The sequence below is a fragment of the Motacilla alba genome, chromosome 6, assembly GCF_015832195.1.
Source record: "Motacilla alba alba isolate MOTALB_02 chromosome 6, Motacilla_alba_V1.0_pri, whole genome shotgun sequence".
Lineage (NCBI taxonomy): Eukaryota > Metazoa > Chordata > Aves > Passeriformes > Motacillidae > Motacilla > Motacilla alba.
The window spans coordinates 26,386,918-26,531,096 of NC_052021.1; the positions used below are offsets into that span (position 1 = coordinate 26,386,918).

The following is a 144,179-nucleotide window of genomic DNA, read 5'->3' on the forward strand; positions in this document are numbered from 1 at the left end:
AGTAATTTGTAGTTGTTTGTCATTTTGTTTGTAAGAACCGATCCAGCGTATTAGATATGGCTATGGCTAAAAATGAACATAAAAGATGCCCAGTTATGACTGAAAATTTTGCGCTGTGAAAGCAGGAGTTATTCCTGTGGTAACAAATATGGCCTGCAGAGCAACAGAAATGAGCTGGAAGCAAGATGCTGAAATCAAATTGCAGGCCAGGTTTTTCGCCAGCGTCCTTCACAGTGCCAATGGCCACCTGGAGTCCAGCATTATGTGAACACTTGCATTTGGAGCCCATCTCAGTTGTGCAGGGAATCACTTTCCAAAAGCAGTTTTCCTGCCAACAGGGTTTGTTTGCTTGGTGATAAGAAACAATGGTCAGCTCAGTTTGTTGCTTGAGCATTTTAGTGACTGAGAAGTCTGGCATCCTGTACTAGATCCATTTTCTTAGCTACTCAAATGCCAGCTTGGCAGCCTATCGAGGAAGCTGATAGCACCGGGACAGGCGTGATTGTGGAGGTTGTTTTCAACAGTTTCTAGTAAGTCTGTTTTTAAGACACCTCCTTCCTTTTTTTCCTTTCCTGGAGAAAAAAAAAATCATAGTTACTACCTTCATGACTGGGAAGTCTGGATGAGAGAGAGGAGGGAGACATGGGCATGCAGCTTAATATCCTACTTTTGAAAGCACCTTAAAAACAGGGCTGGATTTAGTTTTGAGTAAGGCTGGTATTTATTCATAGTTAGAGCCCATTTTTTGACCTTTTTGGCCTCTGGGGTTGACATGTGCTCAAGCACCCATTCATTTCTCTCACGGGCCTTTCCAGTTGCCAGGAATAGCTAGGAAGCTTTTGCCAAAACCCTTCCATCTGGGAAAAGCACCGTGCACTTGCAGTGGGACTGTGCTGAGTCAGTGCATTATCCTGGTGCCAATCCACAGGGCTGAAGAAGTCAGAACAAGACTGTCCTTGTGCCCAGGTCTCAAGTTGTGTCCCCATGGCATGAAGCTTCCCAGAGTCCTGAGACTCCACCTCGGGATGAAGCCCAGTGTTATTTGAGAAAGCCTAAGCATGGTATCCATGGAGAGGACAGCGTGCTCTAGGTTGCGCATCCTTATTTTACTGATGTCACAAACAAGTTATTCTTGTGCACTGCAGAGAGCCTCACAGCCACAAAACCAGCAATAATTTTATAAATGATAAGCTTGTTTTCCTCCTCCTGTTCCCAGATACTCTGAGTGCAGCAGACAGCAGAGATGTGCATTGCTGGAATCCAGAGGGTTTCGTAATTTGGCAGCCACTTGCTGAAAGCCCTGCAGATACAAAACAACACTTATTTCAAGTCTTGAGAAACATCTCCTACTAAGTAGAAGAAAAAAGCATTTAGGTGAAGCAATGTTGCCAGTCCCATTTGTTTATGAGGCTTGGGTTTTGTCTTTATACATTTTAAATGCTTTTTATTTTCCTTCTGCTTTTTAAGCCTTTCAAGTTCATGTTTTCCATATGACAAGAAAGTCTGGAATCAAGTCCTTACTTTTAAAAGCAAAAATTTGATTCAGAGTCCTGTATAATCATGCAGCTCCAGACATGGGGTGTTTAAAAATAAAGCCACTTTGATGAGAACTACCCATCTTGAAGGTGACTTTCTGCTCTTAGTTTAAGTAAATACTTTGTTGACAGTTTAAGAAGCTGTTAACAGCACCTGATCTGTGTTTGCTTTCCATTTGGATCTCTCTCTTTTTTTTTCTTTTCTAAAATTCTAGAGCTTGTTTCACCTCTCTGTGTGCTGATGAGATCAGAAAAGTAGTGTGGCAGCATTTGGTGAGCAGTGCATCCCAGTGCTTTCAGAAATACACCTGCAGATTTCATGCAGTTGTCCTTGAAGCTGCCGAGTGCTACCCTGGGACACAGAGCCCAGCTTCAGAGACAGGAGGAGGAGAAAGGTGGTTTGGGTTTACTGGGTGGGGTAAGGCAAGGAACAGAAAGCCTGGCGTGTCTCCCTGCGGGAACTCCAAATGCCTTCAGAGCCTGAAGCTTGATCGCTTGGTGTTTAACCCAGTCCTTGTTTTTGAAAGGAAGTTGACAGACAAATGATTTTTTTTTTTAGTGGAGCTTTCTGAATATTCTTGTTTTAAGTTTGTTGTTTGATGCAGATCCTCAAGCTGTATGCAAAAGGCAAGGAGAAGTGCCTGGAAATGCATTATCCAAGGGACACAGACACAGGTTTTTGACAGGCTGCTCTTGCTGCTAACACCTGGAAAATGCAGAGACCTGGCTCCATGTTAAGTCCCATTCTGGGCTCCTAAGCCAAATGCTCTACACTGGCATTTCTAGGAGGTTACTGCTCTACTTGTGTGGTTTGAATCGCTGAAGTCTTTGGCCCCGTGCCCTGGAGTGCCAGCAGAGGCTTGCTGTAATTGCCCGTAAGTGCACCGTCTGTCAGATTATTGTTTAATTATTCCAGCTTCTCACCGCCACACACTGCTCAGTGTCTCTCTTGCTATCTTTATTTAATTGAGTGGAAGAAATTAGAGACTTGTGCTTCTCTTACATCACTTTGTTTTTACCCATCCTCGCCGCATCCTACCGTGAAGTCCCACCTTTTGTTTGCAGAAGTCAGTCTTCTATAGAGAAAAAACCCATTGTCAGTATCTCAAGCATATGTTAGAAAGAGAATCAATATTTTAACACATGCTAAAGTCAAACCATAAATCTCTCAACACAGTGAAATGATTGTATTATTCTCCCTTGAAACACCGCTCCTTCCCCTGGGAAACAAGAGAGGGAAAGAAAACTCTTGGATAACCAAGCTCTTGTCCTCACAATGCAGGACTGTTCTCAACCCTTCTCTCTGTGTTGCTCCTTCCTCTTCCAAGATCCATCTTTCCCCAGCCCATCCCTGTTCATCTCTTCCAGAGTATTACTGGAATATCAGCTCTTTTGCTGAGATCAACTTGTGATGACCAGTTCCAGTGCCTACCTGCTGCCATTTCAAACATCTCTGTGCTTCCTCCCATCCTTGCTACCAGGCTTTTAATTATGTGTGTTGAAAAATAATCTTTCTGAGCTCTCTCTGACACTCTCCTTGTCTGTATGGCCTATTAAAAAACCTGGCAACACTCTGACTGCTTTTCTTCTCTCATGCTCCCTGTGCCTGTGACAAATATGTGTCATTTTTCTGGTCTTACACTTGGCTTTCAGCCTCTCAATCAGAACATTCTTCTTGTACAGCCCCCCCCCCCCCCCCCCCAAAGATCAAGGCTCTGGTGCACACCACAGTAATAGTAAATGTTAGGGTTGTTGGCACTCATTCTGCTCTAGTTTTCATGGCACTGGGCAGAAGGACTTTCACAATGTCCTTTTGGAAGATCTGTCTGTACCTGAATGATTTAGTTTTCAGGGTTTCATTTAGAAATCCTCGGCTGAAACATCCCTTTACAGGTGTGCTCCCTGGCTCCCTGACTGATTTTTGGGGTTCTTTTCACTTCCTGTAACTGAACTGTAGAATTTCAATCCCTGCTGGCACTCTGAAAAGGAAGAGAAAATAACAGAGCTGCAGCTATTAAGACCAACAGGCAAATGTTTTATTCAAACTCAACTTCTTCTTCCTGGGTCATTTTTCTGATTGTGAGGATGCAAACGAGGGTTGTGTGTGTTTGTTTGTTTGTCTTCCTGGAGACTCCCCTCTTCAGCTGGTCTTCATCTTCCACATTTCAGGTAGCAGAGCTTGCAGCAGTGACAAGCTGTAATCCCAAGGAAAACTGCTTGTGCCTGTGGCCTGGGTTAACCTGCTGGCAGTGATACGTGCCTGGGCAGGGGCAGCTGTTTCACACAGCTCAGCAGGGATGTGCTGCCACTCCCAGCCACTTTTAGGACACAGGTGAGGTGTTTACAGCAATCTCAAAAAAGCCTGTAATAAAGTTGTTCTGCCTTCCTGGAGCCACCACTGCCAGAGACCTTTCCCCTTTCTTGGCTACTGCGGGAGCCTCCTTCCTTCAGCCTCACACCTTTATCAGCTAAAATGACACAGCCAAGAACTGGCTGTGGTCAGGCTCTGTCTCAGAAGGAATGGCTGCGCTGCCACTCTGTTGTGGCTGCTGAGAGCAGGAAGATCAGAGAGGACAGCAGGGAGGTGGAAGTCTGCTCCCTCTTTTATGTGGAATGGAGTCAGGATATGCCCTTGTATGAAGTTCAGCAGAGAACAGCTCGGGCTGCCCTCGCATTCCTACGCACCGTGCCATTCCAGTCAGCCTGGTACTAATCTCCACGGATCTCTGAAGGCATGAGACAACATGCAGTGTAAATGAAATCTGAGCCACGCCACACCACAGTACTGGTGCCAGCCTCTTTCAGAAGACTGCCATGAGAGCCAAGGGAAACAGGTACAGTGGTAGAAGATGCCTTGTACCACCTGCAGGCACAGACCTACAGCACTCCAGTAGCTCGTGAGGCATGTGAAAAGCTGGTGAACCCAGGGCCACTTAGACTTGAATGCACTTTCCTGGGGAGGAAGTGGCTTTTCCCTTGGAAAGCTCAACTCCCCAGGGTCTGCATGAGGTCAATGGAAAAAGTGATTTTTTCAGAATGTGATTCAGAGTGCCTAAGCACTGGGCTTATCTTACTGACTACAGAGGAAGCTCAACTTCTGTAGGTTTAAACTCACTTTTGAGAATACTCATCCCCTCTTGCCCCTTAGTTGTGGGAGTATACTGGAGCTGGCTGTGGTTAGTCCTTGGAAGGCACACTACCTACTGAAATTCAGGTGCTGCAGACCAAAACTAAGAGAAGCTTGTCTACCAGAGCAGAGTGTCCTGTTGGATCCTGCTTTGTCCTTTTGAGTTACCCTGGGATGTCAGAAATGGATTTGCAAGTACCAGAAAGGAAAATTAAATCAAGAAAAGTTGATTTCTTCATGGTTGTCCTGACTGGAGCTGGAATAATCAGCATCTGTTTCAGTTTAACTGAGTTTTCATTCTGGCCTTTTTCCCCTTTCAAAGTACAGGCAACTGAAGCCTTTAATTTGCCCTGTCTTTCTTTCACTGCAGAGGAAAATAGGAGTTTCTAACAGCTGTTACTATCCTGTCTAGAATAGCTACACTAAAAAAATACAGTTTATTGTCTGTTGTGAATGAAAAAGCTCTTGCTTGTTTCTGTTGTTTGTCGTGTTGACTTTGAGAGATAAATTGTTTGAACTGGTTGACTCTCCGTTTGTACAATTGAAGATTAGCTTGCTTGATAGCCTGCTGGATTTGCAGCTTTCCCTTGCATTGAACAAACTGAAGAACTGCTGGCCTTGGGACAGTTAGGACACAGCACATACTGAAAAAAGTGTGTGTTCATACAGGTAAATAAGAAAATAACTTCATGCATGACATTCTGGACGTGCTGCTTCAGTGCTGATATGTCCTGTCTTTCCACCTGGAAGAGCTCTTGTAAGACCTAGGAAGCCTTTTTCAAAAGTTGCTAACAGACATGGATAAGTGGCTAATGAGTCAAAAGTAGAAGCTGGCAGGACCAGAATTAGTTTTTACATGGTAGTTCTAAAATCCTAAATCGTGCTGCTTGTTTTTGAGAACATAAGTACTCCGTCCTTTTATCATACATTTGCTTTGTAAAAACAATTGGAGAAAAAAAGCAAAAATAACTTCTTGTCACTCAAGTAAGCAGACCTGGCTCTGAATATATAAAAGGAAGTGACAGTAAAAATAGCAACATCTTACTGTGCTGTAGTCCTTCAACAGAGAACCACATTTTGAGGTTCCCCTTCTTTGCATCCTTCTTTGTATTGCAAAGGCATCTTGCACCAAGCAGAAGCTTTTGCTCTGGGGGATCAGAGTCTGATTTCAATGGGACAGAGCTTGGTGTCAGCCAGTGCACTGAGGATCAGCTTCTAGACACTGACAAGGGCTCTGACTCTCCATGGGCATCCTCCAGGTTTGGTTTCTGTGCCTCCCTCTCTCCCCTTCTGCCAAGTGGTCCAGCCTTCCCAGTTTTTGTCTACTCATAATAAAGGCAGTGGAGCCAAGGTGCCATTCGAGGGGAAGACAGAAAAGAATGACAAAGGCATGCACTATTTCCATGATGGGTATGGTGCTCACAAAATTAAGTGGGATTTGTTGTGCCATCAGCCTTCAAAACATGCTTCTATCCCCCAGAATAACTAAACCCCTTGCAACCCTTGGCCAAGAGACTGAAGCCAGATTTCTGGTAAACCGACAATTCAAGGGAAAGGAACAGGATGTGACAGGAAGGTCTAGATAGATTAGTGTGAAATTTTGAGATTTGAGACATGATAGGGGGAGATTGAGATGCAGACAGAAAGGAAGAACAACTGGGAATTACTGTTTTATGTTGAGACTGGTTGGCAAGGAACTGGCAGACAGAAGACACAGCAGAACTTCAGTATAAGGAAAGAAAAAGGAAGAGAGTGGAAGGTCAAGGGGATAGGCAGTGGCATGAAGAACCAGACAAGAGACTGGGCTAGGACCTGGCATGGGGAACCAAAGTTGGAGGCTCTGTTAGAGATTAAGAAAGGAGGGACAGCCTGGGGAAGAAACAGGTGATCCAAGTCTGAGAGTGGAGGTGAGGCACAGGCAGCAGGGAGGGAACGGAGTAGCAGGGGAGAGCAGGGGGGAAGCAGCCCTACACGGGGCAGAGCAGGGGGTGTGTGGGTGGAAAGGGGCACCACGGGCTCTGCTTGCTGGGACATCCTGACTTACAGAGCTGGAAGTGGAACAGAGTTTCCCTGAGGCTGGTCTTCATGTTAGCTCAACCAGTAAAGAATTTGCCTCTTGTGCTGTCTGCCCCAGCATCAGCACAGAAACCACTGGAGCTGAGTGTCCTTGGCTGAGGCAGCAGCAGCTGCCTGCCTGGGGGAGGAGAGCAGGCTTTCGGGTAGTTGGATGACAAAAATTTTACAGTTGGGAGGAGGTAGTGAAAAGGCCACATGACCAAGGGAGAAAGGGTCAATTCATTAGTCTGGCAGCCACTAAATTAAGAAAAGGCAAGTGGGACTATATATCAGAGGTATCTGAATTCGGTCAAAGATGATTCTGAAGTTGCTAGATTGATCTTGTGGTTGGCTTAAGCAAGCTTAACTAATTAATTGCTTTATTTTAGTTCATTGTGTAAGAGCTAGCTCCTAATAAATCACACTGTTTTGTAGAAACATGCTTGAAACAACTGTGTAAATACTAAATAGCCTTAGGAATGGTCTTATGAATCCACTGAATAATCCAAATTCCAACACTCATCCCCCTCTGCTGCTGGTCTGGATGGAGGATAACAGCCACTGCTGCTGTTTCTCTTTCAGTAAAAGAGTAGAAGTCTGTGCTGGACACACAAGGGGGGGGACTCACAGCTGATGGCCCATGGAGGTGCTGTGATGCTGCCTGATCCTGCACCAACAGCTGTCCTTTTCAGGAGCACAGGAAATGCTACAGGTGTTACAGGAACATTATGAATGTTGCAAAGCCAAGCCTTTAAAAGTTAGGCAATGTCCAAACGAAATTGCCAGTGAAACCTTAATTCAGAACCATGTAGGTTATGAAATGCTCTTTAATTATATTTCTCCTCCTGCTCGTTTCAGTGTGGATGGCAGTAGTTCAAGGCCCTTGTACAGTCCTGTGGGGTTTCTGGGGCAATAGTCTCCTGATCCTGAGAGACCCTTCACTAATACTTGCAAGGATTGTGAACTCTCATATTCACCCTCTGCTCTGGGACAGGTCTGTGCCAATGAGATCTGGGGACAAACATTGCTGGTGGAGACTGGGAGTAGGTTGGAGCTGAGCTTTCCAGCATCCAGTGGGAAGGTATAAAATTACCTACTCCATTTGGGCAGATTAAAACCAAATCTTTCATGCACGAATTCTGCCTTTGCAAAAATGTCTGTTTGTTCTGATTGTTGGCACAAGTATTGCCATAGTATCAGTCTAATCTCATAAGACACATTTAAGGATTTGCAGCAGAAGGGTGGAGTTAGCAGTGTAAATTTCTTGGCTGATTTATCTCTTGTGACAATTGTCCTGCTCTGCTTTATATCAGCTTTTCAGAACAAATCAGGGGTTTTGAGTATAAAGTAACATTTCTTTAGATTTCAAATAATATTTTTTTTAAAGGAAAGCTAGTGGAACCAGAAGTAGACTCTCTAACAGAACCAGACTACATGTAGCATGTATCCTTGGTAAATATTTCAATGCTAAGGCAACTGGGCAGTGACACTTGGCACACAAAGGGCCTGAGAAATGTAAAGGTACACAACAAAACATTCAGATCCTCCCTACAATACTACTGTCTTTTAATGCAAATGACTGTGTTCAGTGAAGTCACACAAGAAACACCTTTTTCAGACTCCAATCTCTCGAGGCAAAGTGTGTATTTCCATGTCTTGTAGAGGATCCTGCACAGTCCACAATGAAGTTTTACTGATTAATAACAGCAAATAAACATCCAGTTGTTGTAAGAAATATTGTCACTAGGAAATTTCAACTGGTTTCTGTCTTGTGACCCAATATGCTAAAAATCCAATTCTGCTTTTAATGCTGTCCAGCATTTATTAGTAAAAGCCCACATAACCACATTGAAGTGTCTGGTTTGCCAAAGACTCACAGAAAGGCAATTGGCAGAATTTTGGTATTTGATAATTGAATGTGAATAGCCTTGTTTCACGGAAACCAGCCCAGATGATTGCCAAAAGTTGTAAAAAATCTGATGGAAATAGCAGATACAAGATCTGACTATCTGATGTGGCTCCCAAATTTAGTCATGGTTTTGAGTCTGCTGAAGTAGCTGCTGAACGTGAGCCTGTGGGCCCAGTCCGGACTAGCAAGTACTGAGATCAATTAGTAGACTCCTATTAATTTGAATGTATTTTAGAAATTATAAAGTTGAGATGCTACTGCAGTGCAGAATCCATCTGGGCTTGAAAGGGGAACTGATTGCAACCACCTGAGAACTTAGCATTAAAAAGCTAAACCTTTCTCAGCAAAATACTGAAAGATCTGTTATAACAAGTCGTCAAAGAAATTGCTTTTAAAGCCCATCCTAAATGAAAGGGCGACTGATGGCAGGCGCTCTGTCACACGTGGGTATATTTGCCTACACAGAGGTGTGGTTGTCACCTTCTGGTATCCCTCGCGAAGGCAGCTTGGTTAGGCTTAGCCTGAGATGTCGGCTACAGGAAGAGTCTGCACATTGGTCCGAGTGGCTGCCAGCTGGGGAATGGTCCCGATTTTGTCGAAAAAGGAGACACGGGAATGTCGCGGTGCCCGTGTCCATTTCTTTGCGGTATCTCAGCAGCTACAGGCGCCTTGCAGCAAGCGCGGCTGGCTGTGCCCTGAGCGTCCAGCACTGAGGAGAGCAGCTCCACACCAGCCCATCCCTCCAGAATTCCCGATCCTGGCTGCGCTGGGGGCCAACTCGCCATTCAGCTGTTGGAACGGCAGGAAAACACCTCCCGTTTGCTGTAACGCTTTAATGAACTGCACTGGGTCACCGATCGAGTTACGGGCTGCCCTCCGCACCCGAGGACATCCCGGCAGCGCTGGCCCCTGGCAGCTTTCAGCGGGGTCTGCGGGGCCGGGCACCCACGCAGGGACCCGCCGTGGGACAGCGCAGGGGAGCCCGGCCCGAGCCCCGCGGGGAGCCGGCCCCGCACGGCCCCGCTCCCGCCGTCGCCACGGGCAACGCGGCGCTTCCGCCGTAACCTGGAAGCGCTCGGTGTCCGCGCTCGGCGGGCCCGCCCCGAGAGCCGCGGGAGGGCCGTGGGCGGGCGGTCCCGTGACGGCTCGGTGCGCACAGACGGTGGCCGGCAGGGCAGGGCCGGGCGCGGAGCGGTTGCCGAGCGCGCCGCGGGAGGATGGCGGAGCCGCACGGTACGGGGCGGGCGGGCCGGGGGGCTCGGCCGGGCGGCGGCTGACAGCGGCGGCGGCCGGGGGCGGCGGGAGGCCGCGGGCACAAAGGCGCGGAGGGCCGGGGCGCAGGTGGGGGCGGCGGGGCGGCCGGCGGGGAGCCCGTGCCCGCCCCGGCGGGGCTGCCCCGCCCGGTCCGCGGAGCCCGGCGCAGGTGGGGCGGGCCGGGCCGGGCCGGGCCGGGGGCGGCCATCGCCCCCGCGGGGCTCGGCCGAGGGGCTGCCGGGCGATGGCAGCGACCGCCGCAACAACAACAACAATAACAACAAAAAGAAAGGAGGAAGCTCCGTCTTACAGCCTCACCTCTCCTCCTCCCCGCCAGCTCTCGGTGCCGGGAGCTGGCACGGAGAAATTGAAGCGAACTGGCGTGTGTGTAGTGGCCGCGGCGCTCGGGGTAATGATTACCGGCGTGCGGGTAATGATTACCGCTGCCTCTGCCCGTGTCAGTGCGGTCCCCCACCCTCTCGCAGAGGCGTGAGGCTCTTTTCCTGTTTCACCCGGTGTATTTATTGTGGCAGTTCTGATGGAGCCACAGAGACAGAACCCCGTTTCAAAAGTCGTCGCCTTCCTGTCTAGCCAGGTGATTTTCCCGGTATTTAAAACAGAGAGGTGTGACGGAGAAAAGCGGTGTGACAGCTTCCCGCGTATATTTGTGGCTGTAGAAGGCGTCTTCACCGAGTTGTTCGTGTCTTTCCCTAGGAAATGCTTCAAAAGCTGTAGTAACCTTAGTAAGGTGAACGGCCGCCTTGACTAAAATTGCGACTGGGCGTGAGCTACACAGCAATTCAGCAGAACTGAAGTTTGGTGAAACTGTGTTGCTGCTTCACTTGTCCATCCTATTTAGGAGCAGGTATGGACATGGAATAAAATGTCACGGTGTGTGAGAAAACAACTGTGAAGTGCTGAAATAGTACTGGTAATCTTGAAGTTGTGTTTTTGAGGTGGGACTGTGGAAGCATTGCGTTCTGCACATGTGCAGACTTTTGAGGCAGAATATTAATGATCAAGGAGTTGTGTGTATTTTCATTGCTGCAGTACTTGGTGGGGATTTTTTTTTTGACTATCAGAATAGAAGTTAAGATGGTTTTGGTAATTACCTTTAGGGTCTTAATTTTCTACTGTTTCTTGTTTGCATGTTTGACTTTATATATTGTTCTTTTTACCTCCTAAACTGTGTATGTTGGTTTGTTTTTGGTTTTTTTTTTAAACACTAATCATTATGATATACTTCTGTTTATAAAATCAAGGGCTAAAAGGAGGTGGTGGTCAAATTAAATCACGCTTATTTACAGCCATATTTCAGGCATATGTTGTATGGTGATCTTGATATAAACCTAGTCTGGTTTTGGGAAAGATTTACAGTATCTTATGAATTTGTTATTACACTGCTGTGCATACATTTTAATTTTAATAACACCCTTATCATCTTAATTCCCCTTGAATGTTTTGGATTTCACTATTTTGTTTTCTGTGTAATTATTCTTTGCTCTGGGTGAGTAAAATGGGAGATAATTTTACTAATTTGAAGCCGTGTTCCTTTAATTTTAGGCTGTTTGTCGGCCATCAGCATTTCTGTACATGTGGCAAGGCGAAGCATGTATATTAGGCAAAACTAATTTTATATGTAACCTTGTAATACACAAAGATGATTCCAGACAAAGCTCTCCTTGTGTCCGCAGCTTTCCTTTGAGGAATACTGAGGGATCCTCAAAGAGGATGCTGTCTTCTTCCACGTCCCTCTGTGTGCTCTTTCTAGAAACAATCCCTAGTGTTTTTTGTTTGTGGCGATGGCGAGGGAGGGTCCATGAACAGTTCTGGTTGTGAGGAGCTGCTGTTCCCGGTGTAGTTTTTCCTTTCCAGCGTGGCATATCTGTGAGGCAGGAGGTGCTGGGAGGGGCGTTCCTTTGTTATGTTGACACTTTAATCGCACTGACGGGTGTATTCTCCTCCAGGAATTTTGTGTGATTGAAGGGATTCCTTCAGACGAGGAATATTTTCTCCAGCTGTCTCCCTGCGCCGTTAGCCTATGCGCAGAAATTAATTGCTCGGAAGATCACTGCTGTGCGTGTGCCTTTTAGGAAACCCTTGGATTGATTGTGACTTGGCTGTGGCTTTCTAGAAAAGCATGTTTCTGCTGGAGCAGCGTGTGTGTGGCACTCCTGGCTTGTCACCGTGAGCTGGCAGCTGTGTCCAGCACCCGTGAAATAGGTGGATGTAGATGCTTGCGTGTGGGCACGGTGCTCATGCATGGTAATTGAATTAGAGCTGTCAAAGCATCTTCTGCATGTTTGAAATAAGGATCACATTCTGTGATCCCTTCTTGACAAGGCTGAGGAAGGGCAGTAAATAACAAAGCTCTGTTTTGGGAAGGTTTACTATGGTAGCAAAGAAATAAAACTGCCTTAAGAGACCTCAGTGGTCCCTGTGGAGAATTTGGGTGGGTGCTAGGAAGGAGCCATGTCTCTCTAGGAGCAGGTTCTCCTTCGTGTCTGAGGAAAGATGAAGACTTGTGTGTGAGAGGGGAAGGCAGCGTTGTCCCTTCCTGTGTCCCACCACAGCCCCCGGGAAGGCTGTCCCTGGTGCCCGCCTTGCCCCTGTCCTCCCCAGCGCCTGGGTTTGGGGTATCTGTGTTGTTCCTGGGTGCAGGAAAAGCTGGTGGCATGTCCTCATGTCCGGCCCACCATGCCCTCCCGTTCAGCGTGGCCAGTGGCATTTCCCACCCAGAGCGCTTCGAGGCTCATTGCTTTTGATTTTATTTTTCAGTGGATGCTCTTTTAATTGAAGTGAGGTTTGCTTTTCGCTCTGTTGTCGTAATACCTTGTATTTATTTTTACTGCATGCAACTGCATCTCAGAGGAGATGTTTCTGCCTCTCGCTTTTTGGTGGGTTTGTGTGTGTGTGAGAGGGCTGGGGAGGATGCAGTAGCGAAGATTAAAATGCCAGTTACAACTGATGGTCCAGATAAAAAGAACTCTCGTTTTCGTGGAGACTGGCTGACTTAGTTCAGTCTGTTTGATACAGTGGTCTTGCTGTGTTACAAAATGGACCAGGATAAAATGTAACAGGTTGTTATAAAAAGCAAGGTAATGTTTGCTGTATTAGCCATTGACCTTAATTCGCTTGTTTTTTGCTGCATTGCTTTGCCTTGACTCTGTTGCGAAATACACATCACGTACTATTATAAATCTGGGAATTCTCCAACGTCAAATTTGGTTCAATAAAGGCATTTTCAAGATATCCAGGTCTCTGGATGAATAGGGAATTTTAATTACTAAGATTTTTTTTTCCAGCATTAACCTCCAGGTAATATATCTTTTGTATAGAAATTATGGGCAGTTTATAATTTCTTTTAAAAAAGTCAGTTTGTGCTGTGTGGTGATTTTAGACTGCTTTAAGATTTGTCGCAGTTTAAGAGGTACTTTATCTGTATTGCCCTACAAGAGAAATGAGAGAACAGAGCCCATCATATAATTGCAGACATGCTGACTACTGTGAGGATATATTAAGAGGCTGTGAATTGGTGTAGATAAATACTAGGATGCACGGTTAAATAACTTTTTTAAAACAATCTGGCTTGTCTGTATACTTCATTGTTTTAGTATTGTTTTGCCATTAAGGTGTACATGTTGGGGAAAAAAAAGGTAAATACTTGAGTCTATTAGTTTGCTTTTTGCTTTCTCTACAAAAGCGTAGTCAGTTCTCAGAGTGGATGTGCATTAGATCCTGGTTTGCTCGCCTGCCTCCCTGTCTGTCTCAACCAGTGCTGGAGAGCTTTTTTTTTTTTTTTTCTTTTGCCACAGGAAAGTACGTACCCGATTTTTATTTACTATTTTTGAGCCAAGTTGCAAGTTTGCTGCTGTGTGTTAGTGGTGGGGGATTTTGCCAGGAGGAGCAGCCCTGGGGACCGAGAGCTCGGTTGCTGTCCTGTGAGACATGGGGCTGGTGCTCGCATTAAGTTGGCTGTCGCTCGCTCTCACCTCTGCTTTGCTCATATCTGCGTGCTTTTGTGCCCAAGGACGCTTCATATTCCGAGTGTGAGCAAGAGGTGCGGTGCGATCCAGCAGGCAGTATTTCCATGGAGCCCTGTTGATCCTGTAGATATTGTATCCGGTTCAGTGGACCTGCCTACCCTGTGCTCGGAGGCTTTTTGTTATGCATGCATCCTAATTGTTCCTTCTGTCGGCATTGTGCGCTGACTGAAGGGGCTGTGCACCAATGCAAATGGCCTTTCTAATACCTTCCGCATTTGCATTATAATGGCTGCATAAATATTGCAGCACATCTCAATTCACTCACTGCTTTGACTGCTGGGCTTTAAAATAGGTTCTTTCTGTAGCACAGATCTTGTTCGTGGTTGGTATTGCTTTGGAGAGAGGTTCTGAAGTGCATCCCTGTTAAATAGTGAGGCTTGTTTGTGATGAGATGCAATTTTAACTTAGCTATGTTCTGGTCTCCCACTCCTTTCAGCCCACAGGTTGATACATGCACTTGGAGGCAAAAAAATTTCAAGCTTTAGCAGTTTTTCACCAACTATTTCTAAACTCACTATATTTGGGGTTGCAAAACATGTTTGCTTGAGGTTTTGTTTTGCATTAACTCCAGAAATCCTATGGAGGTCTGTGAGAATACTTTCTACATAAGCAATGTGAAACATTGTGCCACCGTTGTTTTGGTGCTGAAACATTTGTTGACTTATTGAAAGTGTCGATACAGGGATGTGACTGAAAGCAGACACTCTTTTTGGGAACTGGTGGCAGATTGCCATCACCTGTCTGTCAAAAGTTTGCTTTACAGAGTTGTTAAACAGAACAGTGATCAGTATCACGTACTTGACTCTTAGTGATTAATAGATGCATAGAGACTTTTTAATATCATCAGAGAACGCAGCTTTTCTTGTGGCTATCGACTTGTTATTAATGCAATGTGTCAAATTTTGGGAATGGTAGTACATGAAACTAGTATTTCTATTTTTTTGGCAAATCTGTTTTAATCCTAGGGCTCGCTCTATCTTATGTGTTTTGGTGTATGAAAACTGCAGCAAGAAAGGTATGTTTAAATTAAGTGTTAGGGTTTTTTTAATATAGCTGATGTTAGTAGCTTGTCACTCTTCCACTTGTTTGCACATATTAAAGCAGTATGAGTTATTCAGGTTAAGGATATGCAGAATGAGCTTGTTGTAAGAACTAAAATTACAGAAACTGTTTTCTGAAACAGTAAGTGATAGTATTGTAGGAATCCTAAATTTACTTAGGACTTCTATATGATGATGGGTGATTCACTTACATATGAAGTATTCTGTGTAAAGCTGCAAACAACATAAGTGTTAGTATAGTACAGTACTTTTAACAAAAATTGTCAAAAAATTGTGTCTATTAGAAGTTTAGAATAACTATAGTGATGGGCAAGAAAATGCAAGGTTAAATGATGTTATGTGAAAGCATAAAAATAATCTTGAAACCCCAATACCTGTGAACACTAAGCTGTGGTGTATCTATATGTCATGTACAGATATATATTGATTTTAATTATCTGTTAGATATTACAGATACTGTTGGTTTAGTACATCAAGAACTATGGCAAAACCACTTCAGGATTTGCAGTTGTATTTAGATCTGTGTTTTCAGTGTCTCCATCCTAATAGGAATTAGTAATCAATCAGAAATTGAAGAGTTGTTTCATGACAGTTTGAATGGTCAGAACAATCCATTGGTCTGGCATGTTGTCTTGACTGGGAAGAAAAGTAAGTATATTTATTACTATTATGAAGGAAATACCTGACTGGCAGCCAAAACAACCAGGGCCAGATATTTGTTTGTAGCTGAGGTGCAGCAATGATCGTGAGGAGTCAGATTTCTCTCTTTCCCTTTTCCTTTCTCTTGCCTGTGCCCCAGCCATTTAAATCTTGGCAAATAGGGGATTTTGCTTTCTCTTTGTTGTGAGGCTTCTGTCCTGTGACTGCCAGTAATGCTGGTCTGTGTAATTGTAGCATGTGAACTGTCCAATCTCCTGTATAGAAAGATTCCTGACTATTGTAAATTTTTTTGATGCTGAAAGTTATAATCTGTTTTGTAATACACAGCATTAATCGTGGTTATTGAGAATTGTCCTGGGAGGAAATACTCACGTTGTGTCAAAATGCTCAGAGCAAAAAAAAAAAAAAAAAGCTCTTTTTTTTACTATTTTTTACTATTTCTTAACTGTTGCATAGACTTTTCTTATATAAACAAAAGAAACCTATTCAGCGTGTCACAACTTAAAGCTTATATTGCACAGTAGTGAAGGTCGTAGTAAATTTATAGATAATTAGCTAAAGCTCTGTGTACAGTGCAACTGCAGGTGCTGAGGAAAGTGCTATGGAAAGGTTCAGACTCTTAGCTTCAGTCTTCTTTTTTTGTTTGTGTTAGACCTAATCTAGCATCATTCTATCCTCATTAGAAAAAAGAACACCTTGTAATTTCTCTCCAAGCTTCTCTCCCAACTCAACACCCCCCCAATCAACCTGCAGCTGTCCAAGGCAAAGGAAAAAATTGAGCAATCATTATTCTCTTCATTAGATGAGAAGTTGTGTTTCTGAAATTGTGGTGTTGGAGTTTTGTGCTTTGTTATATTCCCCTTCCCCCTCTGCTGCAGAAAAGCAGAACTGTGCATTTCTTTTAATTCCAAGGGATAACTGCACAGCCAGGAGTCTTTTGCAGATTGCTGCAAATACCAACTCCTGTTAAAAGGTGAGTAGTTACATGGAGTCACTGTGTGTAGCAGAGAGAAAATGACTTCACTAGCAAACTATATGTCTCCTGGAGGCATCAGGTGGCTTAATATGTAAACAAAAGTCCACTGCAGTCAAAAATAGATCTTTATAAAAAGAAATAGTGTGAAAAAGTGGCCTCCTAAACAAGGAAGTGGAGGGCTAACAGAGAATTCATCTGTGTAGTCCTGCAAAATGCTGATCATAGCAGAATATGAAGGATTTACCATGAAATCCCATTTTGCTGTTTCTTCTGATGTAGCACATAGAGTACATGACTTTTAAAAATGGTTCATGTAGAGAAATGACTGTACAATCAAAGGGTCTAAAGCCAAGAATATATAATATGCATAATTTGGAGTGATTTGCTCAAATTTCTTATTGAAGGGGTGTATGGGTAAAATGAAATCTCAGCTCAAATATTCTTGTTAATGTGTTAAATTGTGACAATTACTTTTCTAATAATTCTTCAAATCTGATGGCTATTGTTCAGTACTTACAAAACCAAAAATATTACTTATTGAAGAGAACTTTATAATACTGGCACTTGCATGAGCTTTATTGAATTTAAAAGTGTAGATTTCATGAAAAGGGAAATAAATTCGTATTAGTAAATAGCACTAATGAAAATACCTGGGAGCTAGTTTTAGTGCAGCAGATTTTGTTTTGGTAAGTCTGTTCATGTCTTTTGAACTCTCTGACAGTATGCAGATGATAATAGGTTTCAGGTATTTGTATTTGTTTTTCATGGTGGGCTACATACTTCCTTTTTGGAATACTCAAAAAATGGTTTGGCAGCTGTCTTTATAGCATATTGTGTGTGGCAGACCTAGCTGGGAGGGAACAAAAGTTTAAATATTATACCTATGATTTGAAATTCAGAATTCAAATACAACAAGATGGATTTTTTTTTCTCCCCGTGATTTCATCCATAAATTTATTTTCTGTGTTTCGGGTCATCATTAGGGACATTTTTACAGTAGTAAATTCTCTTTTCTCTTCCCCATAAGAAGTCTTCAGATAAATGTTTGTAGTTGTTTCTTGCATTTGGGCTGTATCCTGTCTTGTCTTTTAAAACTTATCTCTTTGCAGGGCAGCTCTTTGGAGAAGCCCTAAGTCATACCCAGCTATCGAGGTTTCGGTTACATGTTCTCACTGTAGTATCATGTTTTCTTCTTCTAAACCGAGATGCTGTTTATTGAACCAATTAGCTGCTGGGTGCATGCCAGAACTTTCTCCTGAAATCAGAATTAATGAATAAACAAATTCCACTGGAAGGATTCCTGTTCTCACCGGGCAGTGACAGTTAACGTGTGACAAGGACACGGTTCGTGTCCCGTCGCCTCAGTGCCCGTGTGTGTCTGGGTCTGTACTCGGCCCTGCCAAAATCCGTGGGGTAAACTTCTGAGTATAGATCACAACGTTCACATCACATATTTGATGATATGTCTGTCTTGGGCTGTTTTTGAAACCGTTCCAGCTCTTCTGTAGTCAGCAGATGGGATGCATACGCCTTCATTAGCAAGCAGTTAACTCCGCTGCTAGGGCTGAATTTTCATCACGCTCCGGGTCTCTGACTTGGCTCTTTCTGCATTCCAGCTCCCACTGTTTGTTCTGCTGTCTCTTAGAAGAAATCGACAGGAGTGTTACATGCTCCTGCCCTCCTGTGGTAACGAAAACCCAAATGTTTTCCTCAAAATCAGGTTGTGTAAAAATAAAAGAGAGAGAGAGGAGAACAAGGAACTAGTTTTTCTCTGCTGGAGCAGCTGCTCACATCTCAAGATGTGCATTTGCCTTTGGTGAGGTGTTCTGCTTCAGAAGCCCTGGAAGAATCATAGTTATTTCTGAATTTGCTGTTGCAGTATCAAAAAGACCTTGTAGGCTTTTATAGTCTTGAATAAATTTTCTTGCCTTTATATGTGATTTGTACTATCCCTTTTGCATTAGAGAAATTAAGGCACAGATTACAGGGGCGATTTTGGCCAGCAGCAATGGCAGTGGGATAGCTCTGCCTTCCCTCCCGTGAGCCAGTGGGAGCTGAAACTCAGTCCTAGGATGTGTCTTGAAGACACCAAGCTCACCATGGCTGAGGAACAGAGCTGGATCCAGCCCCAAACTCCTCACTCCTCCCAGCCAAGTGGAAGGTGGATAAAGGCAGATGGGCACAAACCCATGGCTGCAGTGAGGTCTTTGTTGTCTGGGGGAACCACGGAGGGTAGCGTGCTGCATCTTCGAATGTACAGTGTGGTAACAAGTAGTCATGTGGCCTGAAAGGATCCTGAAATGGTTGTAATCTGTATGTGACCTCTTATTTCTTAGTGAGCCTCTGTATTAAGAATACTAAAAGGTGCTCTCAGCTTCAAAGCTCGTGGTGTGTATAAACTATGGGCATACACCCTCAGTCTCTGTAGGCAAATCTTTGTGTTGTTCTCAACCTGTAAAGTCTTGGAATGAGAAATCTGTGTTTGTCACAGCTTTCAGTCCTGTGATTTTCAGTGTCTACTGAAACTGGTTTGTTTTGTTTTTTCCACTTAAACCTGCTTTATGTTAGCAGGGAGACTTTCACAGTTTGCATGCTGTTGGTTCTTTGGGCCAGCTTGCTGTCTGTCTTTCAGAAGTATTTAATATAAGCTGATCAGTTGTATACCATGGTAATCTAAAAGTATCCTTGAGAGCTGCTTCTACTGATTTTTGCATTGCTTTGTACTTTTACAATGTGATTTTTGCTCCCTCTTCATCTCTGATCTGCATAATTAATAGTTGAAATACCTTCTGACAAAAAGAAATGATCCAGAATGTATTTTTTTAATCTTGGCTGTAAATGTCTTATTTTGTGACGCAGAAACAAGTTAATGCAAGGCAAAAGGGTGTAGAGAGCATGAAAGCTACTCATTGCTACTGCTTGTCTGTATTCCCTTATCCTGAGGTAACGTGAGGTATCCTGCCTCCATTTATCTTAATGCACACATTCAGGTATGTGTGCATGCCTGAACTTTTTCCAGGTCACTGCTATGCTTCCATCATTGAACTACTCTGTTTGCAAGTCTAGAGGTGTAAAGTTTTCTAATATAAGTCAGGGGAGAGCATGGAGAGTTTGTATGTGAGTGCCACTTTCAAATTGCTGTTTCTAAATAGAAATTAATAATGATTTGAATTTTCTCATGCGCTTTTCCAGTGATAGAGCAGTGAGTTGTATGTCATGTGAGGAAAAAGTTCTGCTTGGGTTGTATGTGGCTGTAAAAGCTCCTGGACTGAATTTCTAGTTTTCTAGGTGCAGAGTGTAAAATTACTGCTGAGACTCCTTAAATCCCTTCCAAGACTAAGTTTTCTTTCCTGTGTAAGCAACTTTCTCCAGTAGTGGAGGGTGAGATCTGTAACAGCTCTGGATATATCTTAGTTATGATTTTTATGTAAATTCAGTGTTGTATAGCCTGGCTTATAACTAAATGAGGCTAGGAACTCAGGAACTAATTAACAAGTTTTCTTTTGTGGGGTTCTGCTTTGATGGATCTTCCAGAAGTACTTTAGGTGTGTGTATATATTCATCCACTACAAATGTGCTGCTCTTCAGTTACCAAAAGTAAATGGGCAGAACCTGATTAATAGAATAGAATTATTTATGCTGAAAATAATCTTTTCACCAGTTTTGGACCACTTTTCAGGTAGCTACGCCAAAATATGAAGTTATTGATGCATTACAGAGATGATTAGTCCAGAATCACAGCATTTAGGATTAATTTGGATTCTCATTTTCCTTGCTGTCAAAACTCTTAATTACCAGCTAGTGAGTGCTGTAAGTTCTCGTCAGTCAGATGTGGGGGGCTGGTTGTATGGCCCTTTCTGACCTCCTCTGATCATGGGCACTTTTCATCCAAGGCTAGCGCTTGGTTTTGATTATTAGTATCATTATGAATGTGCAGCTTTTACCACTGCCTAGTGCTTGCAGCCAAATGTAAACGAAATATCCCAGATTGAATAGCAGTGACAAGTGGAAGCTTAAACAGGTGATCACACAGCAGAGTAATTAGCCACTGCAAGGAAGTGATTCTTTTAGGTCAAGCTTTTCATTTACCTTTAAGGGTCACTTGCCTTAAGGGTCACTTTTCAGTGTGAGGTGCTCTGGTATGCTGACAATAGTTCTTATTATGCCCTTATAATCATATATACGTACCTATACATATATGTATATACACATACATATAAAGGTAGGGGGGAGAATTACTTTGCACTTTGTGAAGTTTACCAAAGTCACTTGTGGATCACTCCCAGTTTTGTTTTGGTACTTCTGGTGACAACTAGTGCTACTTGAATTAAGTAATGTGGCTTTTATGCAAGCCTCCTAATATTCGAAACAGTATCTAGAAATAATAAATAACAAATGGAGAGCTCCTGATGATAATACAGATGATGAAGGAATTTTAACTGGAACAGATGGTATTTTTTCAGCCTTATTTGGATTTGCTGTGTTATCTCCCTTTTTTATTTAATGTTCAGCCTTTTGTATCTCTATTAGCAACTTCATTTATTGTATATGTAGGCATGACTAATATGTTGGAGCATGCAGGGCAGCATGGCTTGGAAGCAGTCCACAGGCCAGAACTGCCTTGCAGGGCAGTGATTTGCTTCCTATTTCTAAAGGACAGGTGGAAGGGCTATTTGGGCAATAAATACTTTAACACTGAGTTTTTTCTTAGATAGCACTTTATAGTCCCATCTAGACATAATGGTAGCATGACTAAAGGATGAAGGGCATAGACAATTTTCTAGCAGATTTCTACAGCTATAGTGTGTTTATTAATATGAGAAGAAGTGGACCCATATCCATTGAAGATACCACATTCTTCTGGAGAGAGATGAAGAGCTCCTGAATCAAAATAAGAATTTATTGATAAATGCTAGAAGTAGGAACAAAATGGTGCTGTGTAAGATCATGCTGTAATGCAGCCCACAGTGATGAGTCTGAGTGTTGGCAGGGATCATCTGGTCTGGATTTAGTGGTTGTGTTATTTGCTTTGCAAAATGAGCTAAAAGTTGGTTGTGAGAAAAAAGAGCAGTGAAACAGTATCATCTGCACAGATCTGACATGAGGGATTTAGGAGTTAGAGGACAGCACACAGTGTGTCAAAAACAGAGGCTGTGGTTAAACCTTTTTCTCACAGTCATATTTCCAACTAGTAGTCCTCACAAGCACGGATCAAATTTAGCCTTAGAAAGCAAGAATCATTTAAAATGAAAATATCCTTCTTTGCATCATGTCTGAATTTGATCTCCATAGGATGCTGATCTAATATAAAGTGATTTAATGTGTATACTTGTTTTTAAAGAAATGTTAATTTATGTTTATAGCATTTAAGCGTGCTTCAGTACTAAGCTAGTACTGACGGTTGTCAGACTAGTTATGCTACTCTGTAAGAATTACAGAAGCTTTTGGTTTGGTAGGAATTTGTGCAGTACTCACTGATATTCAGCTCTTCAGATTGCAACTTCTCCACCTCCTGTTTGAAGAATTATTGTCAGAGAATGTAAGAAGGGGAGGAGGAAGGAGGAACTGTGGGGAAGAGAAGCTGCCCCTGTCTGCACAACTTATGCCCGAGAATCACAGGAGCTGGGGGCTGGTGGGGAGGAGGTTTTCTCAGACATGTGCTGATCCTTTAGCCCCAGATAGGAATAAAACAGTGCATGAAACTGGACTGTTTCTTGCCTTGCAGCAAAGGGAGGGATGGAGCCAGGGTTGTGCTGGGATGGAGGAATAGCTCTGGCATGTTGTGGCTGGCTGGGAGGGTGGCACTGGTTGTGCCCTGTTGCAGGGCTCACAGCAGTTCAGGTCCTGTTCCACACATCCTTCTTAGCCAGTTCTGATGTCCTGCCTGTCTGTCTGCTGCTGCTCTTTGGTTATTCCTGTATATTGTCAGAGTTCCTTGCAGCTTGTACCCAGTAGTCCTGTCTCACTTCAGGTGCATGCTGGTGGTTTTCATCTCTCTTTTACCTGTACTGGTGTTTGCTCTCTTTTTTTCATCCTTTATGTTTTTATTGGAAGTGTCATTCCTGTGATTTTTTTTTTTTCCTTCCTCACTATTTTGAGAATTGTTGAGTGAGGAGGGACCAAGCAGGTAGCAAGTATTAGTTAAAATCAGTTAATCGACTTCTTTGTTAAACTGATTTTTATTTATTTGTTTTTAGAGTTTCAGGTGTACCATGTTTCTACAGTGTTTCAGTTTCTTATCCTTTCTGTTCAGGAGCTCTGTTCTCACGTCCTCAGATATGTTCTTAGCATTCTCATACTGTTCATATATATATATATATATATATAGTACCCTTATTTTGAACATATTGTTCTGGAGCATATTGTCATACTAAAATGTGTTCAGTCCTTCAAGTCAATTTGTGAGGCTGTATATTTTTTCTGAGTGCTTTGAGCATATGTCTAATACTTTTTGGATTACACTTGGTTTGAAAAGGACTCACTGTCTTTTAATCTGAGTTAGTTCAACCTGTGCAACCCATGTGAATGTCACTTAAGTGGTTGAAGTACCCCTCTCCTGCCCTGTGCATTAGTGCAAACATTAAGGCTCCATCACCTTGTTGAGCTGTTAGTTGGGAGCTGGGTCAGGGTCACTCTGCAAGGAGCTGAGAGCACCCTCGCCTCTGTGCAGGTCAGAGAGGAGCAGATGTGGGCAATCCCAATGCAGGGAATCACCTGTTCTCAGCTTGTAAAGTTCAGTGCAGTCCTCTGGTCCATCTATTCAATGGGAACAGATTCTGCAAGGCACAAATATCTGGAAACCAGCAGGCCTGGTGAGAGACTGTTGTATGTGAGCTGCTGTAAGGGTTGCATTTTAAATGTTCACTAGCAGACAATTTCTTGCTGAATTATCTAGACATTTATGACATCTGTTTTCTGTCTGAAAGAAAGGCCATTAAGGTGCAAAAATGTCACTCAGTATAAATAGGCATATAGTAAAATTTTGATTTTAATTTTGTTAGGATAGTGATATGAACTTTGGTGCAGCTTTAAGGTAGCAAGCTTATTCATCAGTTTTTTCAGATTTCCATTATCTTCTTAATTTTTTGTAAAGTGGTGAGGTAAAAGGTATTGTTGCAATATTTATACAATGTTGTTTTATTCAGATTGCATCTAAATTTTTTCCATGACGTTTTTCAGGTTAGCACTGCTGCTGCTTTCTACGTCTGCAATACACAAGCCTTTCAAGTGTGCTAAGAGTCTATCACTGAGCTGATTTTTGACAAGCAAATCATGTTTTTCACTGTTTCTAGGAAAATTGTAATTGAAGATTGAAGACATTTTGGTGGTTTTTTTTTTTGGAAGAAAAGGATGCCTCATCTGAACAGATTTTGAAGAATCTGCTTGGAAGGGATCAGAGTCGCTTTCTTTTTACTTTTTTTTTTTTTCTTTTGAAGGAAAACATCTTGTTCCTGTGAAAGGACCCAATTTATCATGTGCTTTCCAGAATTGTTAGTATATGTGAAACAATCTTTTAATTGGGCTCAAAGTTATGAGCAGAATAGTGTTCAGTGCTGGGGCTGAGGGTGTTTTGTGCACCAGGCTCCGTGACAGTGGGGGTGAGGGTGAGGAGAATTCAGGGTAGGCCTGGACATTTCGTGGTTCTTAACAGGAAGGTGAACAGAGCTTTCTTTCTCGTCCTTGATTCACTTTTATCTGCTATCCTGGGAAAGAAATCTCTGGGATCATCTTGGGAATCTGAAAGAACATGGATGAACTTGCAATAAATTCAAATGCTGTCATTTTTGGGTTTTTTGTAATGCTAGTGCATTCAGTGTTGAGTGGGGAAGAAAAGATGTAAAAAGCTAAATTAAAATACTCCTAAGAAGTTATGAAAATTAAGTTTTCAATATAAAGCAATCAGAATTAGGTAGGTGTGCATGAGATGGCTTCCAGTGCTGTAGGTGACCATTCTTGTCAGTGTTCAATACCCCTCCAATCACTACATACTTTTGCCATCTCCAAGACCCCTTCTCCATGCAGTGTGTAGGAGCAGGAGTGGTGCCTGTTGACTGATTATTTTCTCAGTGTTTTCATGTCTGTGGGACTCTCTTATGTAGAATTTCTTATCAGCTGCTTCTTGCCCATCACCTGTGCCTGCCAGCGTCCTGTCCTTGTTCTTGCTCCAGCTCCTGCCTCTTTCTCAGCTTGCCCGTGCTCCTGGCAGGAGCTTTTTCCTCTGTGTGCCTGCTGTGACCCAGAGGAAGGTGGGGAGGACGGTAGGAGGGTGTCTCAGCTGAAAGGAAAGGCCTGGTTGGCCCCTCTGGGTTTGACTTGCTCTGTGGGAATGTCTTGTGTCAGAAGCTGTTGGTGTTGCAGAGGTGAAGCAGGCTCAGGCTGTATGAAATACTCAGAGCTTTGTTGCCACAGGAACTCCTTTTAGTTTTCTTATTAGACTGAGTGGCCAGGAGTGAATATGTGATGAAATTCACTGTGGCACCAAACATTTGTAACAGATTTGAAGTCCCTAGTCTAAACTAAAAATGCCATAGTTATGAAACTGGTGTTAAGATTACCTTCAACTTGAACAAAGCCATGTGCTTTTACCAGCTGTTAGTCTTGCAAACAGCTGAACCAAGTAAATTATCTTACCTTTTCCCTCTATTCTGATGTTACCTGAAGGCCCCTCTCTCCAACCCCAAAACAATCCAAAAAACCCTGAGGGCTGGTGGGCAGATGCTGGCAAATGTCAGCTTGAAGGAGTGAAGTCTTCTACAGATCAATGTGTTTGAAGAAGCCTTTCTCACGGAGCCCTGGCTGTATGCAGGGCCACCCGAATCACCTCTGGAATGCATCTGTTTGTTTCAATAATACTTCACTGCTTTCTGTCATTGTGTTTAATTCTGTTATGCTCCATGGGGGAAAGCAGTTGAAAGCTCTGAAAGAGGCTTGGGAGTAATTTTGGTCTTCATCACCTCCTCAGGGTGTATAATGAGCCTACACTTCCATGGTGCCATTAATTTGTGGAGTTCCCCAAGGTATTTCTGAGTTGCTTTGGCTTCTCCAGCTGTGGCTGAGCATCGTTTCAAGCAGTGGTGCAGGATCATGGAATCCATTGGAATGTGGTGCCCATTGGAATGTGGTAATCTGCTTAACCGTGTGCAGAAATGCAGCATAAGAGGGTGAGGACAGGGAGGGAATAATGCCAAAGCCAGTTGAAACTGAGTGGGCAGAATGCAATTAAGCTCAGAAATGTAGCAGTTAAAAATGAGACTCCAGCTGGAGTGGGCACACATAATACAGGGAAAATAGCGTTTCTCTTTGACAGTTTCTAGTTCTTGCATCTGGGTATTTGGATGGCAGAAGTGGTTGGTCACATCATGTTTAGGCAAATGATTGCTGGAGAAAAGAGAGGAGAATATTTTAACTTATATCTAGTCATCTGAAACCCAGCAATTTCTTTGTCCTCATGTTGTATATATACATATATACACACACACACATATATATTACCCTGGCCCGAATCAGTTGCTTTCATGAGGTAAAATGCATTTATCTGAAAGAGTCAGATTACAAAACCAACCAAACAAAAAAACCTCACTGGAAAGAACACTGCTTGAGCAGTAATGGGGGAAGATGTGTAGATTTTTTTGACTTTTCATTCAGAATAGTCTACATTTGTTTTATCTATATAATATAAACTTTTGGGGAAATATACTGTCATAAAGAAACAACTCTAGCTGATCTTTGTGCAGTTTTCAAATAAATTTTATGTAATTTAGTTGTATTGAAGCAGAAACGTACACTTAGAGCAAATTTGATGCTGATTGTGGTTGTTATCTTTTCTCTGGAAAGAATGCTGATTTGTTCAAGGAGCTAGATATTTTCTAAGGACTGGTCAGATTCAAAATATGTTAATGATTTTAAACTTGAGGAGATGTGTAATTGAAAACTTGTGGGTAAAGTGTTTTTTGGACTTTGACAGACACTTCTATATCTTCCAAACTCACAATGTTAGTTGAAAGGTAAATGTGACTGCAGATTTCCTTTTCAATGCATTAGTTATATTTAAACTAGGTGTTCAATAAAACAAATATGTCCAGGCTTTTGTCATCTTAACTGAAGATCAGGAACTGCAAATAATTCTAGCTAAAAAAAATAAAAAACTTGAAGAGAGGCCAGATATTGTTCAGTGCTGAGCTCTAATAATGTAGTTATTGTGGCTTTGTCTGCTAAAACATAGAAGGTAAAGAGTCATTGCTCCTTTTCATGTACAGAATTTGTTAAAAACACAATCTTAAGGTTTTTTTTAGATAGTTTTTTTTTTTTTTAGCATAGTGTTCCTCTGCAAAAGGATCCAGTGACATACAGTCACTAATTATGGTCAGAAAATTTGAGGGACTGATAATCATCCAGCACTGAACTTCGAGAAGTAGTCCTAATTATTACAGAAAAGCATGTGGAAGAAGGTGAGCCAACTTACTCAAATTCAAAGAGAAATTCAGAGATAAATAAACAGAGAACTGCTACAATAAACAAGATTTTTGGTAGATAATCCTGTGTTGCTCTTAGGGTCCAGGATGGGATGCTACTCTATATAGTAATTGTTTTTGTTTAGCTGTGATGGGTTTTGTGTGTGCTTTGTCCCGATCTCTGTAGGATCAACACAATTTAATTTGTTGATAATATAGATAATTAGTAGATAATGTGTTACTCTGCTGTTGCATTGTGTGTTTACTTTCTCTCTTGCTTGTAATTCATGTTTAGTCTCCTTTTTAGTATGTTTTGTTTTGAGAAGTTGTTTTTATTGCTCAGAGGAAATGATGAATGAACGAAAAATATTTGATGCTGGTTTGTAGTTTGTATCATCACCTTTGGTGGGACCAGTGCCATTTTCTGTCAAATTGGTAACAAAACAGTGTGTGGCAGGTTGCTTCCTTTGTTTATAGGAGCTGTTGAGGGATCTGAATAGTTGTGTCTGGGTGCTGTGTAGTGGTGATAGTGAAAGGTTATTTTACATTGCAATTTAAGTTTTTGCTACAAGTGGGTGATCTTTATTCAAAGGAGAGTATTGGGTGGATTGGGAGTGCTTGCTCTTGCAGAAGGTTGTATGCCACTATAGATAGAGAAGTTGTATGGTCACAAAACCAAGAACTGGGTTTTTCTAGACTAATATATCCATTTGTAAGGACCCTTTTAAGAGATATAAGAACCTGCACTAAATCCTGGAAAATTATTTCATTTAGAAAGTTAGGATTTTCAAATTTCTTGTATTGTGCAGGATTACACAGCCTGCTGATACAGTGAGTTGCCATGGAAATAGAGACACGCAGCTCAAAAGGTACATGCTGGGGGGCCACACATGTAGAAAGTACCTTTTAACACACTAAAATAAGCTGCTCCATGGAGCTAGCAGAATTCTTTGCTCTTGGGAGCCTGTTTCTGCAAAAACATGCAATGGTATTTTATAACTTGGCCAAAAAACTAGTGGGTTTTTGTTCCTGCAAAGGAGAAGAAGAGAAAGTGCTTCATAAAAATAATGTTGGAGCACACAGAATGAATCACAGTATGTATATTTTTGTACTTGCTAGGTGAGTTCAAAGGCAGGGCACAAAAGATTATTTCTGCCTCCTAGGAACTTAAGGCGTAGGTGACTTTCTGTCTGCATAGGTGGCTTTCTGTCTGCAACTGTGGAGCCTTTTTGTCCTGACTGCTCTGGACTTTGGTATGTGACCTGGCACTTAGTGCAGGGAAATGCTTCCAGAGAGCAGCAGAGCTGGTGACCAGAGAGTGAAAAGATGGATTCCAGAGCTTCAAACCCAGCAGTGATGTCCATGTGCCTGCCCATTTGCCCTGGAAGGGCACGGTTGTGTCAGAAGCTGGGATGGGATGTCCTGGGAGATCTGCCTGGTTCTGCAAGCACACACTGATCAACCTTCAAAGTCTTTGAAGTTACAGTTACTCCAGGTGTAACTGCACATAGGTTTATAATTAGGTGCCTATAGTTACAGACGTGCTTGCAGTTTTAAGACACCACAAGTGAAGCATAAGGAAGCCCTTAGAGATGGTCTAAATGCAGTTATTGTCCCCTTGGACTCAGGATTGCTCCGTCTTTCCCTCGACCCCAGGTTTTGCTGGAATGCCAGGCTGGGTTGCGCTCAGCTGTTTGGCAGCCGTGGAGGCAGCAAACAGTCGGGATGCTCTTGGCTGCAGTCCTGTGGCAGATGAAGATGTTCTGAAGGGCTTGGAGGGCTGTCAGGGCCCAGGCCTCCTCCTTACCCAGCTCCACAGGCTCAGGCTGTGCCTGCAGTGAACAAGCCGCTCCCTCAGCATGAGAGGGGATTAGGGTGAAAGCTGTGTCACATCCTGGGGTGGTGAAATCAGGCTGAATTGGTAGTCTGTGAACTACCATCTGCTGGCCATCCACTTAGAGGACTGAGATGAATTGAATGGTCAGCCTTTTCTATTCAACAAGCCAAGCAGGGTAGCTGGCACCATGACAGTATTGCCCTGTTGCCATTGAGCACCCTGTATTCTGGAATAACAGGTTTCTTCCCAGTGAAGAGAAGCTGTCTAGCTGGCATATTTCAGGAGCACTGCTTTTGTTGAGATAGATGAGGCTGGTTTTGATCTCTGGTGGAGTGATGGCTGGTTGTTCCCTTGCTGTCTCCATACCTCTGAGTGAGGTTTTGTGTTCAGAGGAGCTGTGCAACCGCTGATGACTGATTCAGCAGTTTGCTCCCAGCTGGTCCATGGCGGCTGCAGTGGCAGAAGCTGAAATGCACTTACACCGATGAAAACTCTGTAGGTCAGATGTTTGAAGCTAGCAAATTGTAGGAGAGAATGTGCTTTGTTTGCAAGTGACTCGTTGGCTCAAGCTATTTGGGTTTCCAAATGAAAGTAGTGACTCTGTTCGTTGAGGTTTCTTTGGGTTGGCTTTTTTTTTTTTTTTTTTTTTGCATATGTGGTATTGAAAATGGAAATTCGTTGTAGCCACTTGGGCTAAGCTTTAAATTTCATCCATTGCTTATTGATGTGTTCATCTTTGTGGTGTACTGGAATATAAAATGTTTTTGATGTATCCCATGCTGCTCTAATTAAAAGGTAAATACTTTTAGCAAGGTAGATTTTTTTTTAGTGTGTGCTTGTTTGTGAAGAGGTGTTGCTGCAATTACCCGATAGTGTTTGAACTCTGCCTTGTTGTTAAGAATCACTTAGGGCTGACTAATCAGAAATACCTAGATCAGAATTGCAATCTCAGAACATTTTATTTGTTATTATGTAGTAGAATAATTGTCTGCTTACTCCACAGTGTCAAGTATGAGCTGATTCCTTATTTCTTCTGCTTGTTTTGCATTTGGAATGATCCTCTGCTGTTATTTAGGTTGAAAAGCCCTAGCCATACTGTGGATTAAGTTTAGTACAAACACTGAATGAAAAGAAAAATAATTCCTATTGTGATAGAAAGTTCTATATGTAGTAAAAAAATTCTTTTCAAATGCAGGCCTGTATGTCTCTTGCTACCTTACGGAAGTAAAATTCTGTTACAGTTGAGTGTAATGTGTTACACTTCAGTGAAAATGATGCCTTAGATATTACATGCTTAGAATATCAGAAATGTTTATGGTTTGAAGTGCCTGGTTTGGCTACTAAAACACAGAAGGGGAACCAGTAAGGGTTTAGGTGGAGCTGAGAAGTGACCATTTTGTAAGATGACGTGCCACGATGATTTTCCTTTGGCAGAGAAGACCGCTGTTGGTTTGCCTCGTTGCTTGAGAGGGAAATGTTTCAGCTGTGGGAGACTCTTTATTTCATTTAACGATTTCTTCTTCAAGCCGTCTCTGTGAACTCACAGGAAACTTTTATATGCTTACAAGTCACAAGACACTTGAACGTGTCCTCTGGGAAGTGAGGGACTGCTGGGAGTAATGAATGCAGGGAACAGCCTGTTCGGGGGGTCCCACTGCTTTGCAGTAGTGGCTAGGAGACAGTTAAGGCTTTTACAGCCTTACTTGAACAGCAGTTGGCTGAAATCCTTTATCTCAAGCCTCATATTGTGTTAGATAGTGACCAGGAAGCATCGGTATTTATATTGCCAAATCGCAGTGATTAGTGTAGTGTTATTCCTAGAACTGCAAAATGTTCCTGCATTACCGCACTTTTAATAAAGCATTTATTGCATTAATGTTTTAGGTTGTATTGCTCAGAAAAACTAAAATCTCTTTTCAATTACTTGTACATATTAAAAATAAATCATTAACATTTACAAGGTGAATGTGTTCCTCTTTTCCAGACAGTAAGGAAGGTGATACAATTTAGGTTGAAGTTGCTTCTGTTTCTGAAGTTTCATCAGTTACAGATGACAGAAAAAATGAAATACATCTGGTTTATGTTCACTAGACATCAGGAGGAGTGGATTAAAATTCTGAAGTTGGTTATTTATATCTATTTACAAATATTTTGCTTTAAAAAAGTAATATTCGGAACAGGGAAAAGATTATTTTCCTTAACTTCTTTGAAAGTTTTTTTTCCCCTCACATACTGTGCCAAGCAAGAGTCTTATTAAATCTTCCAAGTTCTCCAGGACATGATAGTTAAATGTTTTTATGTCAATTAATATTGACAGGAAGTCAGTTTGAACAGCATTGGAAAATGGAAGTAGTTGGCAGAACTAGCTAATTTCACTTAATTTCCTTTGGCTAAAAATATCTCTGAAAGAAGCTCTCCTTCTGAGATACAATGAATGCTTGTTTGACTGTAGTTTAGAATTGATGGTGACTCTTGTCCTTTAACTAAAAGGGCTTGAAAAATATCCATAACCTTTTGAAACATGTTTAACTTCCTCTGTAGTATATGTTATTATACTAATGCCCACCAAAAGTTCACATACATGTTTGACTTGATGTATGTGAGTAACCCCATCAGCTTGAATGATCTGCAGTAGAGATCATGTAGAGCATTGAAGATGAACGTTTAATTTCTTTCTAGGTACAGTTAAAGTTATTGCTAACCAAGACAGTGAAATGCGTGCAGATTATTTGGAGCATTTGCACTGCTGAGCTGCTTTCAGCAGCACTAATCCCCAGCAGTCTTTCCTTTCTGAGGCTCTTTCTAAACCTCCTCCAGCTGCTGTGCACATAAGAAATGAAACAAATCTCTTGGTGGGTCCTAAATTTGATTAAATCGAAAGCTCAAGAGAGCAGCAGCCCTTTGAGTATTTTGCACTTCAGGGACTGGAAGAGGAGCAGTAGCTGTTCTGGCACTCGCATCTCTTTTCTGTGTGTTGCTGGAGTTCAGAAACTGTGTTAGTTCTTGATTCTTTGTGTTGCTGTTTCATAATGAAAACCTTGTCGAGCCTTTCGGGCTCCCGCCCTTTAGTCAGCTGTGTTTTTGCACTGGGAGTCATTACATGTCCCATTACTGGCATTTTACAAGCGTGTAGATTATACATTGCTGAGAAGCAGTTTTAAATATAATCTGGTCAAGTTAGTAATCTTGAGGAGAGGTCAAATTAATGGATGGTGTAAAAGCCATGTGGAAATCCTAAGGATAGAACCAGTAAAGAACCTCTAGTAAAGAACTGGCTTGTGCTGCTTTAGCCAACTCAACAGTGCAGAAAATCTTCAAGTTAAAAACTGTTTTTGCACGCTGCTGCTAGCATTCAGCCATGGTGCTTTACAACAGAACTGTCCAGAACACAGGAACTGGAGGCAATTTTGGGCTTGTTTTGGGGGTGAGGGGTTCTCTTTTTTTGGTATTACAGTGTTTGTAGCGCACTTGGTGATGCTACAGTATGAATGCAGATGCAGCAGTAATGAATCAGGGTGAAGGACTGGAAGGCACCTCCTGAGACAGCTTCTCTTTCAAGCATTGTTACTAAACAGCTGGATTTTCAGCTGGGCTAAAGTGCCTTGTTCTTCTGCTCATCTTTAAATAGATTTTCTTCACCTTTTAAAAAATATGAATAAATTTATATACATACATCTAGAACAAAGTGTGCAGCCTTGTGTTCTTCATGTAGATTTTTGTATTTGGAGGTAATCATACACAGCATGACCACAGTTAAAAATGGTTACTTGAGCTTTGCTAAAAAATGTTTGTATTCATAGTAATTGCTGATGGCTTAAGTATGCAAAATATTATTTAATTGATTTTGATTACAAGCTTTGTGAACTTGTGCAGAAGTTGGAATGCCAGGACAGTGACACAGTTCCTGTAAAGGATTTAAGAGTATTTAAACAAGGTGACTGGGAAACAAGGGTTACCTTTCTTCAGCAGTGGATACTTCATATCTAAGCTAAAAGGTAGACTAATATGGAGACATGAAATTATTGTTGCCATTGATTGATTGTTTATTTTTCTTCTGCAAAGATACATCCAAAAACCTTTCTGTGTTACATGGAACCACGAAGTTCTTGGGCATGTGATGTGTTTTGAATTGAAACATGAAGAAAAGCTACTTTCCATGATGCATAATGATTTTGTAAAAATGTAAATGGGTCTTTATAGATTTGAGACATCTGTTCACTTATTAGGCTGTATTGTGTTCATTGAGGAGGAAAATTCAAGATATGGTAAAGATATATTGTGTCCTACTTCCAAGAGAAATTCCTTCATAATTTTGCTTACCTTGAAGCATGATATGTTGTTTCTTCTGGGGTTTGGACTGACTTTTTGATAGATGTATTTTAAAAATCCTTGTGCTTGGTTCTTCAAAGCATGTGAAGCTGGTGAGAACGTTCTGCTCCACATGAAAAGCAGAGACCTGCAGTTCAGAGCTGGTCAGAAGAGAGACCTCAAGGCAAAGTGTTTGTGTTGCTGAGCATATTGGATTTTACTGTAGATTGAATTGAGATTCTCTTGTGCTGAAAGAATAATCCTGTACAGGTTTCTTTGAAGAGGCAGGTACTTAAAATTATAGCAGATATTTATTGGCTGATTGGGCATTGAGGGAAGAGAGAATATTGATGTTGATGACCAGGGGGTTATTGTAAGAACTAGGTAAGACATAAGATGGTGACTCAAATGTAGTACTGAAGGCAGTATTATGTTTAAGAATTGTGATTTTTCTTCCCTCACATATACTAATTAGTACAGTTCTTGTACCACAGTGGGTTTTGTGAGCAATATGTGTAGTATTTTTGATTTATCCTTGGGTTTTTCATTGACATTTGAACAGAAGGACAAATCATTAACTTGAGTTGTGAGCACAGGCTTGATGTAGAAACACTTAGTATTTAACTGGAAGTTTTATATTTACACTAACTTTGGCTTCTCTTCTCTGTGTTCCAGAAATACTAATACGGAGCATTTGACCTGATCTCTACAGCTGAATCTCCTGACAGTAGGATTAGGAAAGAGTGAGTGCCTTCAGAACCAATATGTAGCAAATGGATGTCACACCTCTGAAGCTCCCCCCTGGGTTCAACACTTGCGTGTTTTAAGGATCCTTGTTGCCTCAGCATTGAATTGTTCTTGTGGACTTCAGAAACAGATTTCATGCAGTGCTTGCTGAACGTTGAGTCACCATGAGTAGTAATCTAGGAAAAGAAAAGGACTGTAAAGAGAAGGATCCGAAAGTCCAATCGTCAAAAGAAAGGGAGAAGGAGGCTAAGGCCTCCGGAGGATTTGGGAAAGAGAGCAAAGAAAAGGAGCCTAAGACCAAAGGGAAAGATGCCAAAGATGGAAAGAAGGACTCCAGTAGCACGCAGCCTGGGGTAGCTTTTTCAGTGGACAATACGATAAAAAGACCTAATCCTGCCACAGGTACTCGCAAAAAATCCAGCAATGCTGAAGTGATCAAAGAGCTAAATAAATGCCGGGAGGAGAATTCTATGCGCTTGGACTTGTCCAAGAGGTCTATACACTTGCTTCCATCGGCTGTCAAAGAGCTAACGCAGTTGACAGAACTTTATTTATACAGTAACAAACTGCAGTGCCTACCAGCAGAGGTGGGCTGTCTGGTGAACCTGGTGACGCTGGCTCTGAGTGAAAACTCACTCACCAGTTTGCCTGACTCTCTTGATAACTTGAAGAAACTGCGCATGCTTGACCTGCGGCATAACAAACTGCGAGAAATCCCCTCGGTGGTGTACAGGCTAAGCTCCCTCGCCACGCTGTACCTACGCTTTAATCGTATCACTACTGTGGAAAAGGATATCAAAAACTTGTCAAAACTCACCATGCTTAGCATACGAGAGAACAAAATCAAGCAACTACCTGCTGAAATTGGTAAGTGATTGTGCCGACTGAAAGTGTGATGCTGTTTTTACGTTCACTGCCAGTGCAGTTAATTATACATAACCTGTCACTTTTCCAACTGCACTTCATTGACAACTATATAAAATTATGTTCTTGATCATACTGTTCCACTGTTAGCTTGAGAATAGTCAATATCTTGTATATATATTTTTTTTTAAACAACAGAAACCCTTTTTTCATCTGTCATCTTAAAATCAGATGTATATCGTTTTCATCTTTGCTTTGTACTTTCACATATTGTGTCTTGAGAGCCCACATGGTTTAAAAAATAAGAGATACAGGGGCATTTTTTATTTTAAGTTTTTTTATAAATCGTTTATGAACTGTTCCAAGTTATAAACACATTATGGGCATGTTACAGAGGGGTGTGACCACAGTAATACAAGGTAGAATAGGTAACTATTACCATGAGCAAGCTATTGGGTGCTGTAACAGTTAATAATCTAGGTTAATGATTTGTGCAAGTGTCTGCCTTTTATAAGTCATGAATATATTAATACATGGACTCTGAAGTGACCAAATGTTGTACACATGGCTGATGATTCTTATGACTTTGTAATGACTAATATTTGTTTTTCCAAACTTGGTTACAAAGGTTCAAATGATGGTGAACTAGTGTGAAAGTTATTAAATGGTTGATTACACAAAATGTGCTGGACTAGCTGTGTATCAGAACTTCTGTGTTGTTCCTAATATGTTCTGCTTCATGGAAAATATGTCTTTATAATACTGTTCTCAAGCAATGTTTGAACAATGCGTGTGCCCTATGAAAGTGTGATTCTGCTAATCAGTAGGCTTTTTTCTATATGTCACCAGTTTTTAAAATGCAAGTATAGTTTAGCCCTTTTAGGGGGTGGGGGAATAGAAACTTCACACGATTAAGAAATTGCTTTGACTTTCTTCAAGTGTGAAAAACAAACCTTGTGAAAGCCCTTGTAACACCTTGAGTAATAACTCCCATGCTCTGTTTCCAAAAGCTGCTGGTACTTTCCTACTGTCCAAGGCAGCGTGTGAGTGTGTTGCTACTGAAGTGGCCCCTATGGTCACCAATTTTGCAAAGCTTGGGAAATGCTCTTGTTTGTATACCTGATAGATCTTTCTCAAGCCAGCAGTGTTTGCTCTTTATCTTGCACATTGATATGAAAGATACATAAGATAACATGTTCTTGATGGTGGGAATTCCTGGACGTGCCTGAAACTGCTAATCCAGTTACCAGCAATGCCCAGTACACAGGGCTTTGTCCGTGGTAACAGGAGTGAAGAAATGCAGTGGTGATGCCAGCTGCTGGCCTGAGCTTTGGCTCCCTGTGGCAGCTGCTGGGATGCATTCTGCTGGAGCCACAGGAACACTTTTTGCTGGGCAGAAATGAAATGGATGATGTGGTATGTTTTCTAATCCACGTGATTTTTGAATTGTCATGAGCATCTCAGCAATCCTTTGCATTTCCTCTGGGAGAACGAAGGAGTTACAATTTTCAACTATTTTGACACTTCAGTTTAAGTTCAACAGCCTCGTTGGATTTTTTACTGATCAGCAAATCAAACTGGAAACCATGGGGCTGGTATTGACAGAAAACCCAGCATACTGCATGTTTCTGCATTCACTGAAGAAATTGTGGCCAGTTTAGCTGGTTGAGCTGTTACACAATTGTCAGTATTTTACCTGGTTCTGTTTGTGGCTCAGTTATTTGTTAATCTAGTAAAGAGCCATCTTCTGAGGTTCAACTGGGGATAGTGCTGCATAAATTTAAAGTAATACTAGTAGTGTGTGAAGAAAAAACTTCTGTGAGTTGTTGGATCCTTGTGTTTGGTGTTGTGCTTCAGAAACTTGTCTTGTGTGATTGATACTGCAGACATTGCTGCTGCAGCAACCTCTTTATTTCTTTTGTTTATTGAATATGGTTTACATGGAAGCATGTAATGTCTGTATGTGTTTGTTCACAGTAGTCTTGAAAGAGATCATGTGTAACTGCTTCATGGGAAAATTAGTAGGTACTTGTGTCATGAACAAGTGACTTGTTTCTTTCTTTTGTATTTTTTTATTGTCTTGATATGTGTACAGGCAGTGTTCTCAGTTCTCTATAAAACCCTAGCTTGAGAACATTAACTACTTTACTTCTGTCTTTGTATCCAGCGGTTAGTCCTGCCTTTATTTGAATTGTGATAATGCCCCTGTGCCTTTTTACGGGTCAGCATCTCGTTGTTGAAGGCTTTTTAGAAGCACAAATGCAAGACAACTGTCACCCTTATGAAGAATTTCAAAGGGAAATCATCAAGTTCAAGCATCCTTTTTTATTCAAAGTAAATTTCTCAGACTAGGTTGCCTGAAATTGATTCAGGTGAAAAAAAAATTATTTGGTGTTTAAGTAACACAAATAATTTAAACTGCCCAGACACATAGTACAAGCATTTGAAAATCTTTTCATCAGACTAAAACCAGATAAGATAGTTTTAATCCTGTAATTGATTTCTACTCACTTACTTTCATGTTACTTTTTTTGATAAAATACTTGAGTTGAAAACACAGCTGAAAAATGAAACTACTGAGAACTGTATTTCTGACTTTCCAGTGGAATCTGTTTCTTTAAACACTTACTATTTCTTTACATCCCATATATGCACTTCAAAAAAACTTTCCCTTTTAAGTCTCAATGCTTTTAATCCCTTGTATGTTTTATAGTACAGTATCTAAACACTATAAACTAGCAAGCACTCATATTATCAGCTTGTAAATAACACAGAAATTTTTTGTTGCCGCAGAATGGAAAGTAAAATGAAGCCATTATCTTTTGCAAAGCAATATCATGTGGAGCATTTCAAATTCTTTTTAAAAATGCCCCATTGTTCTAAGGCCTAAGGCACACAATGGCATGCTAGTGTGCTTGTTCATATTTTTAAAAATTCAAAGCTTATGTAACCTGCTGGCTTGTCCAGAGAGGAACAGTCTTGCAGCAGTTAACTACAATGTGCTCATGTTGCTGATCTGGTGCACACTGTGCAAAGAATCCTGGGTTTTCTTTACTTTGTCTTTTGAAAGTAGATGTGCTACAAAAAGATTGGTCTGGACAAAAAGAAAATTAAAGATCCAGACTTCAGTTTGAAAAATGTTGCTATTGTTCCCTCAAAGAGGGATAGCATTAAGTCTTACCTTGGTGTTACAGACTTGTGATGGCTTTCACTGTTACTAAACAAAATTTTTCAGTTTTGTATAAGAATAAATGGCTTTCCAACTTTAGGACCTTGTTACTTTAAAATTAAAGATCATCTGACTTATAAACAATCATCCATTGCTTTTCTAGGAATCTTTAGTCTCCAGCCTTATAAAATAAAGTTTATTTTCCTTCTGCTCTTGCTGAAATAAATTGAATGTTGGACTTTTAAGTGCTCTGATAATTGAGATGTTTCTTCCAACACCCAGTATGTCTTTGAGTAGTTGATTTTTGTGCCAGTGGTGTTACTTGTTCTTAGATGCAGCGCTTTCCCTCTGTTGCCTACATTTGTTCTCAGGTGGTCCTGGAAACTGCTTTACAACTGACCTGTTTAAGGTGTTTGTTGTTTTGAGGAAAACCTGGAAGAGGTGAACCTCTCACCTGAGCTGCTGGGAAATAAGCTAAAGTTTGGTTCTGTTTTGGACTTTAAACTGTCTTTAGTAGCTAAATAACATAAACTTTAATTAGGTGACCACACCTGAGGAGAAGTTGTTTTGCATTTAAAACCAGTGTTTTAGTGAGAAAGAGGAAGTGTTATTGTCTATAATTACTAAACACATGTGTGTGTTTCTGGTCTTTCCCCCTCCCCAGAATCAAGCACCTCTCATTCCATTGCATCCAGTTGCTTTATTATAGGTAGATACATACTAAATAATTTCTGCTTGTATTTATCAGACTTCTCTTAACACTTTTCTAACAGCATCTATATTACTTCTACATTTTTAATGCAACTTGAAATTATTTCAGTCGACTGCGTAGTAAGTTGAGGTCTTGGTGTGCATTGTTGTGTTTTCAAATATAAACATATTTGTTTGAATAAGATGTAAAAATACTTAAATACTTTGTTTTGGTTGGGTTTTTTTTCATGTTTAGCCAAAAGCTCCGCAGGTGAATTAGTGGGAGTTTTCATTAAATAGATGGGCTGATGTACAGCAGCTTCGTGATACTGAAAGTGGCAGGATCCACTCCCCTCCTGGCAGCTTCCCAGATGCTGTGCTTGTCTGTTACTGTAGGTAGTTGAAATCGGTGTGGTGTAGATCAGCCTGGAGCTGGTGTGGCAGGGGGAGTGGGAGAGCACGAACTGGAGCAGGGAGAGCAGGACGCTTGGCCCGCACTGAGCTGTGGGATCCCTGGGCTGGCTGCAGCCAGCCCCAAGGTAGGATTGCTCTTGTTGTGTATGAGCATGACAAGAGCACTGCAGGTGCTCTGGGGAAGGGTGGATTACTGTCTGCAGAGAGCTGTTGAAAATGCAGCAAATTACATTTTCAGAATCTTTTTTTCCCTTTCCCGCTGCTTTCCATGTCTTGTACCACAAGACATGGAAATAACCTGGTGTAGGGTATTGGAATCCGGGTAGCATGAGCTCAGCTGCCCCGTACTGAAACAATGTTTTTATGTATAGTGGTGGGAATCCATTGATGAGAGGTTCTTGATGGCAAAGCTACTCTGTTGTTCTTTCTTACAAATTGCATCCTACCTAACAGTGGTGATAAAATGTTTCAGAGTGCATCTTGCTCTGTATCCTGGTTATGACTCTAGCCCTAAGCAAACATGTGCATAGAAACAGAATAAGTTTATATGTGAGGCTTAACCTGACTCCTTGCCCACATCCAACTATTTTTGTATCAGGGATTTCCTGAGTCTGATGCATCTTGTTTCTTTAGCAATTCTCAGTACCCTCTTCTTCCAAAGGCTTGGCCATTTTTTTTTCTTTAAACTCCTATAAATGCCTTTCATCTTTATTAAGGTCTGTGAGTTTGCTTTGAATGTTGGTCCTGCCCATGAAGTATATTGGTATGTATATATACATACACACACACACACACATAAGCACACCAAGTGCAAGGCAGAACTTACCTGGTCACCTGGCTGTTCAATCTCTGGTAGCATCCATGAAATAAAACCTTAACAGAAAGGTTTTCATGTGAAAATTTTGCCAAAAGACAATCTGAAGGGATAATTGTGGGGATGAGTTCACAAGGTGGACACCAGCTTCATCTCCTTATCTGGTAAGTTGTCCATTGCACTGAGATCAAAAAGTGGAAGATTAGAATGGAAGAATGTGAATGCTTTGGTGAGTCAGGCAGTCAGCATGAGAAGGATGAAAACCAGAGGAATTGTCTTGGGATGAGGCCAAGCAAATGTTTCATTTTGCAGGCTGTTACTTAAGCAAGCCTTTTGCATTTCTTATATTTGGAGTTTTATTGCATTCCTCCATGTTGTGTTGAAGGAATTGTTTTGCACAATCAAGTTGATAATATTTTCTTTGCAAAGACAAGGTTGCATCTTATACCAGTTTTGAATATTTTTGTCGTGTTAGCGCACACAACTCAAATAGAGATAATATTGTCAACGTGGTTGAAATTACATTTACATAGTTTCTGCAAGTTTCTTGAGACTCCAGATATTGTGTTTTCTGTCTGTGAATGCAACTCCTTTTGGAGGGAGAATCTGGTCAGGGCTGTTCTGCAAGGGCAGTATTTTTAGAATGTAATTCGGGGAATCTGCCTACACCAGACTAGGAATGTCTTTGAGACTCTCTTCTCTTCCCTCATCTACCCAATATTAGAGAATTTGTGGTTTCTTCACTGCTTTGAAACTCTTTTTCATAACACTTGCACCTGTTTTGTTTTCAGTAGTATAGACCGTGTTCCAGATGTGTGCAGCCACTTAGTTCAAGTCTACTCACTCCATGCTGAATGTGGTGCTTCCTTTTTAAATTACTTGCTAGTTGCAAAGCTTTTCAGTGATGCTCTGAATTTCATTCCCACCCCTTTTTTTTTTAAGCAGACCTGATAATATAGAGAAATATTTGTTTACATTATTTGTATCTAAGAAAACCTTCCTATGTTTCATCAGTTTGAAGGAAAAAGAAAATTGTGTTTCTGGGCTTAACTGGTGTGGTAATGTCTGCAAACAGTAGCTGAGAATGCTTTTATATATTTTTATTTGAATGTGATGAAAGCATGAAGTTGTGAACAGGAATGGAATAAATAAAAGCATTGATGTATGTGTGTTGGTCTCTAGAAGTCAGAGATAATGCCTGCTTACTTGATCCAGTTCTGGTGATTTTCTTGAGCTGCAGGAAAAGTGTAGAACTCTTTTGACCAGCTTCATCTTTAGCAACTGGGTTCTGATTCTTGTGAAAGCTCTTGTGGGGATGCAGTTTTGTCTTGTCAGCTAGTCAAATTCCTCCTGATTATGGTTTCTCCAGGCTGGCTTTAGGATAATGATAAAGTAGTCCTGCCTTTTTGATCTGCTTGCAGAGCTTACTAGGATGATGCCCCAAGTGTAACTCCAGTGGATACTGACAGCTTGCTAGAAGTCCAGAGTTATTTTTTTTTAATTTAAAAAAAAAATTATTTTAGTTTTTTTTAAAAATTTAATTTAATTTTTTAAATCAATGCTGCAATTATTTTAACTGTTTGAATACTTCAATAAGTACTGAACAGAGGGAAAAAAATCCTCTCAGGCTGCCCTTGCTAATGTATCCTGGAAGGTGGGTTAGCCTTTATTATCTGAGAGCTTGCTCCACACTGAAAATGGATGGGATCCAGATGTTACCCTAGGTTCAGCACCACCAGCACCCCCTGGTCCTTCCCTGCAGAGCTGTTTCTCACCTCCTGGTGCAAGGTTGTACCTCTTTACTGGGTTATTCCCTGCTAGGTGCAATACTTTGCCTTTGTCTTGGCACTCAAATGAGTTTCTGCTGTCCACCTCAAATCCTTAGCCCTTGCTAAGACTTTTCTCTACATTTTGCATGTTTGGGATTTTGTTTGAACATGTTTTTAATTTTATTTGTATTTGTTGCTTTCAGTTATAAGCAATAAATAATAAGTCTTTGCTGTTGTGTCTTGTTGAAGCTTGTTTTAGAGCATATTTTGAGTCTTTTCAGCTGAGGTTCTGTGGTTTTGAGTGGTTCCCACAACTAGATCCTGGTGTGCATTCTGCATATTGAGAATAATATTACTGTGCTTATTTCTTACTTATATGAGTATTTTAACTTTGGTAGTCAGTAAGTCACTCATAACCATATTAAAATTGCATTCCTTCTCTTTGGTAACTCTTCTGTGGAAGTTAGAGTTGTGCAGTAATAATTCAGAATAGCTCTGACTGCTTACCTCTTCTTTTGGCAGTCGGTAATGCAGACCAAAAAGCTCAGGCTGTCTCTCACAGTGATGTACTTGGATCTCATAGAGTTTCTCATAGAGAAACTCTAAAATTGTTTTTAATTTTTTTTTTTCTAACATCAGGAAATCTGTCCCAAAGACTTTTTGTAGACTGAAACTTCTCTTTCCTTTTTTTTTCCTTTGCCAGCAGAGAACCAAGTGAAAGATGAGTAACTATGAAAGTTATGGGAACTGTTTGTAACTTGTTCCCAGCATTGCTGATCTTGGATAATTAATACTTACCAATTAGCTTACAACCAATGTTCTGACACACCAGCCTGAAGTCCCACTAATATTTGCATTCTCTTCTTCCTTCTACTTTCCATAAGAGTCTTGATCCTCTTGTTGTGTCATCTGGCCTAGGATTTATCATGCTGTGAAGGATTTCATAATATTCAATCTGCTTAAGCATGGGCAGGCATGTCATTAATCCAGTGGAAAACAGGCTACATTACAAATTGTGCTTGCCATACAAGAGTGGTGCCTACTGACTGAATTAGTGATTGGAGACACTGAAGCCTCTTTGCTATTGACCTATATACTCTCTCCAACTGTTAATTTGTGTGTACTTGAGTGGTTTTTGATGAAGCAGTATTCTGTGTTTCATATGGCCAAAAAGAACTTTCAGAGTTTTGTAAGTCAGGGCATGTAACCTGGCCCTCTTGTCATAACAGGCTTTCAAAGTTGGCCGTGAAATGGGACTATAATTCTGCCTCATTATGCTGAAAATATTAGTCATTTCATTGTGCTGGCTTTTTAAAAGCAGGTATATGTAGCATCGTCATACTACAACATTTTTGCTTTGTGTGTATGAGAACAACAGTGAGGTGATTGCTCACTCCACCTTTTTTAAGGATTGTTGAGGTGAATACTTAGCTGTATTTTAACAAGTTTTTTTTTTTTTTTAAATGGAAGTCTTCACAAACTGTCTTCTCTGAAAAATGCATTTGAATTGTGTGATTTTTTTAGGGCCTTTAAAATACAAATTTTTAAAAACTACATGCTATGCTGTAACTGACTGTTTTGTGAAGGTTATTTATAGAGAAACTGTTTTATGTTTTCCAAATGAGCATTGCTTCTACTTTAAAGTCTTTTATTGTCAAGCCAGCTAGTACGTGCAATTCCTGTCTGCTTTCTTGGCAGACTTTGAGCTTTAATTGCTTTTTTTTCCCCCTTTGCAATCACAATGCAATATAGTCAAAAAAAGTCACAAAAACTTCTCCTTCCCAAAAAATATAACTCCAAACCATAGCACCCTCCTAGTTTATTTTTTAATTGTTGTGAGGGTGCTTATGCCTTCATTGCAGTTGCAAGTAGTCTATGAAAAATCCTTTATTCACTACTGTTAGCTTAGAACTTGTCTGTTTTGGACATTACTTGTGTCAAAAAGTGTTAGTTAATTTAATTGTGGTTAGTATTTCCCTAAAGTAGTGCTTGTCTTATTGTAGTGACTTTGGGTGTTTGAACAGTATTTTAGTGAAGTGATGCAGGAGTTGTCCACGTGATGGAAAGGAATGGGTTTTTCTTCAGGAAATTGCTTTCTGGTTAAGGCTGATTTTGATCTGCTGCACATTTCTAGCTGACTTATTTCTGTTCAATCAAGATAAAAATGTGTTTCAGCAAATTTTAGGTAGTACACAAAAAAATTGCAAATGTTGATTCTTTTACTATGAATAAGATCATGAGCTCCTTACTCATTAGACATTTTTCTTTCTGTACCTGAACAAATCTTTGCTTTAGGAAAAAGATTTTTGCCTTTTTTTAAAAATTTTTTTATTTTGACATACCGTTCTTATCCTGGCAAAGCAAAAATGACAGATTTCAGCTGTATCTTGGTGAAACTTTTTTTTTTTTTTTTTGAGAAGCATTTCCTCAGTACAACTGCCGCTGTTCAGACAATAAGAAGGACGCTTAGAACTCACTGAAACATCAGCTCCTGGGAAGAGCATGATGCAGATGGCCTCCAGTTCGGCCTCTTTGCGTTTGCAGATCATTATCTGCTGCGTGGAGTGCTCCTGCCATGTGTTTGAGTGCTGTGACTCCTGACAGAGCTGCTGTTGTGAGCAGCGCCCTGCACAGCGCGGCCATTCACGGGGCGCTGGCCCAGCCGCTGCGGCTGCTGCCACGGGGGCCCCGCTCGCCCAGAGCCCTCCTCGTCCCGCGGCTGGGATGGGTTCAGCCCTGCTGTCACCCCACGGCGGGGATGGGTTCAGCCCTGCTGTCACCCCACGGCGGGGATGGGTTCAGCACTGCTGTCACCCCACGCCTGGGATGGGTTCAGCACTGCTGTCACCCCACGGCTGGGATGGGTTCAGCACTGCTGTCACCCCACGCCTGGGATGGGTTCAGCAGTGCTGGGCACATGGGCTGTGCTCTTGCTGTGCTCAGGGCTCAGGACAGGGAGTTCCTCACCCAGGAAAACAGAGCTTAGAGGGGAGACAGGGCAGGTGGTGCTGGTTGGCCACAGGACCATGACCAGCATTGGTCTGTAAGGGACTGGACCCTTTTATTTCCTTATTCCTCTATTTTCCTACACTTGCCCTTCTAAGCTACATTGATTTCTCCCTTTCCCTTTTGTAAAGATTCCCTAGCAACTCTTCCCATCCCTGGTTCCTTTTACCTCTCAGCAGCTGTTCAAGGCCCACATGCAGTGACAGCCTCAGTCTGCAAGGTGCTCTGAAGAGCCTTTCCATTTCCACACCCTCTGTGGGTCTCACACACTTGGCCACGCAGCATTTTAGTGTTTTAGTTCTCAGGCCGCAGCTGAGAGAACTGTGTGTGCCTTTGCATGTGAAGATGTAAAAACCATTTAGCTCTGTTGGTTAGAGCATGGTGCTCATGACACCAAGGATGTGGGTTTGGTCTCCCTGCGGGCCATTCACTACTGAGCTGGATTTGATCCTGAATTTCTCAGTTAACCTCTGGATGTGTATGCTGTTAGGGATATGAAGTGATTCTGAAACTTCCTTTCATTTTTATCTCAAATTGAGTGTTTAAGTTGGTAGGCTGGGTTCATGCTCTTCACTTCTGTGATCTGAGTCTCTATCACGTCACCCAAACATTTTTCACCTTGTTAAGCGTATTGGATGTAAGATTTTTTTGCCATATGTCGTGGAGAGCATCAGGAGAAATGTACCTCGAGTGATTTTTGTTGACTTGCATGCTCTCTGTTGTCTCTCAATAATTCAACCTAAAGTTTTGAAAAAATTGCAGTGCTGACAGCATTTCATCTCCCCTCTCCTTCTACCCTTAGAGTGGGCATTAAACCCATTTTGATGAAATGCTGTCAAACTGTAAGTACACTATAAGTGTCCAAGAACAAAATTCCTTACTGAGCAATGTGAATTAAAAGCTGAATATTTCTATAGCTCTTGAATTCCTTAAGTCACTGTTCTTCATGATATGGCTTTAACTTTTGATTTCTGCTCTAAAATCTGGAATGTGTTGGGCAGTCCTCAATCTGTTTTAACATTCAGTATTTTTATTAAATGTTCACCAATGTTGCTTTTTAAAAGAATGCCTGCATCTTTATTGTGACAATATTAAGTATGGCTGTCCACATTAAAGTGTTTGGTTGCCCTTAATTTTCTAGAGAGACAGAGGCATTACTTTTCATTATTTTTTCCTCCTTAGGATTAGGTAGTAAGATGTTTGTTTCAAACATTTAGCTTGCTGTTGTCAAAGATATCAGCAGGTGCAAAAATGAAGTGCAGCACATGTTGTTGCAAAACCCCCAAGTATTTCTTCGACTTCAGCAGATGTAGAGTGGGAAGAGTCAAGTAAATGAGAACTCGGCACGATGAAATGGAGTTTATGCCATATTTCAAATTTGACATCATTGGTTAAGGCCTGAAGTGAAAACAAATGAAAACAGCAATCATGAAGTGAAAACTACTGCCCTGAAGTGTGTGAAGGTTCTTGAGTTAGTAAATTTTTGTGGGGCTCTTTTTTTATTTGTTTAAAGGGAGGGATATTTTAAGTCTTCCCCAAGCTTTTCTTCCTCCTATTGCGTTCTACACTTTGCCCACTTTTTCCATGAATAATAAAGATGCCATTGCCACAGACCATTAACTCTTGCTCAATTATTTCTTACATTTGCTTTCTTCTGCCTGGTAATGGCATTGACATGTGTGGGTTATGCAGTGCTGGATACAGCACATTTAGCTGTTGCCTCTGGTTGCCTGGACTGCACTTGATTGCTAAAGTAAGAGAGGGGACATGCACAGTGCTGGAGGAGCTGCTTGAGCACCAGCTTCACATTTCCATCTTCTTAGTTTATAGAAAAACATCCCATTTTGGGTTATTTAATGCAGGAAATAAGATATGTTAATGTATCAGTTATATATATGTTCACAATCTAAGAAAAACAGAATAATGAAGCTTTGAGGTTGACTTTTTTCCTGGCCTTTCACAATTGTTCTCTGATACATAGTGAGTATTGTGGCTACGTGACGCCTGAACTCTAGACAGAGTCTGAATTCATATTATTTTATGATTTATTAAATCACCAGTTGTGATTATCTGCTGACCTAATGAGTAGACACTCTACACGTCAGAACTTGCCCAGGATAATCCTGCAGGCCTGTGAGAAAGTCCTTGTGTCAAAGATACAATGCTGAAGCTTAAAAATAGACATTTGCTCCTCAAAAGGAATCTGCTGCTCTTCCAAATTTGTTACTCACTGAGTCATGCTCTAATATACAAATGCAGTGACCTCATCTTTACTGGAGAGAGTAGAAGCTGTTCAAATCGTATGCATTAATTTTACCTCCATCAGATGCAAAAAATGTGAATACATATACCTGTATTTATGCACACAGTTGTTTTTTTCTTTTTTTCAAACCCAACTATCTTTTGCTCAGAACACAGTGTGTTTGACATAAAAATAGGTGAAACTACTGTTCAGAGAGTTGTGCCTAGCTGTGCTTTTAAATTAATTTATAAATGTCAGAAATGAAGCAGTTCTGTGTGAAGTGGCTCTAAACTCCAAGCAAATCCAAACTTTTTTAATGCTTAACAGATAAGCCTTTTGTTTCAAACTTTTATTTGCGGTAGGTCTGCTTGCATACACTTTACTTACTGTAAGTTGTCTTTTTTGTGATGACTATCACCAATGTTTAAAATGTTTAAAAATAGGGTTCAGGACTTTGGATTATCTAGGTTGTCAGCCAGGTAATTTTTCTGTCTCTTAGTTGTTGATTTTGTGCCTCAAAGTAATTAATGATATAAAAACATCTTAATTTCTCAAAATTTAGTACAATTCATTTACTTAGTGATATTTTAAACTTCTGGTCAGCCTGAAACAAGTGTAAGCTGCAAGTTTTGTACTTGTATCCCACAGCTTGAACTGTCAGAATAAAATCAGTCAGTAAACAACATTTCTTTGGAGAATCTATTAAAGCATTATCTGAGCTTTTCAAAATTGTTGATCAGGTTCTAGATCTGACTGATGAAATTATGATCCTGTAATACCTTATTTTATATGTATAACTTTATGGTAGCAGTAGCTTTTTTTCAGCTTATCCCAAAATCTGTCTGATTCTACTAATCTCCATGTGGAGGTCATTGTTGAGAGCTGTACATTAAAGTCCTTTATGTTTTGGTTTTCCTGTGTGCTTTAGGTGAGCTGTGTAACCTCATAACGCTGGATGTAGCGCACAATCAGCTTGAACATCTTCCAGAAGAGATTGGAAGCTGCACGCAGATCACCAACCTTGACTTGCAGCACAATGAGCTCCTGGACCTGCCAGAAACCATAGGTAGGTGAGGAGGCTGGAGAAGAGAAAATAAATCACTATTTCCAAATGTTCATTAAGGGGAACAAATTAAAGAATGAGTATTTGTTGGTGGCTGTCGAATGACTGGTGTTCAGCTCCACACAGCTTCACACTTGAGATTTAAAGCAAGGTGTGCTTGTTGCTTTAAATGTTACCTTAATCAGTTTAAGAATGAGAGTTACAATGAAAAAAATCCAAATCCATTTCTTCTAAGACTTAAGGTTTTCTGTGGTTATAAGCAAATGTCTACTGCTTGTTTGTTCATTCTGTAGTGAAACTGAGCATATAAAGAAATGAAAGGCTCACTTGTAGTGGAAGTGCAGTACTTTGGCAGATAATTTTAACTTACATCTTTGCCTAAAGAAAAATGGAACTAAAATCATAAATGTTTTAAAATAATTATGTATATATTATATTATTTGGTGGAACATTTAAAAAATCTCCCAAGTCCACAAGGTCATCATGCTCTTATGCAATACAATACAGAGAGTTTGCAACTTACATTGGGAGTAATAGATAAACACAGTCCTAGTTGGTTTCAGTGTCTCATGGGATAAAGCAACAAAATATGCCTTTTCCTATCTCATTAAATCAGTTTTAAACAGATGGCAGAAAAAGATGTCTACTGTGATTTAAAAAGACTTAAAACAAGGCCATCATGATTTTAAGTTCTGTCACCAGAACATACTCAGAAGAATGAACATTATCAGTTTAATGGTATTTAATGTTGAGTACTTATTAAGTTACTTTAATGCATGGTAAAGTGAGGATCCATTTAATGAATGACACTCCAGCTTTTCTTCTAGCAGTAAATTGTTGAGGATGAAGTTACTGTGGCTTTTGGTTGAGAAAGTTTGACCTGAGCAAAGTTTACATTGATGATGTATCCACTGGAACTAAACTTCCTGATATTTTTAAACTCTGGAGATCCCATTCCATCTGGAGTTTGCATCTAACTTACACCATTCATAAGTACAGCCTTTATTTTTGTTGCTGTTTTGTAAATCTTGCTGAATGTTGTTTTACATAACACTTATGTGTAGTGTATGTGTCACATTTAGGGAGTGAGTTCCCTGGATAAACTGTTAATTATGGGAAAAATTCTCTAAGCAAGTGTGAGATTTCCATATTCAAGGCTTATAGACTAATGCTGTTAATTCTTGTGTAGAGTAGTAGTATGATTTACTAAGTTGTTTTGTTCCTGGTAGTCACTGAACTTCTCAAAGGACCAGAAAAATTTCACTTGTAATATGCTGCAAGACTGTACTTACAGGGAAAGGTCTCTGGGTAGGAGAGGCTCAAAGTTATTAGGCAGATAAGTCATTTGTGATATAAAGGAAATTGCTCACTCTGCAGTCAAGATAGTTTGGACTCACCTATTTCTTCAGAAAGTTTCTGTAAGCTTAGGTGGTTTCTTTTGAGTCAGGTTCATACCTGGTTGGACTGGATTTCTCTTTTCTCTGTTTAGTTTTTCCCTTGCATTGTCTTCATAATGTTTAGAAGTTACTTGCTTTAAAATGTTGGTAGCTGTCTTTTTATTTGCGTATTTGAGCTGAATATCAATGTTTCAGAGCTCAAGAAACTACCAAAGATAGCTGAATAATGGTAGGAGACAGGAGTGAGCCATTGTGTCGTTAACCTTACTCTAGTTCAGTTTTTCTCCACTGGAAAATCTCTCTTGTAAACAGTAAGTTAAAAAAAAAAATTAAATAAGAACTTAAAATCTGAAATCCATGTTTGTGCCTCACATGGTTCGCAAACAGAATTTAACAGTGAAGGGAAAGCTTTAGGTTCCATCTTAAATGATAATGATCAGCCTACATTTATGCATGTTGCAGAAAAGGCAGCTGTAGCCAGTTCAGCAACATTGACTCTATTTCTTAGTCATCACAGTTCGGTTCAACATACGAAAGCAAGTTGTGGCATGATTTTTAGATTACAGCTTGCTTTGTGGTTGGCATTGTTCAGCGAGAAACTTTGAGCGCTGAGAAAAGCCCGGCGAGTCAATGGCGCGTGGCCACCTGCGCACGGCTGGGGCGGCCCTTGGGCCTCTCCAGCTCTCCCTGCAGGTTCTGTCTCTGCCTGGTGTTTGCCACGATTGCCTTTTCTTGCAACATTTCCATCCTTCCAGGTGTCAGGATGCTCACTGTGTGAGTGCTGTTAATGGTTCTCAGTTCAGTCAAACTCTGGGTTACGAACCAGGGACAAAACAGACCAAGCACGTTTGCTCATTGTAAGTATTTGATGGTCTGTGAGCCCATGAGCCTCCTGTTATGGACCAGGCTTTCCATTACTGCTTTCCATTACTGTCCCCTCCTCCCCCACTGACACCCTTTAGATGGAGGCCTCATTTTTTTCTTGAGAAGGATGTTTTTGTCACGCTGCTTTGAAAAACAAACAGCCCCCTTTGCTTTCTATTTCTCCTTCCCCTCCATCGAAAAACCCTCTTAAAGTAGCTGCTGGACTATATAAACAAGCTTTGGTTTTACCACAGAAAGATTTCAGAATCTGCCAAACTTAAAAAAAAGCTTGTTTGGTAACTAACAGCATGTACTGAAATGTGCTGGAGCTGTGAGAAAGGGTCGTGAGGGTGACATGCAGGGGAGTGGCAGGGAAGGGATTATGCATCAGCAGTGATTACAGAGGTTGCAGAGCCAATATACCCTCTCTGTAAAAATACCAAGTTCTTCTCTCAACTAATGCTGTAGAAGCGTGCTTTTGTGCAGTAACAAATGTCGATTTTAGATATTAGCTGTCAGGAAGTGACCTAATGCCTTGCTTTATAGATATTGGCTTAATACATTCATATCTGTATTTCTGTTGATTGAAAATTGTAAAGTACTTTTTATATTAGATCATTTCCTGCAAGAAAAATGAGCTTTGTGGAATGGCTTAGCACATTCCGAGAGTCTCAAGCCCAGAATCAGAATCATAGAGGGATCGTAGCTGTTTAGTGTTTTCATTGCAGATTGCACACCCCCCCCATGCTGTGGTGGTTTTTTTTGCTTTTGGAGGGTGGTGGAATTGTTAGCTACTTTTATTTACACAGTGTCTTATCTCTGTATACTTAGCTGGCACGCTAATATATCCAAAAGTTATACAGAAGGAGGTGAACAACCTACCATTTATATTAAAATTATTAATTGAACTTTTGAGACGAGAAACAAATTTTGGGTGGAGTAAATTGTTTCTTAGGATTACAAGATAGCTTAGATAATTTTGTCCTGCAAATACCACATAGTGAGTGTTCCCTCTTCGAGCTTTTAATTTTAGCACTCTGTACAAATATGTTCACAGTTTCATATGTAAAAGCATAGAAAAACTGAGAAAGAAATCTAACAGAAAGAGAGTTACAGCTTTTAATAATACCAGATTCTTCATCTGTTTTTGTAATTTTCTAGTTTTGTGTGCTTGCCTGTGCAGTTTGGTTATAGTCAAATGTGCCATATTCATAGGCATCTAAGGCAACAGAAATTTTAATAAGAAAAAGAATAGTCAGTTGTAAATGTTCCAAAATTATACATTAAAAGCACACAAAATCCTGTCAATGGACACACTTTCCAGTATCTGACACAGCACTGCTCCTAAGAGATGGTTAGGAAAATGGGAAGTATATTTACAGCTCTGGACTGCCCTCCTGCCCTTCTCTGTGGCACTATAGCCCAGTAGCTGAAATCACAGCTTTCATGAAGTTAAATACTATTTATTAATTGGTTTTGCTGGTTAACTTGTGCTCCAAACTGCACTTCTAACCTGTTTAACCCCAGTGTACCTCTGAGAGCACTGTTTTGGTCTTTAAACCTTAAAACAGCTGATAAAACATGAAGCACTGACCGGAGCCAGAGGTATGGAATTGGTACAGCTCAGGTTATGCAAAATTGTGGTTGAGAGCTTTAAGTTTCTAGAAGCAAAGATATTTCTGAAGAAATGTGAAACTACTTTAAAATGGTATTTTAAAATCGACAGGTTTAGCAAAAGCAGGAGTCTTGTTCTGAAACATCTGAGCACCTGCAGCTCCCTCAGTGATCAGGGGCACCGTTCAGATGTGACCGAGGGGTTTGATGTGGTTAATTACTCACTGTTCTGATGGAGCAAAGTGTAGAGGCTTCTGCTCCAGCTTTCTCAGCAAGATTCACATTCTCAACATTTAAGCACCACCTGGTGCTTTGGTCAGCGAGCATTCTGTTTTGTGGCATCGAGCCTCTTTCCAAAGGCTCACTTTGGGAGAGCTGGTCAACATTCTGTGCTTTGTCTAAGGTTTTGTTCTTGGACTATGCTGTTAATTAAACTTCTTTCATTGGATTCTGCTAGTATTGGGCAATTGCAGTAAGTCCAGCCATTTTTTTATCTGGTTGAAAGCAGTGGCTCCTACTCTTATACTCTCATTTTTGTATTACTGTGAGCCCTGTCTAGTTCTCGTAGTGGTCTCATAAAACAAGACTTCTGGTTCTTGTTTCCTTCAATTCTAGACGTAGTAAATGTAAAGTAGCGAAATTGACTGGAAAATGTCAGGCGGAGGGTAAATGGGAAGTGACTTGCTCAATTTGTCCTCCAAGTTGGGAAGGGCAGGCATGAGGCTGTGAGGTGTGTCTCACACTAGTGAAGATCAGACAGTAATGGGCAGGGCGCATTTGGGTCTCAGTGTTTGCACGGGCTGATGCAGATGCTAAAAGCTCAGGGTGTGACATGGCAATTATGCAGAAGAAAATCATAACAGTTGCTTCTACATTTGGGAAGTCACTGTTGAATCTTCCCTCACTCTTGAGGAAGTTTCAGGGTGTCCTTTCCCCTTTCTTTAGGTTCTCTTCCTGGTATTTGCTGTTGGACAGCATTCAGCTGCAGGGAAGATACAAATGGAACCCAAGTCTCCATAAAATAATTCTCACATTACTTAATTAGCTAAAATTGTTAAGATATATTCATGTGTTGTACATTTCATATGTTTGCTTTATATAGTAGGGCAGACTTAAAAAATTAAAACACATCTTTCACTTAGGAAGGGTTAATGTTTTTATCACATTGCCAGTTAAGTATAAACTGTTCATACAATATGATTTACATTTATATGTATCTTTACTTTCCCAGAAAGGCTTTAAATAGGCATTTGAAAAGGAAAAAAAAAGACTAAAAATGAAAAATTAAATTAAATACATTTCAGCTGCTTTGTCTTACTGTATACAATATGAATTGAGTAAAATGCAATGCTTTCATTGATAGCTGAAAATAAGGTCCAGCTGCTGTTTTTGTCTCTGTTGCAATGTGAAGTGTTTTGTATTTTCATATAATTTTCAGCTAATTATAATTTCCGTTTTATGTTTTAATTAATACATTTCCAATGCAAACCCAACATAGTTAAATACATATGTATTGCTTCCATTAAAGGTTAGGATAGCTTCTAGTGGCTAATAAATTCTGAGTTTATTGATTAGTTTATTTATGACAATATTTTTTTATTTTGTATTTTTGTTGAATATTCATCCTAAGACTAGAATGGGGGCAGTTTATTTTACTGAGTACATGTACCTTCACACAGTAATTAGATGCAGAGACCAGTGTGTACAGATGTGTTATAACTGCAACTCAGCATTTGTGGAATGATTAGTACACTGCCGAAAGAAAAAGCCTAAAATCTTATTTTCTTTATGTGAGAAGCAGGCACAAGGGAAGAGTGATTCAAAGGAACACATCAGAATTGAGACAAGCGGGTCTGTGAGTTACTTGCATTTTGATGAACGCATGTTAAATGAGTTTTAAGTTGAATTTTCATCTAGACAGTTTCAGAAACATGTCACCAAGAGTTTGTGCTCTCTAGCCTTATGCAGGTGTTGTGTGTGGTGTGATTGGGTACCTGAGCCTTTGTTGCTCAGGTTTTGCAAGTATCTTGTGTGCATCTTTCACACAGTCAGCAATGTTATAGTCTGGAATCAGATTGGAAAATAACTGACTGCCTGTGGTCACAATTTAGCATTTTAGTATTGATACGATGAGTGAAAACCTGTCTTTGGATGATATCGTTAGACTAAAAGTAGAGAGAACTCTTTACTCTCTTCAGATGGCATTAAACTTGTAGGGGTGGTAGAGACTAATTTTAAATTAATGTTAAATAGCTTTCTAATAGATAACATCTTCATCAGAACTCCTAGATTTTGCAGAAGAAGGATAATGCGCTTTGGTTTGAGCAGGGCAAATAATGATGGACCCTGCTGACTTTGGTAACTTGTGAATTTGATTTTGCCTCCTTCGCTGGCTTGCTTGGTATATCAGGAAGTATTGGTGGCTGAAAAGAAAAATTAAAATACACTAGAAGTCACTTTACTGTTAAACCAGTAAAATTAAGTCAAACTTTGTATTGTGTTTAACTATAGTTTTGTATTTGGAACAGAATAATTACGTGTCATGTTTTGGCTTTGGTAGTTGGTAGCAATGATCAGGAGGGATTCTCTTCTCTTCTGCAGTTCTGCTAAGAGTGGTTGCCCTCCCACCCCCATCACCTTTCTGTTCCCATTCCTGATTTTTCTAGGGCATCAGCCAGAGCATATTGAACATTAGGGATGTAGGGACTGTAGAAGGGAGTTGTTGTCTCTCAGATGATGGTCGGTGACACAAGTTTAAATTTGTACAAACCTACAAGCTTCGATTTAGGAAGAAGGTGCCCCCAGACCAGATGAATAATGACTGTGGGATTTTGTTCATGTTTCCTCTGCAACAAGATCACTGAGATCTCTTTTGGGGTGTCTTCTTGGACCAGTGACTTTGTGCTGTTGCTCTCTGCTTGTGGAGTGCAACTGAAGGTTAAACACTTTATCTGAAGCCTTTCTTTTTACTCTACAGCTATCAGGGGAACCAGTTTGCTTTCTGATAAGAGATTAGATTAAACACACCAACAGCTCCTTTCGCTTAAAAATCTGTTATGCAGTTAAAAAGTTGTCACAGAGTTTGGCTGACATCTGGAAAACTTGTATATAGTAAGTACAAAGTGTGGTACAGGTATCTTCTGACTCAAGGCTATTTTAGATCAGGAGCCACTGTTGAAATATCTGAATGCAGTGTTTAATCTCTGTCCACAACTGCCCATCTCCAGCATGTTTGCTATCTCCCATACAATTTGAAATTTATTTCATATTATCATCTTTGTTATTCTCACTGCAAGATTAATATAATGTGGTGTATTTTAAATTTAATTAATGTATTTTTTTTAAAGAGACATCACTTTTAATTTCTTTAAAAAGTATTATTCATTTTGGCTGTGCTTCTTGCTTTCAGTTAGTTAAAAATGACACTTGGTATCTTTTGTATGCAAACCAGCAATTTTTCTTTGCTAGGAGAAGATCCCTCAGTGAATTAAGCACATGGCACTCTATGAAGTAACATGTGCCCATGTGAAACATGTTCTTTAGTAGGTGACTGCTCATTGCGTGCCAAGTTGAGTCAAATCAAAATCTAAGAATATTTATATAAGTTAGACCATCTGAAATACTTAATAGTGCCATGTGGTTTGTAGCAGGTTCCTGCAATTTTCTCTTGTGTGCTGAAGTTCACATGTATTGTTGATAATGATCTCAGGGAATTTTGATGTGCACAGCTCTTATAAGTCTAATTTGTGTTTTTAACATTATCTGTAGAAGGTTTGTCTGGTGAACAGATTTTAAAATTGATCTGGTGCTTTTGGTTTATTTAAAAGAAAGCAACTGATCCTGATAGCAAATTAGCTTGATAAACTAAGTTTCACATTAATAATGACCTTTCATCTAAGGATAGGGAATTTGAAGGATTATTTTAACTAAGGGAGTGAAAGGAAGAGGTGTGGTAAATCTCATAAGACGAGAGCGTTTATCACTCTGTTTGAAAAGCACTAGTAGAACTTTGAATTAGGAATTTGTATTTCTTTATATTATTCAGCTTACCGGTTTTTTTCCTCTTGATTTTGAAATACTTAAAAAAGAGATGTAGAGACCACTTCAGGTGGTCTTTCTAAAAATATATTGTTTTGTTAGCATTGATTTTCTGTCTTCTCTTTTTTTTTTTTTTTTTTGGAGGGGGGGATTGGGAAACACCTGTTTTGATTATTATTTTTGAAGTACCCTTAAAAAAAGAATTTATTTAAACCATCTCTTTCGCATCCCTTTTGTTGTATCAGTTTAATGTAATATTTCTGGATTTGCATGCTACCAAGGATTTTAAATTCACTTCTGTGTAAATGAAGCAGCTAATCCTGAGAGAGACATAAAGTCACTCCAGTGAAGGGATTATGAATTCTGTGCTTAGGTTGCTTCAACCCTGAGAGCTGGTAACTGCTCATGGGTGTTAATGCTGTGCTGGTGAGAAAATGATCCTGAGACAAGGCATCTGTGAAACCTGAATCCCAAGAGTAGCTGTTTCTGACAGAAGTTGAACTGAAGCAAGTGACTTTTCAGTGACTTGCTTAGGCCTGGTGTGAGTTTAGGGCTTAGTCAGGCTTTGCAATCTTATTTTTAGAAGTACCAGTGAATAAGGCAGTTGAGTTTACAAGGGTTTTCATAACAGGCTCTCTAAGAAAACAAGTTGGAAGGCATCTTGCTTGTTGCTTTTCCTGCTGGTATCTGCTTTTCACTTGTGGTTATCAAACTGTCACGTACATGAACATCTAGTGCAGTGTTTTCTGGGTGGTTACCTGCGAGGGGCTGGTTCAGAGCAGCTGCTGAGGTACGGCTTCAGCGACAAAAGTACAACTGCAGATGGTCCTGGTGACAGTCTGAGCTGATCATGACCAGTTGTTACCCTCCTTGCCTTATTCCTTAGACCTAACCTGACAGCCCATCAGCAGATACCTGGTGCTGTTCCATCTCGGAAAGCAGTAGCTGAGCTGGAAATGATGGAGTTGAGTGCAAGCGCTGTAAAGCAACTCCAAATGCAGGTATCAGCTGGGTGACCCTGAGCTCAGGGACCTGTAAGTGGGATCATTTGATGGTTCAGTGCACCAGGTGTGGTCTTGAGCATCTTGTGACAGTTTCTGTGGTAAAACAGTTTGTCACTTGGTTTTCATGTTAGCCAACTGGCCCCTGGACCATGGAGGCAAGTGTTAACATTGTACTGGTGCATTCCTGTTAAAAAGAAAAGTTAACTTGGACACACTGGGCAGAGGGAAGAGCTGTATCCTGTTTTGTGAAGGTGGATCTTGGATCTGGCTTGTCCAGCGTGTGAAAATAAAAGCTGATGAGGGTTTCACGCTGTGATGCATGCACAGTGAGGTGTGTATATGCACTCCAAGGATGAAAAGATAGCTGAATCTTGTTGACAGAAGACTGAGAGGCTGTAAACAAATTCTGGTTTGAAAGAAGGTGGCTCATGTTGCCTGTATCAGCTGGGCTCAGGACAGTCCTTCCAAGAGCAGTGGGAGAGGTGCTACTGATGCAGCTGCAGCTGAAATCTTACTGGTTTATCCTCAGGAATAATTGTACTTAGTGCCGTGGTGTGTAAAGCAATCATAAGGAATGTGGTACACTCAGGATGTGTTTTCTATTATGCCTTTGTGTACCTTTTCCATGGAGAAGAAAGATAACTAGTAAAGAAACAGTGATAAAGTTCCATTAAGAAATGCTACTTATGATAAGGAGAATTTACTGGGAGCTGCTATTTATGCTTCCTTTCTTCTCATGATAATGTCATGAGGATCACCAACGTGTGTCATTCTCCTCTTTATGGTACATTTTGACTCTCTCTAGTGGCTGCCTTGTTTCATGTTTCTGAAATGCCACATTGCTGGTAGGAAGACAGCCATATACATACAGCCTGTGCTCACAATCTGGAACTGGCACAGCAATGTTGTATTGCTAAGCAACAGTTGGCATCATGCTGTCTACTTCCCTGTTCTTCCTTTTCTCCTGAAAAATCCAGATCAGCATCTAGTGCATGTTTTAGGTAGTGAAAAGAATAATAGGTTTGTATCTTATTTTGTGTGAAGTTTGTTGTTCATTCTTTAGTAAAATATTAAATAACAATTCCGAGAAATACAGTCAGGGTGTGCTTTGTTCATCCCTAGGATGGCAAATCCTAATGATCTTGGAGCTTTGCAATAGAATGGTTTTTGTGTGAAGTGAGGCCAGTTTTTTATTCAGCCAGCAATGCCTGATCTCACAAATACAGCATGAAATAGCTAAGTTATGTACAAATCTGTGTCTTTTTACTAGTGGACTGTAGGATCAGAATAGGTCTTAGTTATTCTCTTTAGTGTGTATATGCATTGCAGGATTTAACAGGAAAAGATGAAGATTTGTGCACTGGAGTGCAGTATTGATATACTTGGATTTTAAATGCCTTTTTCTGATTAAGTGAAGACTTTCTTTGCTGCTTCTATGAAACTTAATTTTATACTTGTTTGGAATCCAGCACTTTAAAAAATAGAAATCAACACCCAATTGAAAATACTATTAGTTAAGCAATGGTGTGTAGCTACCTATTGTGACTTCTGTTTAGTTGTTGATGGTACTAAGAGGAATTTGTTGCCAAGCTTGTCAGATAATTATCAGATATGTACTGAAAACTCATCCTCTTTTTTTCTTGATTTGGCAGATGTAGATGATTTTTGTTCTATATTAAGGGGTTTGTGGGTTTTGGACTTTTTTCAGTTGCAGTTTTATGGGGGAGCTAACTTTTTTGTTTTCTGATCTTTTTTTGCCTTTTTTTTTTGTTTCACTTTCACTGCTCTTGTGAATTCTCTGGTTTAGAAATTACAGCGAAATCATACAACATTCTTTCCAGTTTCGAGTTTTTATTATCTACATTCCCAACTATTTGGTGATGTTGGGGCATTTATTTTGACCATGTTCAAGAAAGAGATATTTTGTTGCTTGCTTTGTTGAAAGTTTGTCTAGCAGACATACTCTCCATTTACTTCTTCCTTTGCTGTGCTCCAGTTTGTATAAGGTTATTGTATAAGTGCACGTGCATAGACACTAATACAGCCTTCACTTAATGAACACTTAGATTGTACATATTAAGACCCCTTCATGTTTTAAAATTACTTCTGGTTATTCATTGTACCATTTGTTAAATTCTGTGTTTCCTTTCTAATATGTTGGCCTGGTACATAAATTTGCAGAACAAAGGTGTTGTGCCATGAGTGGTTGTAAAAGCAAGTGCAAACCAGCAAATGTTTTGCAAGGAAAACTGATTGTGTGAATTAATTGTGTGTTCACAAGCTCCCCTGGTGTGATGTCCAAACCTGCACTGAGACCTTTTCTGATTGTAGGGATGAACCAGAGGTCAGGTTTCTTTGTACAATTTGGCAGTTGGCTTTTCAGTGAAGTTCAGTGCCTTGCTACCTGCAGGAGAGGCTAAATGCCCCAGCACCCTATAGTTCAACATCCTTGAGCGGTTGGTTTTGGTCTTTAGTACTTGTTAGATGATAAAGGTTGGAGCTAAAGGGAGCTTCAAATGGGAAATTTTCAAGCTGCAAGTTTCTCAAGATTTTTATTCCCTGACAGAAAGACATATCAACTGGACCACCAGCCTAGCAATATTCAGAAATATTTTTACATGCACTACTGTCCAGATTTTTGTAGACTTCCTCCAGACTTTTCCTTTAGTATCACCCAAAGACTTGGAAATTCTGGGGTTTTTCCTATCACCTATTAAAGGTTTTCTTGCTGTTGGAGGATGGTAAAGCTGTGTTGTTGTTTTTTTTTTTTTTTTTCCCTGCAGAGGAAATTGTTTTGCCTGGGCCTGAGTTGTATGATGCATACCCAGGTTCTGGTAATATGGCATTGAATAATACTGTCTGTAATTTTAAAAAGTTATTCTGGGACATCTGGAAAAATGATAGTATGTTTTGTTGGTAGATCAGGCTAGAAGGACTTTTACAATAGGACAATAAGCTTTGCTTGCTTATCATATTATGCTGAACTTCAGAATAATGTTTAATATGCACAATCTACTTCTGCATGGTTGACTGCAGCATTGAAAATCTGTAAATGTCCTGTTTTGGGATGATAGCTGCATTTCACTATTTGAAATTTTGAAGTGTAAGGTGAAAGACAACAGAAGAATCAGAAGTCACACCTTATTCTGTGTGTTTGTGTGATTCTCACTGCATATTAACACCTGTTTTCTACCCTAGGAAATCTGTCCAGTCTAAGTCGTCTTGGCCTGAGGTACAATAGGCTGTCAGCAATTCCCAAGTCTTTAGCAAAATGCAGTGAACTTGATGAGCTGAACTTGGAGAACAACAACATTTCTACTTTACCAGAGGTGAGGAGTAGAGGGAGTGGACTGGGGAGGGCATGCTGCTGGAGAGCATCCGTGTTTTGTAAAGGGAGTGGAACAAGGGAAATTATTTCTTGCCTTATCTTGCCTGTTAACTCTGAGGAGTACCCTTTGTTTTAACCTAAAAGTAATGTGAATTATGTCAATTGTGCAAATATTAAGTATATTTAATCATTATGGAAAGACTAATGTCATACAGCTTGAGTCAAAACTGGGAGCAACACATGTGGTTGTATTAGCTGTGCTGTATCTTTAGAAAACCTTAAATAATGAGTTCAGATTCCCACCCTTCAAGCCAGGTAAGTGTTTCTCAGTGTTTCTGCTTCGTGAAGCATTAGTGCCTGGAAGTAATTGGTCAGATGGCAGAAAAAAAATCTGATGTGATTGCTTCTTATTTTGGATATTTTTTCAATTCCTTTAGAACCTTTTAAGATGAAGACTTCATGACACAGCATAAAGTTTATATAGTCTCTTCTGTTTTAATGCTGGTCAAACTGCTTTCCTAAGCTGTCATCCCCACGACTCCAAGTCGTCTAAATTACTAGTATAAAATGAGGTTAAAGGTTATCTAAATATGTATATAGCAAACTATAAATAGACAAAAAAAGCATTTGGAATTAGGCAAAGTATTTACAGTAACAGAGGGCAGTAAGTAACTGATTTTCCTCAGATAAATTTCTGAGCTCATCAATGATAGACTGAAACAGAGGATTTAATAAATGTTCGTGCAAGACTATAATTTAAGAAAATGCTAGAGTGAAAGCCACCAGGCTGCTTTTAGGATGAGAGCTAAGCTAGCCCACCCCACCCAGATGTGTTACAAAAGCAACTGCAGTGTAATTACAAAAAGCTAATGTGAGGGATGATTACTTGCTTTAAAACACGTTCAGTCATAGTACAAACCTCTTTGTAACTGTGCTGCCTTCTTCAGGTATGTTTGCCCACAATATGTTAACACTTAAGTTTGCAGAAGTGTATAGTTTATACTGTAATCTGTTTAAATTAAACATTTTGTGCTATGAGACAAAGAATTGTATTTGTAGAAGAAATTTCTGAATTTCAAAACATAGCTGAAGCTGCTGACACAATGTCTAATAAATATTTTATCTTAAAAGGATGGGCTGGAAGAAGTCAGCACTGCCACAGCTCTCATAGATGTAAAAGCATTGTTCTCTTTGTACTGCCAAAGCTCTCTTGCTTCCCTTCAAATGCATTTAATTACTCTAGACTATTAGAGTGAATTAGCTAACATATTTTAGATATTTTTTTGGTATACAAGCAGCCTTCAAAACCAGCTTTTTGAAATGCCAAGATCCGTCTGAAGCAATAAAGCGAGTTAGAGCTCAGGGACTTCCTAAACCTAGGACTAATATCTGTTAATTAAAGTATAGGTAGAAACAATATTTCCTGACCAAAGATTATACTAATTAATGATTAGTTAGATTAATACTGATTTGAAGATCCATTATTTTATCTGTAGTGGGGAAATGCTTCACTGATATTTGCTGAGATGCCCCCACTGTCTAAAGTTTAGGCAGGGCATGTAGGTAAGTCCCTATTAGATCCTGTTTTATTTACAATAATGTTAATAAACTATTTGTAAAAGTAGCCAGAGCTTTCCTGGTGAAACAGCAAAGCCATGTTCTTCAAGCATTTACAGTGAATATGGAGCTCAGATTGCAATCCAGAAATACTGACATTAGGAATACGGTTGGAGTCATTATCTTGTTACTGCTCATTCCTGATTGCAGATGTTGCATTATTTATGGTATGTAATGCCATGCATAAATCTCCAGTTTCTGTAATACTTAAGCAAATAGGGCTGGATTCAAGTTGGTGTAGTAATAAGCAAAGGTGACACTTCAGCAGTAATTTAGATCTCATTATCCATCTCCATAGTTCCAGCAACGTGCTTGGCACGTAACTAACAGATGAACGGAGGTATGGGCTGCTGGGATTTTGGAATCTAATTAGATTGTCAAAAGAAATGAAACTCTGGATTCAATGGGCAGCCCTTGCTATCCAGTTTACCTACAGGCTTCTTGCTTTTTATTTTTTAAGGGGGGAAAAATAGAGCAGTGACTACTTAGTAATATCTTAGTAAAAGGAAAAAACAATGGAATTTTCCAACCCATCCTGTTCTTTTTCTCTGTCTGATTATCTGAAACGATTATGATATAACTACAAGACACTGACAAGTTGTGATCACAGTATGGATTTTTATGAAGTTACCAAAGATTTGTACTGGAATTATCAAATGCCTCTTTTGGGAGCCATTGTGTGGGGTTGGTATTTCTTTGGGCTCCATTTTGGTGTGGGTGAGTTGCTGGAGCCAAAACAGCTGCTGGGGATGGGATGGATATGCTGCCCCTGTGCTCCTGGAGCAACGTGTCATTAGAAAAATTGCTTTCAGAGGAGAAGAGTTACCAAACCTCCCAAACCTGTGCTTTTAAATGTGGTATGTTTGCTTTTTTTGTATCTGTCAGCATGCAGGGAGGAAGGGGGAAATAAGGTAGTGGCTGATGACTGTGAGCAGAGATTGTTGCTGGTGGAAGTTTTATCAAATTTAACACTGGTTTGTGTGTTGCAACACTTCTTCAGGGGATGGACTTGAGGGGGGAAAACATTTCTAATTAGACCCATAAGGGAAAAGAGATGCATTCAAATAAATCTGTCCTAAGTTCTTGGGTGGTTTTCTTCTTTCTACAGGGTCTTTTATCCAGCCTTGTCAAACTGACTAGTTTAACATTGGCCAGGAACTGCTTCCAGTCCTATCCTGTGGGTGGCCCGTCCCAGTTCTCCACAATCTACTCTCTCAATATGGAGCACAACCGCATCAATAAAATCCCCTTTGGAATTTTCTCTAGAGCTAAAGTATTAAGTAAGCTGAACATGAAGGTGAGGCACAGAAACATGCTACTGTGTAAAATCAATGAGGAGCACTGTTTGCTGCTCCATGAATTCTGGCAGACTTAATAATGTAAGGAATGAATTTATCATGCTGAAGTGGATGCTGCTGCTATCACATATATAAATAATTCTGTATTAGTATAAAATTGTGCTATGAGGCTGTTACTATTTTTCTTTATGTTCTGTTAGTTAAGATTTTGTCACATTTGCTTGAGTTTAAACAATGAAAATAAGAAAGCTGGCTGCAAAGTTCTTGAATACCCGCATGGGACACGAGCATGTAGATTAGCTTATTTCTCCCTCAGACACTGTTACAGTTAACATTATAAGCAGAACTATGTAAAATAATTTTTTTTAATATATTCTTTCAAAACCTAAGTCTAGAGACTTTTGGCTGTAGTTGAAGAGCACAGCAAAAGAACATTTAAGTGTGTTAATACAGTTTAAGTAGGGAAAAAATGATATTTTTCTATTAATAGATTTATTTCAAGAAATGCTTGAGCAGTAGCTAAGCTCAGCTACTGTTTTAGAATACAGTTTGAGACAAATGAATCCTCAATTTGCATTGTCCAGTTTTTTCACATACCCATTTGTAACTTTGCCTGTTTACCACAACTTTGTGTGACCATTTTTTGAAAGATTTTGTGGTGTCTGGTCTAAATCAAATATTTAAAAAATATTTTGAGCAGTAGCATGTTCAGAGTAATTTCAGATGCTTTTATTCTGAGACATTAAAGTATATGAGGTTTTTTTGGTTCTTTTTTTTTGGTTGTGGGCTTGTTGGCTTTTTTCCCCTCAGCAGGGTTTGGGGTGTGGGTTCTGGTGGGATTTTTTAGTGGTGGTGTTTATTCTCTTGATTGGTTTGTTTGGATTTTTTTTTCAAACTCCATATATTTTTAGGATTCAAGCATTTGCTGATAGTGCCTTTGTAAGTTACAGTGAACTTTCTCTTCTTTTTTTGAACTCACCATCCATTGTATTCAGCAGAAATAGGACAAAAAATGTTTTAACCACTGTGTAAGATCTTGAGAATTACGTCCTTCTAATTTTTCCACTTCAGACTAGTAACAGAGAGTCAGTTCTGTAACTCTAGATTGGTACCACTAATATTTGGTGGAATTTGAAAAAAATTGGCCAATTACCAACATTTTGTTCTTCTGATTTCATGATCAACTGTGTTGTTATGAAGTATTTCTGTTAGCGGTTCGTTTAATCTGTCAGATGCCTTCCCGGCTTCTGGCAAGGGCAGACCCTAAATGTTTGATATGTTAAATCACAGGACAATCAGCTGACGTCTCTCCCCTTGGATTTCGGGACTTGGACAAGCATGGTAGAACTGAACTTAGCGACTAACCAGCTCACAAAAATCCCTGAGGATGTCTCTGGGCTTGTTTCTCTTGAGGTGAGAAGAGTATAAGTTAACAGCTAAGTGAATACTTGCAAAATATGGATTCTCTACTTCAGGTTTAAGTAATATTACTGTTGGGTTAAATGAAGCTAAATAAATATGTGTATCTGTGCTGTTTCATCCTCTGTTGCATCTGTTTGTGGCTGTTGTCAGCAGCTTTTGAATGTTCTTTAGGCTCTTGGTGAGTGTGCACAAACCACTATGTACAACTGTATTTTTAGCCAGGTAAAAAGAAAATTTTTTCTCAGCAGGAATAAGTGTTGTAAATGCAGTGTTGCTGAACTTGATTCAATTCCTGGAGACCAGCATGGAAGCAGCAGGGATCAGAAAAGCATAATGAAATTTTGACAGCCTGGGGTGGCTTGAGTGTAGCTCTGTGAACCTTGTAGGCAGCCAGGTGGGAATTCCCAGGCTTTGAGGGGGAAGAACTCACAGGTTAAAAGCATGAACTAAACCTGCTCTGTCCCCTCATCCTGTTTCTCAGGGTACCATCAGCAGAGACAAATTATTGCCTTGGAGGGACAGAAAGACAGAGGTACTTGTTTGGGCAGTTGAGGGGACTTTGTAGGCTCTCTGAGTTGCTGGGAAAAGTCTGTTAAAGAACTATAACAAATGGCATATTTGAAATTGCAAATTTCTAATGTGACTTCTTCTGTGAATATTTAATTATTCCTGTAGTGTGGGGCTAAAATTATGACAGAGTAATAGTTACTTAATAGGCCAGTTCCCTTTTAAGTGAAGGCTGTGGTTGATGTGATTGGGAAATTAGTAACCTCTAACAACTGGGTTTGCTGGTGGTCTGTCAGCTGCTGAAGCTGGAGAGCTGCTTGGTTTGCTGACCTGTTACCACTGTGTTTCTCTGTAATTAAAAAATCAAACACAAAGGGCTGTTTGGGTGGTGTTTACACAAAAGTGAAGGTTCCCACAGCAGTGCTAAGTCAGCTGCATTGCACGTAGGTAATATTGTCTGTTTCTGCCTTTGTTTCTTGATAGGTGATTAAAACATTACTGTTCTCACTGCTCCCTGCATGTGTAGTGCATAAAGGATGGTCGCTGAAATGCTGCTTGTGCTAATCCTCAGGCATTGGCTTTTTTTTCACTTTGATTTTCACTTTGATTCTCACCATGCCTTTGTTTTGTTCCTGCCTGTGGTGTTTTCCTGTTCCATGAAGCCAGTGAGAGTTGGGATATTGGTAGAAGACAGGCACTTTCAACCTTGGCTGGTTGTGTGTGGCTGTCACGAGGGTCCACGCTGGCTGCTCTTTCACATCCTCATGTTTCAATGTGCCTCCTTAAAGAGCTAGATAATAGCATTGTTTAATCAGTAATTAATTACCTGACTACTCACAGTGCTGTTATGAGGCTTGATTACTTCCAAGAACTGCAGGAAGTTTCTCTGGAGAAAAAATGGTGTGTTAGTATAACCCCTGTTAACTTGCCTGTGAAATAATGAATAACTGTTAACTCTGCTAACCCTGCAAATAAGGATACACTTCTTGAACCTGGGGCATTTATAATTCAACTCAGAAAGGAAGAGAAAAACAAGAGGACATCACTGTAGTAGGTGTGGGGTGTGATGGCAGCCCATTTTGGAAAGCCAGTGCTCTGCTTAGGTGCTCCCATCTGTGTGTTTATTTGCTGCTGCTCCTAACCAAAGGGACACAGGGAGAAGAGTAAGTACTAAGCTTTTTAAGGAGGATTTGGCAAGCACAGCAAATAATGTAAAACATGATTATGAGATGGCTATAAGGAAGCATAACAAAATGATGGGTAAATTCAGGAAGAAATTGTTTTTCTTTGGTTATTTGAAGAAATATGGGTTCTATTGTTTTTGCTTTACATTTGTTATTACGTATAATAATATTTGAAAGAAGTATATCCTAAATGTATGTATTTGTATCATTCAAGACTTGAAAAAAATTATGTTAAATCACTGACTTGTTTTATTTTTTAAAAATGTTCAACTACTTCCTTAATGTAAATGTCGGCTTATATTGGACTTCATTACTTGAAAATATATATAAAAAAGGTATTTTAATCTGTTATTTACTTATTTTGTTGCTGAAATTCTGTATTTGGTGTTTCTTTTTTAAGGTTCTTATATTGTCAAACAATCTCCTAAAGAAACTTCCCCATGGAATTGGAAATTTACGGAAACTCCGAGAGTTAGATCTAGAGGAAAACAAACTGGAATCCTTGCCAAATGAAATAGCTTACCTCAAGGATCTGCAGGTGAAACAATAATTGGTCAAGATAAGCATCTTACATCCTTTATTTACGCCATGCTGATTTAATTGCAGCTTTTTGGATGAGTGGAAACTATTTGAGACTGGACATAGAAACAAAAGTTAAGAGTCTTGTGCAACTTCACCCACAATTAGTGCCCATTAACTGTTCCCCAGCTTTATTAGTTAATACTGAATAAAAAATGTGTGAAGGTTTTAACTGTTGTACCATGGGCGTGATACCACCCTAGGAATTATTTCAGTCATGCTCATGAAAGCTTCTATGTTTAGGCATGTGTTTTATTAGGCACCTTTTTATTTTTACCTTCAGTGATGCTTGATAGAGATTTGAAATGTTGATGAATGGTTGAAATTTTTCTTGTTCAAATTCAGGAGAGTAGAACCCATTCATTTGTCAACCACATATCTTGTTACTTGATGTCAAAAAATCATTAATTTAATTTGTAAAAATGTGTTTTTCCCTTAGAAATTGGTTCTGACTAACAATCAGCTGACCACCCTTCCAAGAGGAATCGGTCACCTTACCAATCTGACGCACCTTGGGCTTGGAGAGAACCTTCTCACACACCTTCCTGAGGAAATTGGTAAGATCCTGTTGTCTGCTTTGATGCAGTGTGTCTGGGCAAAGCACATATCATAGCCAGCTATTTTGCCCATCAGTAAAAGCCACAAAATTAATTTGAAACTTCTAGATATGTGCAGCCTGATGTGAAGGATGTGCCACAGGAACAGCACTAGAGTGATGTGCAGATGAAGAAGGCATGGTTTGTCTCTCGCATCATCTTTGGTGAGGAGCCGTTACAGCTGCTCATCTTAAATGTGCCTCAAAGTGAGAAAAACCTAGAATAATCTAAACCCAGAGCTTTGTAAATTATAAGCTAGTGAAGAGAGTTTGGATGCTGTGGAAATTGTGGAATTAAAATCAGTAAGAACATTTTAAATACCATTGTAGGAGTACTGTTTGGTTATTAAAGCTGGTTCTCTTCACAGATGCGAGAATAGTTACTTATTGTCAGGTGTGACTGTTCCATGTGTCATGCTATCAACTGTTTCCTTCTATAGCTTCTACTTTTGGTTGGTTTACTATGCCATGAGTCCTGCCTACTGCTTTCTCTTGAGAAAGATTAAATAGTCTTTTAGGTTATAGGAGATGTTTATGGTGTATAAGATTGGAAAGTGGGGAAGTTTTTGGGGAGGACTTCTATGGTTTTTGAAAGGAGGAATGGAAGTCTTAAGAAGAAATTACTCTGTTTTCCTGCTTCTGGTTAACCCGTATTGCAGTATTTGTAGAGGCAAACTGTAAAATTTTAAGTCAGGAAAAAATTTTCACACTTGTTAGTTCCATTTAATAAACTAATCTTTCTGTGCAGAGAAGTCACAGTCTTCTGCTTTTTTACTGTGACTTTTACTGTGACACATGACAGTTATGGCTTCAGGTCTTTAATATATGGCTTCTAATTACATAAAAAGGAATGACAGATATTTTTAAAGAGAGACTAGATCCTGTATGGCATAAGTATTTCCTAGGTCCTTTTGACTAGATAGCTGCACTTGCACAGCTCATGAATGGCTGTGGTGAATTCCCTTTCAGTTTTCTTATTCTCTATATTTGCTGTTAATTTATTATCTAAAGGAGATGCCCCAATGGATATTTTTACAGGGAAATTAAAGCAAATAGGTTCTTGCTTAGGTACTGGTGAACAGAACTTGCTCTGTTTGAGAACAGGAGTCTCACTGACTCAAGGTTCTGTATAGGAAAGAGTCTTCAAGTGGACTCAGAGCCTCTGTCTAAAAGTTAGAAACGGCATGAATCAAAAAGGTACTACTACTACTACTTACTATTTTATTTTAACCAGGTACACTGGAGAATCTGGAAGAACTGTATTTGAATGACAACCCCAATCTGCACAGCCTTCCCTTTGAGCTGGCTCTTTGCAGCAAACTGTCAATAATGAGTATTGAGAACTGCCCACTCAGCCACCTTCCACCTCAGATTGTTGCAGGAGGACCCTCCTTCATCATTCAGTTCCTAAAAATGCAGGGACCATATCGTGCCATGGTCTGATGCTCATCGACTTGTCCAATACACTGTACAAAATACAAACTGCATTAATGTTGTAATTGTCTGTATATGTATATATAATATAATATATGTGGTTTATATTATATTATATATATATAAATATATAAATAATATAAAAAGGCAAATTTAAGACTGCATTATGTGTTTCTGCTAATAGAGGAATCATAGCCATTTAGATTTTTTTTTTTTTAATTCTGTAAAAATGCTTGTCTAAGTTTTCTTTGCTGAACTTGATGGAAGTTGTCTGAATAATCTGAAAATGCCAGTTCATTTAAAGCAATTGCCAATGAACTCAAAGTTTAAATTTAAGGGACAAAACCAGTTTTACTTAGATTTACTTTCAGTTAAGAGAAATGTATAACCTTTATATAATGAACTTTTCTGTTTTCCTCCCCCCTTTTTTTTTTTTTTTTGTGTCAAAACCCAAAAGGGTCACGTCCCCTGAGGTTGGTATTTTCTTTTAACTTATTTTGAGATTTGAAGCAAATGGTGTTTTTATATTGTTTACAGTCAGAGTAAATCACTGGAGTTTGTTTTATTCTGATTTGCTCTGTTTTAATCAATCATATCTAGAGTTTATATGCCTCTGCTGATGAATTTTTATCAACCAGTTTGTATACTAAAAACATACTCATCAGAACAACTGGCAGGTGAAAAGGATGCAGTCAAAACAAAAAGAAAAGAAAAAAAAAAAAGCTTGAATTCCTTTAAGTCTTGCTTCCCTGAGTTATCAGTTGCAGGCATAACATATCTGAACTGAGCCTTTTGCGGTTGGTCTTTTCTAGCACAAGTAAACCTTTTCAGATTGGTAAAAATGTGGCGTATCCTCAGTGAAGAGCGGTTTTCATTGTGTGAAGTAACAAGTCCATGAGGTCTAACAGTACAGTTAAGTGACAAGGAAATAATATATATGTACATTTTTATTACAATGTTGAGTCATAAACTACAACAGGCAATTTTAAGGATTCCTTATAGACCTTGTACAATAAATGAATGTGTCTTACTTTTAAACACTGCAATATATGTAAGTTTTAAGGTTGGTTAACAATGTACTATGGTTTTATATCTTGACTTGCCTTGTACCTCCTTCCATTATGGAACTTCTGTGTCCAAGCACAATATCTTCACACTGTGCTGTTTTGCTGCTGAACTAAATGCACTTTTCCCCACAGCTGGGGCACTTGCTTCAAAATATTCAGTTCAGTATCCTGATTATTCTTTTTTAACTTCATCCTATCTGTTTCAGTATTAAACTGATCTGTTAAAAAAGAGGCACCTTTTTCATTTGTGCAGATGTTGGTAGCTCAAGAGAAACACTGTAAGTAGTGGACATTCAGTTTTATCATGAATTTCTTGGCTGTTTAGAAGGCAGAAGATGCTTCAGGGAGATTTTCACTATTGCTGCACTTGCAGTTGTCCTTTTTCAGGAGGGTAAGAACTCGAGGCAGTCACATTCCATGGTTACCCAAGAACTCTGTTTATAATCACTGGAATTGCTGCTGGGGTAGTGTGACTTACAGGGCTTGTACCTTTTGCACAAAATCAAATCAATGGATGCCATGGGAAATCTGTTTCACATGCAGAAGTTTGGGAATATTATTTCTGGCTTTCAGGCGTGCTTATTTAGACATATTTCCTCGATCTACTTGCATTTTGTTTTGTTGTGTGTCTTTTCATTAACAAGGAGTAAGTTTTAAATGGAAGGCAGGTGGAGATATAAAACCTTAGAGGGCTTAAACATGCTGTAAAACTATTGTAGATGTCACTGGATTTTAATAAGTAGTGTTCTATTCTTTCTCACACACTCTGTCGTTCCCCCCCTTCCCATTTTTTTTTACATCTACTGTAGCTTTTCAGTTTAGACTTTAGTTTATAATAGGCTAGTTCCTTACAGTTCTGCCTGAGTTGATCTTTCTCAGCACTAAGGTGTTAAAATATGAAGATGCTGAAATGCTTAGTATCAAGACTGTAATTGAAATTCTGAATATACTGCAAAGTCCGTGTTTGTGCCCTCGGGTCCCATGGGGGGAAGCTGGTTTGGTTAATATGGTTCCTTAAAGCAAAAGTGGCGACCCCTTGTGTTTCCAAACGTCTTGGTCTCATTCCCTCCCTGCTCCTCAATCCCGTTTTTATAAGAGTTCAAGGGATTGAATTTGTTTAGATTGTAAATATGTTGATTATTCACCTTGCTAAGGTACATGGTTAATGACTGTATGATTGGAGCTGACCCTCTCGCCCATAAATTCCTGTGGAGAAGTTGGCTACCGAAATAGTGCTCGTTACACTCACTTAAAAACAAGCTATTCTTTTCAGTACACTTATAGGAATAAATAAAGCTATGTTTCAATTCATTACTATATTAAAAACAGGATTTTTTTTTCAAACTATCTTTGTACTAGTATGGTTGTTGCAATGCCAGATAATCCTGAGCTCTGTTTTAGGAGTTTAATTTTATACACTTTGAGGTGAATGCTTATTTTTTCAGTGTCTCAAGGGACATTTGAATAAGAGCAGTGTGAGAAAAGTTCTGGTGCAGGAGAAATCAAGTCAGAAGAATCTGAAAAGTTCTGATTGGGAATACATTCATATAAATCCATTTATGTACAATACATGGATTTATATGCAGATCTATACATAGATCCATATAAATCCAGCCATTTTGATAATTCAAAATAGTCTTACCTCCTGAAATAACAGACTTTTGCATTTCCCAGGATGCTGGATTGTTAACTAGTGTAGATTCTAGATGGTTTTATTGCCTGGTGACATTCATTTGAACACACATAATGGCTTACACGTGTTTAAGAATTTTATTTTCCCATATCAGATGAAGTATAAATGGGAAGAACTTCATTCTGACAACTGTATGTATACATAAATACAAAAATGTATTTGTGTATCTATACATGTATGAAAGCATAGACAAGGTGGAGAAATAAATTATTTACAGCATTTTTAAAAATAAGATTGAGAAAAAAGTGATTCCCAGATACTTGTATTAAATGTTTATTCTCCTTGCTATACAGGGGGAAATAATTTAGAACCGTTATTAAAAGATATGACAGTCTTTACTTTGGGTGAAAATCATGACCTTGATTACCTGGCCATAGCCAAAATATCAATTTTTTAATGTGTCTGTGCCTGTAGACATACATGCTCATGACCCAGAGACACTATCCTGAATCATGCCTTGATTTAACAAGCTAAATGGTTACAGACTAGGTAACATCATGGAAGCCTGAAAAGTTATAAAGCAGATCAGAGATTTGCTAAACCACGAAAAGAAGGAACAGTTGCTGTTGTGACTCACATTGGTCACATATTGCATTTTCATTTACTAAATAGGAATTTTTTGGATAATTCTTTGCAAAAGTTTTTTATGCTGTCCCATATTCAAGCTTGTCACTGGTGTAAGTGCAGTGGAAATGCTGCTTGTTAAGTTGGGTTACAAAGTTGTATAATTGGGACTTTCCATTTTGACCTTCATGCACCCTTTTTAGAAGGATTTTGATTGTAGAATATTCACTTCAGTGCCTCTCTTTGATTCAGTATTTTTAGGAACCTGCATGTTTAGACATCTTGAAGGTTGTGTTTGCTCATGATTTAGACAATTGGTACTTGGATTTTCTCTCTGGTTAGTGCTTAAACCCATTGTGTCACCTGGAAGTCAAGAGTCATCTTCAATCCTTGGAGTTTGAGAAATCTCTTTTATTTAATAATTAGATAGCTTTGAGAGGTTATTTTTTTCTCCCTTTTTTTTTAACCCAAAAATAAATTAAACTTCTAAATCAGTACAAATCCATATCAGGACACTTTTCATATCTGGATGCAACGAAGAATTTTCCTGTCAGTGTCACACCTCAGCTCTGTCAAAAGAAATGCCAAAATAGCTTCTAGTTAGAAACGTGCAGTTGGTGGTAATTTGCACAACACAAACTTCAAGACACAGTAAGGATGATTACAAACAAATTATAGGATCTAAAAATGGGTTTGTTTTCTCATTAGCAAATATCAAAAAATTATGTTTATTATTATTCTGATTTAGATCTTAACCAGGACTGCACAGGACCTTTGCTGTGGAAAAATATCAGACCACACTAATTTTGTGGTTAAAAGCTAAGTGAGAGTGTAAACAGTCTACAAAAATGTACTTTTAATCTGAATTATTGTAATGTTGTTATGTCTATATAAAAGATTGCCTTGCTTTTTTATAAGAGTCATTCTGTATCAATGCATTCATTATAAATAGTATATTTGTAAATAAGCTGCCACTGAGTCTTTTCAAAGTTTTCTAGTATTTCTAGTTTGACATTAACTTGGATGTAAGTCTACTTTTGTAGCACCTCTAATTATTAAGAACTGTGTTCTCATGATATACATATCACTCTTCAAAAGATCTCAAAATACAGATTTTCATGTAGAGCAATTACAGGAAACTTCAAAAGTTGGGTGATAGTAACTTCTTTACTCTGAGTCATGTAGACTCGAGACCTTCTGTACAGCAAATATTGGTAAAAATTTTAATATTCATTTTGTTATGTTTTAGTAGGGCATGTAGTAAAAAAATCCCACAGCTTTCTCTCTGATGGGGAAAATAAATCTTGGATTTTAGTGCAAAATGCATTTCAGCAACAACAAAATTAAAGTAGGTATAGAATTGCAATGCCTAAAAGACAGACACCAGCATTTAATCTTCAGGTTTAATAAAAGACAGTATTGCCAAGCTGCCATGGCACTGATTAAACTGATATCCAGCTCTGTCAAGCTCATTGCACAGACTGCTTCAAGAAAGTCATGCTTACATTGTGCCCTACAAACAAACAAGCAAACTAAAATCCAGTATCCTTGGAAGTCAGAATAGAAAGCCCTCAGGAGTTTGGACATGAGGAAAGAGGCAGAGGACTATAGCTAGTTGCTTAAAAAAGCTGGAACCAGCTCTCCTAGTGTGCATGTGCAGCAGTCACTCGTGCAATAATGAGTGCTTCTGTCACTTCATCAGGTTGCTGCTGATTAAAATCAGTAGAGGGTCTGATCAAAATACCTAAATTTTGGTCTTTGAGGTGAGTCAGTCCCTGGAACCGTAAGTGATCCGACAGTCTGAAAACAAGCCAGTCTCCTCACCAGCATGGCACTCCCGTGCTGTGATGTTGGACCACCTGCCACCCCCCTGTCTGACAGGGCTGTGCAGATCAGGATGTGCAGCTCCTCTGCTGTACTGCTGCAGACCTCACCAACCACTGCTGGAAGGGCTTGCAGAAAGGAAACAGCGTCTGCATCGCTGCGTTTAGTAGCCTTGATAGATGAAGCAAATTCACAGAAGAAACTTTATTTTTCCTTTTTCTTTTCTTCTTTTTTTAATTTTACATCTCTGTGTATTTCTGGCCTCTGCAACATCCTGTGTCTAATAATCCTACAATATAATTATGTGCTGGGTGAAAAAGTACTTCCTTTTGTTTGTTTCAAACCATGCCACTTTATTTCATTTGGTAACTCCTACTTCTTGTAGAACTAGAAATTTATGAACAGGTTTTTTTCCTGTTCATGTGCTTTTTACCACTCATGAAGGTTTTGGGTTTATGTCTTATGTTGCTAAAGACAAACCAAGACAGTTTGTTTTCATAAATGGCAGCATTTTTTCTCCAAGTCATGGAGTTCTAGTTTTTTAGCTTCTCTTTAAAGTAAACCTTCTCTTCTCTGATAATTCCTGCTGCCGTTCTTTGTGGTTTTCTAGTCCCAGCTCTGAGTCTCATGGCCTTTAGCAACCTCTTTTGTTCTTTGTGTACTCCTACTTTGTGAAATAAAAGTACAGTTCTGTTATAAAAATTAAAGTTGAGTGGCTGATAAAGTTTAGTGCTAAGGTCTGGTGAGGAATAATCCCACTAGGCAAGGATCAGGTTGGGATTTATACTTCAAATGCAGGCCACCCTCTGCTGTAATTAATTGTTTCCTCTGATTAGCTATAACTGTCTTCCATCATCTCTTGCAACTAGGTATAAAAACCAGAATTAATATGAAATTTTTCATAGTGTGCTGATTTAAATAATGCCAGGGTTTAGAATACTCTCTTCATGCTAGTAAGAGTTCATTGTTTTGGAAGATGTGACTTTTGGATATTTCAGCTGACCTTTTTAAACTGTCAAAGCCCAACATTTCCTGAAAATACCGAGAAATTTCTGATATTACTTTTTCTTTTTTTTTGAAAGAGAAATTGGAGCCTGCCCTGGTTGGGTTTTATTTTCTTCCTTGAAGTCTTTGTAGAAAGCTACATAAGAAATTCACATAGTTTAAAAAGAGAGAAGAAAAGGAATCTTCCCTGACCCTTCCATGACAGGGAGCATCCTGCCAACAACTGGTGTCAGCCAGAGCTTGGCAGCCACCTGGACTGGGGGGAACTTTCTGGTTTTGACTGCTTTTTGTTCAGATGGATGAATTGAGCACCCCCAGATGAGCCTGGCCTCAAGAACCATGCTATGTGGCTCTAATTGAATGAAAAGTGAAGAATGTGTCTTTTTTCTGCCATCCCATGTCCTGAAGGCTGTCCAAAAGGCCTCAGCAATATGCAGATGGTGTCTTGTGTGTCTCTGGCGAGACAAACAGATGACGTGTTTGTGTCATTAATCCAACCCAAGTGCTTCAGGATACCCAGTGTCCCAGCACTGCTCTCCAGTGACAGGTCCTGCTCTCCTCTGGTGGGACTTGAGCATTTTAGATACCCACTGTCTGATGTTTAGTGTACAAATACTGCATAAAATCTGAACACTGGGCAGCTCTATAGAGCATAGCTGGTGCTGTGAACTCTTTCTGATGGCCATGGTAGAAAAAAAGGCGTTAGAGGGCTGGAGATGGTTAGCATTGATACAACTGGAACAGGCTGAGTGCCTTGAAAGCTAATTTGTTTCATTTTCACAATCCATCTCAGTCAAATAAAATACATCATCTCTTCGTTCAACCCTTGCCTCACTTCAGATTGTAAGAGTGGGAGATAATTTGATTACCAAGATCAAATGATGATGTTTTAGAGGAGGAGCCATCTGGAGTTTCTGAGTGAGCAGCTGGCAGCCTGGGCTGCATGGTTAATGATCTATGTGTCTTGAAACTATTTTTTTCTGCTGCAAAACCTTTTAAGAGTCTTTAGAGATCAATCCACCCCACTGCCTCCAAGTAAGATGCTATCTGTAAAATTGCAGACAAGTGTTCCCTTTTAAAAGCTCTTTCCACAACACTCTCTTTTTCCTTTCTATTATTATTTTTTTTAAGACTCATAATGAATCCTTAATTTGCTGTAGTTTGGTACTTGGCTTTGCTTGGCCTAGTAGTAGCTGCTTTGCATTTTGTCCTGCATTATTACAGCTGTACTGCCTGAAGTGATTTCCAAACTTCATGTGGTCAGTTTGAATGGAAATGCATTTTTTCATTGAAAATCTTAAGATGTTTGAAAACAGCCATGGTAAAGACAGTGCAGTAAAACTCTTCTCTCTGTATGACCCAAGGTTTTTGGAAGCCTTTCATCTTTTTTGGTCCTTGCCAAGTAATGTTAACTGAGTGGGAAGTTATAACTAACTTAGAATTATCTATCCTTGCCAGAGCAGCAGTGGGCAAGAAATTTAACTAGGTATGGAGCTTTTGGTCAGTGAGGCTGCTCTGATTTCAGGCTTTTTAATCATCTCCAAGTCAAGCACTTCTTTTTAGGCCTGCCAGGCATTTCCAGCCTCTCAAAAAAGCTGCATCAGACAGTGCCATGTGGTTCTGATGTGGGGGACCAGGAGAGAGTCCCAGCAGCACCAGGGAGTCAGAGGTTTGCCTGGAAAGACTGAAAGGCACTGGAGGCAATTCCCTAAAAGCAAATTGAGCCAAGTAGAGAGCGGGTGGTACCCTGTCAGCCTCTCCTGATTGATGCTATTGGTAGCCCAGGCTGCAGCTCCAGGCACAGCCAGGCAGGCAGGAGAGCACAGCCAAGATTCTTGGGTCTGTGGCTCCACCAGATGGATGGTCCTGAGGCCAGGCCCCTGCTTCTTCTGAAGAAGCTTTTGAAAGCTGGGGAGGGGTGATGTCACTTTAAAACAGAACTGTATCTGGAAGTAGCAGAATCCCCCATGAGAAGGAGGGGCTTCTCTAGCATTGCTTCTTTTTCCCCTGTGAGCTCTTTAACTCCTATCAGCTCTGATCTCAGCCTCTCCACTTGTTCTCTTACCTGCCAACTCTCTTACTTCAGATTTCACTCTTTGGCCGGCAGCCAGGTATCTCACCCCCATGCCTTCCACACTGGGCTGAGCTGAAGTAATTGGAGGAAGGCAGGAAGAGCAAAAAGAAAGTGTAGGACCAGTGACTTCTGCCCCATGTACCTGTTGGTGCAGCCAATTCTTCTGAACTTACTTTGTATTGGTTATGAGCCCCTTTTCTACATTCTATTGCAGAATGGAAACATCAAGAGAAAAACAGGATTTGGGAACAGATGGCTGAGAGAGGAAAAAAAAAAGATGGAGCAGGTGCACACGACACAGCTGTGCATTGCTGTACAGCTTCTCTGTTGGCTCCTTGGACACAGCCAGGTTTTTCCATTGTGTCTCAGAGTCCCTGTAAAGGGATTTATGTCTGAGTACTTGCCAGATAAAAGATTTGGCTTGGGATACATGTCAAGACTCAGAAAGGAATGGATTTTGATTAAATAGCAATTCTGTGGCCAATCTGTGCTCCAAACCATTTAGGAATGAGGATGGATGGTTTAATTTTTGAAGTGACACAAAATGCTTAACAGTCTGGTAAAGAGTTCTGAAATATGTGTAATGCTTAATAATATTCATCACTTCTGCTTTAGGAAAACCCACATGTTTCCACAGTTAAATTGTTAGTGAAGTATTAATAAGAAAATTATATTCTCATTTCATACAGGCGTGTAATTCCCCAGAAACATTTAAAAATTTACATTTTTTAAAGATATTTGTTAAAGTTGCAACAATTGCTTTTTTATCATTTTTCTTTTGCTCTGCTTAAGGAAAACAGAAACTGGATTGTAGTGAGGAATCAATGGTGATCTTCAGTGGCTTCAAGTCCAGAGGACTTTGCTGGCCTGGCAGGGTGTCACAGTGCTTAGGGACACAGGGAACCCTCCTAGGAAGGACGTGAGCCTGGTGGCTGGGTGGGTGGATCAGAAGGGCTCCTCAACAAAATGGTTTTGAGGTGCTGTCAGTTAAAGCCAGCTGCATTAGCAGTGAGCTGCCTTTCTGAAGATTTGGGGAATATTTTTAGCCTAGCTAGAATGAAAGGGTGCTGAGATTTCAGTTGTGCTGCTTTCCTGTGGGTGTCTGAGGGCACTGGTACTATGCCTCTGGACGTGCTTGGATGCTGTATGGCAATTTCCACTTTGTGGTTGCTGCCCAGCAAATGGCTTGGCCTCAACAAGTACAAAGAAAGATTTCAGGATGGGTTCAGTGCTCCCTGTCTGGAGCTCCAGCGTTTCTCATGGATTGCTTTGCCTCTCTCCTCCTGCCCTTGCGTTTCACTGGCTCTGACAAGCTGAACAGCAGAATATACATGAAGGAGCAGAGATTGCTCCTTTCCCTTCCCTCAGCTATGGCTCCCATCAGGTTTTCTTGGAGCGGCAGAGGATGTTAAAGACATCGAGTGTTGTGAAAATGGGGATGGCGTCCTGTGTTGATGGGAGCACTGACCTCCTGTATCCTTCATCAGAGTGCAAAGACAAAGTTGTGGCGGAAGAATCTGCCATTGTTCCGTTCAGGGCTGGAAATGACTTCTCAGGGAAGAAAAAGGAAGAGTTTGCAGCAGCAGAGATTAATGCTTACTGACATGTGCTCGGTTTTCTGTTACACTTCAGGGAATGACATGGATTATTTTGCTCTTGAATTTTGTATGTCAGAAATTTCCCTTGGTACCTAGGATGCTTCCAGGGAAAAGGAAAATCTGAGTTGAAAAAGTGCAAGTGGAGATATAGTGCTTCATTCAGCCTGCCTTCTCTAAGTGCTTTGTCCTTATTACACATTACCACCCTTGATTCCCAGATAGGATAAATGTTTCCTGGGGAGAGAGCCAGTTTGTATTGCTGAAAAGCAACTGACAGTGCTGAATAAGCAAATACATCAAAAGCTGGTGTTTAAACTTAATTTGAGCCTCTCAGGGAAAAAACAAGTTGTACCTTGCTATCTGTAATATCCCTATGCAATATTCCTGTGACTGTGCCTTGCAATCTGCAATATCCCTGTGATTGTGCCTTGCAATCTCCAACATCCCCGTGCAATCTGCATGGGGTAATTGTCTTGTAGGCAGTGTGGGAATGAGCACAGTAATGATGATGGATGCAGAATCTGCAAACCACTGTGAGGATGGAAACTTTGGCCCTGGAGAGAAGAACCCTTCATCCTCTGCTCGCCAGATGAAGATTGTTTCGCTCTGGTTTTGGCTCACCTGGCTATCACCATGCAGGCCAGGAAGATGTTGGACCATGGACCAGCTGGAGTTCAGGTGTGGGGCAGCACTTGGCCCTGCTCTGGGGGCTGAACCCGCTGTGACCTCCCCATTCTGGGTAGTCTCCGTGCAGGCAGGTGCCCTCTCCTTCCCTCTCATGGAGCAGATCGTGTGCAAACATTCCTGCCATGCCCAGGTGGGTGGATTGTGGCTGGGATGTGGAAAGGAGGCCTGGCCTTGGTGGAACTCTCCCCTTTGGCATGGCCTGATGGCAAAGGGGCAGCACAGGGAGAAAGCAGCTCTGGAAAGCTGATGAAGGCCAGCTCCTGCCAGCACCCAGGTACTTGTAACACCCAGCTGAGTCCACAGTGAAGGTTTTTCCTTGGAGGTATGTGTCCCTTTCCACCTTTTTTCCTCTACTCACTGTACCCCTGGTTAACAACTCAGCTGAGGTGGGGAAGGAAAAGTCAACTTGGAAGGGCTCTGCTCACCATGATATCTTTTCCTGGGGGCTTGGCTCAGCCTGTGCTGGGTTTGATTGCCAGGAGCCCTGGGTCTGCCCTGCTGTCTATGCTTACTGTCCCCTTGGGAGCCAGGGCCCTTCTGAGGAGGGGCTGGGGCAGGAAAGGGGGTGGAAGAACTGCTGCCCGAGGGAGAAATTACAGGAGCCTGTGGCCTACAGCCGGCATGGGGACAGCAGGGACACAGGGGAACGGGGTGGGCAGTGATCCATCTGGGAGGGGAGCCTGTGCAGAGGAGTGTTTGTACACGGCCATGATTTAGGACTGGGGCACTTGCAGGGCTCTGGCGCTGCCTGTGTCCTCCTCTGTGTCCCCAGCTGAGGCAGCTGATCTGAGCACAGTCTCCTTCCAGAGCCGCTGCAGTTCCTGGATGGCTCCTCAGTGTTATTTGCTTTTGCCACTAGATGGTGAGGTAAGGAATGAGGGAAAGCACAGGGAGTCTCACTGTGTTCCCCAGCGGCCTTGCTCCCTGTGAAACCACGCTGACGTGCTCTGCTTTCTGGGAACCCGGCAATTTCAGGCAATTATTCCCTGGACATTTTATACAGCTCAGCCTTCAAGAACTGCCGCTGCCACCCTGACTCTGATCTTTTTAACTCCAGTGCTGCCACCCTGCATTGATGTAGACACGGCAAGCTGTGTTAGCCACAGATGGCAAACTGCCTGACACAGGGATGTACGGAAAGCTGTCTCCTGCTGTAGCAATTTACTTTGGTCTGGTTTTTGAAGAGGGTTTATGGTTTGCTTCCCCTTTCCCATGAGGACCTGAACCCACTGTGAGACCCACACCTTGGCAGGTGGGAATTGCAATTCCTGCATGGCTGCTCTCTGTTGTGCCATCTCTCTTCAGAGCTGTTTGCTTCACTGGAAGCTTTGCCCTGGCTGTGCCAGAGGAGTCTGGGGATGGGTGATGGACCGGAGAGTTACAGCTCCCCCGGGGCACTCCTGCCTTTGCAGGAGGGATTGAACAAATGCTGGTGACAGCAGCCCCTGCCCCAGAGGACGCAAAGCAGATCGTGGAGAACGAGGAGGGAAAGGGCAGGTGCACATGTTTGGGCACTGGGGAGTGGAACTTCAAGGAATGAGTTACTCCTCAGCTGAGTAACTGAATGCCAGTGTCTCCCAGCTGGGAAATTAAATGCTTTAAAGGGATGCAGTCTCAATTTTGTTTTAAACACAGGCTGACTCTGCTCATGAAGGGGAACTTGTTGGGCTGCAGAAACTTTACTGCTTCTATTTAGGGAAGGTTATAAGGTGCCCAATCTTTCTACTCTCTGAATACTGGCCTGGGTGCCACTCTGCATGCCCAGGATGACCTACATTTCAAAGAATCATAGAATGGTCTGGGTTGGAAGGCATTTTAAAGGTCATCTAATCCAATCCAACTGCCCTGCAATGAGCAGGGACATCTTCAACTAGATCAGGTTGCTCAGTGCCCCAACCAACCTGACCGTGAACACTTTTAGGAATGGGGCATTCGCCGCCTCTTGGGGCGAGCTGCTGCAGTGCAGGCTTGGAGAGCTATTCCCTTTGTGACAGGCTGGAACAGTGACCTGCTTGCCCTGGTCCAGCAGTGTGGCAGTGCTTCTGGCTTGGTTATTTCTTGCTGGGCATTGCTGCTGAGGGGAGTCTTTGCAAGGGAGCAGATCAGGGAGTGCCCCCAGGACCAAGGCTGTGTGCGGGCAACCTCCAGGCAGGAGTGGGGAGGGAGGATCCTCCCCAGGGAGGACCCCATCCCCGCCAGAGGATGGGGAGTATCACCTGCCCTAGGTCTGGCCAGGGCTGGAAGGATTTGGCTGTGTTTTCACTGTGTTTTGGCTATGAGGTCCTTAGGTATGGAAAAGCCCACTGTAGTCTGGTTCAGGGTTTTAAGAGAGGCAATGACTCAGTCCCCTGAGCGAGAATAGTGAGCAGTTTGGAAGGTCCCTGTAGTATATTAGGAATGGTCCATAGATGGTTTGGTTTATTTTTTACTATGTTTCCACAGTTCTTGGCTAATTTCAGTGGGATCTATCTTGTGAGCTGGCACGCTGGGAAGCCTGGGGAGGGGAATGGAGCTGCTCCCCAGCACTGAGGGATGGCCCCCTGGTGTTTAGTTCTGGCCATGCTGCAGGATCCTGTGAGGAAGGAGGAGTCCCAAACAAGGAACTGAATAAAGAAAACAACACTTCATAAAAACACACCCACTTTATGCTTGGCACAGAGGTACGTGTGTATGTGTGTATTTGTGGGTGCTGCAGAGAGAAAATGCACATTTCCCACTCCCTTCTCCCATAGGCATTGAAATGCCTGAGGGACACAAGCCAGTAACATGCAGACAGCCAGGGGGATTTCTTGTGCAGCACTCCTTCTGCAGTGCTGAAATGAGCCTTTTATGTTCCAGAGGCCACCGTGACACCAGGCAGAAGCAAGAGGGAAAATACTGAACAAATAAACCAGAGGCTTGCATGAGCACAATCCCCATGTCAGCCTCACCCCTGACTCTGCCATGCTATAATCTGTAGCATGGAAATGTTTCTCTTGGCTGTTGGTTTAGGGCTGTGCAATCAAATCTGGTAGTTAAAATCCTGCTGAACAGGGCAGGCAACCCAAACAGCAGAGGAAAGGCAAGCAGAGCTTTCAAGTTGTTTGCAAAAAAAAATGACCTGAGGAGCAGGTGGTCATGCAGCACCCATCTTGTGCTGTTTTGAGCCAGCTGTCTGCAGATGTGGGGAGTAAAGAACTGCCACTGTAGGTCATATTCAGTGTGTCTCCTTTCCTTCCCCTCTGAACATCTGATACCATGGCAGCATCCCTGCTCACAAGTGGATTAGGTGCTAGCACAGACCACTGCTGCAGCTATCCATTTCCTGCTGATTTATTCAAATAACTTGGAAAAGTACATCCAGCAGCTGAGTTCAGGAAAACTCTGTTGAAAAACATGCCTGGCTCTTCAGGAGCTATTGCTGTGAGATCTGTGAAAAGAGCAAACCCCAAACTCTCATGTGCAGCAGGGGTGGGGAATGGAAGGGCTGTAGGTCTGAATGTGTATAGGAAGAAATGTGCCTGGGGTCTCAAAGCAGCTGGAGAGGTGGCCACACTAGACAGTTTTTGAATTTAATTTAGAAATAGAAGGAAAATAGGAATCACAACATTTGAAACATCTGCTTGGTAATGGATGGTGTTCTTGCTGCGTTACTTTGCAGTGGCAAAGCCGGGTTTGCCTGCAGAATGTCTGTGCCTCTTCCCTGATAGCTCCTATGCTGTTTTTCCTCCGGGGGTTAACACAGTAAAAGGGAAAACCATTTTTTTTTTGTGTGACTTGGGTGCCTCTTTGCTGGCTTGTTCTGGACCTGCAGGAAAACGGACCAAATTGAAGCTGCTGTGAAGGGCTGCTCAGTCATTAGTCCAGAGGGGGGCACGAGCCATGGGGTTTCAGTGCCTCACTCCCAAGGGTATCCGAACAGTTAGTAAGGCAAATCCTCCTGAAAGACACCCTGCTTTGATACATTCAGATAAGCCCAGTAGCATGATCAAAATACACAGCTACAACAAGGGCTTCCTGCCATGGATATGCAAATATTGAGATCAGTGCAAATCACAGACCTCATGCAAAGCAAACTGAGACTGCTGTTTACCTCTGGTGCACAGCACCCACAGCTACAAGGCTTCCCTCTTTTATGCTTGTGTCAAGTTGCTCTTGAAAGCTTCTGCTGAGCAATAATTTCTGCACCTTGTTCCAGTGGTTGCCCTTTTATGTGGTCCCCCCAGGAGTCTGCCATGCCATGCCTTGACATAGTCTTAGGTTTGTCCCGTTTCTTAGGCCTGAACCAGACTGTCTAAAAAGCAAGCCTTGGTCCTTCAATGGTATTTTTTAAATATTCCCCTTCCAGAATCTCACTGCTTTTCTGGAAATAAACAATTCCTGGGGCTGCTTGCTCAAAACACACATTTTGCAGCTTATTACCATAGCGATCTTTCCCAGAGATTCTCTCTCCATATGTGGATTGCTTTGTGCTGTGAGCAGCTCCCAGACTGCACGAACATTTCTCAGCTCCTTCTCCCTGAGAGGCAACAAGGGAGGGTGGTCCTGGTTCCCTGCTATGGAGACAAAGCTGGAAGCGATGCTGGAGTCGAGGAGCGGAAGAGATGCATAAACATGGAGGCAGCATGCCTAATTAATGACCTGAAACCAGCTGTAAAGGTCAGTTTGTTTGCGGGGGCCGCGCTCCAGGCACGCGTGCTGAATGCGAACTTGGCCGCCGTGCCTGGAAAGGGCACTGCTGCCCTCCCGGGATGGCAGCTGGAGGAGGGGGAGCCACCACAGGAGGCTCGACAGCCTTCAGCCTCACTCATTAGTGTGTACCCAGGCCATCCCCCCTCGTCTGGCGAGCTCCATTCCTCGTGGGGCTCTGCTGAGAAACCAGGCTGCTTTCTGGGGAAAGGGCAGGCTCCTGCAGGTGTTGGGTGTGGGATGCTGCAGAGAACAGGCTGTTTTCTGGGCTGTCTTGTCAGGCACTTGTCGACTGAGTTTGATCTGCAGAGTCTTATTATTCATATTAACGCTGTCAGCAGCACGCATGCAAAAATTGAGCGTCTGGATGCAAACGTCAGGGAATTGATATAAAAATGTTCTTTGCTAGCTGTTCTTTGTCCCTGTGGAACTTTTCTCTACAGTGTTCCAGGGGCTAAAAATTCAAACTTCTTGCCTAATCCCAGGACTCTGGGAGTGAAGGCTTTATGAATATTACAAATTATCATCAAGCATGGTATAGGCTTGTAAAGACAGCTGTCCTGTAGGACAAGGTGTGCCATGGGTGGTCATGTGAGATCTTCAGGGTACTTGCCAGCCCTTGCAATTTCTGACCAGCCTTCATCTCAACACTTGAGCAGAGCCATGAGATAACCTGCAGAGAAAATCAAAGGGAGACAGCATTACTGAGTCACTTTGCAGACAGTGCTGAGCACTTCTGGTGTCAATAAAATCACAGAGATGTCACACGCACAACAATGGTGGCAATGAGAGGAAAGTGCCTTTGATGAGACAGGTTTTCTCCCTCTCTGAGATGAACACAATGCCATCCCAGCTGTTCCCCACTTGCAGAGAGCTCTCTTTCTAGTGGTGTTTCTGGGACAAACCCTTTTCTTCAGGCCTTTGGCCTCGTGCTCCCCTCGAGCTCTTTGTCCCAGCAAACTGAACTGATCAAAGCTGCTTTTGCCAGGCAGTGGATCAGGAGCAACGTTGTTGGCTGTGTTTAGCTTCAGGCAGACTGAGGGTGTCTAGCTACAAAAAGAGACAGAAAATCAAGGCAGCTGGTCATGCTTTGTCATTTAAATTGGCAGTCTGTCTGTGCTGGGGAATGCAGAGAGCATGGGGGAAGGCAGGGTGTTTCCAGAAAGGCACCATCCCAGGTCTGAGCAAAGCATCTCAGACAGTCCCTGGTGGCCTTAGTGAAGGTGAACTGTTGGAACTGGGATCAAACTGATCACAGAAGGGGTTGATCATGCAGGCAGGGCACAGCCTGCAGCTTTCCCTGTCTGGGTCCTTCCACCCAAGCAGTGACCAGGGAGGCTTCTGCCAAGAGCAATGAAGACTCCTTATCCGAGAAAGACCCTCTGCCAGGCAGAGCAAGGCATCTGCAGAGCACAGCAGTCCCCTGCAAGCAGCAGAAGGCAGGAGGTGTTTGCAAAGTCCAGCGCATCCTTGACCTCTCACCTGGCCTTGCCATAGACTTAGGTGACAGTCCTCTCACCCTTGCAATTAAATCTGTGGTTGTACATCACATTTACTCTCAGACAGAGGTCTTTTCTGTGGGAATGCCAGTCATCTTGAGTTCAACTTACAGGTTTTAAGTTACTCTCTGCATTTTGCCCTTTCTCCAGACACCCCAGTGCAGCGGGCCCTGCGCTCACTAGCTCAGGCAATGGGATTGCCCCTCTCTTTCCCTCACTCAGCCCTGTGCCAGTCCCAGAGGCTGCGCTCTCTGGCTCCCAGACCCTATCTCTCCCATTCCTGCTCCCTCTCTTGGGCGTCAGTGCTCCTGGGCCTGGCTTATAACACAGTGTGTGGCACAGGGACAAAGATGACAGGCCTTCCTCCCTGAAGGCTTTCCTCTTGCAGAGGAAATTGGTTCATTGGCCCGAGCGTTCAGCACGGCGATTGAGAGCAGCCTGAATCGGGAGCACCAAGTGAGCATCACTAGAACCATCTGAAACCGAGGGAAAAGAGGCAGCGAGAGAGGGATGGGGGCTGGAGGCCGTGTGCTCTGCAGGTGAGTGATCTGTACGTGCTGGAAGCTGGCAGTGTCGGGGCTGGATGGGATACCTGGAGCGTCACTATTGTTCCTTTGCTATTACAGAGCTTCCACGCTGCTGCAGCAGCCACGGGGGTGGGCGATGCCAGCCCCGGTGCTATCGGGGAGGCTTTCCAGGCGTGGGGCACCCTGCGAGGCATCTGCCTGCCCAGGCCTGCTGCCCCTGGGGTACCGCCAGGAGCGCGTGTGCTGAGCCTGTGCTGTGGCGCGGGGCCGCCGTGCACGCCCTCGCAGCGGGGCTGAGCCGGGCCGCGGTCGGTGCGGGAGTGCGGGGCCGCCCCATCCCCGGCTGCCGTGCCACCCCGTCCTCCCCTGGGCCGTCGGGGGCCGCCGCACCGGGGCCGCCGCTCGCCCGGCGGGTGCAGTGAGGCGCCGCGGCCGCCAGGTGCCACTGCCCCCCCGCGCTGCCCGGGGCCGCCGCCCGCCCGCTCCGCGGGGACCTCCGCGCCCGGGGCCCCTCCATCCCCGCCGGGCCCCCCGCCCTCGGGGCCGGCAGCTCAGCCCTCCCTGGCTGACACGCGGGGCCGCGGGGAAAGCGCGGCCCTCGGGGCTCCCAGCCAGCACGGCCGCACACCGGAGCGCACACCGGAGCCCGTCCGTTCCCCGGCGCACACGCGGAACGGGGCGGCAGACTTCACTGCCTCCCGGCCCGTCTTTGTGCACCCCCGGCCGGCCCGCGGAACCTGCGCGGCGGCGGCACGGTTGTCGCCTCCAGCCGCCCCTCGCACGCCCATCCCCGGGGACAGCGGGGTCCGCTCCGCGGGGCCGCTCCTCTCTCCGGGCGGGGCGGAGAGCCGGGCCGGGCGAGACCGTGGGATGGGGACAGCGTGACCGTGGGTGCGGGTGTGTGCGCGGAGGTGCCGGGGAGCGAGCGGATCTGCGAATACAGGCGGTGCGAGCGGGTGCGGTGTGTGCGCGGAGCGGGCGTGAGAGCTGAGCGAGGGGCGTGCGCGGGGGACGCGAGTGTCCGTGTGGGTGCAGGGTGCGAGTCGGGCTGTGCGTGTGTCTGCCCGTGTGTGTGTCTGCCCGTCCATGTGTGTCTCTGTCTGTGTCTGTGTGTGCGTGTGCGCGCACCGGGGGCAGCTCCCCACGTGGGGCTGACGCGGCAGCCCCGGCCCGATCCGGGGCTATAAAGCTGCTCGGCGGCGAGCGAGGCAGAGCAGCCGCGGCCGGCTGCAGCTCCAGCCTCGGCCCCGCTCCGCCCGCCCCGCCGCGCTCGGGGGGTCCCGGCGGCAGCGCCCAGCATGCGCCGTGCCCGCCCGCAGCCCCCCGGCCCCCGGCGCGCCGCTCTGCCCCGGCCGGCGGCACAGTAGGACGCGGAGCAGCCGCGCGGAGCCGGGCGCGGCGCGGGTGGAGCCGGGGCGAAGGGCGGGGGTGTCCGCGCAGCCGGGGTTGATGTTTAACCTGGAGCGCCCGTTCACGGAGAGGGGCCACTTCTTCTCCTCCATGGAGTACCAGCGGCAGCTGGAGGAGGAGGAGGGCTACCCCCCTCCCGGCACTAATGGGACCTTCAACGACAGCGGGGCCGGCCCGGGCTGGGGCATGCCGTACCCTCTGCACACCACCATCACTCTCATCAGCCTGGCCAGCTTGCTCATGCTCTTCACCGTCTTTGGCAACGTCCTGGTCATCATCGCTGTCTTCACCAGCCGGGCGCTCAAAGCCCCACAGAACCTCTTCCTGGTCTCCTTAGCCTCAGCTGACATCCTGGTGGCCACGCTGGTCATCCCCTTCTCGCTGGCAAATGAGGTGATGGGCTACTGGTACTTCGGTAAAGTCTGGTGTGAGATCTACCTGGCCTTGGATGTGCTGTTCTGCACCTCCTCCATTGTGCACCTCTGTGCCATCAGCCTGGACCGGTACTGGTCCATCACACAAGCCATCGAGTACAACCTCAAGCGTACCCCGCGACGCATCAAATGCATCATCTTCATCGTCTGGGTCATCTCGGCTGTCATCTCCTTCCCACCACTCATCTCCATTGAGAAGAAGAGCGGGCAGCAGGCTGACCAGGGGGTGGCAGGGTGCAAGATCAACGATGAGAAATGGTACATCATCTCTTCTAGCATCGGCTCCTTCTTTGCCCCCTGCCTCATCATGATCCTGGTCTACATGCGCATCTACCAGATAGCCAAGAGGAGAACAAGGGTCCCGCCGAACAAGCGGGCAGAGCGCCCTGAGAAGAAGCAGAATGGCTTGACTGACAAGGAGGACCTGCCAGCCACAGCACAGCTCAATGGGGAGAAGGCAGCAGGAGGCAGTGGCGGGCAAGAGGGAGAGGTCAATGGCATAGATATGGAGGAGACCTCTTCCTCTGAGCACCAGGAAAACAACCAGTGTAAGAAATCAGAGAGACCAATGAAAGGAAAGACCAAGACTAAGCTGAGCCAAATTAAGCCCGGGGACAGTTTGCCCAGGAAGACAGAGGAGGAGAGGAACACCAAAGGGTCCCGCTGGAGAGGCAGGCAGAACCGGGAGAAGCGCTTCACCTTTGTGCTTGCAGTGGTGATCGGGGTCTTTGTCATCTGCTGGTTCCCCTTCTTCTTCACCTACACGCTGACGGCCGTCTGCGAGAGCTGCTCCGTGCCCGACACCCTCTTCAAGTTCTTCTTCTGGTTCGGTTACTGCAATAGTTCCTTGAACCCCGTCATCTATACCATTTTCAACCATGACTTCAGACGGGCTTTCAAAAGGATCCTCTGCAGGATAGAGAGGAAAAGGAGTGTTTGAAGGACCCTTTGCTATCGGCAGGACTAACTAAGACTTTGTAGGAGTGTAAAGTACGTCTCTCTTGGGCTGCGCTTGCATGGGATGGTTTCCTTCAGCTCATGAGCAGGAAGCCTTTAAAAGCTGAGATGAGCCTCTGGGAGCACCGGGCAGCAGCAGTGAGGAGCAGCAGGCAAGTGGAGGTCCGAGCTGTGCATTTGACTTGCCAGGGGAGGATGGCCTTTGACTTGCTTGGTTTATTTTTTTTTCTTTTGCCAGAATCTCTCAGTGGATATTCTCATGACTGCTTAGTTTGACTCTTTAAAGGCAAACATCGTGCAGCTCTGCAAGATGAACAACAAAGAGGGAGTATGCCACACCAGAGGTGTTGGCTTTTTTATTTTGTTGTGTCTTTTTCCCCCCTCATTGTAAATGTAATGAATTTTGACCACCTTGTAAAATACAGTATTGTATTCTTGAATTTGAATGTCTTAATTTTTGTAAGGCAAGCAGCTTTGAAACTGTGAATGCTTTAATTATCTTTGATACCTTACAAGTCTTTCTTTTCCTACCCCCTATAAAGCCCCTCACTCAATACAACTGAACAACTAGAGCCATCCTCCTGACAGTTTGGTAATATTACCAAAATTCCCAAATTCCTGTCTTTTTTATTTTTTTTTTTTTCCTCTAAGGCTTAGGATCACAGACCTCACCAGACTGGCTGTTTTTGTTGCTATTTTTTTTTAATGTCATACCTGTTTCTGTTTAATTTCTGTGTTGCCTGTGACACAACACAGCTGAGATGGCACCTGCCGTCTCGTTACTCGTGAGAGCAGAGCCCGATGGAGCGGTGGCTTTGCTGTGCAGGCAGGGATGTCCCAGGCAACAGGGACTGTCTCCCTTGCAACGTGAGCCTTGGGACCCTGCCAAGCTCCCCACGAGTTAATCTTGTTTGATATTGTACCACTCTGCAGCACTGAAATGTGTTCGATGCTCACTTGCTTCCTCCACCTCAACTGTAAATAGGTAACGTTTCAAAGCAAACAGCAGGGCTCTGCATATCATGTTATCTCATCTGTGCTGATGTGTGATGGTTTAACTCCTGCAGGATTTCCTGCAGGGAGGAAGAGGTTTGTGCACAGTGGCCATTCGTCTTTCTCAATTAAGAAAGAGTTCAGTTTTTAACCTGCCAGTCTCATCTTTCCTAGGAAATAGGGAAGCATCCCTCTTTCAGTCTTATACAAGGCAAAACTCTGAAATGGGAAACTTAACTTCCAGTTTCTCCATTATTTTATAGTGTAATTAGGCTTTTCTTTTCTTTTTTTTTTTTTTAATCCAAGTGTAAATATTGTGAGATTGGAGCAGGAGGGAGAGTTAATACTGCTTTTACACTCTTTCCTGAAATGGCTTTCAGCTCTTTGTGCTAAAAAAAAATCCAAAACAAAAATGGACAGAACAAATCTAACATCCTTGTGCCATGAATAAATTTCTGGAGAATATTTATAGGAAAAACTTTTGATTTAACACAGTAAATAAATGAATCTGCAAGTTTCTAATGTTAAGAAAACAGCTTTATCAAATGCTGACAAGTCACAGAAATGGTTTGGAGAAAGCAAAGTTTGTATACGTTGAATGTATAAATGAATTTGCCTTCTCTGGAATTGTATGGTACACAGGAAGAGACTTTAAAAATACGTTTTTACTTTTGGAAAGTGTTTTGTTGATTTTGCTCTCTCTTTTGACTTTCTAATTAACTCCAAGTGTCCCCAGATGCATCTTGGGACTTGGAGAGCAGTGTTTACATTCACTTGCATTTTCAGAACTGAATCCTCAAGAGGTGAGGAAAGCAAATAAACTGTGCTTTAATGTAAAAAAAAAAAAAACAAAAATCAAAAAACAAAAACAAAACCAAACCACGAGCAGAAGTTGCTATAATGGATGATTATTTTTATTAAATAAAAAAGCGTTTACAGATCAAGTGTGAAAATCCTCTGAATAATGTTAGCTGTTTTATTGTACTGTGTTTTATTTTCTGAAATGTTCACCGAGCTGCCGGTAGCTTTGGTCTGGCCGTTTTTTGAAGAACACGCTGGGAAAAGCACTCGTGTTGTCTGAAAGGGGTTGTCCGCCCAGGTAGGAACAATGGCTCTGTTCATTATGCAGTGGCATAATAACAAATGAGTCCTTGATATTTCTTGGGTATTTCCACCCCCCTCCCCTCTTTGTGCCACAGGAAGGGCATTCATGTGTTTGTTAAAGAAAAGAGCGCAGGGTTTGAGGGTGTGATTTGCACCCTGGGAGTGCAGCCTGGGGATGCCTGCCTGGCATGGTGTTTGCAGCTATTGGGAGGGTTTTTAATAATCACTTTGCAAATGGGATTAGAAGCAATTAGGCTGGAAGGCAACATTTTGTGACACATGCAGGAGTGTCCACCTATATGGGCCTTTATTCTCAGCCCCCAGCAGCTAGAGCTTGCTTGCCCTTCCACCAGTGCTGCCAAGATCCTCCCTGAAGGAGGTGATGGGGGAATGTTCTCCCACTGAATGTGGAACTGCTTCTGGTGAGAAAATAAATGGGCAGAGCCCCGCGTGGGAGCTGCTGGTCCAGGGGCCCCATTCTGCCCTGGGGTTGCAGCTGGAGGTGCTTGGCATGGTGGTAGGGGGCCAGGGTGTGCGGGCAGCATCACTGCTGGGTGTAGGCCATCTGATGGCGGCCCCGAGATGAATATCTGGCTCACCTCATGGTGGCCCTTGCAGGTCAGGGAAACTTGGTTTGGGTAGAGTGTCCTGCTTCCACTCTGGTCTTGGCTGACCCTGATGGCCTTGGAGGGTTTCACAAAGCAGATCCCATGGGAGACTCTGGGTCAGCTCCTGGGACACAAGGTGATCCAGAGCCATTGATTGCACTTGCTCCATCCCTCTGGCTGTCAGTTGTCCTTGCTGCCAAATCTCTAGTGTGGACAGTATCTTGCTGGCTTTGGGGCTGGGAGACTGAGGTTCTTCCCCCTCCTGACTCCCTCCCCATCATTGCTTCCAGGTCATTCCCTTGCAAATGACGCATTAAGGGATGTAATGAACTTTGATTGTTTTTTATAACCCTTTATTTTGGGGCTGAAAGGTTAATGGTGTGAGGGGAGGGAGGGGGACCTGTCTCCCCAGCTGGGTGGGAGCCAGCCAGGCTGGCACGGCAAACACCAGGCGGAGACTCCACTGCCAACTCTGCCCTGGGAGATGTTTCTCCACCACTTTCCTCTGTGGGGTGACCCTGCATGCCACCCCTTGTGTGGGGACCCCTGAGGAGGGCACGAAGATGCCAGACAAGGTATGTGCAGGAAGGGCTCAGGTGAACTGGTCTGGTGGAGCAAATATCCTGAAATGCTTCTGGGGAGAGCTGCATGAGCAGCAGGGCTGCCCTTGCAGAGACCTGTGGCTGCCTGCCCAGGGCTTGTCCCTGATCCCCTCAGAACTACCAATGTATTCATTTGTTTCCATGGGGTTTTGGTCCACGTTCTCAGGGGGCCAAGGAGCTGGCCACATAGAGGAGCCTCTTTCCAGTGAGGGAGGGACTTGGCCTGAGTCACTCTGCTCACAAGAAATGAGTTTCCCACACACAGAGGAGCCTTGGCGGATTTCAGACAGTGTCCATCGGCCTTCCTGTGCTGTAAGCACCCCCAGTCCCACCCTGCATCCTCTTGCCCAGGGGAAGGTTCCTTCTGGGTTGGGTGGCAGCCCCGCTGCCTGTGCAGCTTTCACCAGTTGAAGCTCTTTGTCTTATTTCTTAACATTCTCTGTTCTTTGGAAAAGTTCAAAGTCTGTTGAGATTGCTCCGTTATTACAGCCAGCCCTGGCAGACAGCTCCACTTGCAACTCTCATCATCTCTGCTCTTTGCAGCTGGTTTATAGGAACATCTCTGTGACTTGTGAAATATTTGTAGTAGCTGTGATTTCTGTGCCTTATCTCAAGTTGTAGAAATGGAGTGAAGAGAGAACAGAATTTGCGTCAGACCAGCCCTTGCAGTAGCCACTGGTACTCCCTCAGCTCACAAATGCTCAGGACCAGATCCCAACCCCTCTGGGAACAGAAAGTGTTGTAGTCTGAGCCCTGGGAAGCCCTGGTGAAATTCCATCTGGGGATCACAGTGCAGGGAGGCTACAGCACAATCCCAAATATCCTCAAGCTGAGCAGAGGGGATGGTGAACAGGGCTGTGGAGGACACAAAAATCCATGCCTTTTTTGTGTCAGACCATGGCTAGTCCCAGGAGGGAGGCGTCATGCAAGCAGAGGAGGAGGAGGCCTGCTGTTGTGGAACACGGGTTGTTGAGAGGTGTTGAATGGAGATACTGATGTTTGAGCTGGTCATTCAACATTCTTCCATCTTGGGACACCTTCTTGGCCATTTCAGTTGTCCCCTAGGAGAACTCATTTCCCAAGGAGCACCACAAATATTGAGGACATCATCTCACATCCAGGGGTATGGGGGTGTGAGGTGGGTCTCAGCACCCAAATTCAACAGAGAGACATGAAGATAGACCATAAAAAGGAGCAGGAATACAATTCCCTCACTTGGCCACAGGTGTCATCAACAAGGGTATAAACTTGTTGGCTTAAACGACCTTAAAACTGCTTAAGCTGGCTCTAGTTTTTAGTCTGTTCGTGTGATCATCAATTCCATGTTGGCTAAGTTCAGAGAGAGCATCTCTGCTGGCTTAGATCTGAGGTCCTGCTTTGCTTTTGTGACTCTGAGAGTGACTTGTAGCAGATTTCAGGGAACAGTGAAGAGCAAGGACCCTTCCCAGGAGGCTTGGGGGTCATTAGGTGCTCTGGGATTTCCTGGGGCCAGCAGTGCCTTTTGCACCAGTGGAGAAATTCCACTGACATGTGTTTCCTGTCGGCAATGCTCTGCAGCAGGAGGTCTGGATGGCTTTCAAAGGCATGTTTGAGTCAAAAGCCAGCAGTTGGGTTTGTGTGAGAGTGATGGGGTGAATGGGTTTTATCAGGAGGTGAGACGAGCTCACCTGAGCATCGCTGCTTTCCTGTGTGCAGTGCCTGTAGCCTTTGGCCCAAATTGGTTTGGGCACAGCCCAGGATATTGCATTTGCAGGAGCTGCCTTGAGGTCCTCCAGAGCTCTGTGACCTGCTGCAGGGTTCATTCCCAGACATGAGAAACATTTGCTTTAAGTCAGCTGCTACATGGAGGAATAGATTGCTCTGTTGCTGCTTGAAACAGTTGTGTTTTGCTGGACCATGACTTTATGGCCTTTTTTTCTTGTTTGTTTTTGAATTGCTCCCCACAGAAAAGAAGAAAAGAACAAGCTTCTTGTTGCTGGAAATCTCTGATAAAATAATTTCTGGTGAAGGCTGCCTTTTCTTCATCTGTGCATGTGGCATTGCTGCAAAGTATTCATCTTAAGTTTGACACCTTAAGGTGTTACTGAAAGATTCCTCAAATAAAAAAATGAAATAAATGTATAAATACTTAGGGCTCTGCACCCAAACTTATTTTCTGAACGGACTGAACTTTTTTGAAGAGTGAATAGCTGAATTCTGGTCTTTTGCTACTAGGGTAACTTTTGGCACTAGAAGAATTTGGGCAAACTGTTCCTCTTGCAGACCAAACCACGCAGCGTTTGACCCTGAGTGTGGCAGACCTGGCAGCTTGGCAGCTGGGATGCTGATTTATACCCTGCTGGAGCCCCCTCTTTCCCAGCTTATTCCTGCAGTCACAACTCCTGGATAATCTAGTGATAAGTCCTCTCTGTGTGAGGCTGAGCTTGTTCTTGGTTCCATGATGCAGATACTTGAGCTGAAATGGCTCCTTGAACAGGGTTTGTCAGAATGAAGTTCCTGTTTTTAATTTAGGCAACCTTTCCTTGGCACAAACAGCTCTCCATGCTCATTGTCTCTGCTGTGCTGCTACCCAGACAGGGCACACTTCCACAGGGGATGCCAAATGCAGCACTGAGCTCTTCTTTTCCCCAGGGAGTACCCAAAACACAGAGAAGAGGCACAACCCCAGTCAACCACGTGGCCAACATGAAAAGGGAGTGGAGTCTCCCTGTTTTTCTCTTGGTTATGGGTTTGACCTGTAACCTAAGCACAACCCAAAGATCTATATTTCAGAGATGTTAGTTAAATGTACTCCTGCATTTATTATTTTAAAACAAATATCTTGTGGCTTTAAACCAGCCTCAAAATCTAGTGGGGACAGAAAAGTTAAAATGTCCAGTTCAAATGAAATCACCTGACTTGCTTACTTTGAAAGATTTACCATCCAGGGCCTTTGGCGTTGCTGTCTCAGGGTAATGAAGATACATCCGATCCATTCTGAGAAGCAGGATAATTGCTTTCATCAACACCAGTCAGTGTTTGGGTGAGATGGCTTTAAACAGTGCAGCAGGGAGGAAAAGAAAAGCTAAATGCTGCTCTGCTGAGTTGGGCACGCACCGAAGAGAGCAAGGTAAGCAGTGCTGGATGCAGGGCAATCTTTCATCACTGTTGGCTCTGTGGGGGCTAATTAGACACCGTGTTCTGGCTGCTGTGACTGGTATGGATGGGATTTGGTCCAAACAAGGTTTTCTGTAGTAAAATAAGATGGTTGTAGCAACAGATGCAATGGTGGCAACTGCCTTTAAAGCCCAGTGTTAATTGGCTCAAACCTTTGCATTGGAAATTATTTTCTCCTATTGTAGCTGTTGCTCATTGTTCCCAGAAATGCCTGTTCCTGACCCTGCTGCTGGGTGATGTGAGAGATGTGCAACTGTGTCAGGAGGGTGATCAAGGACTAGGAAACAATTCACACCAGTGACATCCACCGGTGAGGGGCCTGGGTTTTATTTACCCTAAGTCAAATAGCTGTTTTCATCAACTTAGCTTCATGGATTCCCACTGCTGAGGATGTAGCAGTGACTGGGGCCGGGATGAGGGCACACACTTGGGGATGTATGAATGGAGTCCATGGAAAATGAGACACAGTGAAGCTGGGTGTGGAAATGGTTGGTGCAAACCAGATGATGCTACTGTACACCCATCAGCAAAAGATTCAGCCTGAAATGCTATGGGAGGCAAACAATCCACTACAGCAATTCCAGCAACTGAGAACGTAAAGATAGGACCCTCCCCTCTTATTAATTTACATTTCACTTGGGATTGCATAGCTTGACATCTTCAAGCTATCAGATGTTTAGAGGAAGAGGTGAATTTTTAGCTGTTGTTTATTCAGACCAAGATTTAATTAATATTAAATAGATTAAATATTTTATGAAATAGACTGAAATGAAATATTTAGATCCCTCTTCCCCCCAGATAGCAGCCTCAGTGGATGTTTATGTGGGCAGTAAAGCTAGAACATCTTCTGAATGTCAGAGTGTGTTCAAAGATCAGAGTTACATAGGAGTATCATCTGTGGATATGAATTAAATTTCTGTTGGATCCTTGTCTTTGGCAGCCCATGTGGGAATGTTGTCTTCCTTCCTCTGGGATTATTGAGCCATGACCTCCTGGGACTTAGGTGCCACTTCAGTGCAGGTGTCACCCTGTTCTCCTGCCACATTCATCTTCAGTGGGGAAAGAGGCCTCGTGGGGAAGGGTTTTCTCCCATGCTTCTCATTTATCAGGGCAGTGAACACAAACTGAGAAGAAAACAGCATTGCTTCATACAGATTAATTACCTTCCTGAAGAGGAAAATGTGGAAAAACAGCATCTTGCCTGAAGGAAGGCAGCTAATTCCTCACCAGTTGTGCAGGCTGGTGCTGTGTACCTCCCACCAGAGCAGGAGTGGGACCACTGTCCCCAAGTCAGAAATCAGCTGCTTGGCCTTGGTGGTAAATGCTTAACTAGAATAGTCTTGCTGTCAAAATCCACCTGCCAGTGAGTGGAGAATGAAAAAAATGACCCTTGGTTTGGTCCCACCAGTGATGGCTTGGAGCTGCAGTCCCTGCCTGCCTGTCATTGTATCCATCAGGTGATGATGGAGGGAGGGGAGGGGCTGAGGATACATTTCCTACAGTGCCCAATTTCCAGGGCTGGAGTTTGGCCCCTGTGCTGGCACTGGCAGTATTGTAGCCAGAATTTGCTTGGTTCTGGCTACATTGAGCTTGTTTTAAAAGTATGAACACCATCCTACCAGGAGTTTTCTAAACAAAAGTATTGTCATAACCCGCACAAAAGGACTTGTGTGTTTAGATAAGACGTCCCATCAAGAGTCAGGGTAAATCCAGGGCTCTTGTCCAACAGACCACTTTGGTCTGTCTACTGGAATATGTCAGAAGCAGTAGCAGAGTAATGGCTTGTCCCTCTTACCTCTGCCAGCATCACTGCATGGGGATAAAGCCAGTGCAACCCATTCAGAGTGGTTAAGTGACTTGCTAGAGGTTGAGAGAAAAAAGCTGTGGTAGATTAATAAAATATGGTTTTAAATAATTCAGCATGGGCCAGCTGATGAAGCTTAACAGGACCAGAAAGCTGATCTCATTCATCTTGGTGTGAAGCAGTGCCTGGCCAGCTTTTTGGCAGGAGGTAAGGAGTGTTGAGGACCTCTGGGAAGGGGTCTCATTGCCCACCCCATTACTAATCTCATGGTGGTTCTCAGAGACTGGTTGGGGCTGGCAGATTTGTGATTGGTGTGGTGGCAATTGTTCTCTGCATCCTTTGGTGTCTTTAGGGTCCCTTTTGGTTTCCTGCCAGGAAAGGGCATCCCTGGTCTGGGTGGGCTTGTGAGTCCATGCTGTCCATGATGCCTGGGAAAGGCAGCTCTACAATTTGCTGGTGGTGGGCAAGGGAGCCTGGATTGCAAGGTCACAGAGGCCCGTGATGATGGTCCTTGCTTGAGGTATGTGCATCCCCAATGCTCACAGCATCACCTGAGGCACCTGCAGCCCCATGGGGAAGGAGCCAGAGTGTGGGACTTCCAGCCTTACTCTGTCCTGCTGCTCCTGTTCCTGCAGGCTGTGCTCTCCTGCACTTTCCTCTGTGGCTGCAGACTGACTAGCAGTCTGTTTGCAGACACCAGCACTCCATGCTTGCCTTGCTTCTGGATGCTGCAGCAATACCTCATTAAGTCCAGGTCTTTTTCTAGGAATCTGCTGAAGAAAACCCAAACAAACCTGTCTTTGTTTTTATGGCTTATCTCTGTGCTGCTGAATTGCCTTGAGTTTCATTGCCAGCAGGCAGCAGAACCCCCAGTACCCATCAGGGATGTCTTTTCACTTATCCTGCCAGGTTTTCTCAGAGCTGTAAACATAGCCAAGCAGAGAAAACAATTTCCAGAGCAGATTTCTGAGGGTCCCCACAGGACCATGGCCAGGCAGGCAGGTCAGCACCTGGGAAAGCCAGCCCTTGCTGGCAGCTCTCCTCTCCCTTCGGTGAGTTGCACCGGGCTCTTGATCTGCATGGTTAACTGCAAGGAACTGGTGAGGGCCAACTCCCCACGGCTGGGCACAGGTCTTGGGAGGCTGTCCTCTTGATGCATGGATGTCAGTGGCACCAGGCCAATGCTGAATGGACCCACTGTCACTCATGTATGGCCCTCAAATTGGGGCTTCCTGTGCTGGGGAGGAGAATTAGGTGATAGCTGAGCTGGTTGTATTTTTGCCTTGTGACACAGAGAAAGGCACATGCAAGAGGAGCCTAAAGAGAGTCTGATTAATGTGCTTCTGGAATTGGATTGTTTAATGCAAACAGCTTTAGAGATATGACTAAAGTAGGAAAAGAAACTTGGAAAAGACCCCATTTGGGATAAAAGCAAAGAAGGCTATTTTTTGCAAATACCAGTATAGCTTCTTCTAAAAATAATATCTTGGATGTCTGTTTGAAAATGAGAACCAAATGTGATTCTGAACAGTCTAATGCAGCCTGTCATTTCAGAGGAGGAGGGATGGAGACCTCTCATTGGAGGCAGGGGATGTGCTTGCAGGCTCTCAGAGACACGGCAGAAACCAGACTGTGTGGAATCCCAAGCACAGCTTTGGAAGGAAAGGTGGATGTGAACGAGCAGCATTTGCCCACAGGCTGCTGAATTGCAGGTTTGCTGCGTTGGCAGCCATCTTCAGTCATGGCTCTGGGAAGATTTTTGAGAGTATGTGAGAGTTTCTGGGGATCAGGAGAATGGCATGCGGGTGGCCATGCCTTCCCATCAGCAATGGCATTCACATAAGAAAAGGAGTAACCCACTGTTAACTTCTGGTGGTTTTAATTTTCTAAGCAGAAGCAGGAGCAATATCAAAGGGTGGGGTAGAAGAAAGAATGGCCCTTGCAAAAGTCTCCCCTCATGCAGTGTCTCAGAGAGACAAAGGCCACATCAGAGCTGTCATTCTGTTCAGCTATTTCAGGTCCTTTTTGGCTGTCCTTGCCTCTCTGGTTCCTGAGAATCTTGTGGAAGCAGCAAGGTAGGTTTCTCTTCTTATTGCACATCTTTGCCTCAGCATCTCAAGCAGATTTTTCTCATCAGCCAACAGCTGAGAACACTGTGTTCAAAGTGAATTCAGGTTGCAAACATCGATGCCAGTGCCAAAGCCTTGCAAATGATTGAAAACCTTCAGGGTACCCGTCAGTACTAACTCAGACAGCATACAAGCAGCCTTGGAGTGTTTTCATAGACTTCTCACTACTCTAATATTAAGCTCTGCTCCAACTTTGCCCTTTCCAAGCAGTGATCCAGCTGTCCTCTGCCCCTTCTGTGAAAAGCTTACAAGGAGTTTTTTCTTCCTTCGGAGCTGATGAATGTGAGTGTGTTTTATTTGAAATGCACTGATCAGAGCACTCCACCTCAGGCAGGGGTACAGGGACAGACATGCACCCTACAGAGTGCACAGCTCTCCAGCCCTGCCTGATGGCTTCACCTGCCCTGTGCAATGTATGGTGGGCAAAGGCCTGCCTGTTTCCTTTATGACCAGTGTCTGTGAAGAACACAATGATGAGGCACTGAGACCGCCAGCCTGTGGAGTGTTTGTATTGGGTAGCACTGGACCTTTCCTAAGTATGAATCAGAGTATGTCTCTGGAGGGAAAATTTTCTTTTGGATCTCCTTAAAGGGGTTTAATTCATCTGCCTCTGCATGTAGATGATGTCATGATGGGACTGAGAGGCCAGGAGTCAGCAGTAGGTGATCTAATGGAAAACGTCTGGAGGAGTGGGCTGTGCTTGCCGGGGGTTTGTAGTGGCCTCAGCTGCTCTCACCTTTGTTAGCCCGTTAGACAATCCTTTGGCATGATGCCCAAGGCCAAGAGAGCTGTCAGGTGGCACAGGGAGGGCCAGACAGTTGTGTACACCAAGTCCCTTGGGCTGAAGGCAGTGAGCAAGCTCTCCACCTTGCAAGCTCAGAGCACCCTCTTTGCCCTTGCTTGGTAGCCTTGTCTCCAAGATGACTTGCCCAAAAACACACTAACCTTCATGGGACTTAAATAGACCCTGCAAGCTGGAACATCTTATGTCCTGCAAGCTGGATGCTTCAAGTCCTCACTACTAAAGAGAGGGGCTACTTCAGCCAAATTGTGCCTGAACTGTCACAGGGACAAAGCTGCAATATTTCTTTGAGCTGTTTTGAAACTGATTGAATGACTGATGGCGATGTTGGGAGCTTTTCGGTACCCAACAGGGATGCCCCCCTCGAAACCAAAACAACAGCAGAAGGTGTTTTTCTTGTGACATGTTTTGATTCTGTCACTGTGTGTAGTTTTTGTGATCACTTTGTTTTGCCCAACTGTGTTGCTCTGGGCATGATGGGGAGGAAAATCCATCTTTCAGTAAATACTCCTCAAGCCACCTGCTGTCACAGCAGATTGCTGCATGTGTCTCTGTTCCCAGAGAACAAAACCATTGTAAATCTGAAATTTCAGGTCGTGTTCCATGCCTTCTGCTATCCGATCCACCTCACAGTGCAAAATTTTCAGCGTGTTTTGGATGCAGCCCAAAACATTATGCTATAAGCATGAAACAGCTGTAATGTAGAATGTGAATCTCATGTGCAAAGACTTAGAGGATTTGGATTTCCAGGCCAGAGGAAGAAGAACATCCTGCAGCAAAAATCCATCTGCACGGCTCTGCTTTTTTCTCTCTGAGACACTGCAGGAGGGGAGACTTTTGCACTTGCCTGGGAAAACGCAGGCACTGTGCACTAAGTGCTCTGACATGCACCCTAATCCTTTTGCCATGGTACATGAAACTTGAGTGTGTATCTCCATCCCCAGCTGCATCAACAGTCTTTGGAGGCTTTATAACTGAACTCTGGTTTTCCCCTATTCTGGGTCCCCACTCTCTAGCCTTGCTCTGAAAAGACAGGGAGTAAACCTTCTCTGGAGCTTCTCAGTGACTGTATCTATGGATGAAGCAGCTGGCTTTGTAGGCAGGTGTATGCCCATCTTTATGCCTGTCACAACTTATTAATGTGTGGCGTGACCACAGTGCCTCTGGAAAGAGCCCAGCACTAACTGCTCACTTCCTAGACTTGTCATCCATTCCTTCTGCCAGGTCATCTCCACTTCAGATCTGCTTTCTTTTGGATGCAATTTTTTTTTTTTTAAGTGACAGTGCCCTCAAGGATTTTGGCAAAAGAAAAGCAAAATGGAAAAATCCTTCTGGCAGGACCCATTCTCCTGACACAGCAGCAGCTGCCGTGGAGGAGAGCCAGCAGCAGGGATCCTCTTTGGAGGAGTTTACAGGCTGAGGATCAGAGCTTGTGCTTCTCTCCTTGTTTGGTAGCACAAGCTGCCTCCCTGCAGGGAGAGGTGGTAGCCAAATCAAGCTTGAAATGTGACATTCACATCTCTAATTAGATATTTGCAGTTTCACTTTGACTCCAGAACCCAGCCCAAGCAGGTGAGCGTGCCTGTCTTCCAATGCTTGCCAAAAGGTAGTCTAGGAACTTCCTCAGTGCAGTGACCAGCCAGTCTAGGACTTAATAGATTGAGCCTGTTTAAATGTCTGCATTAAGGCAAGCTGAGTCACCCTGAGCACTCACTTTCTCTTGGTCCATGGTGAAGGGAACCTCCTGGCCAGCTCTAGGAAAATGCTTACTCTAGAGCTGCAACACTGGGAGAGAGAAATCTGGACAAGGAGAGAATAACACGATTTCCTTCTACCTTTTGTCCTGGTGGGTTCCATCCAACTCTACTGCAATAGGCTGACCATACACAGCTCTTCATAATTTATTAAACCTTTACTGAATATTTTAATAAGCACAGCCACAGCAGAAAAAGGGAAAAGCTTGGTAGGTATTTCTCCTGAGTCTAATGTTAGGATGTGTGAGCCTGGAGTGGGACTCTGGACAGGGACTGGAAGGAGACTGCAGAAGATGACAGCAGTCCATCATGTCTGGATTTCATGGGCTGAGGAAGCTCTTGGGTGCAGGTACATGATGCTCTCAAGGGTTTGCTGCTCTCATAAGCCAAAAGCATGTCAAAGTTTTAAGGACAGGTCTTTTTCCTTCATCTTCCCATCTCTTTCCCTTCCCCACTTCACACTGTTAATCACACTGGCAGGATGCCCTCCAGGCTGAGACTGTTCTGAGAGCAGGGTGAGAGGAGGATGCTGAGAAGGAACAGCAGGCTGTACAGTTTTCTTCTCTAGCATGATTTGGCCTTGATTAATGCACATGAAAAATAATCAGTGCATTCAGCCTAATTCCGCAGAATTACTGAAGGGATGATAAAAAAAGGGGAGAGGAGATATTTTGCTGCTTTTTATATATTTTTAGGAAGGAGGGCAGGTGTCGTGTGAATCTGGTTAGGTGACATCAGCATCTCATATTAAGGCAGGGAGCAAAATTTATCACTGTTTTTCCTTTTTTTTTCTTTTTGGTTTTTTTTTTTTTTTTTTTGTCTGCAAAAGGCATTGCTAGTCTGAGCTTTGGAGATCTCCCAAAACCAGGTCAAAAGAAGCTCATTCATCATTAAAACAACACAGTCTGTATTAAAGGGAAGAGGGATTGTAAATGGGGAATCTTTGGAAAATGGGATTATTATGCCTTGCTCTGAGCTGTTGATCACCTCAGCCTTTCCACCCCTTCTTTCAACGTGCTGCCAGTGGGGCTGGGTACAGCAAATTGCTCCTGGTTCCTGGGTAAAATGCAGGAGCTGGGTCAGGCAGGGGCCTGAGCACGTTACATTGTGGCACTCATCTTCTTTACACACATCACCAAAGCTCTTGTGTTTGAAGTTAGGTCAGCTGTGGCTACTTCTATTTTGCTTACTGCTGTGATCTCTATTTGTCCCATTAGGAAGGAAAACGTCTTGTTTTATGAGCCAGAGGTCTTGTAAAACTTTCTTCCTCTCATGTTAAAATGAAATAATAAAATATTGGTTTACTGGAGAGATCGTAATATTTCTCCAGATTATATAATGCACTAAATAAGACACAAAAATGACTGATAAGGAAAATATTAAACAAGCCTATTTTGTGGTTTTAATTGTGTTCCTTTCTGGCCCAGGTAAGTGTGTCAGCTACTTCTTTTAATTGTGTTTTTGAGACTTTGAATTTACACTTTATGTATTTTCCATTTTCTTGTAATTCCCATTTACCTACAGAAAATTAACACTTCTTGTCCCTGCTGAGCTCACTGCTATTGATTTTTTTCTTCAGTTTTCTAATTTTGCAAACTTTGATTAGGGTTTTTTTTCCTCTGTAGGTTTCTATAGGTATCCATGCCTGTTCAGAGAGATTATTGCTGGTAAGTGCTTAATTTCAGAGTCCAAAGACACATAATTTCAGACAGAGCTAGGAGCCATGTGATCTCTGAGTCAAACTGCAAAGAACAATTGGATGCCATGGCATTTAGCAGTCAGGCTCTTGGGTGTTGCCTCATCACAGATGAGAGCAAGGCTGAGGCTGCCTCCTGCTTTGCGTGGGTGCCTTGCTGCCTTCTGGGGCCATTGGAAGCAGTGGATGCCTGAGGCTGCCCTGCATGGCAAAGCCTTGGGATTGGGACATCCAGGGAATGCCCTCACTGCCTTCCTGCCTGCCTTGGTGCTGGTGGCGCCTCTTGGGGGACTGCAAGCATGTAGCTGGGGACTGGAGGTGGCACTGCTGTTGATGTGAGGATGTGGCAGCCCCAGGGGGCTGGGGCACACTGTGGACCCTGCTGGGGTTTGGTTCCTAGGAGAAGCCTGTCCTCAATAGACCAGCTTGTCACATCATGGTTGGGTTTATTCCTTCAGAGATTCTGCAATGATCCCTTTTAGCAGAGGAAGGGGATTTGCCTTTGCCATCCTTGCATATCGGGGTTCCCAGTCTTGGGTGGAAGGGTGCACAGAGAGTGGCACCCTCTGCAAGAGAGATGGATTTTCTGTCCTGGCAAGTGGGGAGCAGAGCGAGGGGACAGAGGTGTCCAGGTGAGCCTGAGAGAGCTGATGCACACAGCCAGGTCCTGGGTGTGCAGCCCTGGGCTCTGTACAGGCCAGCAGAACCTTTGGAGAGGAACTGGGGCAGGAGTCCTATTCCACTGACTGTTTAGAAGTTGGCTGAATGTTCTTCTCACAGATCAACTTCAGGAACATGCTGTAGGTCTGGAGATTATAGCTAGTAATTTTAAACTTTAGGAGGCAAAAACTAAACCTATGCTGGCCAGACCTGAATAGTCTGGTGTAAATGAAGAGGACAATCCCATGTGTTCTGCCATGTGATGAGACTTCCTCAGAAGGTCCAAAATGCCCAACAGCCCAGGGAGGAGCAGACAGATTTTTCCGGGGCTCAATTCTTGGAGTTATTTTGCCCAGATGAACAGCAGTGATCTACCAGGTGGCCTAAGTGGAGCGGCCCAGTGCTCCTTGCTGCTGAATGTCCAGCCAGCAGTGGGTGCATTCCCATGAGACTGGGAAGAGACTGAGAAAAGGCTGGAGAGAGATGTGGCCTCCTGGTGCAGTCTTTGGGCCTTGACTCACTAGAACAAGCACAGAGTTGTTCATGCAGATGCTTTTCAAATGAGTACATGCCAAGTGCCTCTACAGGGTTTGTTGGTTGGTCTGGTACCTGTCCAAGGTATTAAGGAGGAGATTTGCTTTTGACTGTGTAACCTACCCTTGCAGAGAAAACCCACTGAGTTTTTTTTTTTTCTCTCTTTCATGATAAGCACAAGAGCCTGTAGTGGTCACAAGATCCCTTCAGGAACATCCTGACTCGAGCAGCTTGTTGCCTTGTTTGTAAAAGTCCAATTTTCTTTTTGAGGAAAATCAATACAGCTCATTACTTAGCCGAGAAAAGATCCCTGTGTCAGTTCCACTGGAAGCAGGCCTTGAGCAGGCTCAGCCAGTGTTTGTAAGCCAGACAACAGGCTGATAGCCTTTGTCTTAAATTATCTGCTCCAAACTAAAACTGCCCCACTGAGAAGACCGATCAGCTTCCCGCGGACCACCAAAAAGCTGCTCAACAAGTGAATACCACCAGCCTTGGGCAAAATACGCACTGGAAAAAAAAAGTAACAACCCTGAAGACACTTTTTTACACCTGCTATGATGACTGTAAGTTCTCATGCTGCTTCTTCATTATATCCTTTTTTCTAGGCTCTGGCCACATCATCAAGTCTTTTCATTTCAGTGCTAAGATGCAAGATATAGTGCTACAAGGCTGACAGATAGACAAATATTCTTTGTTGAGCCTATTTTGAGTGCTGAGACAGAAGTCAGGTGCTTGGCCCAAACTTATGATGAGTTCAAAACACTTGTGTACGTGCACGAGGTGTTTTAAAGCAGCTTTGGAATCTGAGAGGGGTTGAGACAGTTGGGTAGACAGTGCCCTTGCTACCAAGTGTGTGTGGGTGCATGGCTTTGGGGACTGCACTCTTGGTCACTGTGTTTGTGCAGGATGTGGACTGGGGGCATCCTCATTTTCAGTAAATACATACTTTGGCTACTCATACAAATATATGAGCAGTGAAAACTGCTCCTTGCTGCAGCCCAGTTTCAGGATCCAAGGCTACAATCCCTTCTCAGAAGTTTGCTAGTTTAGAAAGTTGGAGGAGGTATTGGAGGTATTGGTCCTCCAGTGAAATGGAGAATGCAGAGAAAAAAAATGCAGATTGTGGCTGCTGAGCAAGAGGACTGGGGGCTAAACAGTCATACCTTTATGGTTTTGGTTTGAGATCTGAATGAAGAGAATGAGTGAACAGAAATTTAGTGGAGATATTTCACTGCAGTAAGTTCAGGGACAAGGTCAGTGAGATGAGAGGACCAATTGTGCATGGAGAATTACTGAGAAGGTAACCTAATGGCTGGGGTACTTACTCAGCCAGCCAGGAAGAGCTATAAATAAGGATGCAAAGCTGGTAAATTCTGTTAAACAAATTCCCTGTCTTAGCTATTCACAGGCTGCTCTAAGACCAGAGTGGATAACAAAAGGAAGACTGTGGTTTATTTTAAGGGAGTAATCACCCAAGAAATCCGTCTTCTCTCTCCAGATCACCTTGGTGGTGGTTGCTCTTGAGGGAATATTTTGAATGCATGGAATGCTGATGAGCTTGGCCCTGACTGTCTCCTCTCCATTAGGTGGAGAGGGATGGCTTCCACTCTCACACCCTGGGATGAGCAGCATGCTCAGGGCTGGAGGAATTTGTCCCAGCACCAGGGAGTGGGGCAGTGCTTGCAACAGCATTTTGTAGTGCACTGATCTCTTGTCCAGCTCCGGTCTGCACATGTGTACCACCAGGTCAGGAAAACCAAAACTGAAAGGGATTTGCATCCTTGTACCCAAATCTGTCCAAAATTCCTCTCTTATTTTGGTTTCAATCACTGGTTGGTTTCCAGTCTTCCTCTGCACCAAGACCTTGATTTCATGAGCTGTCTTTAAGAACTGACTCCAGATTCTGGATAATTTCAGGCTGTAGAGACTGTGAACAGATGACATTGCTTATATTACCAGGCTCCTCCGGTGTTTGATGATGCCTATGATTGCACTGCATATAACATTATTATTTGACTGCAATTACAATAGCATGGGTGGTGTTATGCCTGACTAGCTGATTAATCATCTGGAGCAATGAGTAAATCTCCCCCTCTTTTTCCAATAATTAATTTGTACAGCTGGATTGCAGTTGGCTGAGTGAGCGTGGAAGTGATCAAGGTAAACAGAGAGGTGTTTGGCAGCTTTAGGCTGTCAGAAAGGATGAGCATATGGAGCTCTTGGGGCAATTATTCCCTCTGTGATGTAAACTGTAGCTCGAGCCAGCTCTGACCCACCTCAGGGAGCTACATTTCGGTGGTAGGTGGCCAAAGTGCTATAGACAAGTTGGTCCAGTCAGAGTTATAAGGTCTGGCTTTGAAGGTAGGGCCATTTAAGAATGAAGCTCTTTCCTCCTTGCAAGGGTTTGAGAGCCCTTTGCCAGTGTGTTTGTAGCTACCCAGGAATGAAAGGGAGAGAGAAATTAGTTACAAGAATTGTATTAAATACCTGCTGTGCTGGGGACTTGCCATGATGGCTTAGGGTCACTGCTGTCTCCAAGCAGGTCCAGTGGCTTTCTGGTTCTCCCTGCAGTCTGGGCCACACACATTCAGTCAACAGCAGTACAGATTGTCTGAAAGTACCTCATGGTTTTGCTCATGGGCATTTACAGTTCAAATCAAGAGACATTGCAGCCTCTGCCTTTCTTCTATGTTGATATTCTTTGCTCTCCTGATACAGCAAAGATCAAGTCGAAATATTAAATGTCCTCCACAATGCAATTACATATGGATGGTTGCAATCAATTCCCTCTGCCTCATGCAGTTTGCTATTGTTTTCCCCTTCCCTTCCTCCAAAAGACACGAGGCTTTCATTTGACAAAATATCAGTCTTTACTTTGATTTCCACTCTACCCAAGGAGAAATGAGTTCCCAAATCTCAGTTTTCACAGAGGTGAATTAGAGGGGATTAAAGGTGATGGAGGCAAGAAGACTGAATGGAAACACAACCCTGCAGCTTAGTGGACACTGCAGGACAGGGAGGAGAGGACAGACACTGATGCCTGCTACAGTGATGGTAAAGCACTTGGTAAAAGCAGTGAATCAGCAGCTCTGAACAGCCTTTGCCAGAGCTGTGGTTTATCCCTGCAGGACACAGATGTGTTCCCATCCTGTCAAACTCTGGTTATATTAAGCTGAGCATTTAATCACCATGGGCTAAAACTCTATGAATGGAGGGTGTTCACACACCATCAGCCAGGAGTGGAAGAAACCCCAGAGCACAATGGGAGTGAGGCACCAAACAGCCCCGTCCATGTCCTGCCTTCCCTGCCCAGGAGCCCTTCTGCCACTCCTGTGGTACACGCGTGTTGAGACCACAATCCATTTCTTCAAAAATCAACCAGACTTTTCACTACACTTTAGTCTTTGCCTTACCTGTCTGAGCCTTACACATTTTTATGTTGGCTGCTCTCAGTGCTGGTGTGGCTTTGTTTATGATACAGTAATTTTTAACTTTCTGATTGCTAGTATCTTCTGTTTTACATTCTTTCCACATCAACCTAGGAGACCAGAGATAACTCAGATGAAAAGGAGTCAATTATGTGGTGCCTGGGATACTCAGAGTCTGGACTTTATGACCCAGGAAGTTTCTCTCTGCACCATGCTCCCAATTTGTTGAATTTTTTTTTCTTCATTAATATAAACAAATAACATATCCTGGATACTCTGCAGTCAACAGAGCTCACTTTATTGGCAGTAACTGACTTAGAAGCTACTATATCTCTGTGAATTTTAATCTCATCTATCTATCTATCTATCTATCTATCTATCTATCTAATCTTTCCATCAGCTAGGAATATTTTTTTCATTTTGCCTTTTTTTAAATTCATTTCATCATCAAGTTGAAAGCTTGCTGATGCTAGATTCTTAGACAATTTCTGAAATTAACCCAAGGTAGGAACTTTCCATTGTTTTCCATTTATGTGGTGGTATTTTCCAAAGTTTTCCTTCCCACTTAATCCTTGATTGGCATGCTACCATGGATAAGGCAGAGGACAAGCTGGGTCAGTGCTGAGTCCCTGGGAACTCTCTGCAGGTAGCTGCTGGGAGTGTCAAACCAGTGATGCAGTAGATTAAATTTGCCTATGATGTATTGGTGCTGTCTTCAGGGAGGTCTTCATCATGGACAAATATCTCCTGTTAGTGTGACTGCAATGCTCAAGTCTTCCCTTCTGACCAGATTTCTGTCTAAAACAGCAAGCAGACAAGCAATAATGACTGTGCTTAGGTGACTTTCAAATTTTTATTATTTAAAAAAAAAGGATGAGCAGAAGCTTATAAATTTCAGTGTGAGAATGCATTGAGAAGCAGAAGGTTTGAATTAAAGCCACCATACTTTTTGATCTAGTATTTGGAATTTAGGTGTAGGGACCTTGTAAGGGAAAAATGTACCTCATCATAAAGTGCTGGAAAACAGTTCTTCTTTTGAAGTTTTGTTTCCAGACACTGAAACACCATTGAAACATCCTATATATCATGTAGTATAACACTATGTGTTATATTGTTTCTGTACCAGACGAGATTATAAACTAGTATTCTCCACTCTCTTATATTTGAGAGCAGACTGTTTATTATTTGTTCTTTATAACATTTTACCTGGCAGAGGGTTCAATTTTAATTTCTCTCCTTGTGTTGGGTTGCCTATGTGTCTCTGCCAAGCCTGGCAGGGGCTGGGGCCCATCCTGGACCTGGAGAAAGCACCTTGTTTTCCTCCTCGAGGCTGCTCCTTTGGCAGTCACCCTTCCCAGGGGACACTCAAGTACTGGTGAGGGAGAGCTGGTTGCAGATGTGAGCCTGCAGGCTCCAGGGCTGCTACCCAGCAGACTTCACCAGAAGGCAAAATTACTGAAGAAAAAAAAATATAAATAATGCAAGCACAGGAGGAGTAGCCTTAAGTATCTTAAATTAGGGGAACTGAAAGTCATCTCACTGCACCATGACATTTTAAGCAAAGTCATTATAATTAATCTTCTTTTAATATAGAATAATAGTCTAAGAAAATGCAACACAAGCCATACTTCTCCTGCTAACATGTATCCAGGAGACAGAGTGGATTTGAAGTAAGGTGATCTTTGTAATATGGTAGAAATAAATTCCTGAAAGCAGCAATTGATCGATATGGAGAGTGGCAGGTAAAAGCAGTACAAATACCTTCTCTAAAAGCATTGGATATAGTAATTCCCACATCACCAGGAGGATGTTAGCTAATCAGATACACCATAAGCTTCACTATCTTGTAAAAAAGAAAAAAAAAACACAGGAAAAAGGGAAAATCTCTGAGCGTACGGTCAGCAAGTGACAAATGTGTATGCTGGGACTCTCTGGAACAGGGGAAAGCCATGGCCACGGCTCTGACTCATTCCTGAATGACCAGGGCTGAGTGGCACCAAGGAGGCTGTTTGCTTTCATGATGCAAGTGGATGTGTGGCTGTGGCACCTACCCCAGGCCAGTCTGGAGGGCAGCTTGGCAGTGTGAGAGTGCCGAGCTGGTGTTGAAGAGCCAGCCTGTTCTCCTTTGTGCACCTTTGAGGCATCTCTCTGCCACTGACAATAGGTACAGTAAGCAGGGGAGGGTGTTTGCAGGGGACTCTGCCATTGCCCTTGGCAGACAGAAGGTCAGGATTAGCAGATAAACCTACTTCTGGGAGAACCCACGCACAATTCACAAGTGTCACTGGCCCTGCAGAACAGCAGCTCCTGTGCATAACCTTCATCACCACTTTTCACACCCACCTACCAAATATGTTGTAGAGATTATATTGTACTCCTGTGTAGAGGTGGTGGTGTGTTCATCACAGCTTATACTTTATTCTGGTTGTATTATAAATTCTGTCTTCCACAGATGTAAGTACAGATCAAAAAGTGCACAGAAGTGATGAAGTGCAATCCCTGTCTCACCAATTTTACAGACTTAACAGTATCCTCAGATGGGGTAAGATCTTCTCCTTGATGTCTACTGCTCACTAAGCTTCTTTGCCCTCCAGTCCAACATTTAAAATCCTGCCATTTATCCAAGCTCTGGCACCTGTAGGACCCTCTCTATGCTGATTCAGCTGATTAATCTGGCAGAAAAAATGGTACAACAGAAACGAGGTAGATGGTTTATGCTGAGTTAATGTGTTGAACTTACCCCTGGCTTTGTTTGCATAGGCCAGTTGGAAATCTCCTTCCCCCGTGAGATGATGCTAATTTTCAGCTCCAATTTTAGCTCATCTCCCACATAATTCTCTTTTAGATTTTCTTTTGATGCAGGTAAGTAACATGAAAAGTGGAATGTATACCTTATGCCCCCCTCTGCCTGGAAACATTTTTTTTTGTCACTGCAGGTGGAGCCTGGACGGAACATTTTCTCCCCAGAACCTCATGGAGCTGGGTTTCAAGGGTGCACACTGCTTGAAAAATGGAAAAAATGCACAACACAGTAAGTGTTTGGAAGGACAAAACAGTGGTTAAATAATGAAACCATTTTTTTTTTTGGTGATAGCCTGACTGTCAGGCTGGGCACCAGTGTGTTGTTTGTTTTTCCTTAGATTTGTATCTTCCAGAGCTGGTTCGTTAATTTTTTCATTAAGCAGCTATCTGTCAATGCACTGTGTTTTAATTATGCCTCCTGCATGAGTGCAGGTCTGATCTAGTGATGCAGGGAAAAGCTTTCCCTGTAGGACATTTCCTCTTCTCCAACCTCCGGGCTGCCCCAGACTTGCTGCAGGGCTTAGTCCCTGTGCAGGGATCAGGCCTTGGTGTGCTCAGGCAGGACCCAGGCAGGGAAACATCTCTGTCAGTGCACAGCTCCTGCTGCTTTTTTAGGAGTGCCCTGTGTCAGTGCACAGCTCCTGCTGCTTTTTTAGGAGTGTCCTGAGAGCATGGAAAAAGAGATTGGGGTTTGATGCTGACTGCTGGGCTATGGAAATGTTCCTGACAGTGGTTGCTTTCTCTTTTTTCACCTGTACATCTGCTCTGCTACCAAATCTTTTTCTTCCTTCTGTCTGAAGCCCCTCTAAAAGCTCTTTCAGAATTATTTGCCTCTATTCTCATATTCAACCTCCATCTCTCTGCAGAGATGCCTGGAGCAAACAGCTTCTCCTGTAGTGCAGCTCATGAACTCACCTACAATCTGATTCAAGTGCAGTTATTAAAGGGTAGTGCTGCTCCATTGTCTTGAGTTATATCTATATTGCACAATATAGTGGAGATTTATCAGATTAACCATAATTAATTTAGTTAGCACAATGAGCAGTTTAGCCAGGCTGCCATGGGGCTGCTAAAGGGCTCATTTACCCCTTTAGAAGATCAACAGAGACAAATCTTAATCTGGTGGGTGCAATAAATAAGTTCATCCAAAACTCAAGCTGAGCTATGCTTTCCAGAAGAAACCAAAAAACTATCATGAATAAATCCATAATTCCATAGATTTATTAATATTTTACCAAACATCCTCCATAGATTCATTCATATTTTATACCCATAGATTTTATTCGTGGAGTAGGGAAGAAAGGAAAATTGTGAAAGCTCTTGTTTCTTAATTCTGGGTTTACTACTCGCAGTGCTATAAGGACAGTTTGCACCTGTGTTAATCAGCAGAGTCTGTTTGCTGGGGGTACAGAGGTGTAAGAGAGCCATTGGCAGTGAACATGTCCAGTCTGATGCTGGAAATAGGAATCTCACTTTTAAGTGTGGGGACACCTGAGGTAGCTTTACCCAAGGAGTAAACACGGTGTGTGAGAAGCACTGAGCTGGACAGGAGTCAGTGCATGACCAGTTTGTGGGAGGAACTGTGTCTGCTCATGACTGCAAATGAAATAACTCCTGTTCAAACACCCAAGAGGTACCTGGGATGAAGGATAGCTCAGCAGTCAGGTGTTCCTACCGTGAAGGCTCTCTGTCCTATCCCATTTATTAGTATGCTCCATGGTTCCCCCATCTGTCATAGTCTGCATTAGACATGAAGGGATGAAATCACCCTTATCATTTCCCCTCCCACCTTTGGTGAGAACTGTTTGTGCTTTGGTTGATTGAAACCTGCTGTGGTTGTTTTCAGGACTCACTAATACCAGGATTAATCTGAAGCTACTGTACAAAGAGTTCATTCTGGCACCTCTGACAATAGACTTACTGTGACACTCAGTGGTGTGGCATCCAAGCTTGAGTACTGTGTGGTAGAACTGCACCCCTGTGTGTTATCCTCTCCTCAGATCAAACGGCAGCTTATCCTTATTTAAATTGTCCCAGAAGAAAGGAAAGCTGGAGCACTGAGCCTCTTATGGGTCAGCTTGCAATGAGCATTCATGAATTTTAGAAAAGTCTTTCATGAGACCAGAAGCACTGGGAAGGAGAGAACCACAAAACAGATCATTAACTTGGTGTTGCCTAAAAAGCTGAAAGGAGAAGAGCAGAAATACCACAAATAAAGCAAGTCTCCTTTTCCAGGCAGCAGGGCATCACAGCAGCAGACAAGACAACTTTCCTCCAAACACATAAAAATGAGCATGACGAAAGCAGAAGATAAAGAACCTTAGGGTAATGCTGGTAGAGCCTATTCCACCCTTGGGCAAGGGCAAAGACTATGTTTGGTCACGAAATGTGGAGGCGTCACCACATTCCAAGTGCTGGGTGCAATTACGGATGCAGTAGATCTCTTGCAAGGATGTGTGCATGGGGAAATGTTTCCCAGAGACGGAGAGATTTGGATGTAAAAATTCCTTCTTGTCTCATGGGTTGTGCCAAGGAAAACAGCGCTGGGGCAAGGCAGTCTCACAGCAGGAAGAAGTGAGTCCATGAATGAGTCCACCCTAGCACCATAACGGGCATGAATGTGTGCTGGCTCTTTGCACATGGGAGAACTGGAAAAGGCTTTGGGCAGAGCCCTGCCCTGTGGCTGGTTGGTGGTGATCCCATCTCAAAATAGAAGCTGGAGAAGGCAGTAATGGTCTGCCAGGCTTGGCAGTACTGGCAGAGAGAAGGGAAAGGAAGGGAGAGTAGAGCGACCAAAGAAGGCGAGGAATCATGTAAGTAAAATACCTTTTAAAGAAAATCTTACATCAATCCCTGTGTTACTGAACCAAGACAGTCTCAAGTGAGAAGTCATTAGAGTTCATTACCCCTGGCAACCCATGGCCATTAATTCTCTCTGGCAGCAATAGCTAAGGTTGGAAGAACATCCAGGCTATGGCTCTGGCTGCTGGGATGCAGAGACAAGATAGGGCACAAATACTTTCCTCCCAGATATCAACGAACTTGAAAAAGATAAAAATGGTGCCACGGGGAAAAGAACTGATACATGAGCAAGGGGAACAACAAATCACTGACAGGCATCGCTCCTTCTGGCACCGAAGTTCAGTGATCCACAGAAAGAAACAACTTTTCTGAGGATGCCAGACATGTTCCATCAATTGTTTCATATCTCCTTACTTTTCCTATGTTGTCACATGATTTCTCAGTCATAAAGCTCCTTATTAGCTTGGTCTTTAAATGGTCCAGTAAGGAAATCAATCTAACTCAACACTCCTTCCTATACTGAAATGGCCTGAGAATTTCCGAGTCTGGTTTAAACCAAAACTCTAAACTTTTCCTCACTACTGCAAAGCAGGATGGTGGTTCTTACGTAATCTGGAAAGGGGATTTCTCAGCAGGTTTTCTCTGTCCTTGCTTTCAGGACCATTCTGGCTGTCTTCCTGGGAAAAATATATCTTGGCACCTGCAGCTATCAACCCCTGCCTTTCAGACCCTTTTACCCCCTAGAAGTACTGTGTGCCTTGTAGTTAAGGGTTTTCAAGCCAAATCTGAGGTCATAATCTAGATTTCAATAACAAAGTATCTTCAAAGGGAATGTTTGATCTTTTCCTCTGATACTCATGGAAATTCACTTAAGGTCCCTCGCTCCTCTCAGCTCTGGTTGTGGAGGCTGAGAGAGAGGAATGCTCTCTCACAGAGTGTACCTGTCAGCCACTCTTGATCAAAGCCTGGCAGCTGGTATCCATCCAGGAGCAGAAAAGTAAGTACACAGGTGGAGAAATGAGGATCTGAAATTTGCCCTTGGGTAGCCAGCCTTCCATATCAACATTGTGAGCATTCTCAGCTGTTAAGTAAAAGCTGAGAAGATAAACCCCAAATATAAGAAATTAAAATCAATAAACTCACCAAGTCCTCCATGTCACAGTTCAAACTCATAAAGAGATACAGCCACTAAATCCCCACAGTGCTCCTCTTTCACAATTGCACACATTAGGAAAAGGGATGAAAGAGTTATATGAAACATTTGTCTGGGTATAGGAATCAGTTATCTTAATGATGCAATATCAAAAGGAAATATTGTCTCATTTAGACATCTACCAGCTACAGCCACTACAATGCTCCCAAAAGAATGGTAATTATTCTCACAGATGCCCAGAAATTAAGAATTATACTTTCACTATGTTTAATATCCTAGCTGTGCTTTCAAGGGTCATCTGTCTTAGTAAAGCTTTGGGGATCTAATTCAATTGCTTTTTGCCTGTCATTGCTTATTTATAAAACACGTATCTTTCTGGTGATACTGTGTTCCAGTGGATCTCTCAGAAGCTGGAAAAATGGATGAACAAGATAGATGTGATCTGCTCATCATGCCTCTAGGACTGCATCCTGTCCTCAGCTGTCTCGTTTTGCTAAACAAAGGACATACCTAAAAAATGCATCAGCCTCGAGCTGACCATGCCACACGGTAGGGCAGAGACATAGCCACCTTTTGGTACTTTGTGCTGATTGTTCTGCTAAAAGCAACAGCCAGCTGGTGATTTTTCACCTCAGCTAACAACATCTGCAAGGTGTGAGACATTTGCTTACCTGTGTGCAGAAAAAGAATAATTTATAATGCATTATTTACAAGATCCATTATGGGACAGCATTACCAGGAGCCCCAGAGTAACACCAAAATTGATAAGCTGTGCAGAGACAGATGAAATGAAGCCATTCCTCAAGAGAGAGATACTGTAGTGCTTGGGGATGTCACATGCATGTGCTAATGACAAAGACAAAATATTAGTGTAATATTAGAAGATGAGAAAAAAAGTAATCTGTATAAAACTTCCCAACCAAATCTTTGAAATATGTTGGCCACTGTACTATTTTGAGAGTTTTCAGCAACTCATCTAGTTTGTGTTCCAGGTCATAAGTGCTCAGCTTGAATTTTTTTTTTGTCACTCCTTATTTGCTTAAAATTAACCATATGTTTAAGTGCTTTCAGGTTGGAAATGCTTCTGGATAGGCAACATCAAATTTCAGGCTAACAAATGCATGTGGAGTCTTAACATCTTCCTGTAGGAAACAACTGGCAGAGTCTTTCAGCCCTGAGAGTTCTCTCTCTCAGTAGTCTAGAGCATGTTGTTCTGATTAAAAAACCATAAGATGGATTTCTTTCCAAACACCTGATGCCACGTTAATACTTTTCTTAATAAAAAAAAAAGGAGGAAGCACATATTTTACATTGTTGCTCTGATAACTATGAATTATTGCATATTTTACTTGACTGCTCCTGTGGTTTTGTACAGTTCTAGGAACACGAAGAAATCATTCTGAAGATGGCTTTAATGCAATACTATAAAAGTTTGGATTCAGCTGACTACCAGATGCTGAGTCATAAAGAGAGATGTTTCAGAGGTAATGGATTATGGATAGAGTTTGTAGGATTCAGTACTTATTCAAAATCATCAATCTATATCACCAGTGTTTCTTTCTTGTCCAGGATCACTGTCAGTTATAATTTCTGGTCTATGTGGGGGAGCATCTGACCCTGTCCCAGCAACAGCACCAGCTGGTACAGGTCTTAGGGCAGGAGACCAGCCAGCGCACGTAGGGGGGAAAGCTGTGCTGAGGGTCTGCAGAGCAAATAAGGGGAAAAATGGTCAGTTTTCTAACATTTATTGATTAAATGTTAATCCTGCCCAGTCTCTTCATGAAGCACAGCTGTCTGCTATAAAAGTAAAAAGCCAAAAAGCCAGCACAGAGCAGCAGCAGAACCGTGCAGGGGGAAGTGCAGCTGTATGGCTCCCACAAATCTGGTGGTAAATGTGTGTGTCAAGGCAGGCTCCAACAAATCTGGTGGTAAATGTGTGTGTGTCAAGGCACGGAGCTCTGGGCTCCCCCAGGTGCTCCCAGGGCTTTGAGCTTGGTCTTTGTCACCGAGCTGGGGCTGCCTCTCCAGGGAAGCAGCTGCTGTAAGGATGGATGGAGTGTTTGGCTCCACCTGCAGTTCTTGTGGGATTCCAACCGTGTCACTGGCTGGCTGGGCTCCTCTCATGCTCTCCGTGCATGCACACAAACAAAGTGACAACGATGGCAAAGCACAAGATGGGGAAGTGCAGCTGTCAGGAATTTCTTGGTTCACACAAGGGAAATGGAGAGTCGCCAAGAGAACTGAGAGAAGGAGGGCAAATCCCTGATAAAGAAAGCCAGAGCAGACAGAAATACTAAAACCAGGAGGCTTTTAAGGCTTGAGAAAGTGTAAGGAAAAGAAAATGGTGTGGATGCAGAGGAAGAAAAAGAGAGGAACACCAGAGAGAAGCTGTGGATCACAGAACTGATGCCTGTGTGCTAACTGTGTGCTGGGTTTGTAATAGGCATCAAACCTCAGCATCTGCATTCAGATGAGCTGAGAACACATTCCATAGATTCCATAGCACTTGTTATGGAATGTTGTTTTCCTACTGAGACGTTTAGTGACAGACAGGAGATGAGGCAGTGGTCTCTGTCTCCACCTTCTAACAGAAGGGAATTGCTGCAAAACCAAAAGTCCTGAAATTTCCAGCTGATCTGTTCAATCTCTGTTTTAATTTCTGCTGGAGAGTTGTGAAACCAAGCCCTCAGAGTAAAGTGAGAGTGAATCTGTGTGAGGCCAGTAGCTGTGGGCAACTGGAGGCATAGCAAGGAGAAAATCACTCTGGTGGCTAACTGTGGGCATGTGCAAAGGAAATAGTTTAAAACCACAAAGTGTTGTAGTGACTTCTAAAATATGTATCTGAAAAAAAGGCTACTTAAAAGGCATTTGCTAGTTCTGGAAAAAAGCAGCAATTTGAGTTCAGAGACACCTGTGAGGAGAAGGTTTCCCTTGCTATGCTTCCATGTGCAACACACACATAAAAGGAAAAAAAGGACTGGAGGAGTTGCAGTTCTCATTGCTGTATGGGACTGCTGAAGCTGCATTCCCGAAGGAAGAAAGGTGCAGAAGTCAAGAGTGAAAGAGAAGCAGTCTGTCTTGAGCAAGAGGACAAAGAGCTGACTTGCAGGGAGCCCCTTGGTGTGGGGCTGGACCCACCTGGTCCTTGCCTGCCAGGCTGAACCTGAAGACCCGTCAACTGCTGGAGGATGCCGAGTTCCTTTTGCAGCAGTGCCTTGGGGGTCAAAGTGGAGCCACAGGACAGGGAGGTCAGTGCCAAGCACATGCTTTCCAATGTCTCTGATTCTCTTTTTTCAGTCTTCAACTTGGCAGCTGAGAACTTAATTAAGCCTTCACTGTGGTAGAGTAGTTTTTGTCACTAAGCTTGGCTGGGCACATGCCTAAGCCCAACTCAGTCCAGAGCTCCTCCGGAAGCAATGAATCCATGCAAGCTGGTGTGTGCAGACTGCAAACCACTCTACTCTGGGAAGTGACCATGGCCCAGTTCATCAGGGCTGATCCACCAGCCCGGGATTACTACCATCAGCAACAGTTCACAGAAAGGAATTCCTCAGGTTGATCCACCTGTCTGTCACAGGCTATGGGTAAGCCTTTGGGAGATTGTTCAGTATGTCTTTTTATCCCAAAATGTCTCATCTAACAGAGACAGCCTCACAGGTTAAAGTAGATGGCAGTGATATTAGGGAAAAAAATAGGGGAATTTTGAAATGGGACCTGATTTCTGGTACTCAAAGATCAGTTTTGAAGAGTAAAATGTTTGCAAATCTGTCCTCTACAAGGTGAGTCACTTCTGTCCCTGCCATTTGCATGAGCATGAGAATCAGAACTCCTTATCTGTACTGAAATGCACCGGTCTCCCTCCAGTCCTCCCTCCCCTGAGTTCTCAGTCCCAGAAGCAGAGTCCCTTCAGTCACTTATCTGGCAGGTACATGAAATGCAGTGTTAGTTCAAGGACACGCACTAATAAAATAAACATATCACAAAAGGCAACACCTGGTCAATATGCTTAACCTTTTCTGCAGCAGATAAGCTTGGAAGGAACTGATGAAGCAACATCTACTGTTATGTTTACAGAGTAGTTGCATGTTACTGAGTGACTCAGGTGAAAAGGATTCATCCCTGGTCAGTCCTCTTTTGCTGTTATTACACTCCAGGGAAGTACACTTTAATTCAACTGCCTGTGAAACATGGGGTCTAAAGTGCAACAAATTGGCCACTGGCAGTCCTATTAAGAGGCATAAGTGCATATTACTCATTTTATTGTTTGTGTGTAATCTGAACCTTTCAAATTTCCCTTGAAAGCCTTAGCCTTGTTGCCTATCATCACCTGAGGTAAAGGTGATGAAGCTCAGGGGAGTTTTGCTGTTGGACTGGCTGCTGTAAGGTGTTGGGTCTGGGAATGTATGTGCATTCAGGACAAAACTATCAGAGGCTGTGAAGGTGTGTTGGGGACATTTCAAGGCTGTTGGTGGCAGCCTATTGCGTTAGATTGACTATTTCTCCAAACCAGTTTGGCTGTCAGCTCATGTGATGGCAGCATATGGCAGCTTCAGGAAAGGGAAAGCAAGAGCTCTTATGGGGACATGAGTGCCTAAAATATATGTCCTTGGTCTGTGGTGCTCAAATTGTACATGTTACAACTCTCCTCATCTCTGGCTATACAAATTCTGAGGACTCTGATCACCCTGGCATGAATTATTGTAAGGAACAGCTGCTTAAAAACAAGAAAATGTGTCTGTGGTCCAAGATCCTTTTCAATCATCTCATTGTTTCCTCCTTCACTGTATTGCCTGCTGCCTCCCAAATACTGCAGATAGCCTCTAATTCCATTAGCTCTGCGTATGAGTGCTTAAGCTGCCCACTAGCATCCTGTCACTAGGAGCAAACTTCCCTAAGGTGAATTATTACCCAATTATGGAAGTTTTGTAACCTTTTCTGAGGCATTCAGCACTGGTCACTCAGTGCAGACAGGGCTTTGATTGATTGGGACTAATGGCAGGGCAACGTGAAGGAGGATCTTCCCCTGGAGCTTGAATAGCAAAGCAGTAGTACTGAGTAGCTAGTACAGAAATAAAGCCACAGGTTTTGCTTTTTGTCTTGAAGAAATTGCAATTTAATATCAATTGGGATGAATTATATGAAGGTAAAGAAGAAATCAGAGAGAGCCATAGCATCTGGACAAGGTTGTAGCAAAGAGGCATTGGGCAAATTCTCTTTCCTATTTTCTTGTGAATTTGTATCATGTCATTTGCCAACAGAACCAACTGAAGGAAAAGGGGTTTCCTGTAGTATTAAGTTACCAGACTGGAAAACTTAAGGAATCCAAGAAACATTTTGTGTCTTGCTACCAGTCTTTTTGATCACAATATATGTGGTATTAAAATAGGTCATGGCTCTGCTACACAAAGTGCCCTGCAAACATACCACAGCAGACCTTCACCTAAATTTTCATGGAAAATCAATTTAATGCTTCTCTTCCAGCTTTGTGATACTTTTAACCTGGGACAGATTGGTTTGGTGAGATGTGAGGAGAAATTATGTGCAACAGATGGCAACTTATGGGCATTTTTTACCTTGTCATAGACTTCACTTCATTAGGAAATGTAATTTCTGCTTGGGTTTTGAGGGACTTGAATGATTTGAGGATGTTGTGTGTATGTGAATGAGATTACCAGTTCAGATCATTCTGGGTTCATTGACCATCGGTGGTGTTAATCTTGACCACTTTTAGCAGTGGGAAAAAGGGAGGGGAGGGCAGTGCTCAAAAGAAAAAAGAAGAAAAATAATTGGAGATATAAACTAGCTACATGCAACAGAGCCCTTTGTATGGTATCCCCTATTATATAAAGTATCACAAATCTCCTTATGGATGTTGATAGATTTATGAGAGGGAGTGAGTTGGAAACAGAGCAGGAAGTTACAGATTGTGCAGTCTTGCTGAATTATTGGGGAATATAGTTCACATCTCTTGCTTTCCCAAAGTCCTTAGTGGAGTGACAAATGGCATACTGCTGTTTCTTCTGTTAGAATCTGGTCTCTGTCAATTAGGTGTGTAAAGAAAATCTGCAGGGATCCTGGTAACATTGGGCAATGTCCAGACTTGCAATTGAAGCAATGTACATACAAAAGAGGAGGGATGAATATCAATCAAGAATTCCTCTTGCCTGATTTTAAATTACATTTCTGTGTAGCAGATTCTCCTGGGTACAGCTAATGTAGAAAACAATGTAGCCTTCCTGTCACTTGGATAGCCAAAGAATAGCACAAAGTGAATCCAGAGCCTGATATACAGAAGTAAAGGACTAAAACATGTCCTTAAGTGCCACATCTACATGTCTTCTAAATACCTCTGATGCCATGAGAAGCCTGACCTAGAACAGAGGGGAAGACAGAGTTAAAGAATAAAGTAGGGATTTATTAGAAGGCCTCAATGGATACACCTTGGGCAGCACAAGAGCCCAGCCAGGACTACACCCAAAATGAACCAAAATGGTCACAAAATGCATGACCGTAAGGTCTCTCGCTTCTATAACTTTTGGTTCATTAGCATATTGGAGTTAATTTTCCAGTTACAGCTTTAGGTTTTGAAGTCCCATCCTTCTTGTTTTTCTCTCCTCAAGTCACTGTCGTTTATGCTCTTGGGCCTGAAATTTGTATCGAGGTTGTTCTTGGTCCCAAGCTAGAAAAGGAATTGTTTTATCTACCTACTCCATGAAGAGAACTTACCAACACTTTATATGATGCTCAGAAGTTCACACTAAAACAGCACAGAATCTGAAAAATATAAAAGCTAAAACTTAAAGCATCACCTCCAGGGATGGTGACTCTACCACTTCCTTGGGCAGCCTGTTCTAATGCCTGACAACCCTTTGGTAAAGAAATTTTCTTAAAATCCAGTCTAAACAGACAAGATAATCTGTTCCATTGCCTTCCCTGGGACTGAGGTCAAACTGACAGGTCTGTAGCTCCCTGAATCCTCCTTCCAACCCTTCTTATAAATGGGCATCACATTTGCTAACTTCAAACTCACTCTGGACAGATAAAACAGAAAGACAACAGCATGGCCTTCAGTATTGCAATCTGGAAAGCAAAATAATAATAAAAAGGGATTAAAGTGATAATTTTTAGTTGACAGATTTTGTTTCTAAAGCTACAGTAATATAATGGGGAACCTGAATTTTGTGGAGAGAGTCCGTATGCTGCCCTGGGATTACTGGATTGAATAATTGATGGGAAATGAAAATACAACTGCATGTAGGATGGTAAAGTACATGGCCAGTCTGTGGCAGCCCAATTTTTTTGAAATGGCTCCAATCCCACCAACACACTTCTGAGGAAAGCTTTGTCTTCATCCCTCACTCCTGCAGGAGAGCAGGCTGGTTGGTACGTGTGAGTCAGACCAATTCTGGTAAGTCAGCCTGGATCAGATATGGGGCAGAAAAAAGCTGCTCCTCCTGGAGCACAGTGTTATCTGGTGGGTGCAGCTGCATTAAAGAGATTTAGCCATTCTGGTCAGGAGATTTATTAACTCTTCATCTCCCCCGGGTTCGTCTCACGGAGTTTGCACAAGGGCTGTGCTGCCTCCTCAGGCACGCTGCTCAAGAGAAGAAGCCAGGGCAGCTGTTTCCTCACCTGAGGCAGAAAATGCCCCCAGTGAGCCTTAAAGCCCAGGTTCATCCAGGAGGCAGCATATATGAAGAAGTTTTGTGGACCTCTTCTCTGTGTAGATGTGAAAACTTGTAAATGATAGGCATGGGCAAATGGGGTCATCAAGGTGTACCCCTGAGATCTGGCTCAGAAGCTACATCAGCATGAAGACCACAGACAAGGACAGAGTTTCCCCCTTGCTTGCCTTCCCATTTCTACCAGCCTGAGTGCTCTGTGTCATGGGAGAAACAGAACTTTTTGGTATTGGAGATATCCTACAAGCCATACCAAAATAAAAGTATATGAGGTGTTTAATATAGAATAAGCTTCAGCACAGCTGCAGACTCATCAATGATTATGTTCTTGGCTCTCATTTTGTAGGCAGACCTTCAAAGTCAGCTTTGGTTTATTTGACATAATTGCTGTAATAGTACCCATCAGCTTGTTAATGTAGAAATCTTGGATATTTGGCATTCAGGTCAATATGTCATACACAGATATTCCCTGTTTTTGCACACTGCTTGTTAGTATAATGCTCAGGAATGGACTAATGTCATGTAAATAATTTCATCAGGGCAAGATTATTAGATCTACTCACCCCCAAACTCACATTATTTTTAAAAGCCATATTTCAATTCATAGGAAGCAGAGAAGACTACACATATAAAAGGCTGCCTCAAAGCCAATCTGCAGTTTTTAAAAAAGTAATCCTTTGGGAGGGTCTAACTTCATTTGTAATTTCTTTGTCTCCAGCTCAGTGGAGCATGAAAAAGGAACAGTTCCTCTCCCAAACCCAGCCAAGCACACAGGTGGAAGCTAACTCAGGGAAAAGCAGCATACAATAGTCTCACAGCCTGGGTGCTGAACAGTGTGGCCATATCTTGGTGTCCACATTACCAATCCAATCCCCACCAGGAATCTGATATGTTAGTCAATGCTCATCTCAGTTAGGTTTATAGAGCTATGGAGACTTATAATTGGTTCATAAATTCTTTTCCCTAAGCCATTGTTAAGACTGTTATTGCTAAGAAATTATTTGGCTTTTCTGTTTCAGGCCATTTCCACTAGGGTCCTGTAATTTTTTGGTTGCCTTTTACTTACATAATAAGAGTTTCTTTTCTATAGAATATCTTCCATTTTCCTATAAAAATGTTTCCTTTTTTTTTGCATAAACATTTGAGTGGGAGTTCTGGAAGAGACATCAATACCATTGCCTTTTTTTGCAAAAGGAAAAATCAGTCAAGAAAGAGGTTAAATTACTTCTTTTGGTTTGTGTTACAGTAGTGATGAGAGGGACATGCTGGCAGATGTGACCTTGGAGGCCAATGTTCTGGGCACCCTGGAGTCCCAGAGGAGCAGAGGAAAAGCACCAAGCATGAGAGAACAGTCTGTCCTTTGGGCTTTGGACTGTCTCAGGTCACAGTCTGCCCTATGCCTGCAATGTGCTGCACACACTAAAAGATGCCTAAATTCCCCATCTCATACTGCAGGGTAAGTTACCTTTGTATTGCCTTGATTTCTTCTGTATGAGCTATAATCCTGCTCCAGAAATATGCCTTGAAGTTGAATTCACGCCGGGAAGAGGTAAGAAGCTGGAGAAGTACAGTAACCACTGTGTATCTCAATTAAATGAGCCTTCAGGATGTTCTAAGGGAACACAGAAAATATGCCCAGACACAATAAAAAGACATTTTGTTATTATTATCATTTTTTTTGTTTTGTTTATTACCAGGTATTAGTTTATTTTACCTATGAATTCCTGGCTGAATTCATCAATGAGTCCTTTTGGAGTGCCTCTGTTTCTGTGTAGGTGTGTCCATCAGCTCAGGACATGATCACAGCATTGCTGTTGGATAGTTCATATGTGGGAAGAGATCAGAAACTTGGTGAGTGATGAACAAGAAATAAGAAGTTAAGGTAAACCCTTCACTGCCTTTTGAAGGGTCCTAACTAAAAACTGATGTGTAGGGTGAGGACTTTATCAAGGAGCAGATCATCAGCATTATACTTGGATTCAAAATATGGCAGCACCTTGGTGTTTTCAGCTCCCATTAGCTGAACTTGTGATGATAGCTGACTGTGTAAAGGACTTGAAAGGCTTTTTGAAGTATTTGGAACTGGAAACTTTGGCATGATTTCCTTCTGATATGGACATGGTTATGAGGCTTCATAACCTGCCTTATTTCAAGCTTTGTTTAATACCCTCATAACTACATTAAATTGGCCATTAAATAGGCTGAAGTTGAGGAGATGAAGACCTGCCCACTATGCATGATCCTGGATGGCAGCCTGATTTATTTTCATTTCAAGTTTTCCTTGGTTTCCTTGCATTTTTGATATGGAGTAAAGATATTTCTGTATTTTATTGTGTTTGGTTTTTTTTTTTTTTTATAGTTCTCATTCTAATTGTGTAAAGGGAAGTTTTATTATGCAGACATGTTATATTACTGTCTCTATAACAGGAATCCAGAACTATTAATCAGAATTCTCCAAACAATGGTAGTTGTAGTAAGCAAAGGGTAGAAAATGGGGAAAGGAACAGAGAGCCACAGCTGCCTCTCTGCTTCAGAGAGCAGGCAACTGTCCCAAATACAAAGATCAAACAAAAATCTTCACATTCACTGCTATTTGATATGGGCTAAATTCACTTTAGGCTTAGATACCCATCAGATTTCATCAGCTTTTTCATCTGTGCTGCAACAGGAAACTTTGATTTTATTTCCAAAGGACATGAGTTTGGGCTCCTTCTAAATTAAGTTGAGTTGAAAACTGCAACTGAACTCTTCCATCCTCCTCCATTCAATTTCATGCCTCCAATTTCTGTGTTTCTAATGAAAGGGATGTTTACTCCCAGGCATCTCACTTGAACAGATTTGGCAAGCTGCTGAGAAATGTAAGTTGCAAGACATTTGATATAAATGATTTTTTCTCCATCAAAAAGATCTTATGTCAAAAGTGAAGACAAGTCTCTGCTTTTGCTCTTCCTAATTACGGGATGTTAGACATTAAACATTGAACTGGAAATCCAATTACATGATTATTAATCAGATGCATTTTTTTCAACATGGGGGAAAATAGGCTAAGTGAAACATGAAAGCCCACTGGGAAACACTACCAATTAAAGCAATTAAAAAAGGACATGGAATTCTTAATTTTTACACTTGGCTAGAAAGTTGATTGACTGGGCTTGACTCTCCTGGGAGTGGGTGTGCTGGGCAGTTTTTTATTTCCTTCTTGACATCACATCAGATATGCTTCTGTTTCCTTATAAAGAATAATTAATTTTCTTTACAGGAAAATTTACTTATTGTGATACAGTAGCTGATCGTGTTTAAAATGTTGGATCAGGTTAAGTGATGCCTGTCATTTAACATTTCCACTCACGGGGAGAAGCACATATTCCCTCCACTCTTATTCTGCAGACAGACTTTCTGACAGCTGAAGTGTAGCCAGTAAATTTCTTTTCCATTAGTTGCAAATTGTACAACAATATACTAAAGTAATTACATCATAAATCTTCTTGCCTTGAAGTTAAGCTCTGCAGTACACACTCATAAAATAGTGCAGTAGCAAATAAAATCACTGCATCTGTGTATATTTGTCTTGCAATAATTTTTCTGAGGGTGGTCTATAACATTGACAGATGGGAATTAAGGGGGAACTAAAAAGAATTCAGTGTTTCTTCCTTTGTATAAGAGAGAGGCTATGGTTCTTCAATAATTAGGGCTACCATGGAGCTGCACATGGGTCAAAGCAAAGATTATTGCCAACAGTCTCCTTAGATGCGAATTAAGAATTGAATATAATATTCCCTTGATCATCCAGGGTATGGTGAGTTTTGTTGAAGATCTGAGTTCAAGACAATGTTGCAGCAGCTTAGGGGTGTACCCAGAGTAGACAGAATATCTCTAGGGTAAATCTAACCATTGCATGGCTCTAAAATGCTTTGAATGTAAGGGAAACACAAATGAGAATATCTGCACAAAAAGAAGTAACTGCCAATACATCTGTTTTTCTTAGCTCCCTAGAAAAGAACAGACAGGTAATGTACCTAAAGCACTCACTTGGCCACTGAATGTGAACAGGCATCATTTAGCATTCACCACTGTGTTGCAAACTGTGGCAATAAAATTATGGTTTCTTGGCAGTTTTGCTCCCAAAACCAAGGGCTACCCTGGAGATAAAGATCCCTGTAACCCTTCTGATACTCCTTTAATTGTGCAACAGGAAAGTTTCTTTCCTTTTTTTGGGAGAAGATGGCAGCAGAGGTCCTGTCCCATCCCAGCCTCCTTCTCCATGGGGGGCTACCAGATATTCAGGTTTTTATATGATATTATTTATTTTATATTATATCCCTGAAGAGCTCTGGATCCAGCTCTTCCACTGCCAGGCTGGATTTATAGGAGTGCATGTCAAGTTTAATTTGCTGCAGTGTGTATGGATCAGCAGTCAGAATGTGTGAGCTTTGTCTCTCCCCAGAGCGATATCAGTGCTGCCACTCACTCCACCCAAATAAAGGGCAGCATTTATTAAGTTATTTCCAGGTTATTTGTGGCTCATTTCCAGGACCATATCTTGTGTTTTGGTAGCACAGAAGGAGAGGGCAATTCATGGTGGTGATCAGATTGCTGGAGAAAACAGTACAGGAAAAACTTTAAAAAGGCCACACTGGGGCTTCTGGTCCTACATAGCACTGCAGCCATGGGTCAGCCATGGCAGCAGGAGCACACCAACCCCATGAAAATGGACTTTGCTATCCTGTGAATAACTACCCTCACATAGACAGCATCTCTGACTGGGTCTTGAAAGCTTGAAACAGGAATTTGACTGATTCATCTGGGAAGCAGGCATGTACAGGAGCACCTGAGAGATATTTTCCCTGCACGGGAAGTGCATTTGATTATATTCACTATATTTGGTGTGATTTGCTGCACTCAGATATTCAGCTGCAATTAGATGGTTAGAGACTCATCATTAATCTTGACTCTGTGCTGCCTGTCAATCTGTTCCCTTACATAGCTTATGGCACTATTCTGAATATTTTGATGAGGAAATATCCCTGCTTTGGAGTGATTGCTCATGGCAGGGTTTCTGTCTGTATCTCCTGCCAATATCTCTTCTCTTCAAGGCTTTTTAGAGAACTGTCTCTCAAATGACAATGATTATGTCTCTTGTCTTATTCAGAGCTCTCTCAAAGACCTTCTGAGCTGGTGTCTGGACATTAGACCCTCTCCCCCTCCCCCCCCCCACTTCAAAATTATTTGTGCCTCAATACCTGAGCATATTCCTTGATGAAATCTCTGAATTTTTCCCTTCTTTTCACCTTAGGATTTCTTAGAATGTTCAGATTCATCTAAGTTAACCTCCTGCTTGCTTCCTTCCTAAAAAGGCTCGTATTCTTGTTGCCTTTAAGATATTTAAAATGCTATGAAGTTTATTCTGCACTCACTGGCCTTCCTGCATTTCAGCTCATTCTTTCATAAAGAACTCTCTAGAGTCAATACATATTTCTTCATGTAGAAGAGCTGTCCAATCAATGGAGATCCTATTGTCGCTCTTCTACTTCCAAAATTAGAGTCCTTCCTCAAAAAATAATAAAAAAAAGTGTTTCTCAGTCAGAGTACTGGATATACTGAAGAATGAGCATTGAGAAATCACTTGGAAATCATAGTGCTTCTGAAATCTGTGAATCTCCCTCACAAGTTATACCCTCCTGGGGATAAAAAAGCTTTGAATGAAGCTATAAAGCTGGGCATTTTGTGCAATTTAGTATAAACATGCTCTGAAGTTTTCTTTCCCCGAGAGAATCTCTGGGACATCTCATAAGCTTCCCTGATGTTCAAACATTTTTGAGTCTCTGTTTAAACACATGCGGGTTGTGCTCCTTTATATTTATATATTGATACAGGAGAGGTGGGAAACTGAGATGTCTCTGCTGTGCTTTACTTCTCACTGATGAATAAAGAAGCAAATCCAGATTATTCACAGCACATCTTGCCTGCCTTGCCTTTGTTTATACTTGGCATCAGGATGCAGCTGTTCTGACTCTTCATGAGTAAGATAAGGTCATATTCATAATTCCATGTTCAAACAATCCTTGTGTTTCCAGTGTCTTGTAATACACATCCTACTAGACCATTAAGCTATCATCTCTGTTGGGTTTCTATGGAATTTTTCATTTTTCCTGCAGCTGATGAAATCAACGATGATGATGTATTTCTAACCAAACGCATCTGTCATTTAAACTCCCACATTTCCTCCAGATTTCAGAACTGTTAGAGTCAGCTTAGCGCCTTTTATCCTTCAGTTCATGAAGACTGACAACAGTGTTCAAGTGGTGTCCAAAGGGTACCTCCAGGTACGTGCTATTTGGGCTAAAATCTGGATTGCCTTATCAGAAGTTCAGTTTCCTCTAGAGTTCAGGCTTTATGGTAATCTAGGTCAATTCTGTGCAGTTATGGAAGAGCAAACAAAAGTTTTTTCCATTAGCTCCTATGAAAAATCGCTTATTGAACATGGAAGCTGGGAAGTTTTGCTTTATGAAATTGTGTTTTCTTTGTCTTGCCCTCTTTTTGGCAAGTGCAGAGATATTAAACACTAAACTCAATTTGTTTTCAAGTTCCATTGTGAAATTCAAGTAAGTGAATAAGCATGAAACAAGTTTAGATTGCCCAATTCTTAAAAGAACTAGAAGACTATGGTGTCATCTGAACTAATGCTGGTATTTATAATGTTGGTAAGTATATTTTATAGTATCCTGATGATTATCAGAAGTGGAAAACCCATGGGAAAAGACTGTCTGCCTGGGATAGGTGGAACTGAGAGTCATTGGCAGAGGTTTTTCAGCGTGAATTCACAGCTCCCAAACAGTTTTTAGCCTTACCAGAAGTAAGGTAATTTTTTTTTTGGGGGGGGGGTTCTTTTTATCCTCTTGATATCATATTTTATGTCTTCTGGTGGTTCCTGCAGGGATAATACAGGGGCCTTCCAGTGGAAGGTGACACTTTGGCAAGGAGTGAGAGAGATGAAGTTGATTTGTGCAGACAGACTCTAATAATAACTGCATTAAGAGCTGGATTAAGCACATTCATCCTGTATTGTGTCTCGATCCAAAGGACCTACTTACCCATTTCTCACATAAATGTCAGGATATTTCACAGATGGGGTGGTTGTGGCAAGCACTGAGCACCACTCAGGGAGCACAGAGGGAGATGCTGACTCTCTGTAAGAGACTTCTCTGGCATTTTTAATTGACTCTTGAAGATGACAATCTTAGTCACTAAAAGGAAGGACAACAGCTGCTTGGTTCAGTGTAGTTTGTTCAGTTTCTCTGTGTGTTTGTATTTATGTGTTATACCTCTAAGTATATTAGCCAATTTCAGCTAATTTAGATGAAGGGGCACAGCACAGTAGGACTTGGGGATAATTCAATTCCCATGAGGTTTTTGGAACACAGAATCTACAGATTGTGCCAAAGTGAAAACTAAGCACTCTGAGAAATTGTATTTATTCCTTGGTTGTACATCTCTAGGAGGATAGACTCAAAAGAAATGAGGAGCCCAATGACTCTCTTTGAAGCTGGAGGTGCAGAGCTGTATTAACTCTCTGGTATGGGCCAAAGTCACCCCAGTGGCAGAGCAATGTTACTTGTGAGATGATTTGAATCACAGCTTTTCTACCTTGCCTACATTCTGCCTCACAAAATACCACAGAAATGAAGCCAAGGAGGAGTGTGGTCTCCACTGGAGACATCTCTGTGACATCAGGAACTGAGAACAGATAGTGCAAACCCCACCACACAGCAGTGAAATGAAATGCAGCACAGCTTAACCAGGGTTAGCCATACCTTCAGTCCTTAAAGAGCAGTCAGGGAGATGTGTTGGTCAGTGAGCACCTCCAGCCTTTGTGCAGTCACCATTATTTGTATAGACTGTGCATGAAGGAGCTCAGTGGTTGACAATCCCACCAGTCTGCAATGTGAACACCTGAAAAACCCAAGCAGATTCCACCTCATGGAGGAAATACCGTATTTTTGTTTTCATTTTACATGTCACTGCTCCCTCATCTTTACTGCCTCTGGGGAGAAAAGGAAAATATTAAATGCCTCATCTTGGGCAAGAGAGAATAATTCAGAGAGATCACCTCGGAACAAGCCTTCAGAGCTGGTTCTCTGATGGTATACAGCAGCAAATACATCAAGGCTTGGAGAAAGATACAGGGATTTGAACTGCTGATTGAAAATTTAACTGAAACCAGCTTCTCCAGCATGGGTGGATTTCAGAGGAGCCATGGAGTGAAGCTGCACGGAATTGATCTGATATCTCTATAGATACAGAGCAGGAATAGAGGAAATGTTGGGGCTGAGCTTTCTGCTGACCCTTCTAGAGGCTGTGAAACTCTGATCTTTAGGAATCAGAAAGCAAACCTGCAGTAATGGCTGCATGCTGGCAGCTCCCCATAGTGAATTATATCTTTGTTTTGCTGCACAAAGTGCTTTAGCAAAGCTGTGGAGTGTGACTGAGGGGTACCATAGCCCTCTAACAGGACTGCCAGATCAGGCTGTCCAAGGGACACAAAGGGACCAGGCTTGAGGGAGAAAAATTTGCTACTTCCACTTTCTTCATTTCCCAAGAACTCCTGAGTGAGAAAAGCTGTGACATGCTGGGAGGAGCCTTTCTTTTTTTGTTTTTCCCTACACCTTCCTCATAATTAGCTCAGTTGTTGTCTGCCACAACCTGGACTTCTCTCTGAAGTGCTGAAAATGTCGAGGCATTTCTCATGTTCCTCAGTATAAGAAACCACAAGCAGCAAATCCAGCCAGTCTTTTATCATTATGCAGCATTATGAAAATAATTTCTCCATTTCCATAGGCTGGTGGTGCCATTGATTGTGCTATTCTCTGGCAGTCGGCGCCAGACTTACCCTTTCAACCACATCAAGATTACCTCGCTTTCCTCTCAGCTCTGTGATTTCTTTCTTGACACTCACTGCTAGACCACAATTTGGACTACCTGGTTTTCTCCCTTTAAGTATCCCATCAGGCTTCTGCTTTTGTAGGAACTCAAGACATTTTTTTTGTTGTGGCAGAGAACAATGGAGTTTCAAATGGCTAAGATGAAATATGAAAATCTAAAAATTCAAAGTATCACTTTTTCTTCTCCACTTTAATGCTGGACCCTGCTCTTGATGTAAAGAAGATGGGCCATTCCTCTTTGCGGGAGGTTTCAGAGATCTTGCAGCAGAGTCCCTGGGGCTTTGTTGTGGTTAAGCAAAATGCATTTACTGCCAGAGGGCAACAGAATTAAGAAAAAAGTCAATGGTAAATAATGACACCTATTTATCTTATTTGAGGCCTACAAAGCAACTAAAACTGAAATTGTCTTCAAATTGACACAAAATAGAGTTTGTGCAATAAAGCTCCCAAATAAACCTAAAATCTCTTCCTAGCTGGAACAGCAAGAATCTAGAATTCACTTGGTTATGAGGCATAATATACCAGATTTAGAACTGTGTACCTCAGTCCCAAAAATGGTCAAACAGTGGAAAGCTGTTAGGAACATGGCCTAATCCAAGGATTTAAAACCTATGCATGTGTTTAAGCACATTGCAAAATTGTTAAAAATCAGGAGTTTTCCCTGTTTTAGTTGCTGGGTGCTGAAAACTCTGGAGTATCTGCAATGGCAGATAGTGAATAAGACAATTTTCTTGAATTGGTGCCTGAAACTACTAAGTCTGTGAACACTCCCAGGAAAGCGATCCAAGGATTGATTTGAGAATCAGCACATCATGAGACCCTCTGGGAGCCTTCCTGCAGTCCTTCATAGATTGTAAGGCTCCGGGCAGCTGAATGTAAGTCATTAAAGCTCCTAATTCTATCCATTAGTACACTCATTAATATTTCTCAGTAACTTGGGATACAACATTTCTCATGATAAGCTTGGAAAAGTTTTCTCTTCCATCTAATTTTAACCTAGAGACAGTTGTAAGGAAGAAAAGCTCACCACTGAGTGGAAGAAAAACTTATTTGTAAAATTTATGTTTGCAAAATCTGTCCTTCTGGGCAAAGCAGTTAGAAGCATTTTACTTTAGAGATTAAAATCTTTCATGAAGTTGTTGAATGTAGGGATATTTAACTTTTGTCACTGGGCTCAGTGTTCCAGCCTGGGGCATATTGAACTGCTATCAGTAAAACAATGAACTTTTCACAGCAGGTCCCAAAAGGAAAAACAAAAAAATACAGAGAAAAACTTCTGGGATCTTAGGAAGTGGATAAACATGTTGCTAAATTGTTCCTATGCTCCAGAGATGGATGCCATTAGAAGACAGCCATCTTGAATAATTGCTTTTGGGTAGAAAAACAGAATTGCAGGACTACAGAATGTCTGGAAGGGGAAGAGACCTCCTGAGATCTTCTTATCCACCCCCCTACTCAAGCAGGTCCACTTAGATGCACAGGACCATGTCCAGATGACTTTTCAGTATCTCCAACAGCAGGACCTGTTTTCTTCCATTCCATGTGTATATTCAAGGGCACATAGGCATATTTATATACTTTTAAAACTTATATGAATAGAGCTTATATGTGCACATTTATATATTTATGTATAGATAAACACTCATATATGTATATATGACCATGTATTTTCTGGATGATCAGCAGAGATTTGATGATTTGCATTTTCAGAGATATTCTGTCAACTTGAGGGGATAAGCCCTGAACTGTTTAACTCTGCTGAGAAAAAACCCCCTTCGGTGCTAACCCAGCAGTGTTAACTGCTGGTTGGAAATGATGACATTGTTACTGTTCTAAAGCAAATAGTGAGAAACAGGTTCTCATCACTTTCCATGCTGTTTTTTAGCCCTGAGTTCAGATGCTAAACATTTGCTTTTTCATCTTGGCCATACATGAGAAGATTCACTAAGCATATATATATATATATATATACATATATATATTTTTTTTTAATAATAAAGTTCATTCATTCTTAAGAGGAATTTATGGGAGTAAAGAAGTAGAGGCAGTAGGCTTAAGAGACTTGGAGGCCTGTAGGATGTACCCTGTGCTGCCAAAGTCAATACTCACTTTATACACAAAACAAGGAGTCTTCAGGGTCCAAGAAAAAGTAGAAGAACTTACTTTATGCAGGTTTTTGCTTTAGCTTCTCATATGGGATGTAGAATTTTGGTTCTTGTGTGCACAGCAACACTCAAGTAATTTGACTTTCTCTTCGATGTTCTCTACCAACTTGGATACTTATGGCACATCCCTGCTGATGTTGGTTATTCCTCCTCTCTCTAATTCCCTAGTTGTGCTAACAGTCACTGAAAACTCAGTAAACCTTTCTGGGTAAAGTCTGGATGGGGCAAGCCCAGAGCAGTGCTGGAGTGTATCTGCTGAGTAGAGCCATCCAGTCAAAGACAGAACAATATAGTTAGAGGGAAGGAGTAGAGATAGCCCATGGAGAGACAGTCTAGTCTCGAGAAAGTGCATTGAACACCATGTATTTTGAGCTTTTTTGCTTGGAGGACTCTCTTGGGGTACTTTTGGTGCCCTGTGGCTGTGGAAGATTTCTCAGCCAATGATACCTTGCCCAGAAAGAGCTGATGTGGATGAATCTGGTACCTTCACTGGCAGTTCAGGTGTTTTGGTTGCAGCAGCATTTCCTCCTGTGCACAGCAGCACTGGAGATGAGCAGAACCTCTTCTGGTTGATCTCACCCTTCCTGCTGCATTCACTTCCAGCCTTCCAGCCCTGGCAAGGGAATGCTCACCAAGTGAGGCCAACAGAGCTGGCTGACAGAGGGCTTTGGACAATGCTGACAGGCCAGGCCAGCAACTTTCCTGGCATTCCAAGACAAAGTCCCCCTATGGATTCAATGAGACTCTTGGCACAAGCAAAACTCAAGAGGATTAAAAGACATATATTCTGTCTCTACCTCCTTGCAGTCATGTTCCTCCAACACTGCAGTCACCTTTCTGCCTCAGCTCAGAACTCCTTGTTCTTCTGGGACTTGTGCATAGCTGAAGACTTCAAAGCCTTTGCTTAATTTGTGTTTGCACTTCCAAGTACTGAATGAGGTTGTAAGGCAAAGGTAGGTTCCTTCTAAGCATTTGTGTGTAAACATGAAAGTTACAGACTTCTGCTCCTTGCTCCTTTCATCTTTTCAGGCTCACAGATAAAATGCAGTAGGGTTTTTGAACTTTACAGAAAGTTTTAATAAAAGAGTGACTCAGATGTTCTTCTGTTGAGCTCCTCTTCTCTTTCACTATTCCTTTTGTTTTGGCTTTTTCTCCCCTTTCCTTTTTCTTCTGCTTCCCATCTTACTTTCTCCCATCTAATTCCTTTCAGTACAAGTTTCAGATGGTTTTGGTGGACATCTTTTTGAATTGTTGTTTTGTGGGACATCAGGGTTCTGCAACTGGGGACCTCATTTATTACAGCCTCCAAATCTGTCCACTACCCAGTTCCTGTCATCTTGGATGTAGGTGAAAATTTGTGGAAAAGGGAATATTTCAGTATTGTGTTGCCGGTTTACTTCCAGGTTGCCATGGGGAGAAGTACTAAGGATGTCTCTCCAGTGACAACAGAGAGAGCAGAGAAGAGTAAAACCCCCAGTTTTCAGATTCTCCTCACTCTTCCCTCCCATATTTGGGAGGGGATTCAAGCTCAAGAAGTATTTCATCAAAAAGGTGAGAACTGGAACAGGATTGACAATGATCTATCTCAAAGGGAGATTCCTTTGAATGCTGCTATGTCATCCAGCAACAAAGAAAAACTTCTGCTCTCTCAATTCTCAGCAACTTCTCAGCTGCCTTTCCTGTAACTTTGCAGGCAGTTGGGTCTCTTTACACTAAATTTAATTTCTTATATTGACACCAACTGGAAAGCAGCTTTGGCAAATAAAATAGCAGCAGTTATTTTAACTGTTTGTACTCACATGTCTAGGTTATGGTGCCTGGGTAATTGTAACAAATATGTTAATATCAGTATTAAATGTAGGATCAAGGAGTCCTGAGACATTTTGTGTTTCACTCACTAGATCAAAGATATAGAGCAGCTGCAAACATTTAGGTCAGTGACATTTGATATTTATTTTGCTGAGCTTTCTGTTAGTCTCAATTTTCTTTTAATCTTCTGACCAATATCTGAGCAATGAATACCCTAGTTACAAATATCTTCTTTTAGATATTTAGGCATCAGGACTTCTGTGAGTGAATCAATCCAGTGACTTTCAGGATGAAGCCCATAGGCACATAGCTTCTCTTGGAAGTTTTAATTATTTGCTTGACTTGACTTTTGTGCCAGATGGAATCTGATAATTTAACTGATAATAATATTTACTGGTGCAGCTGTTTATCTTCCAGTACTTTATGAAGTATTGTCAGAGATTTGCTGCTTCAGAGGTTATAAAGAGCTTAGGTCCTTGAGGTATCCTTTTATACTTTTTTATGTAATGTTGAGAACAGTAGCTATAATTTAGCCATCCTTTGCTTGAAACACTTCTTGCTGAACTCCACCACAATGTCTTCAGTGGCTTGTATGTAGTGACCAAAATACCCTAATATCCTGCAAAGTGATTAGCTCTTCTATGTGCTTGCCAATGTGACATTCACCCACAGATATCTAAACAGTTTCCTGAGACTCAGAGACTGGCCTCACTGATTAGACTGGGCCAAAAATACAGGATGTTAGGTGAAATATGCAGCTATTTTTTAAAAGAGTATTTCAATGAGGATTTTTCTTGTTCAGATTGTATCCACTACCTTGGCATAAAAGTGCAATGCAAGGTTCCTTTTGAGGTCCACAAAGAATTCCTTAAAGACATGGTCAGATAGTTGCAAGCAATGAAATCTTCATCTCTCAGGTGAGAGGATGCAATTTTCTGATACCTTTGTGCCAACCATTTCCAGAAAAGATTGTTTAAGATAATCCATTTTATATTTCACTGCAGGTTGCTGGAAGCCCAGTAGCTTTCATTTTCTGTGGTTCAGCTAAGGGTAGGTAAATTCTTTAAATATGTATTAGTATCAATGTACATTAATATTAAAAATCATTGTTGATTCCTTGAGGACCTGTGATTGTACCTTTGCTAATGAGTGATAGAGAAACCTTAGAAATCTGAGTTTGTTGCTGAAAGGAATGCACTTCGTATGCTTTTTCCCCATTCTTTTTTTTTTTTTTTTTCCTCTTGTTGCACTTTGCAGAAAATCTTCTCAGAGGTCTCTGGGGGATGGTGCAGGGAGGATCTGTAAGTCTGCAGGACAATGTGATGTGTATCTGAAGAACTCCCCCTTCTCATGAAGCTCACCCCCTCTCCAGCATCATTTGCCATCTGGACAGCAGCCACCCACATGTGGCACATTAAAGGATTAAGGCTTTAATGACAATTTTGAAATGCTCTTATTAAATGGGGACTTCCATCCTGAAGAACACTTGAAAAATAACATTTGTAAAACTGCTTCCTGAGCAGTATATCCCCTTTTCCATTATCTCATCTATTTGTATGCTAATAACAATTCTGCCTTTCTACTCTGTCTCTGCTTGAGCAGTTCAATGCTGAATTCATGATTCTGTGTTTTGTGCTGTGAAGATTTTACTTATATTTATAAAAAAATGGTATCTCAATAATTAATTACAGATAAATTATTGAGAAAGCAGCAGCAGGTGCAAAGGAAGAGTGGTCTGTATCCAACACAGACTTTAAAACCAGATATCTTTGAAATGTCCTATACACATACACACACACACACACACACACACATATATATATAATTTTCATGTTCACTTATCAGAAAGCTTTCCTAGCAGTTGATGCTTCATGTGATATCACAGGCTGCTGACAAAAAATGAGCTTTTTCTCTCAAATTATGTCCATAATGAATATCTGAAAAAAATGTCTCCCAAGAGAAAAATATACCAGTGTATCTACACTATGCTTCTCTGAAGAAATTCCTGCATACTAAGGAAGAACAACTCTGCTATCAGAAAAACTAAGTGAAGAGTAAACATATAATTTTGAATTTTTCTGCTTATTTGAAATGTTTATATAATCACAATATTTAGCTATATTAGTAACAGCCCTGGACTTACTGAAGCATCACTGCCTGCTGAAAAAATTTTTAACCAAAGTTTTCAGTATCTTTTCTGATGCAGACAGGACTCCCACCATTCTTGTGCATCTCTAAATCTCAGTAAGTGTTTGGATACCTTGTCTTAAGCTGAGATAATTAAGTTATATTAAATTCCCTGTTAGTCACTGGCTCAAGGAGTGGTGTGGGCTGGAACAGACCTCTGGAGGTTGTCCATCCAAATTTCCATCCAAAACAAGGACAAGTCCAAAGGCAGGTCAGGTTGCTCAGGGCTTTGAGCTGAGCTTGGAGAGTCCACAAACTCACTGGCCCTGTGTTTCAGTGGTTATTGCCATCCACAGAGAGAAGATTTATTTATTTATGTCCTTGTGATCTTGTCCCTCATCCTGTCCTTGTGATTCTTCAAGAGGTGCCTAGCTCGTTTTTTATAAAATCCTTTCAGGTAGTAGAAGACAGAAACAAGTTCCTCCTGAAGCTTCTCCCTGCCAGACTGAGCGTCCCCTGTGCTTTCCTCCTCTCGTCACACAGCCTGTGCTCAGCCCCAGCCTGGTGTCCTCCAGCAGGGCCCTCCCCAGGATGTCAGCAAATGTGGGTCTCCTTGTGTGTGCCACACACACAGTGTGGACTGGGGACTTTTACTGCAGCTCAAGTGACACATCAGGTATGTCTGAGCTCTGAAAAGTGCTGACCACATCCAAACACCTACATTATTTCCTGATATATTCACCTATATTATTTCCTGGTCTCCAAATATGTCTGTGTTGGTAATATCTGTTGTCTGCTCCCTCACATCTCTACAGAGAACTGGCTTTGAAGGACTAATGGTGGCAGGGAGAGTCTTCCTCTTTAATATTTTACAATATTTAAGATGTTTGACCATGGAAGTAATTTCAGGGCCTAGTTCATCATCATTTCTCTCCCCCAGAAAATCTATCTTCAGAGAGCTGCTCCAAGGCACAGGGATGCCAAAAAGAGTATTTCCATTGACATTTGTCCTCCTTGCTTTCTATTCTAAAGAAAATCCAATTTTCAACTAAGCTTTAAACTGCATTTGTCATAAAACATGGGCCAATTTCACTTCTCAGTTACTTCAAGAAGAGATGATGCCAAGGCTGAGCTTCTGTTTTCGTGAAGAACAACACAAAAACCAGGCTCCTTGTTAGCAACACAAAAAGCTCAGTATAGGGAAATGAGCTGTCCTTGGAATGGCACAACTGATATTTTAGCCTCAGGATCCTTTTCTAAAGGTCACAGCACAATTTTAAGCCCAGAATATTACAATGCATTTCAATATCTAAGATTGAGGTTGAAAAAGATCCACTAATGTAAAACAGAAAAGGAAGAAATCACATCTACCTTCTTCATGACAAAATTGACTCATCCCAGGAATAAACAATTGCAAGCAGTGGGAAAATAAAACTGGCCGTCCATGTCATGATCTTGGCTTTCAGACCTTCTTCCTCACTGCACAGAGGGATGATGATAGGTTAGGTGACTGGCTTTAGTGGATGAGAGGAGAGAGGTGGATGTTGGTTATCTTAATTTTAGGGAGTGACTTTCAACGCTGTTTTTCATTAGGTCCTCAGATACAATCTGATGAAGTAGGGAAACGATAAATGGAAATGACATGGAGTGAAACTGGCTCTGCTTAGAGAGAAATTCAGAGCAAGGCTTCACTGTAGCTGAGAATTTGTGTTTATAGCACAAAATTATGATGGGTTCATCATCATTTAATTGTTAATTACTCTACAGCAAAATGTATGCTTTTGTGCAAACATTTTTATCCTAGGTAGAACATTTTTGTTAAAGTATTTGAACCTTCAAAACATTCCAGTCAATTTAGCTGTAAGATGGTAAACCCTGCAAAGCACTCTTGTCCTTACTAAAGGATCAATGAAATTGAAACTATCTCAGTATGCAAGTATTGGCTTTTATTCCTAGCACTGATTTAAACTGTAAAGGCCGATTAAACTAGAGATCAAAGCATCTATCAAAGAGTTCACTCAGCTCTTTAAAAAAAGCCATACAGTATTTAGAAGATAATACAAGGAAAGTGATAGAAAATACACGTTTACAATTAGAGATGGAAGCTTAATAGGTGTTCAGTGTGCTAAATCTTGCCAAAGAGAAAGTGACTTAGACTTTGCCTTGAAAGACAATAGCATGGAAGACAAAGTTGTTTTGCACTTTTGCATAATAGAAGATGAAAAACTGAGTTCCATGAGCAGTTTGAATCAGTATTGAATGCAAAATCTGGGTGTGAGTCCTAATCTGATATATTCATCATAAAACAGTCCTTCCTTGAGCTGTACAGAGATGGGGATAAAATATTCCAGATAATCCCTAGACTGTGCACTTGAATTAAGCAGCATAAGGGAGGGGACACCACTGTGCAAGCAGCCATAGGGTGGCATGAAGATAGATGGTGTCTGGAATGAGACAGGGCTAAAAGAAGAGAAGCAGCATTATGTTTTTTCCATTACAGTCAGTCACTAAAAGCAGGAATACACACATAAACTGAAGATTTTTTTTCTTTTCAACTGGCACAGAGAAGTCATATCAACAGCCACACAATTAAAGCAACCTGGCTCCTCTCATGCACAGGGAGTAATTGTTCCTTTTCTTGCAGAAGGAAATGCACTCATGTGTGCACACACACACACTTAAAAATGTTTTAAAAATGTTGTATTTGACTTCCTGGCTAGTTTGGAAATTCTCTTCAAAAATAGCTCTCATGATTGCAGGCTGGCAGAGCTGTTCTCCTGCCTGGATTTAAATGGGAAAACTCAATTAGAGTTTGAATCTGTTGCACTGAAATGGAATTGTCTCTTGCAGGCAGAGCTCAGTCACGGACACAGTAGCATGAATGAGAGGAGAGGGAGAGGAGGAGGTTGTGCCATTGTGGAGGGCAGGTTGTGGGGGCTCTGGGCTGGAATGTTCCATGTCCTGTCAATCTGGAAAGGAAACTTCATTGCACTTCTCCAAGCATGTTCAAGGAAAAGTAGCTTCAATCAGGCTTTTTCCTGGAAGGGGCCCTGCTGGGTCTGTGAGTGGCAGAGACTGGGCACTGAGTAGCTCACAGGCAAAGCAGTGACTTGTTCCATGAAGATTTTTACTTTTTACCTCCTTTTACTTTACCTCTCTGGCTTTGAACAAATATTCACCCTTCCTCAGGCTCTTTCCATCAGGTTTAAGGATGTTATTTGTATTTCTGTAGTCTAGAAATATTTGTGAGGATCTTGGGAAGGCTGGAGCTTGGGCACAGGAAAATTGGATTTTTGGTGGCAGGTTCACCACAGAGTCCCCCTCTCTCTCCTTGTCTCTGCCTGTGTTCCATTGCAGTCCCCAGTCTCTCCTTGTGGTTTCCACAGCAGGCTTTCAAGCTGTGAGGGTAAACCCTTCAATACTGTCTCTGCTCCTGAGAGCCCTGAGCTGGCCTCAATGTTTTTCTCATCATTGTGCATTGAGATCTATGTCTAGAAACGACCTGCTCCTCCTTGCTTCTCTTATCTGGGATCTCACCCTGAGCCTCAGTTTCCACTTGCTCTCTAAGTCATCTGTGTTAAACGGCTCCTCATAAAGCAGCTTCCAGCATGACTTCTTTCATCTGTGGGCTTGTGTTTATGTGTGTTTATGTTTTATGTGTGAGAGGGAGAAAACAGGTTCATTTCCATCAGAGCAGCTGACTCCTCTGATCTGCCACCTGGAGACTTGGCTGACAGGGAATGTGTGTCTGCAGGCAGGGCAGACCTGTCCTTCTCCAGCTGTGCCATTTCTGCTGTCACCCTGCTGGCATGGGCAAACACCCCTGTCCCCGCTCCTTTGGGACCTGCTGGACACACTTACTGGATATTATGGGTTGGGAAGAAGATGTACAACTCCGAGCAGTGCAGCAGGCTCGAGGGATCCTCTTGTAAAACCTGCAGTGACGAGATTCAAGTGAGTTCATTGAAGCAGATGAGGAAAAAGGCTTGTTCATTTGTGGGATGGGATGGTGGGCAGGCAGGGCTCAGTTCAGCTCTGATTCCCTGCCCTCCCTTGACACTGCCATCCACTGCTGTAGACAGCCAGCTGGAGATGTCCCTGTGGGCTGTACTGCCCTTTGTCCAGGGGAGGGGGGTGACATTAATTAAACGTTTTGTTGTTATCCTTGGAGAACCCGTTGCAGAAGAAGTGTTTATGTCTTTCTTTGGGCATGTTGTGCAGGTGAGAGCAGATGGAGATGAAAGAGTTTTGACAGCCACACACTCAGAGGAGCCCCAGGTAAGGGTAAGTGCCCTGCACTGATGCAGTTATAGTCTGTCCATCCTTCAAACAAATGCTGGTTAATGCTGCAAAACTCCTCAGTGCAGGCTCCTGCTGCTCTTGCCTGCATGGATGGGTGCACCTGCATGGTCTGAACAGAGGTGGTGTTACATGTGCTTGAGTTACCCTGTCCTTGACAAGGGGCAGCCCAGGGATGTTCAATAAACTGTGACAGTTACTGTAATAGCGTTCTCCACACTCTGAAAAGATCATGGAATTTTGGGTTCTACCTGATTGTTGGTTTTAGCTGATTTTTTTTTTCCTGTCAATAGGTTGAGATTTCCTTTGGTGTCAGTTTCAAAAGAGTAAAGGAGACTATTTGGAAAAAAATGCCATCTATGACTTCTGACAGCTGGAAAAAGCAAGGACAGTTAGCAAGGCAAGAGCCACGGCTCTGTTGTCCAGGGGAATGTTCTGAGGAGGGTATTCACAGCCGTCTGTGGCACTTTTGCAGGACCAGGGAGGAACCCATCTATGCCACAGCTGTGATGGGGCCAACAGCTACTTGATGTTCCTGGGCTGAGTAGGGCCCTCAGCAAATGTCAGAGCTTGTCAGCGAGAAGGGGAGATTTTTCTCACTGTACCAAATCCCACAGATTTTTGAGATAAGCAGGGAAATTTTCCAGAAAGCTCTCCTGAGAAAAACTAGCTGAGCTGCGGTGGCAAAAATGGTAAAAATGAAAAACCAACTCATAGCTCAGGCTGTGGCTCCTGCAGCAAAAGTGGTGACCGCAGGTGCAGGGAGAAAGCCCAGGATGGATGAGATGGGAACAGGCACCAGGCCCGAGAGGGAACAGCTCTGGTCATGCACTGCAGACACCATCCACGTGGCCAGCTCTGCCTGCAGCAGGAGCTTTAATGATCTCAGAAGAGAAAGAGCTGAAATGAAACCAAGAGCTTTGCGGCTCTGAGCTTCTCCAGAACGAGACTCAGAAGAGGGGACAGGCACGTCCAGCAAGGGCTGTATGCATGGCCCATCCCCTCCCGGGGCCGGGCGGCTCCTGCCCTGCTGCCGGCTCCCCTCAGCCGGGCCTGTGCACGGACCCCGGGCCCGCGGCCTGGCGGGGCCGGGAGCCGGGGGCAGCGGGAGGCAGGAGAAGGGAGGGTCCCTGCTCAGCCTGGAGCGTGGAAAGGGGGTGCCAGCAGCCAGCGGTGACCGCTCACAAGGACCAGGTGAGGAGAAATCCGGCGCGGAGTGTCAGCGGTGGGGCCGGCTCTGCGCAGCCACAGAGCCCTCTTGTGTTGCCTGCTGGGTTGCAGACCAGCCCGAAGAGCAGCCTGCTCCTTTCACCAGACCAAGCGAGGTAAAAAATGGGTGTCTGAGGTTTATTTTTCCCTGTTTAGAAGTTTTCAGCTCGTGGGTGTTTCTAGAAGGCAAGAATGGCAGGAATGAAATGATCCCTTGTTGGTAGGAGTAAGAGATATATTCTGTGCAACTTCTGAAGAGCCATACACCAGGAGGAGGAATTTACTCTGGAGCTGTTCCCATGTGCTGACCATTATTAATTGATTGATTTCTCAGACAATATTATAGCTTCTTCCAGAAGCCCAAGCTGCAAGAACTTATTGTTTCATCTGTAAAAAATATTTTTCAATCCCAAAAACAAAACCAAAACCAACAAACCAAACCCAAAAGACTGTTCATTTTTTAAATGTGGAAAATAGATTTTTTTTTTCCTTTAAGACCAAGCCTAAACCACTCCCTTTGGCTGAACTGTCTAATCCCTGAAGACCTTAAGTTCAGGCAACCTTCCTTTGGACCCACCTCCCTTCACTGCTGTCTCCCTTTAAGGGAAGCCACCTCAGGCACAGGGACTTTGCAGTGGAGGCTAATGAGGTACCAGGAAGCCCTGCTCCAGTGGAGTCCCCAGGGACACAATTCTGTCTTCCCCTGGCAGTCATACATCATTGGACAGGTTCCCAGAAATCACAAGTAGATTAAACATTAGAGGATCTTTTCCCTTCCTGGCTCAGGTATGCTTGCCTCTCTAATGGTTGCAGAAAGTATAAAGCCAGGAAGGACTATTAGATCATTTTAATTTGCTCACTGATAGTTTTGTGTAATGTCTTCTATTAACTAGAAATTAATTAAACTAGCAGGCACCACCAGCAAGGAAAAAAGATGTCATCAAAGTTAAGAATGCTTTAAAGCAACTGTGAGAGGTAAAAAAGGGGTAGAAAGTGATTGTGAAAACATTTTACCATGCTGCAGGAAAATGCAAATT

At 42.5% G+C, this 144,179-nt stretch overlaps 2 protein-coding genes across 5 annotated transcripts; both read left to right on the forward strand.

Moving 5' to 3' along the window:
* Positions 1–9,717: 9,717 nt before the first annotated feature.
* SHOC2 (SHOC2 leucine rich repeat scaffold protein) lies at positions 9,718–73,116 on the forward strand. 4 transcript variants are annotated; one of them, XM_038140419.1, is made up of 10 exons: positions 9,725–9,859; positions 10,595–10,745; positions 33,895–34,833; positions 47,863–48,000; positions 60,113–60,243; positions 62,968–63,156; positions 64,448–64,570; positions 66,671–66,808; positions 67,289–67,406; positions 68,679–73,116. In XM_038140419.1, exons 3-10 carry the CDS (start codon positions 34,131–34,133, stop codon positions 68,885–68,887), a joined length of 1,749 nt encoding a protein of 582 aa, XP_037996347.1. In that variant the 5' UTR covers positions 9,725–9,859; positions 10,595–10,745; positions 33,895–34,130; the 3' UTR covers positions 68,888–73,116. The 4 variants fall into 4 exon arrangements, with proteins under 4 accessions (XP_037996348.1, XP_037996347.1, XP_037996349.1 ...); XM_038140421.1 differs by lacking the exon at positions 9,725–9,859 and adding an exon at positions 10,121–10,475; XM_038140420.1 differs by lacking the exon at positions 10,595–10,745 and having other exon boundaries at positions 9,718–9,859.
* A 14,190-nt stretch (positions 73,117–87,306) lies between these two features.
* On the forward strand, positions 87,307–90,818 carry ADRA2A (adrenoceptor alpha 2A). Its single transcript, XM_038141482.1, has one exon. The coding sequence runs from the start codon at positions 87,534–87,536 to the stop codon at positions 88,866–88,868; it is 1,335 nt and encodes a 444-aa protein (XP_037997410.1). The 5' UTR covers positions 87,307–87,533; the 3' UTR covers positions 88,869–90,818.
* Positions 90,819–144,179: the final 53,361 nt, after the last annotated feature.

Bases quoted from the DNA above. Each gene is read 5' to 3' on its own strand.
- SHOC2 (XM_038140420.1), top strand. From the start codon at position 34,131: ATGAGTAGTAATCTAGGAAAAGAAAAGGACTGTAAAGAGAAGGATCCG. The intron at 48,001-60,112 runs GTAGGTGAGGAG...TTTCTACCCTAG, and splicing joins GGACCTGCCAGAAACCATAG to GAAATCTGTCCAGTCTAAGT. The intron at 66,809-67,288 runs GTGAAACAATAA...TTTTTCCCTTAG, and splicing joins CTTACCTCAAGGATCTGCAG to AAATTGGTTCTGACTAACAA.
- ADRA2A (XM_038141482.1), top strand. From the start codon at position 87,534: ATGTTTAACCTGGAGCGCCCGTTCACGGAGAGGGGCCACTTCTTCTCC.